General features: G+C 40.4%; 1 long non-coding RNA gene and 1 pseudogene across 1 annotated transcript; both read left to right on the forward strand.

Annotated features, from left to right (window-relative positions):
* Nucleotides 1–38,095: 38,095 nt before the first annotated feature.
* LOC147826953 (uncharacterized) lies at nt 38,096–96,135 on the forward strand. Its single transcript, XR_015453087.1, has 3 exons — nt 38,096–38,552; nt 83,919–84,075; nt 89,827–96,135. It is a non-coding gene; the product is annotated as an uncharacterized LOC147826953 (long non-coding RNA).
* On the forward strand, nt 59,175–59,367 carry LOC147826954 (U1 spliceosomal RNA; annotated as a pseudogene).
* Nucleotides 96,136–144,179: the final 48,044 nt, after the last annotated feature.

Raw genomic sequence — 144,179 nt, forward strand, 5'->3', positions numbered from 1 at the left:
AAAAAATACCACATAATGGATAGGCAGGACTGCCACTTTCCTTGACGGCTTTATGGCCGAGGGCTTAGCCAGGCTGCTTCCCTGAATTTTTGCAAGCAGCATAGAAAAGAACTTGACTTTTGCTTCTAGAGGTCTAAGACCCACACAGCCCCACAGACACAAACTGCATCTCAGGCATGTTGAATACACACAGCCCTGGATCCAAATGCGAGGCACACATCTCTCACAGTGCGAGAGAGGGAACTACCAAGAGGAAAGTTTTGTACATCCCATCACTACCAACACCAACAACAATAATTACAAAGCAACTCACCACTAAGAAAAAAAAAGATGAGGAATAAAAGAGAGGAACAAAAGTCTCTCCATTTGTCCCTGTTTGCCTGGCAAAGAAGAGGCTGATTTCAAGGAAAGGGGGACTCAGTGGAGTAATGTGAACTTTAATACTGAAGCAGTGTGTGTTTATTGCTGGTGACCACGAGACATAAATCTTGTAAGCACAATATACAATGCGATGCAGTCTCTGTTTTTTTCTACTCTCCAGTCTCAATTTGTGTGTAAGTGTGTGTTAAGTGCCGTTGAAAAATAGTGACCTTTAATAAAGGATTGTATCCTGCGACTATTTTCCCAGACACACTGTGACCTTTCAAACCAGACTGAGGTGAGGGGGTGTGGAGTTTGGACTTTGAACTGGCCAGACCCTGCTGTGCTCCTCTGTGAGCCTGGCCACTTTTTATTGTGTCACCAGGGAGCATTCTGTATGCAAAGCAGGCTGGGCTGGCAGCCTGAACCTTTGCAAATCAATTTGTCTGTGAAGGCGAGTCCACTGGAGTGAAAGATGGTCTAACAGGGCATGCTGCCCCCTCTCTTTGTGACATCATTGCCTGTGGTACTCTTGTCAGTCATGTCTGCCCGAAGGACTGACTGTTGGGGGTGGGCAGAGGGTTGGAGTGGGGGACGAGGGGGTGGGAGGGGTTAATCCTCATGACCAACTGTGGCCTGAGAGACAAGAGGACAAAGCTGGAGGTGGACAATCTGCCTGCCTGGGAGGATGGGGGAAGGGTGCCATTTATGCTCCATAAATAGTGATCTTGGCTGTGGTAACCAACTGCACTGTTTTATCTTCCTTTGGGTCTAGGGAGTGATATGAGAGAAGAACACCATCTCTTGGGCCAGAAGAGAGTTGGGGTTTTGAGGAAATATCAAAGGTCACAGAAGCAAGAGAGTTTGCCCCTGCCAACAGGGTTGGCGTCCGTGAACTCTAACCTTTGACTATTTTCCATAAAAATTCCTGGGCTACAATCCTATTTTATAGCACAGCTTTTCATAAGAGTTAACATTACTATTGATTTCCTTAAGTCTTTCCAACTCCCAGACTCTACATTAATCCTTGGCTAAAAGTGCCAGGGAAGACAGAAAAATTCAATTACTTTGTTCGCTATTCAAATTTCTTCAAGAAGTTCTTCTAAAGATATGAAAATCCTGCATTTTTCATAAAATGGTGGTTAGATCAATTTCTGTGTAAGTGATTAATCATCTTTATTCTCCACAAAAATGGAGAGCCACGTTTGTCCTCCTGCATCAGGGCCAACAGATTCATCTCCTGGTAAGATATTGGGGGGGTGGGGTGGGGAGACTCCACCTTCCTGACCCTAGTACACATGGGTTTGATATGTGAACCCTCAGAGAGCCTTCTGAACCCCTGTAGGGGTCACTACAGTGGCTCCTGGCTCTGTACTACCTATCCAGTTAGGGGAACTTTGACAAGTTACCAAAGTAATTTAGGCCTTGGTTTCCTCATCTTCAAAATGAGAATGACAAAAAAGAAAAAAAAATCCACCACATAGAGATTTAGGGAGAATTAAAGTTAAGGTTTATAGACTTCTGGGCAGAGTGCTGACACACAGTTAGTCCTCAGTAAATGTAAGCCCTTGCACTTATGTCAGATATGCACTAATGTCCTCAATTGAGGGAGAGCATTAAACAGGATGTAGCTGTCTATTGGTAGATAAAGAAGAATAATTTGAGTTTTGAAGAGCTCTATCATCTATAGGACACATGTTTTATTTTAAAGTCCATTTGGATGTTTGGGCAGAATTTTTGCTTTATTTCACAAATTGTCATAATTAGATATAAGATTATTCATGTATGCATCACATCTGTAGCATTAAATATATACACATGTAAATATATAATATTATATTTGTGCCATGCACACATTTTTTTTCCTGACTAGCAATCTATTTTCAGTTATGACCCCCAAGCAAAGGACACTAAAATTTATTTGAGTATCATGTCCTTTCTCCATGGGATCACAGGATGATTTGCAGAGAGTCAGTGTTAAGCTGACAGGGAGAAAATGTTTTTGGGAGCAGAATTTGAAAGGGGAAGTCACTGTCAGGCAAGACTAGACATACATTTGTAAAGAGCACAGATGTGACTGTCATGGCTCAAGTCTGAAAGAAGAATTCTAGAAACTGTTCAGTTTTTAAATTGAGTTTTACCATGAAAATGGTGAAGGAGAATTGGTTGAACATATCTTATTTGAGCACAACACTTTTATTTTTCGGTACTGGGGATTGAACCCAGGGCCTTCACACTGACCCACATCCCTCCTCCTTTTTTAAATTTTTTTTTAACTTTGAGACAGGGTCTTGCTAAGTTGCCAAGTTGCCTAGGCTGGGCTTGTACTTGCAGTTTTCCTACCTCAGCCTCCCAGGGTGCTGGGATCACCATGTCTGGCTCCTTCTCTCCTTTCATTTTCCTTCCTCTTTCCTAAAGAGAAACAATTTTATTGAGCCCTTTATTCAGGAACTCACAACCAAGGGAATAGTATTGAGAGATTTGAGACATGATGTGAACACAGGTAGCAAGTTTGGAGACTGTTTTGGTTTGTGTCTAGATGTCCCCCTAAAGCCTCATGTGATCATGGGTGGCTTTTTCAGAGGTGGCTGAATCTAGAGTATGTGATTCTGGGAATAAGGGGGAGTGATTACTAAATCAGTACATGGATTGGTTTGCCACCACCCTAATCCCGGTAGTTTAGATAAGATAAAAGGGACAGAAAGATGCTGTTAAGGTTCCCTTGTTGCTTTATCTTCCGCCTGCCATGAACTGTTACCCTTCTGCCATGTGCCACCTTGCCTTGGAGACAGCCAGTTATGGACTGAAGCCACCACAGGGTGTGAGCTAAATAAACCTTTCCCCTTTTAACTTTGGGTGTTGAGTATTTTGTCTCAGCAATGAGAAAAGAAACTAAGACAGAATTTGGTACTAGAAAAGTGGGGTCGTTGGTGTGACATTACCTGGCCACATGGCTCATGAGGCTTTGGAACTGGCATGTGGGAAGGGGAAGGGTTAGAAAAGTTTCAGAGATGCTGGCTGAAAAAGCAAAGCTGGAATGCCTTAGGCTGTACTGTGTGGGAGATTCTGGTCAGAGCTCAGAAGACCAGAAACCTGGTAAAGACCAGGCTTGGGAGGTTTATTCTGGGAAGAAGGACTGTGCTGGCTGCTGGACTCCAGATGATGTGTGTTATGCCTTGGCAGAAAGTTTGCTTGCGTTTTGTTCATGTCCAGAGACTGCCTGAGACTGAGATTAAGGGTGGGGGACTAATTAATCTGCCAGAGGAAATTTTAAGGGAGTCTAATGTTGAGGTGGTGGCATGGCTACTGTTGGGGGCTTTTAGCCAGATCTATATTGAGAATCAAGAGCAGAGAGCCTAGCAGAATGATTTAGAATGGTTTGAGTTTGTCCAGAAAGGAAGTTCCTGTCAAGCCTTGGACTGCAAAGCTAGAGCAGAGGAGATCTTGATTGCTGAGAAGAGAGAAAGAGAATAGAAAAGATGGAGTGAGGGCATAACAAAAAAGCAGCAAGACTCTACCCTTTGCAGCCTCAAAATTTTAAAAGTGAAAGATTTTGCTTTGAAAACCCCAGCGCATCATGTTCCAGAATGGCAGCGGCCTAGAGGAGTTGTTCCTTAGTATTTGGTTCACTGGCACTGGACCCCTAACGCCAAGAGAGAAGGAAGCCTGGCTACGGCTCCAGCTGTTAGCAGACCTTGCCATCATCCCTGTTGTATTGGGTTTAGGTGCCTGCAGAATGCATGAGTTGTAGGGTTAGGAAGGCTTCCACCCAGATTTCTGGAGAAGGCTGGGGAGGCTAGACAGCGTGCCCCTGAGAGGGCAATGTATGAAGGTGCAGGAATGTGGATCATCCAGGGAAAGCTGCAAGGAGTGAGCAAAACTAGCCCAAGAGAGAATCCATGCGAGCTACAACCACTCCCAATGCCATAGGCTTGGAGTCACATAAGCCCTTTGACATTCACAACTTGCTATAGATTGCCAAGGATGCTGGAAGTGGAACTGTGGGATTTAATGTTTGTTCTGCTGGATTTGGGTCTTGCTTTGTTTCCATTCCTTGCTATCCCCCTGTTTGTAACTTTTGGAATGGAAAGAAAAAAGAAAGTGTTTAACTTTCTTTTCATTTATACAAGGGCTTGCAGCTAAGAATTTGCCTTAAATCTCAGAGGAGACTTGGACTTGGAATTGGACTTTTCAGCAATGCTGAAATTTTAGGAATTTGGCAACTCTTAGAGATGGACTAAATGCCTTTTTTGTAAAGGAATGTACATGAATCTTTGGGGAGTCAGGGGCAAAATGTTATGGGATGGGTGTAGATGACCTCTCAAAACTTAATGTGGTCATGGGTGGCTTTTTCAGATGTGGCCTAATCTAGAGTGTGTGATGCTGGGATTAAGGATATGTGATTATTAAGCCAGTAAACTGATTGGTTTGGCACTGGCCTAGTCCCTGTAGTATAGATAAGATAAAAGGTACAGAAAGACGCTGTTAAGGTTCCCTTGTTCCTTTGGTATCTTTGGTCCACCATAAACTGTTGCCCCTCTGCCATATGCCACCACATTTTGGATCCTCTACAAACTGTGAGCTAAATAAACCTTTCCCCTTTTAAATTCGGATGTTAGGTATTTTGTCTCAGCAGTGAGAAAAGCAACTAAGACAGAGATAGCTCAGGCAACATAGAACATTATTTTTTTTTAAATTTTACTTTATTGGTACATTTAAGGTGTACAATATAATGACATTCATCATTGGAAATTTGCACCTTTACATAATCTCTTGGTTCTTATTTTTTCCCCCTTTCCCTGCTCTCCCTTCAACCCCTCCATCCCTCCCTATTTACAAAGACTTTGTTTCAATTTTTTCATTTTCTCATATTAATTCCATTACCTTCTTTCCTTTCCCCTACCCCTCCCACTTTCCCTTACACTTTGTCCCTTTTCTTCCTATTTCACATTATCTATTATACCTTTTAGTCCTTATTTAAACTTTCAGTTTCTCACACTAGAGAAACTATTTAGTATTTACACATCTGTGTCCTATTTATTTCACTTAAGAGTATCGCCCCAATGTGCATCTATTTAGCTATAAATGTCTCTAATTTCTCATTTTTTATGGCTGAGTAGTACTCCATTTTATTTTAAAAACCCAAAATTTGCTTTATCCAGTCTCCAGTTGATGGGCAGTTGGGCTGCTTCCAAGTTTGAACTATTACAAATTGTGGTGCTATGAACATGGGTGCACATATATCACTGTGGTGTGATTCTTTTAATTCTTTGGGGAAGATACCCAGCAGGGGAATAGCTGGGTCAAATGGAACTTCCAATTCTAGTTCTTTGAGGTATCTCCATACTGATTTCCACAGTGCTTGCGCCAGTCTATGCTCCCACCAGCAGTGGAGCAGTGTTCCTCTTTGCCCACAGCCCCACCAGCATTTGTTATTGGTTGATTTCATGATAGCAGCCATTCTTTCTGGGGTGAGGTGGAATCTCAGCATTGTTTTCATTTGCATCTCTTGAATGACCAGTGATGTTGAACACTTTTTGATATGTTTATTTGCTATTTCTACTTCTTTCTGTGAGAAATGTCTGTTCATTTCAGATGCCCATTTTTACATTGGGTATTTAAATTTGGGAGGTCTGATTTTTAAAAATTCTTTATAGATTCTAGACAGTAGACCTTTTTCTGAGGAACAGCAGGTGAAAATTTTTTCCCAAATTGTGGGTTGTCTCTTCACACCATTGGTCATTTCTCTTGCTGTGCAGAAGCTTTTTAATAAGAAGAGATCCCACTTGTTGATTGTTTGAGCTACTTCACAGGCAACTGAGGTTTTCTTCATAAAATCTTTTCTTACACAAATGTCTTCAAGAGTTCTACCTAACCTCTGTTCCAGCCGGTTCAGAGTTCCTGTTTTAATATTTAGATCTTTAATCCATTTTGAGTTTACTTTAGTGTATGGTGAGAGATATAGGTCTAGTTTTAATCTTTGGCAAGTTGAAGCCCAATTTTTCCAACACCATTTATTAAAGAAGCTATCTTTCTTCCAGTGAGGGTGTTTGGCTCCTTTGTCAAAGATGAGGTGGCTGAGTGGGTCTGGAGTTGTTTCTGCATCTTCTTATCTGTTCCACTGGTCCTCAGGTCTGTTACTTTGCCAGTACCATGCTGTTTTTATCACAGTAGCTTTGTAGTATAGTTTTAAGGTGGGGGTTGTAATACCCCCTGCTATGTCTCTGTTACCTAGAATTGCTTTTGCTATTCTGGGTCTCTTCTTGTTCCCAGTGAATTTTTGGATTGTTTTCTCAAGGTCTGTGAAGTATGCTGCTGGGAGTTCAATTGGGATTGCATTGAATCTATATAGCAGTTTTGGAAGTATGGCCATTTTCACTATGTTGATCCTTCCTACCCAGGAGCAGGGGATGTCTTTTCATTTTCCAATATCATCTGCAATCTCTCTTTTCAGAATGCTATAGTTTACAAAGAAGAGGTCTTTGATTTCTTTTGTTAGGTTGATTCCTAGGTATTTCAGTTTTTTGGATGCTATTGTGAAAGGAATTGTTTGCCCTACTTCTCTCAGTGAATCTGTTGTTTGTGTAGAGGAAAAGTATTGATTTTGTATGTTGACCTGGTATCAAGCTACTTTACTGAATTTGGTTATTAAGTCTAGAAGACTTTTGGTGGAGTTCTTGGGGTCTTCTATGTACAGTATCATGTCATCTGCAAATAATGACAATTTGACTTCTTCATTTCCTATCTTTATTCCTTTTATTTCTTTGTCTTGTCTAATTGCTGTGGCTAATGTTTCTAAAAGTATATTGAACAGGAGTAGTGATAGTGGACATCCTTGTCTTGTTCCTGATTTTAGTGTGAAGGATTTCAGTTTTTGACCATTTGGTATGATATTGGCTGTTGGTTTTTCATAGATGTCTTCTATCAGATTGAGATGGAGGCCATCTATTACAAATTTTTGTACAGTTTTTATCATAAATGAGTGTTGGATTTTGTCAAATGCTTTTTCTGCATCTATGGAGATAATCATATGGCTTTTGTCCTTGGCTCTATTGATATAGTGTATTACATTGATTGATTTGTGTATATTGAACCATCTCTGCATCCCTGGGATGAATCCCACTTGATTAGGGTGCATGATCTTCTTGATGATCTTCTGCATCCTGTTTGCCAGTATCTTATTAAGGATTTTTGCATCTTTGTTCATTAGTGAGAATGGCCTATAGTTTTCTTTTTCGGTTGGGTCTTTCTCTGCTTTGGGGATCAAGGTGATGCTTGCTTCCAGGGGTGAATTCGGGAGTGTTGCTTCCCTTTCAATTTCATTGAAGAGTTTAAACAGTAGTGGCCATAGTTCCTCTCTAAATGCCTTGTAGAATTCAGCATTGAAGCCATCAGGACCTGGGCTTTTCTTTGTTGGTAAGTTTTTAATTATGTTTTCAATTTCATTGATTGATACTGGATTGTTTAGAATTTTTAGGTCTTCTTCATTCAACGTTGGTAATTCATACATGACTAGGAATCTGTCCATTTCTTCTGTGTTTTCCATCTTATTGGCATATAGGTTCTCAAAGTAGATATTGATGATCCTCTGGATTTCTCCTGGGTCTGTTGTAATTTCATCCTTTATCCTTTACATTCCTAATTGCATGGATTTGGGCCTTTTCTTTCCTTTTTCTGATAAGGTTGGCTAAGGGTTTGTCAATTTTGTTTATTCTTTTGAAGAACCACCTCTTGGCTTCATTGATTTTTTTGTATCGTTCTCTTCATCTCCATTGCATTGATTTCTCCTCTGATCTTTATAATTTCCTCCCTTGTATGAGCTTTGTGGCTGTCCTGCTGTTCTTTTTCTAGAAACTTCAGGTTCAGCATCAGGTTGCTTAATTGGGCTCACTCTGTTTTTCTATATGAGTATTCACTGCTATGAATTTCCCTCGTCTTTCCTTGTGTTCCATAGATTCCAATATGTTGTACTGTCATTGTCATCTAATTGCAGGAACTGTCTGATTTCTTCTTTAATTTCCTCTGTGACCCATTGGTTATTCCGAATTGTATTATTCAATTTCCATGTGTGTATGAAATTCTTGCAGTTTCTTTTGCTATTGATCTCCAATTTCATCACACTATGGTCTGCTAATATACAGGGGATCACTTCAATTCCTTTGCACTTACTTAAACATGTTCTATGAGTGAGTACATGGTCTATTTTGGAGAACGACCCATGTGTAGCTGAAAAGAATGTATATTCTGATTTTGTGAGTTGGAACACTCTGTAAACATCTGTTAAGTTCCTTTGTTCAATAGTTTGATTGAGTTCTAGTATTTCATTGATTAGTTTTTGTCTAGTTGATCTATTTGTGACAGTGGGGTATTGAGGTCCCCCACTACTACTGTATTAGTGCTTATTTGATTTTTCATGTCTGTTAATATTTGTTTTATATAGTTGGGTACACTAGTGTTTGGTGCATAGATATTTATGATTGTCATCACTTCCTCTTGGATTGTTCCCTTTACAAGGATGTGGTGTCCTTCTTTGTCTCTCTTAATCAGTGTTGGTTTGAAATCCACTTGATCTGCAAAGAGGGTAGCTACTCCTGCTTTTTTCCTGGTTCCTGTCACATGGAGTATTGTTTTCCACCCTTTAACTTTCAGTCTATGAGTTTCTTTTTGAAATAAGTGTATTTCTCATATGCAGCATGTTGTTGGATCTTGCTTCTTGACTGATTCTGCCAGTCTATTTCTTTTGATTGGTGAATTGAGACCATTAACATTGATGGTTATAACTGGTATGTATTGACTTATCCTTGTCATGACTTTTTCTTTTTGTTGGCTTCTCCCCCTTTGCATTTAATGTCTTGTTGTGCCTGATGGATTCATTCTGCTGGGCTTCCTGGGGTTGTGATGCTCATTGTCTTTTCCTAGGTTATTGTCTAAAATTATTTGGAGTACTGGTTTGGTATTCACAAAGTTCCTAAGGTGCTCTTTGTCATGAAAGTATCTTATTTCTCCATTAATTTTGACAGGTAGTTTTGCAGGGTACATCAATCTGGGTTGGAGGCTGTTTTCCTTTAGGGCTTGGAATACATCACTCCAAGCTCTTCTTCCCTTGAGGGTTTGAGTTGAGAAGTCTGCTGTGATTCTGATGGGCTTTCCTTTGTATGTGATTTGGTTTTTTTCTCTGTTTGTAGAATTTTGTTCTTCTGTTGTATTTCTGGAATCCTAACTATTATATGCCTATGTGTAGATTTTTTTTTTTGATCAAGACTAATTGGTGTCCTATATGCCTCACTTATCTGTATGTCAAGTTCTTTTCCCTTGCTTGGGAAGTTTTCTGCCATTACTTCTGTGAACAGTTTTTTAAAGTCATCTGTACTCTCTCCTGTTTCTGCATTGACTCTAATCAGTCTTATGTTATTCTTCTTTGCCTTGTCTAGCAGCTGCTGGATTGATTTCTCATGGTCCCTTACAGTTTTAAAGCAATTTTTCTTTTCCTGGTCACTAATTGCAACATTGTGTTCTATATCTAAAATTCTGTCCTCTCATTGGCTTATTGTGCTGGGTAGACTTTCAGTGGAGTTTTTAATCTCCTGGACATCTGTTTGCATTTGTTTTGTGAATTCCATTTGTTTCTTATATTGGGATTCCATCATGTTCCTGAGCTCCTCTCTAGATTTATTAATCATGTCTTGTGGTATGGGCACAATCTCTGATGTTTACTGAGAAATTATTTCTGATTTCATTTTTTCTAGATCCTCTTTTGTTGCCAGTTCAGGGAGTCCAGGTGGTTGAGTATCAGAGTGTTCCATCTTGTTTCCCTTTGGTTTAGCTGAGGTGATCTGGAAGGCTGGTTTTGAGGCTTGTTTATATGTCTTCTCATTTTGCTGGGGTGGGGGTGTGAGGGAGTCCTGCTGCTGCCCCTGTTGCTCACCTCCTCTGTGCTGGGAGTGGTGGTATGCTGATCTGGAAGCCTTCTCCTCTGAGCTGAGAGTGGTGGCATGTCATCATGCCATCCTGGAAGGCTCCTCCTCTTTGCTGGGAGCAGTGGTATGTTGGCCGGGAAGACTTCTCTGTGCTGGGAGCAGTGGCATGTTGATCCAGAATCCTTGTCTTATCACTTGCTCACTCAAACCCCTTAGCCTACTCCTTCTGGCTTCTGTCATCATAGAATATTCTTAGATGAAATATTAGAGACAATAAGTTAAAGTTAGGCCAAATATCAGATATTGGAACTAAAGTTAGGAGTGCAAAATCTTTTAGGATTTGTAACAACCGTAACAACTACAAAATCCAACAAACACAAATCCAAACAGACAATACTGAAAAAAATCCTAACACAATTCTTTAAACCATAAATTAGCAGTATAAAGTGGTGGCTTTAGGGAGTATGCTTTAAAAAAAGGTTATATCGAGCATTACTTATTGAGGACTTTGAGATTGAAAGCAGGTATATTTTTTAGTATGGAGATAATTAGTGATGTATTTCTTAAAATTAAGAAAGAACCATAGAAGAACATGGATCCAGTAGGATTTTGTGTACTCATTTCATGAATTCGTTTATCTAGAGTGTCAAGTCATATTTCCTGGGCCATAATGTGCATGGTTCCAAAGACTGACCTAACACAAGTAGCATCTGATGTGGCCATCCTTCTGGTACCTTGGCTTCCATCGTCTTACAGAGTTCCACTCTACTCTTGTTACAGCTTGTATCTAGATGTCCTCCCAAAGCCTCATGCACACATAGGTAGGGCATTTTAGAGCTGGCTGGATCTAGGATATGTGCTTCTGGGATTAAAAGCACATGATAACTAAATTGGTTTAGCTTAGATTTGGGTGTGGATAATGGAAATGCCTGCCCTAGTTTTGAGTGGCACCACCCAAAAGACTTATGGCCTGGATGGAATAAAAGAGAAAGGGAGGATTTGCTGCTGCTTGCTGCTTCCTGCCTTCTGATTGCCACACATGGATTGTTTCTCCTCTGTGATGCCCCTCTGCCATGCCACCCTGCCTTGGAGCCAACTGACAATGGACTGGAACCTCTAACAACTGTGAGTTGAATAAACCTTTACTCTAACTTTTGGTGTCACGCATTTTGTCTCAGCAATGAGAAAAGTAACTAAGACAACTCCCTAAGTGAGAGGTGAATCTAGGTCATTTTATCAGAGCTCAGAAAGGGTGGCTGTGAAATAGGACAAGGGAGAGAAACTTCTTGGAATTGGATGAGCAGAAGCCATTCTTAGGAAGGCTTGCTGATTGGTACCATTAAAAGTGTTCAAGCACAATGCTTCCAGTGTACCCAGAGGTTAAATTGGAAAAAGCTAAATGGGAAATGAAATATTATGGCCCCTTTGTCCTTGATATATTCATTTCTGTTTTTCTTAGACCTTGGAAAACTCTCCTTGAATCTTCACCTTCCACCGCTTATGAGTATAGAGGATTACATTATCTCAGAAGTCTTCTTCTACAATAAGAGAAAGTTGATTACTATTATCAACTGGAATTATGGAGAAAAATGAGACGAGATTAGGAAACAAAAGCAGAGCTTTAGTTCCTAGGGTGGGGAACGGTTAGCCAGTTTAAAGAGAAAGTCAGAGAAATAAAGTGTCCTGGGAGAAGGGGACTGACTGTGCAGGTAGGAGAACAGCCCTTCATCAGGTTGGGAAACTGGAGCACTGTCTTCCCTGCTCTGTCCACCAAAGAGGAGTAATGGTGGCTTTTGCTGCTGCTGTCTTGCTGGTTCATTGTCCGCTAAGAGGGGTCATGTTCTGGGACCCAGTCCAGTTTGGACTGAGGCATGAGCATCTTTCTCAGTCCTGGGTGATTCTATATGAAGAAAGTGAGAGATGGAAAATGGCAAGGCCTCTTATCCCAAACACACAAATAGATAATTTTAATTATTCATCAGATAAGAGAAGCCAGACCCTTGCTTGGCTCTTCTGACACAGAGTGGGCACTCTCCACTGGTTTCCAGCTGCTTGGACTGTTGTAGATGCCAGGGATTCCTGGAGCTGGTATTTGGAACACTCTCCAAGATCACCCCTGCAAATGTACCGAGCATGGTGCTGATGAGGATGAAGCCCAATAGAAGGGAACTGACTCACTGTGCCCCTACACCTAATTGTATACTAAGTCTACAATTGCAGAGCAAAGCCCTGGGGAAAGGCCCAGCATCTCCACAAGCAAATTCCTCAGAACCTGGTACTAAACTGCCATGCAGTGGACAGGAACTCAGCCAGTGGGATCACTTTATTATCTGGGTGTGTAAGTGGTGGGGGAAGGAGGAGAAGAGGTCCCAGAAAAGATCCCTCTGGACATTTGGAAAGAGATGCCCATGCTGGTGATGAGAAAACATGTGAGTTGTTAATCTGACTTTGTGAACCCCACGAGGACCACGGAAATCTGTTTGAGCCCTGCCCTGCTCCTAAGGCTATGGGCACGAATGTCTAGGAACAGCCTTTTACCAGTTAGACCTGGCGTTAGGACAACTAACTTCACTTTGTGCTGCACCCCACCATTTCTTTATTTTTAAATTAATTTTTAATTGAGTATGATAGACATACAAAGAAACTATACATACAAAATATACATATCTTAAGTTTGAAGCTAAGTCCACACCTCTAAAACCATCACTTCTGCAAGACCTCCTTATTTGTGATAAGAGCAGTCAACGTAAGATCTACCTCTTACATTTTAAGTATGTAATATATTATTTTTCACTGTATACACCATGTTGAACAGTCTCTCTCCAGGACTTATTCATCTTGTGTAACTGAAACCATTTTTAATCAACACCTCCCCAACTCCACCTCCTCCCAGACCCCACCATTTGCTTCTATGAGATCGACTATTTTAGATTTCTAATGTAAGTGAGAGCTCCACCATCATCAAAGTACATTCATGAAATTGATTTCCAGGTGGAGTTATAGATAAAGTACAGGGCACTGGACTAAATCTGAATTGCAGATACACAATTTTAAGAACATATGTGCAATATATTTCAAATATTTCATGGAGCATACTTACACTAAAACAATATTTGTTGTTTCTTTGAAGGTTAAATGTAATTGGGCATCTTGTTATTATCGTTGTTATTATTCCATGGCAATTCTGTTTCTAGGCAGAAGACTGGCATAATGGTCAAAGCCCAAACACTGCTACTATAGAAATGGTTTGTACTCCTAGCTCTACAACTTACTAACTTTGTGTGTTTGGGTATAATTTTGGTTTTATAATTCAACCAAAATATTTTTACATGTCTCTTGGGCACTGTGGGCTAGGGTGAGCAGTAAGGACTTAATGAGATTATATATGCCTAGGCTCTGGACATGGTATCTGCTAAAAGTTGTAGCTACTGTCGTTCTTATTCTATCCTGTGACGATCTGGAAGGAGGCAGCCAGGTAGGACCCTGTCCATGCAACAGAATCAGAAAAGGTTGGGAAGCTTTGGCTCCTGGCCTGGTACTTTTTGAACTAGTTTGGGAATACCTAGTTTGTTTTGCTGCCATTTTGTTATGGAAAAGCAGATTCTTCTATAGAACCACATCATGCTACCTGGCTTTCTAGAGCAGGGAGAGCAGATATGTTCTTTGCAGATCCAGACAGGAAGTGGGGAGGCTCATTGGCCATCAGCACCTGAGGCCAGCAAGGGTAGAAGGGTATTTCTTCCCAGGCAGGTGGTGGTGGTTGTCATGAGCTCTTTGATGCTGTAGGCCATGACCCAGGCCACTGTAGGCTGAGAAGTACTTCCTGTGCCTATCTTCAGGCCAGCAGAGGCCCCAACCATGAGAAATCATGGCTCAATTCTTACCACCCACTTGCTTGTATCTTTAGTATGGCCTGGTCCACACTAGGTCCTGACATAAGCTTGCACACCCTCTTTTGGGAAGTGTGTTCAGAGGACGTTCTATGAGCAGAAGATTGAAACCTGGTTTAAACCAAAGGGGACCCTGAGATTCCCTTAACCTAATCTTGGGCAGAGCAGCAGGAGGGTATCCTTGCTGCCAGGGTCTGATTGTTGTCAATATTCTCTCAGGCTCTGTCTCTTCTTTTTTCATTTTGCTTCAACCATGGATGATTTCTCTCCTCCAAGGGACCAGGTAGCTCTGACCTCAATGCTTACAGCCTCCCAGCCAGTGAGACAGGAGGGTCTCTGATGGTTATAGTAAGAGAGCCTTAGGAAGGACTTCCTTTGGCATCACCCAGGTCATGTTCTTATATCTGGGATCCTTCATGTTGACCAGAGCAATGGGATGCTCATCCTGTGCCTATCCCTGGACCAACAATTGTAGCCAGAGGAATAAGATACTCAGCTCTCATCAGAACCTTTGGTTATATTAGAGGAGGACAATTTCCAAAGACTCAGAATGGGGGAGTTCTGTTATCAGAAGAAGAAAGAGGTGATGCTGTTGCCTCCTTGTCAATGGAGCATTCAGGACAAAGAAAGGCTGTGCTGACCGGGAATGCCTGGTATGACCTTGCATAGTCATCTAGGCCATGGAGTGGGAGTGTAGACCTTTGGTTGGGTCTATGCCTGACCATACATCCTTTTGGTTTGGCCTGAGCATTGAGATGGAAATGGTGGTAACTTTTAAAGGAAAAGCAGGCATATGCTTTGACTTAAGGGGTAACTGAAGCTTTTAGCACTTTGGGGATAATTGAACTCAAAAACATTCTACAAAGCATTTGCTTAATTCCTAGTGAACTGCTGAGCACTTCAGAAATTTCAAAACGACAGCAGACAAGGTCCCGGTTCTGGAGGAGTTTGTAATCTTCCTAGGGTGACAAGATATCCATACTTGAAGCACTTATAAAAGTGCTCCTTTGAGGATATGTCCAGTGCTATCCACAGGACAGGCTTGGAGTTTTGTGACACATCAGGGTGGAGTGAAGGGGCCTTGGGCTGAAAAGCAAGGGAAAGCTGCCTGGAGGAATTTGATCTGGGGCTGGGAGAACAAAGTGTAGAGTGAATGCAGGAGTCTGAACTCATCAATAATAATGGTTTTAAAATTTTTATTGTGCCTTAGGATAGATAAATGAAAATCAGTTTTGTGAAGGATGTAGTGAGGGTGGACGCTGCCTCACGGTGAAGACTCACGTTTCTTCTCCGGAGGAATATGTAATATGTTTTATTCCTGTAGTAAAACTTGGGCTTTGGCAAAGGACAATTGGCTTTCTATGGCATCTCTGCTTTGCTAATATTTCCTAAGATTTGCAGCTATGGATCATGTAAATGGCCCCGAATAGTGAGAATCACATATTCTTCTTATCCCAAGCAAGGTAGCACTTGTTTATGAGCAAATAAATGGGAAATTTTAAGGGAGAGACTTTTTAAGAAGACCACAGGTAGCAAGTCAAGTGGAAGTTTTCACAAAGCTTGTGAAGGTACAGGAGACTACAGGAGGAGGGAATAACAGGATCTTTAAACTGCAGCAGCTCTGGGTGTGACTTCTACCTCTGTTGCTTGCTGAGATGTGTGACCTAGGGCACTGACCTCCAGTTTCTGGGCCTGTAAAAGGGGAATAAGGATAAAACTTACTTCATACAGGCTGAGGATTTAGCTCAGTGGCTCCACGCCTGCCTCACAAGCGTAAGGTCCTGAGTTCTATCCCTGGTACAAAAAACAAACAAACAAAAAACAACAACAAAAAATTTACTTCATGCATTTATGAGGGTATGATAGACTTTCTATGTAAAATATTTAGTACAGTACTTGGCAAGTAGTAAAAACTCCATAAATAGTTGTAATTATTATTGTAAGGAAATATAAACTTGATGTGGGCATTTGGAGCTGGTACCATTGTGGTTCACTGCCTATTGTGTGTCTGACACTGGGCTACATAGGTGCTTGCCATATGTAATTAAGTGGAATCTCTATGAAACACATGAGGAAGATATTGTTTTCTTCATTTTAGAGATGAGGTATCTGAGGCTCAAGGTGTTTAAGAGGCCCCAGTGAAACTAACTTGAACTAGATTGGCCTAATTCCAGAATCCTCTCCCTTCCCCATCACGGCAGATCAAAGGCGGCTGCTGGGGGAATTGCCAGGTGGTTTCCAGGCCAGGGCAATAGTAGATTCTCCATTCAACTGTCTTAGAAGGGACCTAGGAGACGGGGGCCAATGGGCAGCGGTGAGACTCATGAGAAATGGTTGCTAATGACGAGAGACAGTCAGTCTCTTCTAGAGCCAAGCTCCCCAGGGAGCTCTTGTATCTAGCATTGGCTCAGGGGTGACACCCACATGGAAAGTATTCCTGAGAATTGCTAAGCAAGTGTGAACTTTCCCTTCCCTTGGGTCAGTACCTCCCCTCTCAGGGAGGCCTGGAGCACTTGAAAGTCAGTTGCTTGCTCCTATGACCTGCTCCAGCCAGGTGGAGGAGGGATGCTGGCTCAAGCTCCCTGTGTGGGGGTGGCAGCTGGCCTCCTGATGGCTTCTGTCTAAGGAAAACATTGCAAGATGAACGAGACATAAAGCAAAGCGGAACCACCAACCTGTGGGCAGGTGTAGGGGAAAGAAAAAGTTTTGAGCATGGAAAGTTGAACCTCTGAGACACGGGATATCTTAATAGTGTGGGAAAAGGGGCTCATGAGATCCAAAGCTTGATAAGAGGGAGATTATTTCATCATATGTCTGCCAGGGAGAGGGACAGTGGTATACAAAGGGCAGGCAACCCACACACGCCCATTTTTTGATTTCAAAGCAGGAAACGCTCTAGCAGACCTCCCATGGCTGGCTCCCATCCTCAACTCTCCACCCCACTGTATGCTTCTGCACTGGTTTTATTTGTTGGTGGAATTGCAAGATGTTTCGTGCATACCACACTTACTCTCCTGTGATTTTAATTTTATTTCTAGCTCATATTTTAACTTCTTCATAGCTAAGTGTTTTTCTCTGGTGGAGCATCCTGGCTTTTGCTTGTAGTCCAGCCCATTTCTTTATTTGGTTGTAACCACTGGGACTCAATTTGGAGAGTTTTAAAAAATTACTATTATTGCATTTTAAGAAAAAGAAGCCAATTTGCCAGCATTATTTCTAGTGCTTAAAATTTAAAGTGGCTTGTCAGAGATTGTTCTTTGCTCTTGGAAATGGAGCTGATTTCAGTTTAGAGCCCCATTGTCTTCATACCCGACTTGGTGACTAATACTGTAAGATGAATTTCCTTTTTTTTCCCCTTCTTTTTCTTCCTTGAAGTGGGTTTCAAATCCCCAAAGAATTTCTGGGAGGGGTAAAAAATCCTTTAATTGAAAGCAAGAGAAAACAAAACAAAAAAGCACAAGAGAACTGACAAAAATATCACATTTAATGAAACCAAGTTCCATCCCTGCAGATGTCAGTGGAGGTACAAAATGACCTAAAGATAGACAAGTGGGTTTCCTTCACATGCAGGGTAAAGTGTGGCTTTTCTTGCAAATGTTGTGTGTGTCACTGACCAGAAGGTAAGGGGTCTATGCTTCTTGACTGCTCCAGTCCAGGTGTGCAGAATCCAGATGCAGCCAGTATGTATTCTTGGGCAAGAGATGTAAACCCTCTGGGCCTCAGTTTCTTCCTTTGTTAACTGGTGGGAATCTCATCTACCTCCATGGGTTTCGGGGAGATTATTTGAAACAAGGTGAGGAAAGTTCTTTGTAGAATGTCTGGCCCTTAAGAAATGGTGCTGGCTATCCCTGTGGCCAGCTCTCCCTCTCCTGGAACCTTTGTGTGGCACTGCCTTCTGGAGCTTCCTGGATGTGGGACACTATAGGGTCCTTTTCATATTTGTGTGGGCTCAATGACTAACTAAGAATAACAGAATTACTAAGGCAGATTTCTTAAAACAAACGGAGAAAGTACCAGTCTCTCTGAACTTCCCTCTTACGCAAACACATTAAGCAAAACTTAAAAAGGCAAGCTTTAAAAACTAAGATTTTGAAATTAAAATTTCAGCAGGAATTAATGACTTCAAAGTATTCTCATTCTGCTGATTAAGTTTCCCTTTTCTGTCTTCTCCACCTTCTGTCTTTGGAACTGCTCATCCAAAGGTTGAGAGGACTCGGGCCTGTTTTTTTGGTTGAAAATGGACTTGACCCTTTCCCATCAAAGAAGGGTGCTGTAGATTTAAGAATTGCATGTTGGATGTCTGGTCTCTTAAATTCCAAGGTAAGAATGGCAGTTTATTCTGTATTCTTCTTTGCTAGAAAACAAAGGGACCTGCCTATCTCTAATCCACCTTTCCTTACTTCCTTTTCACATACACCAACTCCTGCTAACCAGAGCAATTCTAAGCCTGTGACTGGGGTTTCTGATGTCCCAGTATCTCAGCATACATCTTTCCTGATCTCATCCCCAACCCTTACCCCGTTTTCCAGCCTGGCCGTTCATCTACCTGCACTGTTACCTGCCTGTCTCTGCCCCTTTTAAGATGGTGCATGGGCAACTTAATTCACTGAATTGGGTTTGCTGAATCCAAGAGGGTATTGTCCCCTTTGTCCACTCCTTTTCTTATTTTCTCTTTTTTCTCTTTCTCTCTTAGTTTATTTCTGTTCATCTACCTTGCAGCTACATTTCTGGCTGGAATTCCACATTTTTAAAAACATTTTAAGGGCCGGGGATTTAGCTCAGTGGTTCTGCCTCCTGCCTTGCAAGCACAAGGTCCCGAGTTTGGTCCCAGGTACCACCCCACCCCCCAAAAAAACCCACATAAAAAAATTTAAAACCCTTTTTATTTGGACATCCTTTATAAACAGTTTATATCTTACCTACAAACCAATTGGCTCAAAAGATAAATAGCAGCTGTTTTTTCCTCTTTGAAATTGTAAAAGATTTCACTCCAGGAACAATAGCTGGTACACTGACAAGGAGTCCATTTATTAAAACGATTGATATTTTGCTTTTACGATATATGTCTATTGTGTAATTTGACAAAAACCTTTCCCTTTATGGGTTTTTATCCCACACTTTTTTTGTTCAAACTCTCTGCTACCCCACCCCAACCATAGCTAGTTTGGTTGAAACTTTGCAACAAGCCTCTGTTTCTTCATACATTCATCTGGTAAGTGAAGTCCAGTGTCCTGTGATTAGGACCGTTTTCTTACTTTGTCAGGGCCAGATGGGGCAGGGTGGGTGTGAACAGGGGTAACACTGCTTGCTAATCACTTGGAAAACATACCCCTCTCTTTGGCTTTGCTTTTGTGCAGAGGCTTTAAGCTTGTTAAGTCACACCTGGCCCCCAAATAATTGCATCCTCCACATTAAAGTTTATTGCTCCCTTTAAGAGGGATGAAATGAAAGCCGGAGAATTTGGAGACAGACCACAGGCTTTTACTAAGCAGCAAAATTCACCAGGGTATGGTACTATGGAGACACAAAGCATCAGTGCCCAGGAAAAGACTCACATGGGGCTGGTTAGCACCTACACTTACTTGTGGGGTAAAACTCATGTCCCCTGAAGGGGCAAGAGGGATCCGTGTATGGAAGATGGGTTCACAGTGTTTGTGTGGGAGATATTTGCTGTTCCTCAGTTTTTTATCTTTGCTTTCAAATTGCCTTGAAATGTCTTTTGCTTTTGTCCCTGCCAAGTCCACAGGGCCAGCAAGGGTTAAATCTAGTTAACTGTGCCTGTGCTTAAAGACCTCTCTCTCTCTCTCCCTCTCCCTCTTTCTCTCTCTCTGTCCTACACACACACCACATTCAAACTCAAAGTGGTTTAATTTCCATTATGAAAGGTGAAGTCCTACCAGGCAGTTACCCTGAGGAACAAAGTTAACAGCCTAAAATTGGAATACTGAGCCTTAAAAAAGATGAACTTATTATTTCTAAGGGCAATAAGGAGGCTGAAAGACTCTTTTCACCCCTTTTCCTGGTCACTCTATCTCTCTCCATGTACTGCTTCTAGAATGTCCTGGTGCTCAGGCCTGGCCTCACGAAGGGGAATAACCGTTCGTGTCTAGACACATTTCAGACTTCTGGCAAAACAGGCCGAGCTCACGAAAATTTCCACTTTTCCTGGCACCTGGCGGAGAGTATGAGCAGGACTTGGCTGGAGTTTGCTTTCAGTTAGAAAAACCCTTTGGGGGTCATAATGAGAAGGAAGGTGGGGGGGGTGTGTGGCAGCACAATCCCTGTGAAGGGTCAGGACTGCTGAAATAAATATCAGTTCTGCTAGGGAGAGCAATTCCTGTAATTACATCTGCTTGATGACTTATAATCAGCATTCTTAGAGTAGCCTGTAACTTTCATGTTGTCTCCTCTTGTGTCGATATGGGTGGCACTGATGGTGGGGGCAGGAGGCAGAATAACACCTTGAGTTTTAGAAGTGGCAGTGTTAGTGGTGGGATTGCTGTGAATATACATGGACATCGCTCTTACTCTGGTTGCCTTTGAAATAACGCCAGAGGGGTATCTGCTGGAATTTCTGGTGGTGAGGAAGGGGCTCTGAAGGGGACTCAGGGCCTGTGTATTGTTTCTCACTAGGGGAATCTTGTGTATATAGACATTTAAAATAGCAAACGAAGCTGAGCATGTGAATGACGTTCGGGCTTGCCATTTTGGTCCTGCCCCTGAAGTGAGGGTCCACTTTGGACCCCAGTCTGCTGTGGCCCATTCCTCATCCCCATTCCTCTTTGAAAATTTGAGTGAGACCAGCCGTCTGCCAGTCCACAGGCTGTGTGTCATTTCCTTCCCTCTCCAAGTCTCACTCTTTCCACAGAGGAGACTTTTCAAATTAACATTTTCAGTTCATTAACGACCTTTTCACAAACATTTTGGTCTGGTAGAGGCAGTGTTTCATCTGGAAATGGTCAGGCGCACATTGGCACAGAATGGTGTAAGAAAGAAAAAAATCGAACTCAAATCCCTTCTCCCCAAGTGGGCAGACAGTGTGCGGTAAGCCTCTTTGGAGGATGGAGCGATTCCTTTGGAAGGGAAAAACAAAGTCAATGAATCAAAATTATTTGCTATTGTTTGTTTTACAAAATTAGCAAGGGAATAGTGGAGCTGGGCTTTCATTCTCTTTCTCTAAAAAAATAAAATAAATAAAATAAATAATAAGATTCTCTGGGAATGAGCAACTCACGCTGTACCTCTTTGTCTTGCTTTCGCCAGCATCCATTGTCATCTCTCCTGGGTTCTCTCTGTGCTTGGGGAGCCTTGCATGACAATCCTTCTGCCTGCAGATGAAAATATGGCCCTCCCTGCCTGGCTAGAATGAGATACTTCGAGAATCTCATGCCAATGGCTGGCTTCCCCAGAAAAGACCAGTGGAGTAAAGCAGCCAGTACCTTGACAATACCGAGTGCTTGGACTGGTTGGACAGAATTTCACAAGTACTCAGTTGATGTGGTACTGAAGTTAGCCAGGCAGGGCTTCTATTTCTGCTGCAGCTGTTACCCAGTCCTGGAGAAAAAGGCCAAGAATCATGGAACAGGAAGGAACCTGCTAGTCTGCCCCCCTTTCTTTCTCTCTGCCTCCATCCTTTCCCTCCCTCCCTCCCTCCTTTCCCTCCCTCCCTCCCTTCCTTCTTTCTTCCTTTCTTTCTTCTTTCTTCTCCCTCTTTCTGTCTCCCCTCCCACTATCTCTGCATTCCTCCTCTCCTCCCTCTTCCTTCCTTCCTTCCTTCTTTTCTTTCTCCCTTCCTTCTTTTTCTTTTCCCCCTATGTTTTGTAGTGCTCAGCGGACCTTGGGATCAGCACTACCTGTATCTGTCTCATATGGTGTTTAGTGAAAGATTTCTTCTAGACTACAAGCTCCATAAGGCCTGGTCCATGTTTGTGTTGTTCATTTTATTTACACAATGTCAACTCTGGTATATACTTATTAAATAAATAAAGAATGAAAAGGTAGCTTAAAATCAGCTTGAGAATTATAGATCTAGTCCTCCTTTCTCCCCTCCCATCCATCTTATATCAAGGCCAGAGAAGCTGAAGGAGTTTTCCAGGGTCCCTGAGTTGGTCACTAGGTTTAACCAATGCCCAGGTCTAACCAACAGCCAGGACAGTGTCCCCTCCTGCATTGGAGCCCAAACAAAGGCACAAATGGATGCTTCCCTTCTCAAGGCCAGCTTTCAGGAGGTGAGTGAGACCCATTCCTCAGTAACCATCCAACCTCTACTGGGCATGAACAGCTAGGACATTTGAGACCACGAGCTCCACACAGCAAGGATTATGTCTGCTTTGCTCCTGCTTTGTGCCTAACACAGGCCATGGCATTAAGAGCTGCTCAGCTATTATAATATTTGAACACAAACACAACTCTAGCTCTAGCTGGCCTGTCTTGAATAATCTAGAATAAAAGATAATGCTCTGTACCAAGTTTGTCCTCTAGGGTCATGAAAGTTTGGTGTCTGAACTGAAGTATTAGCACTAATGGAGCTCCACGCCTGTTGAACCGAGCCATAGCAGCAGTAGCAACAGCAGGTAGGCAGGTGTGAAGTGCCTTCTTCTGAGAGACTGAACAAGGAAATAAGCAGGTCTTGTCTGTTTGAACACAATTTGAATATGGCTGCCAGTTGGTCCCACCCCTATAATCTTCTCATTTTCACCTTTTGCAAATAACACACTTCTATAGCCTGGATCGCTGGGTGGGGGGTGCAAAGAGCACTGGGTTCCTGAAGTAGCAGAGTTGGATGTAGGAAATAGCTCAGAACTTCCCAGCTTTGTGACCTTGTGCACATCGCTTCTCCTATTAGAATGGAACTTCAGTTTCCTCATCTGTCAAAAGGGAAAACAGACCATGTGAACTTTGTGTGACTTTGGTCAAGTTTCTTAACCTTTAGGTGGAAGCCAAAGTGTCCTTAATTATAAAATGAACTATGAAGAGAATGTACTTCTCAGTGTCCACGTAAGGACTTCACAGGCTCACGCAGGTATATCTTTGCTATTCTTCTTATCTCACAGAAGAATTGTAAGAACCACATGGAAGGGTTCATCCTATAGAAAGATTCTAAATAGTATAAGGAATGACTACTGCATTTTTAATGAGTTTCTCTATGTATCCAGTTGCACACTAGCACTCACACTTACTTCCGTTTTACAAGGCTCTCCAAGATACATGGTTCCAAATGGAACTTCTCCAGCATCCCCTTCACCTCCCACACACATCTTCCCTGACTCCTCTCCTCTTTTTGTGTTTCCTCTTTCAACATTGGTATCACCACCTCTAGGAAATGTCTTCTCTATCTATCTGAGTCCAACCTAGTTTTAGAACATAGGTGCATTTCTACAGCTCCTAGGAAATCTTTTTCATTGTCTAAGCCAATGGAGGGGAAGAAGTAAAAGTTCACCTCCCCTTTGTAATCAGTTATCAAGTGCTATCAATTCCAGTGTGGGAGACCCTCCCTCTCTAAAGCTGGATCTACTCCCTCCATGTGCAGCTTCCATTTGCTCCCTGGGCTTGGGCAGCTGTGTCTTACTCCCCTGCCCTGCCAGTCTTGCTGTAGTTTACATTCATGCTATGCTGTGTTCCTTCCCTCATTTGCCTCTACACAAATTTCTTCTTTTCCCTCCACCTGCACACTGCTTTCAGGGCTTACTGGGAAAACCTCTTTGATGACTCCCCCTGCAGTCTGCAGGATGAGTTCTTTCTAGGAGTATCATGGCTACATTGCCCTAGGCAGCCTTCGGCCATAGCATTCATCATCAGGCCATACAAAGATATTTAGGGGCTCTAAACTAGGAATTAATGTGTTTTCACTTCTATACAAAATATAAAATAAAAAGAATATTAAACTCTATATGTCATAGTAATAATCGCTAACACTGTTGGGCACTTGTTATATACTAACCTCTGGTGTTTTACGTAGGCTAAAACTTATTAAATTCTCATAATATTGTACAATATGCTGTCCCCATTTTAGAGATGATAAAATAACTTGCCTGAGGTCAAATGGTAAGGTAACTTGCCCAGGGTCACAGAATTAGTAAAGCACAGAGCTGGGCTTCAAATATTGGCAGAATTGCTCCAGAATATGTTTTCTAAACCATATACTTGAAGGAACTTCAACAAAATTCTCATTTTCCCCTACTTTGCATTTTTAAAAGAAATTTTCCAAATACAATTATTTCAAAAATCTTTCTCTTTCTCTTTTGTTGCCACTGTTTTGCCGAGATCCTGTGCCTCTTGCCACTTGGTTAACCTGTGCTGCTGACTGTGCTGTGATAATTGCCTTTCCCATGTCCATCTTCCCCTCTGGATTCTGGCAGGTCCTGGGTCTGTGTCCAGGTGATCCTTGGGAGTGGCAGAGCCAGTGTGAGTTTCCATGGTGTGGCTGGGTTGCCATTGCCTGATCCCCAGCACTTGAGTGTCCTGTTCGCTCCCTGCCTGTCCAGGTTTACCGGAGCTTACCAGTGGCCAGCCCAGAGGGTGGGCTGGGGTAAGGCTGGCTTCACTGCTGCTAGAACCTTCCTGTCCCATCCTTTGTTCCCACAGCTGCTTCCCCAGGAGTCTCTTGCCTTTCTCCACAGTTCTCTGCATACCCTCAAAACCTTGTCTTTGCAGCTGAAGTTGGTGGGAGCTGTGCACTATAAATATATTGTATGACACTAAACACAAATAAAAGAAATGAAGCTTTTCCCATGCTCTCCTTATCCCTAGAACCCCTCATTTAAAAACAAACACAATAGGATTAAAAACACACAAGCCAGCTACCTGCTTAATTGGGTGGAGGTTGAGCAGAGGTCCCAGTGACATCTTTCCTCAAGGCTCCCACTCCCTGCAGCCACTTCTAACCCTCACTAAAAACACATACAATCTCATGAGCTCTTTGGTTCTTCTTGGGAAAACTCCCCTCCTCAGGACTAGCAATTTTTCTCTATATTTCTCTTTTGAGTTGTATTAGTGATTACTTTCTTACTCGTTATGATGAAAAAGCTTACTTTCGTCTCAAGTTTCTGTTTGCTTGTTCCTTTTCTCTTTGCCCCAGATTCCATCTCTGCAAAAGGAGCAATGACACCTTTCCCCAGGTCTTTCTTTTTTTCTAACACTGTAGTTTTATCTAAGTTAAGCTAAACTATTGTAAATATAGTTTCCAATATACAATTTTTCTTTGCACAAATAAGAATGGAGCCTACTATAGGCCTACAAGGTCACCAGGGTTGGAAGGGGATAGTTCATCATGTCTGGGGGTGGTGGTGGCATTAGTCCCACTGCAGAGAAGTGACATAGTCACAGCCTCTAGGACTCACATGGGGTGCAAATGGCCTCTTGGGTACAATAGAAGTAGAATTTCCAGTGAATTCTGAGTTCTGCATGCATGTGTAGACCAAGTTTCCTCTTGAGTAAGTGTTATCCTGTGGGAGTCTGGGACAAAAGTACTTCTAACTTTTCCATCACTCTCAGATTCTTTGACAATTGAACAACTAAATTTAGACATTTCACCTTTGTTGCTGATTGCAAGTAGAAGCAAGATATATTTAGGCCTGGAAGAGAGCATTTGATTTTTGGATTATGAGACTTATAGATCCTGATTCCATTTGGGCAACGAGTTTCATGCAATGCAGTACATTTTTTAAAAATCTTATTTTGGTATAAACACATCCAAAATACAGCCTGGGACGTACTTATACTAAATAATAATTTGTTTTTTTACATGAAATTTAAATTTAACTGGGAATCTTATTTTTTGTTTACTAATTCTGGGAGCACTAGAAGCTAGGATTTGGGTTTTGAAATGATACACATTGTGCATGTCTGGGGTTATTTGTGTTTTGAGTGTATTTAGGGGAAAGAAGGAGGAATTTCTTGGGGAATTGGACAAGTGCATGTTGTAGAAAAGTAGTAGGGAAATTATTGGTGAGGACTTACCATAAAATACTTCTAGTCATCACAGAAGAGGTCAAACCTAGGCTTGGTAATCCCCCAGCATGAGGGTCTCTAGCCAATCTAGGCACCAGGGCCTCAGCCTGTGGCATAAAGAAAGGAATTCTAGAGTCTGTCAGGAAGCTGAGTTTCCTTTATTAAGACCAGTCACTGTGACCTTGGGCAACCCCTGAAGTCTGTTTTGTTTCAATTTCCACATCTGTCAGATGGGGATTAACAATAGTTATTTTATTTACTTTATGAGTTTATTTTGAATCACACATTAACATGATGCTAAAACTCTTCCAAACAGTGTAAACTTACTTGCTCCACCACTGTAAGAAATGGACTCTTTGTCTTACCAAAATATCCTGGAGCTCTTCAGTGGGGTTTTGGGAGTTCAGGCCTTGGGTCCCACCTGGAAATTCATGCTCAGATTCTCTTGATAGACAGTAAACACTTCTCCCACCCAGTTCACTCTCCTCCTTTCAGCAACAAAAGCCCCGCTGGATAAGGCCTCAGATGGTTTTGTCTTTCTCTGAATGCTATTTTGAGGTGGCTACTATTCTCAGCCCCTCAGTGGGATTCTAAAGTGTGACCAAAGAGGATTTGGGATATTTATGTACAAGCTGGCTCAACTTAGTAGAGAAATATCTGGGTAAAAATTGAGAGTAGAAAATGATTGAACATGGATTTCTCCACAATGACTCCAGTAACTCTACTCAGGTGCATAAACAGAATGTGTCACATACATAATAAGACATATAATTCACATTGCACTTGAGAGTTCACAACGTGCCTTTTCACACATATTATCTCATCCATGTATATATTATCTCCCTCTGGGCAAAAACAGGCCTTTTGCTTCTCTGTACACATCTGTGGAGGAGCACAGACTGCAGAACGGGTGACAAAATAGCCAGACCTATCCCCTCCTTCCCTCCTGCACTGAGCTGCCCTTGTCCATTTGGGCAACTCCATCTCCTCACCTTCCATACTGCTCTATTAAAAGTGCTCACTCAGCATTTTATCATGTTGACCTTAGGGCTTTATTATCCTATTTTTCACAGGACTTGTAAGCTCCACTAGATCAAGGATTTTTGTAGCCTTTGTTTTATTGTCAGGGTCAAGAATACAGCATATAATAAGTGCTTAAGAAATAGATACTGAACAATTAGGTGAATTTTTCTTTGCCATTTAGTCAGATCTTCTCAAATAGATTCTAATAGCTGTAAGGGTCATTGCTCTGGTCTCCACCAAGGTACTTTCTATGGTGGTGAAGAACCTGAATATTAGCTGTGCCATTTACGAATAATCAATTCACCTAGGTATTTGGATATGTGTTTTTCATCAGTAGATGTGGCCACTTTAGGGCGGAAGGTACTTTTAGTTTTGGTAACCTCATCTAAAATCATATTAAGCTGTAGAGTATGAGCACATTTCATTACAGGTTGAGTACCTCTAATTTAAAAAAAAAACCCACCAAATCCAAAATCAGAAACATTTTAAGTGTTGATATGATGTTATGAGTGAAAAGTTCCACACCTGACCTCATGTGACAAGTAACAGTCAAACTATTGGTGCACTACAACACTGTATAAATACTGTATACAATGCCATATAAAACTATCTTTGGGTGATGTGTATAAGGTGCATATAAAACACAAATGAGTTTCATGTTAAAACTCGAGTCCTAAGATCCAAGACATTTCATTATGTACATGCAAATACTGTATTCCACAATTCAAAAGCATCTGAGATCTGAAACAGTTCTGGTCCCAACCAATTTGGATAAAGGATTCTCGACCTGTGTGTGTGTGTGCACGTGCATACACATATTTTTTGCTATAAAATAATTTTATAATTTTCTTTGTTAGTTATTACTTCAAACCTCATTTTGCTTTCACAGTTTGTTTTGTAATTTAGAGCCAGAAATTTTTTTTTCATCTGAAACATTTTCTTAGCCCTTGACAAGTCCACGGCCCCTAGGCACTGTGCCTACAGTTCCAGATGCATGAAATGGCTTTGCCTGTGGGTACTTTCAGGGCCAGAGTGACCTACAAGGAACAGGAGGATGCATTAAAATCGAGTTCAGTATCCCAGTGAAGCTGTCCTCCTCCCCTTTCCCGGTGTTCAGGGGCCTTCTCTTCTGCCCTGCCCCATCTGCCAGACTCCAGGCGCGTGCTGAGCGAGGGTGAACACTGAGTTTTATGGGATCTCTAGTTGTCTCCCCAGTGCAAGCGTCTAATTAGGCTTGACACTACCGAGGCGTTTCCCTGACATTTATGTCACTGTCTCTCAATCTTTAGCAGCCTTCAGTCTTGTGGGAAGCACAACAAACAATGTCAGAAACAACATAAAATTCCCCATTAGAAGGGGCCCTCGGAAACTGTGCGGCTGTTTATTAGGCACACTAAAAGAGGAGGCCAAGGATGGGGCTGGGTGTGTGGATTCCGGGCTTGGAGGAAGAAATAAAATGGCTCATTTAAATTCTTAAGAACTGCATAGGAGGCAGAGGACACAATGAGTATCTTAGAGAAGAAAGGCCATCAGTTGAACAAACTAATCACATGGTAATCAAAGGGGAGTGATTTCGCTGCCTACTGAGAAGTACTTTAGAAGAAGTTCCAGCCAGGGAGAGTAAAGACCCTATCGAATGACAGCTTTCATAAATTACCGATTTTTAAAAATTGCACAAAGGAATGTGTGATAAAGTGCGAAATGGATTTAAAGACGAAAAGTGCCCAAAGCATCTGAGGGAAGCCAGGAACAGTCAGATAGGACACCAGAGAGGCTGCGCGTCTTGGTGGGAAGCCCGCTCTGCAAGCAAGCCCCGCCCCAGCAACAAACCCCGCCCACCGAGCCCGGCCTGTGCAAAGCGGACGCCTGATGCTGTCCTTAATCTTCTTGCTGTCTGTATTTAGATGCCTGACTCCACAAAGACCTTAATGAGAAGGCAGCTTCCAGAACTCTCCCCTCTGCACAGCCCACCCCAAGTTTTACGGAAATGGGACGCTTCCATTAGGGTGCAGGAAGCCTGGGAGAGGCTGACTGACTTTGGGCCCAGGCTACTGAGGGGAGTGTTTGATGTGAGGACCTGCGATCCTAGGTTCTTACCCTTCTTGCCTTAGGCCACTTTGGCATGTGGAATTGTGGTCTTCAGGGAAGGGCAGTTGTGGCCAAAGTGGGCTCTAAGATGATTTTGGGGCCTAGAGGACAGGTCAGCTGTCTATCACAGGTCGGGTGGGCTAGGTCTCCTTCTGTGATCTTACCCAGCAGCGCCTGTCTTTGTAAAGTCATTTGAGAAGCTGAGAAAGTCCTGATAAGTCAGATTTATTAGGACTGGGTGCTCTTTCTAGCTTTGTGATCTGGGGACAGTTCCAGAGCCTCTCAGAGAACTGTGAAAGCTCCTCTCCTCATCCTCAGTCTCCCTCTGGCAAGTGAGGGAATAGGCAAAGGCTTTGTCACCTGGAACATTAGAGAGTCCCAAGACGTGGGAGGATTTGACCAGTTGCCACACTGTGAACTGTAGCCCTGCAGACTGAGGGTTCCAGTCCCTGTTTGGAATAGCGTGCATCTACCCCAGCCTCCCACCACTTGCAGCTGCACGGAAAATGTTTTCTTGGGAACCAGTGACACAAGTGAGCCAGTCTTCAGACACCTTGAGAGGAAAACCAGTGGTCACTGAGGGGTCAGCCAGGGGCTGGGGCTGCAAGGACAGCTTCAGTGGGTCTGCCAGTCTCTCCTCCAGAGTTCGTCTACACCCTCAGAAGGGAAGGAACCTCTGAGGATTCCTGTGGGACCCTTGTGGCTTGTCTGCTCTGGTCCCACTTGACTGGCCGGTTCTGAGAGAGAAGGAGTGGTCGTGCCTGCTGCAGTGCTTTGCCCTCGGCTGCCCACTGGGATCACCATGGAACTTCAGAAGGCTGTTCTGAAGTAAACCAGAATCTCCTTTCTTTCCTTTCTCCCTTTTTTCCCTCCTTCCCTCCCTCCCTCCCTTCTCCCTCTCTTCCTTCTCTTTCGCCCTCCCTCTTTCCCTTTTCCCTACCCCATCCTTTCCTTCCCTCATATTCTCTCTTCTCTCGCTCTCTCTCTCTCTCTCTCTCTCTCTCTCTCTCGATGCTCAGTCATGGTGAGAGGCAGACTGAAAGGTAATGCTTGAGCTGGATGTTTGTGTGAAGGATCTTTGCTAGGGTGATTGTAGGAAACCACTCCAATCTCATTAATATCACAAAACTTTGGTCTAGCTTTTGTCACAGTCTGGTGTAGCTTGGTTGGGGGAGGAGGTGTTTCTATCCCATGTGGTCACCTAGGAGCCTAAGTTTCTTCCATGGAGACTTTAGCATCTTCCACCTGTGACTTCAGACAGTCTCTGGGACCATCCAGCTGGGAGTCCAGGAAGACAGAATGGAGAAGGTGAGCCTGCTCTTCGTGACCTCCTTTCTGCTCACACCCATTGGTGAGCAGGTCCTACTTGCCCACTAATACACAAGGGCTGGGAGCGTGGTTAGCTGTGAGTCCCAAACAGAAAAGAGGCTTGATAGGAATCCTGCTGTCCCTGGAATAGACTCCAGAATGGTGCAGCGTGGCTCTGGAGTTGGGCTGAGCTTCACCAGAGGCCCTCGAATCTGTGAAAGAGTCACACATCTTGAAATTAGATGCAAACTATTTTATGAAGGAGTTTTTTCCTTTAGCCTATTCTTGAAGGATTTGTAACTTTCAGAATGTAAAGAATCTTTCTTTTATGTTTCTTTCAGGAAGTTTGGATTGATTTTCATCATGAATCTGCTCCAACTTTATCCAGGTTTCTGGACTCAAGACTAGTTTCTGTGCAGGCCAGTGCTGAACTCACCAAGTGTGAAGAAGTTTAGAGGTCTGACCCCCTCCTCTCCCCCTACTTGGACTAGAGTAGTGTTACTGTGCTGGCTCTCCCCAACTGATATTCCTTGGAAATAAGACCAGGGCCAAGATAGCTACCCTTCCCTTCCCTCTCTGGTGGGGAGAGAAGGATAGACAAGGGGTGAGTCTATTAGCGCCATCCTCCATGGTGGTGTTCTTGGAATGAGCCCGTCACTGTGGGGAAGAGGAGAGTTTGTGCAGCTGTGAAGATCTGGGAAGGGCAGGGAAAGGACCAGCTTTGGCCTTCTGGAATGGTGCCAAGAGCAGGAGTCATCCAGGCCTCACTAGTTTTGGGGGACCCAGAGGGGAACAGAGAAAGAAAGAAGGGGATCACAGGCAAAGGACTTCAGACATGTATTCGAGACAGCCTCTGTCAGCAATGAAAGGTGGCTGGATGGGAAAGCTGACATTTTGCACTGTTGTCTATTGCCGAGTCTGCCCCCCATGGACCCAGAGTGCCATTGTTTCCTTCCTGGTGACAGTCTCCACCTGAAAGCCCTTCCCGACATCCAGGGCATGGCTGAGGGGTTACAAACGGTTCTGTGGCTTAAAAAGAAAAGTTGGAAAACCGCTGGTGTAGCCTAACAATGGGGCTTTGTGCTCCTGTCTGACCCTGCCTACCAGAGAGCCTTTTGTTTGCAACAGTTCCTGGCACTGGACCTCAGGAGGCCACGGGCCCTGCTTTTCTCTTAAAGTCAGAAATACTTGCAGCTGGCATTTTGTTTCATCCCATCTCCCTAATTCTAGGGACCTGACCCTCTCCGGGGCCATAGCAGAACAGGAGTGGCCGGCTCTCTTCCCCTCCTGTTTGTCAGCAAGGTGGAGCACAATGCGCTGTCCAGCCGCAGGGCTGGCTGTCTGGGAGAGTGGGACGCCAGCTGTCAGCCCAGGATGAGGTCAGACAGAGGCCACCCTGGTCCCAGGTGGGCAGGGGTCACCCAGGTGACCAGACTGCACCGGAGGCCCAGAGAGTGTGCAGGAGCATGAACTGCTGGCCTCCCCTGCGGGAGAGGAGCTGCCAGTGCTGATGGGAATCAGCTGCATGCTCTGGCCAGCCCAGCCTGGCCCAGCCCAGGTGCCTTGGCCCCTTCTGGGAGCCTAGCTCTCCATTAAGCTGTGTGCCTGCAACCTGAACATGGGGATGGCCGGGCTGGGGTGGCAGGGCAGCTTGTCACCAATGAGTAATTTTATCATCTGGGAGAATGCTTTGGGGAGGGGTGAGGCATTGGATCAAGTCTTTTTTTCCTCTGGTTTATGGAGACAATGAAGTGTAATGATTGAAGATGAACATTTTGGAACCAGACAGCCTCTGTTCAAATTCTACTTGCTCATGTAGTAGTGGACAAGTAACTCAGTTTATTCATTCATAAAACTGGCCCAATGAGAGGAAGTAGTACTTTGTAAGTTGGACTTTATGTCTGCAGCAAGCAGGGCTGATAAGAGCAAGCAGTACCTGGTAAACAGTAAGCATTCAATATACACCTGTTTTTATTATTAGCAACTAATATATAGCCTGTAAGCAGATCTCCAGGGGAAAGTGAGAAGCCTCCCTTGATCAATCAAACCCACAAGGGGGCCTTTTCTTCCAACTGCCTTGCTATTTGTGGTCTGGTAACTTCTTACCTGAATAATTCTTTAGGTTATGGTCTCCACCTTAGCTTTTCCTGTTCATTCTTCCAGCTACTAACATGGTAAGCTAAATTTTATTACATTTTGTTTTAGGTGATAGATATGACATTCCATTTTGCTTCTTAATAAACTCAAACTCTTTGTAGAAATATCCTTCATGAAAAGAAAAATCTAGTCTGGGATAAGTTCCTAACAGTTTTGTGCTTTTTATAAACTACCATTTTTTAAAAAGCACTCTATCAGATCAAAACTATGTGGTAAAGTTATAGTAAATAAAACACTGTGGTATTTACTGGCCCAGAAAAAAGATGGAAAAATAATTGGAACGAAATATAAAGTTAAGAGAACACAGCCAGATATACATGGGACTTTATGACATTATGAAGGTGGCATTGCAAATCAATGGGTAATTGATACAGTATTCAGTAGTGTTGAGACAATTAGCATATCACTGGAAAAACAAATAATTCTACCCTTAAATATAAAAAGAAAAAGCAACCCAAAAAGTATAGTCATAAAAAGGTGAAATTTTTAATAATAAAGTAGAACAGACATTTCTGAGCATGATATAAAGCTCTATGAGAAGACTCATTAGTTCAGTAATGTAAAACAGGAAATTTCCATTAGGCAAGATTTCATAAAAATAGGAAATACACCATGGTTCTACATAGCAAAAATATCATAAACAAAATGGAAGAAAGACTAATATCTTTGTTATATATTTCCTTAATATTCAAAAAATGGTCAACAAATAAGTCAATGAAAAACCAAATATACCACTAAGAAAATAGGCAAGGCTGATGAATAGATATTTCAGAAACCTCATATAAGTAGGCAACTAATATATAAGAAATTACCTTGTAGCTTTAACAATGGTACATTGATAGTAGTAGATACAAAAGTATCATTTCCTCTTATTTAATTAGCAAAGTTTCAAGAGTCTCATAATGCATAGTGTTACCAGGGTGAGGGTAAAAGTCAGTGTTTATGAACAGGTAAATTGATACTATTTTTAAAAAATCAGCTTGGTGGTATCTATCCAAATTCAAAATGGACTTTTCTATTGACCTAGAAATGTCATGTCTGATCATTTATCTTAATACACTTGTGTACACGTATATCTCAACACACATTTAAATAAAGGCTTATTTCAATATTATTTGTACAGTAATAGCAAAAATTGGAAACAACTTAAGTATCCATTAGGAAGGGAATAATTAAAAAATACTGGTGCATTGATACAATGTTATTCTGTACAGCTGCTAAAAAGAATGAAATGTCTTTCTGTATTTTTATAGAAATGAGTTCAAAATATGTTTTTAAGAGGAAGAATAAGTAGTAAAATATTATCTTTAGTCTCTCTCTTGCATAAAAGTATTCATATGTAATATATTCCTACATGTGTATAGTACAATTTGGGAAGGCAATACAAGAACTAACAGTGTTTATTGTGAGCATGAGACTAGAAGGGCACTGAGGACAGAAGATGAGTGCTTTTGTTTTATGCCCTTGTGAATTCCTTTAGTTTTGTTCATAGCAAGCATGTATTAAAAATAAAAAGTCCTAAAATTCAAAAATATTTATTGATATGTCAACACAACAATGTCAATAGTTATACAATATCAATAGTTATAGATTTCAGAAAATATTTTAACAGCACCATGATGTTCAGATGTACAGATCGTTCATTGTACAAATGCAGAGATTATCACTCACAGAATTTGTGCACACAGCCATGTATGAGCTTTAAAATACTCCTAGAACTACTACTAGATTTTCTTTGCCAGATCCACATCTATAAAGCCCCTGATCTCTGCAAGCTCTTTGTAAGGGAGGCCTTAGCAAAATGGAAGAAGCCTAAAGTCAGTGTGAAGAACCAAAGGACACAAGGGAATGTGACATTGCCCCTGGACCAACCATAGAGAATCCATGATACAAAGAGAAGATTGAGATGCAGTAGGTGCCTATTGCAGTGGGTGGGGATGGAGTGAAGAAAAAATTGAAGAGGAAAAAGGAAAGGATTAGGTGAGGTGGACTTGCATGGACCAATGATGCTGTGAACCATGAAGTTGGGTACAGAGGTAACTCAGCCCTTTGTCACCCATCCTAGACTCCGGCTCCATTAGAGAAAGCATGGGGTTGACACAGGAGGTCCCATTCCAGGTGACAATGTTTTTCTTTTTCTTTTGCATATTTTTCCTAAGGGCTGACAATAGTTGGCCAGAGAGAAATGCAATCAGATCTCCCATTTGTGACCCTCTTGTCCTTCTGTCCTTGTCTCAGGTGGCTTCCCCTGTGCCTGTTCTTGCCCTGTCCCACTGCTTCTGTCACACTATCTGGGTTGAAGTCATGGTGTAGAGCTCCCTTCCTGCCCCCTCTGTTCTCTTCCATGCCATCTTTGGTCTGCTGCTCAGGAGACTGCTGATGTCTACTCCCTTCAGAACTCATCTGGGACCTAGGACACTTCTCTCCTTCTGGAAAGTCTTCTTTGTTAGAATGCCATGCTTGCGAAACTTACATTCACTGGGGCAGGCCGAGTCTCAACTTGATTAATGGAGATGCAAACACATATTTAGAAGCAAAACTGACCAAAATTAACTTTCAGTAGTTTTAGTCATTTAGATCCCAGCAACTCTTATCTCATCCTTGAAAATAGTTGCCTGTGCACAGTGAAACTTGCAGCTGGTTAGTATCTCTACATGACATCCTTGATGCAGGTGGTGACTACTGCAGAATGACTCTTTCCTTTGCGTAGAGAAATCGGGAAGTCTTGCTGACCCTGCCAGGGCAAGAGGAATATTCACAAAGGCCACCAGGGCTCCGGTTGTGGTGTATCTACCTATCATGATTTTCTTTTGTAAATCTTCAAAGATGAAGGAAAGGAGTTAAGAACCTGGAGAAACAAGATCTGGAATTCTGAGCCATATCTATAATGGTGAAATACTGAAATATTTTCACCTGAGCTAATGCCCTACTAGTAGTATCTTTCTTTAATTTTTTAGGAATAAATTTCAACTGGAATAATAATAAATTTTCAAAAATCCCAATTAACCCTCCAAACATACTACCCTCATCAGACATGTGACAAAATCATTTTGGGGTGGTTTTGTGTAACTCTGTTGGGAGGCAGAGACCTGGAACAATTCAATAGTATAACTTCTGTGCCCAAGTAGGATTCCAGGATGGAAAAGGTCTGAAATTTTCTCTCTTGTTTTGTGCACATGGTTTATGTCTCCATCTCACTCTTTCCCTTGCTGAAGTTTTAATTTCTTTTCTTTTCTTTTTTTTTTTTTGGTATCAAGGATCAAACTCGGGAGCTTGCACTTGTGAGGCAGGTGGTGGAACCACTGAGCTAAATCCTGGCCCCATGAAGTTTTAATTTCTATACCACCATGGCAATAGAGGACAGTATTCTGAAGTGTGTCCTTTTGCAGCATAAGTGGTGAAGGGGTGGAAATGTGAAACAGATATGGGATGGGGTGAATGGGAAGACAGAGGCAAGAGCTACCATTTGGCAGGACCTCCTGCAGAAGGCACCAAAATGAAGCCTTTGGTGGCTCTAGAAGCCTCAAAGGTTGCCCTGGACCTGGAGTTCCCTTAATTACTATTGTGAGAAAATCAGGCATCGGGAGCAAGACCAGGAATGCCAGCCTTGACCACAACAGTCTCTTTCTTTGTCTGTCGGTGACCTATCCTATCCATCCTCTTATAATGGAGGTCTTGCAAGTTTATTTGGTTTGAAACATCCTCACTTTGTATAAGTGGTGGCAACAGGGGTGCATAGAACATGCTGTTTTCCAAGGTGATGCTTATGTGAAAAGATACTCACGCAGGAGCCAGTGTGCAATTTGGAGCCATTGTTCTTGGCTGATTATTGGTGTCATGACAGTGGACAAGGTGTTTGGCTTACTCAGTTGAGCTGCAAGCAATAATGTCTTGTAGACTCTGATGACACTGTTAGGAAGAGAAGGTGTGGCAATGCCTTTGTAGGGGAAACTGGGGGATAGAAACAAAAATGAACCTCTATTTGAAATGTGCCTGGATACTGTTCAGGCGGAGGGATTGTTTTAATGGGAGCAATCGGAGTACAAGCTGTCACAGATGGCTTAGTATCATGGCCTTAGTAAAAGTAAGCCTAGAGCTGTTGCTTGTCCACATGCATGTTTTCTCTACTGCAGCTTTGATGGCAGGAAAGTGGGTGAAATCGTTTTATTTTTTCTACAGGGGTAGGAAATATAAGAAAGTAAACAAGCAGGCTCTAAGGTAAGGAGTAATTTCCATGGTGATGCTGGACTGGGAGGTTGGGAGTAGGTCCCAGTACCTCAAGACCAGAAGCACAGCAGATCTAAGGGCAACTGCCACTCCACATGTCCTGCATCTTTGGCCTTAAAGGGCAGAGACTCAGAATTAGTCCAGTCTGATGCTCATCAGGCATAAAGATTTAATTACAATCCTTACTTGACCAGGATTGTGCTGTGAAACTCAGTACTTACTGGGATTCTCTCCTCGCTCCTCACTTTCTTCCCTTCCTGCCCACCTTTCTTTTTCCCCTTTCCCCACGTTTAAAGGATGACCAGTTTTGAATTACGGTAATAGCTGCACTCTTGGTTTAGGACTAACCTCCCTGAAATTTTCAGGACCACTAATTTGTGGTTACTCCAGTGCTAGAATGAACTTGGTGCTCTGGCCTTTAGACTGGCAATGCAGTAAAAGTTTAAAGTGAAGACTGCCTCAGAGCCAAAAGAAGAGAGGAGATTGAAACCTAAAGGTTATCCTGAAATGCACTTTACTGTTATCTATGAGAACAAATGAGTTAAAAAAATTTCAAATACCAGAATACCCTACAGGGAGGAGATATAACTATTAAAGGGCTGTTATAGCTGCAATAAATGTAGGAACAATAAAAATAAATTGATGAAGTAAATGTCAGTGCTGTTCCCCTGAGCTGCCCCCACACCTTTGTCCAAAAGTAGAACATCTCCAATTACAGAGGGTGGAAACAGCCTTCAATGACAATATGACAAGGACAGAACACAGAACGCTGGCACAGGGAACACAATTATGCACAGCCTTGAAAAATTGTATCATAGCACAATGCATGGGAGAAATCAATTAATGATGCAGGGCTTCCTCTGCTGTCTAATAATCCTGGAAAGAAAAGGAGGGGGAAAAGCCTCAGCACGCCCTGTGCATCAAAAAGGTGACCCTTAAGTGAAAGTCTACATAATACCAGGGGTCAGTCCTCAGAGTTTATAGCAACTGAAATATTCTTTTTTTTCACTTCTCAATTTTTTCCCCTTAAAAAAATTTAACAGTCTTAAGGAGGCATTTAAGTAAAAGTCACTTCTTCTCTGATTAAATAGCCTTGCAAAAGAATTCTTTGGTGGAAAGGGCAGGAATGAGCAAAGCATGTGGTTGTTGTCACAAGCCCACCAGCTGAAAGGGAAAAAGGCAAAAGTTAGGCATAAACACGGTGGAAGGTAGAAGGTGATTTATCTTGTGCAATTTACAACAGGTGCTAAACATTACGAAAACCAGAGCTATTAAGCAATCAAATTAAGCTATAATTATAACCGAAGAAAACTGTACAGGAATTCTAATTAATTCAAATCTGAACATGTCCAAGAGGAATGCTCCAGCAACCCCACTTCTGAATAAAACAAAACAAAAATAACCCTTGGATAATGCCTTCAGATTGCACAGGAAATTAAGAAATACTTCTCGGCCTGAATATTCCAGGTACTCCTTATTAAATGGTGAGAGAAATCCCCTGCAAAGCTGGGGCACTTGGCTTTTCAGGTACATTCTATAGAACACGTGTGGTTGGAGGATTCTTAACTTGGCAGGTTTGGAGAAGAGGACTAAGGGGTTCCACCATTTCGGCAGGTACTTCAAAGGCCTAAAGGTTAGTTCATTCTTGCCTTTGACAGTTTTTAGAGGGCACGTGAACCTCTTAAAGAGCTTTCCACGCTCTCCTCTTATTTTTGCTTTTGTTTTTTCTTTAATTTCCTCTGTGACTCATTGGTTATTCAGAAGTGTGTTGTTTAATTTCCACGTGTTTATGAAATTTTTGCAGTTTCTTTTGCTATGGATCTCCAATTTCATCACACTATGGTCTGATAATATACAGGGGATAACTTCAGTTTCTTCGCACTTACGTAAACATGTTCTATGAGCGAGTATGCAGTCTATTTTGGAGAACAACCCGTGTGCAGCTGAAAAGAATGTGTATTCTGATTTTGTGGGGTGGAACATTCTGTAAATATCTGTTAAGTTCATTTGTTCAAGAGTTTGATTGAGTTCTAGTATTTCGTTGCTTGTTTTTTGTCTAGTTGATCTATCTATTTGTGACAGTGGAGTATTGAGGTCCCCCATGACTATTGTATTAGTGCTTATATGATTTTTCATGTCCATTAGTATTTGTTTTATATAGTTGGGTGCACTAGTGTTTGGCGCATAGATATTTATGATGGTCATCACTTCCTCTTGGATTGTTCCCTTTACAAGGATGCAGTGTCCTTCTTTGTCTCTCTCTCTCTCTTTTTTTTTTTTTTTTGTTACTGGGGATCGAACTTGGGTCCTTGCACCTGCGAGGCAGGTGCCGGAAACACCAAGCTAAATCCCCAGCCCTTCTTTGTCCTCTTAATCAGTGTTGGTTTGAAATCCACTTGATTAGCAAAGAGGATAGCTACTCTTGCTTTTTTTTGGGTTCCTGTTGGATGGAGTACTGTTTTCCACTCTTTAACTTTCACTCTATGAGTTTCTTTTTGAATTAAGTGTGTTTCTTGTATGCAGCATATTGTTGGATCTTGCTTCTTGACCCATTCTGCCAGTCTATTTCTTTTGATTGGTGAATTGAGACCATTAACATTGATGTTTATAACTGATATACATTGACTTATGCTTGTCATGACTTTTTCTTTTTGTTGGATTCTCCCCTTTCCTTTTAATTTCTTGTCATGCCTGATGGATTCATTCTGCTGGGCTTCCTGGGGTTGTGATCCTCATTGTCTTTACCTATGATATTGTCTAAAATTTTTTGGAGTGCTGGTTTGGTATTCATGAAGTTCCTAAGGTGCTCTTTGTCATGAAATTATCTTATTTATCCATCCATTTTGAAAGATAGATTTTTGGGTTCTTTTTGGTACTGGGGATTGAACTCGGGTCCTTGCACTTGCGCAGCAGGTGGTGAAACCACTGAGCTAAATCCCTGGCCCTTGAAAGATAGTTTTGCAGGGTACATCAATCTGGTTTGGAGGCTGTTTTCCTTTAGGGCTTGAAATACATCACTCCAAGCTCTTCTTGCCTTGAGGGTTTGCATTGAGAAGACTGCTGTGATTCTGTTGGGCTTTCCTTTGTATGTGATTTGTTTTTTTTCTCTAACTGCCTGTAGAACTTTGTTCTTCTGTTGGATTTCTGGAATCTTAACAATTATATGCCTATGTGTAGGTTTTTTTCTTTTGATCAAGGCTAGTTGGAATCCTATATGCCTCACTTATCTGTATGTCAAGTTCTTTTCCCCTGCTTGGGTAGTTTTCTCCTATTACTTATGTGAACAGTTTTTTTATTTTTATTTTTTTTTATTTTTTGGGTACCAGAGATTGAACTTGGGACCTTGCACTTGTGAGGCAGGTGCCAGAACTGCTGAGCTAAATCCCCGGCCCTGTGAATAGTATTTTTTATGTCATCTGCACTCTCTCCTGTTTCTTCATTGAGTCCAATCATTCTTATGTTATTCTTCTTTGCATTGTCTAGCAGCTGCTGGATTGATTTCTCGTGGTCCCTTACAATTTTAAAACAATTTTTCTTTTCCTGGTCACTAATTGCAATCTTATTTTCTGTATCTGAAATTCTGTCTTCACATTGGCTCATTCTGCTGCATAGACTTTCAATGGAGTTTTTAATCTCCTGGAAATCTGTTTGCATCGGTTTTATGGATTCCATTTGTTTCCTGTGTTGGGATTCCATCATGTTCCTCAGCTTCTCTCTAAATTAATCATGTCTTGCACTAAGGACACAATCTCTGCTGTTATCTGAGAAACTATTTCTGATTTCATTTTTTCCCTGATCCTCTTTTGTTTCCAGTTCAGGGAGTCCAGGTAGTTGAGTGTCAGGGTGTTCCTTCTTGTTTCCCTTTTGGGTTCCCATAGGATCTGAAAGTCTGGTTATGAAGCTGTTTACATGTCTTCTCATTTTGATGGGGCGTGAGGGGTGCTGCTGGCACCTGCGCGGCTCACCTCCTCTGTTCTGGGTGTGGTGGTATGTTGTCCTGGAAGCCCTGTTTTTGTTTTTTAATGAGTCTTCTGGACCAATTTCATTTTCTCATCAGCCACTCCTCTTCCAGTCTTTGGTCTCCTTCTTTCCACTTGCTGTGTGCTTTCTTCTTTTTTCTCCACTCAGAACATTGAAATGTCAGAATGCCAGGGTAGGATGTTCTACTGGGTGTGCCAAACTGTGGATGTTATGTCCAATTAGGCCCTAAAAGCTATGGGAATAATAGGATGTTTAGATATTTGAGTAAAATTTCCAACCCAAAGAATGAACATTTTCATTAGTGTGCTTATTTCTCTGATTCACAGTTCTTTAATTTTAATGATTCTAAAACAGGAGCAACAAAATCAACAGTACTGGGAGCTAACATTTTTCACCTTGTTAGCTACCAGGTATTGTGTTAAATTCTTTACCTGGAGTATCTCAATTCTTTCAACCACTCTATGAAGCAAGCACTCTTAGAATACTCATTTTAGAGGATGAGAGTCAGGACTTGCTGTTGGCTGTTAAATCTATTATAAAATAAAGACCTCATTCTTTTTATTCATATGATGCTCTTACATTTCTAAATAATTAATTCATGTAAATTCTTTTTGCTTTTCACTCTCTTTGGTTAAAGTGGTGGGGACCGTGATGGTCTTAGGTCAAGGCTGCTTTCTGGACTGAGAAGGCAGCATGTGTCCTGTCACAAACATGATTTTGCCTGCCATTTTGAATATTCATTTCTGAACACATCCTTGACTTTGCCTTGGCTTAGTTTTTGTTCACATTATGATATGGTTCTTGGGGACAAAGACACATGAAGAAACACTGAATTTGTGTATACTGTTGTCTGCATAGCACTTGTTCACCCCTAGAGTTTGTGTTCTTACAGGAACTTCCATGTTAACTGTTGATGGCACTGATAAAGGGCATGTGGCTTACTTTCTGCTGTAGTCTGGGTCCTTGGGGCTTTCCTCCAAGAAACATTTCTTATTCCTTTGATTCAAAGAGTAGGGAGGATTGGTACATCCCTATTTTGGCAAGATTAGTCCATAAATGTTTACTGGAAGCAATTCCCATCATCTCACTATAAAGAGATTCTAATTTCTATTGATGGATGAGGAGGCAAAAAATTAGAACTGGATGTTTCACCAGGGTCCCATTGCTGGTGTGGTAGGTCTAAGACCTGAACTAGACAGCAATATGCTGTTCCATGGGCCACCCGACCTGTGCATGCATATGAGCACTGTCTCCAACATGCAGTTTTCTTTTCCTGCCCTCGAAGTACCCTGTGGGAAATCTGAAACCTTTCCCTCTTGCTTTCTAGGGCATCTGCCACACCTAGAACTAAGAGGAGTGTAGAAACTCCCCAAGGCTCCCAGCAAGGGGTTTTATGTCAGTGAAAATGGCTTTTTGTGTAGGGTACCAGGTGGCCAGGACCTCCAATTTGGATTCTCCTAAAGGAAAGCTCAAGGATCCCTGGACTTAGTCTAGGACTTGGCTTATGGTAGCCTCTCCATGGAAAGTTTGTGATATTATTAAAGTTGGGAGATGTAAAGATACCTGGTATCAGGGAAATACATCATAATTAGGCAAAAGGTAAAATATACATGCATTTATGGGTACCAAGGACATTCCATATATATCATTTGATCCTACAACCACCCAAAGAAGCTGATACAATTATTATCCATAACATAAGGTGGAGGAAATTGTGCCTAAGGGAAGTTCAGGGACTTGCCTGAGCTCTCACAGCTTATAAAGGGAACACCTGCCATTCTAACTTAGGCAGATGATCCAGGAGCCCTGCTCCTAAGCAGCGAGCTGGGCCCATCACAAGCCTATATGGCAGGTAGGTTCTCCAAGTCAGAGTGTGAAGAACCAAGTGGTAAAGGAGTTGTGGCCCTAGAAAGGAAGGGCAGATTGGAAGGCCTGTCTGCACAAGGAGGAGGAGGGTCTGTCAAGCTGGCCTCTGTCAGGTAGGTGGCACTGGGAGGCATTGGCCTCACAGATTGTGTGAGCAAAGGTGAAAATATCACACGTGCTTCAGCAAACCCATTTAGGGGCTTGTCATGGGAGAACCCCCAGGGGTGGTGCCGTTGGTCCCCTTGAATCTTCCTCAGCTTTAAGGATTCTGCTTGGATCTAGCTTGCACATAGCCTCAAGCTGGGCATTACCAGCTCTCCCTTTCCCTTCTTCACCCTCCAGTATGACCATAATCTTGTGATCCTTTGCTTTCTACTTCTATGGGGGTGGCAGGTGCCTTTGGGATTCCCAGGGATTTTTGGCTATCACCTCATGGCCTGAGGAATAACTAGTACTTTCTGAACTCTGTAAGATGCCGCAAAGGCCTGTGCTGGCCTGTTGCCCTGGCAAGCCTTGCTTGGCGGTCTGGCTACATGGGCATTTTCCCAGCCTACTCCTTAACCCTCTGAAGTCCTGCCCACCCCCACATGGAGCTCCTGGAGTTCAGGAAGCCTTGGCTTTTGAAATTCTCCTTAGTTTTGCATAAATGAGTTAGAGGCTAATTTTTGCCTCATAGGGTGAGAATAACTTATAACCTGGCCTAGAGGGTGACCCCAGGGCAAAGCCAGAGGTGACTGGGGCCCAGGATGGGCAGGCCAGTATGGCAGCAACTCGAGACCCGTGTTCTGCTTACTCCCTCTGTGAGTCTCAACCAGGAGCTTTTTTCCAGCACCAGAGCATGGTGCTGATGTGCTATGGCTCTCAGCTCTGATGGCCTGGGTATAAACCCCAGGTCTCTCATCTCCAGCAGTGTGGTCTTCAATGATCTGTTCCTCAGGTTCCTCATCTGTAATATATATATATATATATATATATATATATATATATATAGTCATTGTACTTTTCTTTTAGGGCTGTTGTGAGGAATAAATGGAAAAATACATGGGAAATATTTAGAACAACCTCTGGCACACTCAATAAATGCTCAATAAATATCAGCCATTGTTTGGTGCCATTGGAGTTCTAGGAATCTTGTCCTACCAGCTCATTTCACTGAGGAATATTCTGAGGCCCACAGAGCTTAAGATCATCTGCCTTGTATCAGAGCCAAGGCCTCACTTTATTGGCACTGCATGCTCAAGCCAGGGCTCTTTTCACTAGCCAAGTTATTGGAGTCAGGTCTGTTCTCAAAGCATGACACAAACTTGCAAGGATCAAAATGGCAAGGTGAACTTATTAAAAGTACAGATTTCTGGACTCTGACTGAGATCCATTAAAAGAACATTTCTGGGTTATTCCAGAAATTCTGTATTTTAGCCAAGAGCATGTCTTTCCCCTTCCCACCATCTACCTCTGCTTGATTCTTTTGTACTCCAAATCTTGAGAACTGTCTGCTTAGCATTTGGACAGCAGTTTCGGTCCTGGCTCTCCAAGCTCTTCAAGCAGTCTAAGTTTATGTCCTGTGTCCCGTGTTCCTCCAACAGGCTGTTGTCAGGGGGCTTAAAGATCTTTGGTCAGCATCTGTGGGCCTGGTGAGAAATAGGGAAGGCCAGGAGGGGATGAAGGTCTCAAAGGAGGCTGAGATAGCTGGTTACATTGGGGTTTGAGGAGGCTAGGGGCCTGTGAATGAGAGGTCAGGATGGTCTTTGGGACACCAAGGCCCTTGCAAGGTGAGGAACTAGGAGTGGGCAGAGGAGGGAAGAAAAGGCAGCTCAACTGAAGCCACTCCTGGGAAGTGGGGCTTCTGGGAGGAGATGACTGACCAGCCACCGGACACCCTCTCCCTTCTTTCAATATTCTTTTTTGATGAAACAAACTCTTATACACCCTCCCTCAAAGCTACTGTTGATTTATTTCATCTGTGTACTTAACTTTTACTTTTTGGGTGGGTGAGAGAGAACACCTTTCCCTTTGATATTCTTTGTCCCTACAACTCCTCAAGGACAGCTAAGGCCAGCATGGATGTGTGGTAGCCTCAGGAAATATGGGAGCAGCAGCCAGTCTGGCAGGAAAGGAGGGAAACTGTCAGGCATGGGGAGGCGTGGAGAGGTGGTGGCCACATTGGTGCTGGGCTGGGCACTGCCCACACTTCTCCCTCCCACACTTGCTCCCGTATACCCTGACCTTCTCAGCAGGGATGGGTCTAAACTCACCTTGGCAGAAGATGTGGAAAAAGAGGGTGCCCTGGTTCCTGGAAGTAGAGTTTACATAGATGTATCTGTATTGCTGTACATCTCTTCTGAAATCTGGCAGGGTATAAATTGGAAATAAATAAAAATACAATTTTCAGCACTTCCTGATTTTATACAACATTCAGAGATGGAATGGAAGTGTCTCTCTGAGCCCCTGTGGTCAGGGGTCAAGGTGTGCGTGAAGATGAGGCCAATGACTGCTGACATCCTTTGAGTCTCTCCCACTGAGCAGAGGCCCCAGCCAGACAGCTCCATGGAGAGACAGGCAATAACTGCTAACATTCCCAAATGCTGACTTGGTCCTGTCAGCAATATGTCCTTTACTTAAATGAATTCTTCAAGATGGGGACCCAAATCACCATTTTCCAGGTGAGAAAATTGAGGGATGCCTAGCAAGAGTTATGCACCAAGAATCTACTACAGTGAGTAGTGGATTTGGAATTGGAAACTAGGCAGCCTGGCTCCAGAAGTCACACTCAAACGCAGGCTACAGAAGTACCTGTCTTGTTTACTTGGAGAAAGGCAGGGCTCTGAGTGTCTATTATTGGATGTTAGAGAGACAGATGATATGCTTAGTTCTGTTTCATTCATTCAGAGGATGCTGGGGGCAGGATTCTTTGCCCTGGGTAGACGGGCAGCTCCTGGGGGCAGGGCTCAGGGCTCACTGAAGTGCTCTGCCAAGGCCCTGGTGCCTTGGACTTCTGTGCATGGTGTCTTTGGCTGCAGAGAGTCAAGTGCAGCCACTCTTGGCAGAAATCCTCTGCCCAGCACCGATAGCGAACCATTTTTTCATTACTCATGGTGTCAAGCAGAATAGAGAAAGAGAAGTGTTCTTAACTGGTCAGGTGAGGATTTTCTATCACTTTTTCTTTCAGAGAGTAGTAATTTGTTTAAACTTTGGCTGGGTAGCTTGCTAGACCAGTGGCCTACATGAAGGCCTGAGTTCTCTGCATTTCTGCCCTCTTGCTCCAGGAAAACCCAACATGCATGCAGTTGTCTCCAATGATGTTCCCCATCTATCTTATGTGCACAGGCTCAGCCCTGGCCCATCAGAGACGCATCCAAGGCCCATCGAGGTGCACATTGTGAGATGTATGGATGAGAGAGGATAGATGTGATGGTTAATTTTTGCTGTCATCTTGCCTGGATTGAAGGATGCTGAGAAAATTGGTACAACTTACTTCTGGGTATGTGAGGGTGTTTCCAGAGAAGACTGGTGTGTGGCTCAGTGAACTGTGTGTGGAAGACTAACCTTCCAAAGGACTGGGACCAGATGGAATGAAAAAAAGTGGGGGGAAGATTTTACTCACATATGATCCTTGATTAGGTGCATTCTTTTTTCCTGTGGCTTTTGGCAGAGGACATCAGAATCCAGATTCTTTAGCCTTTGAATACCTACTTGCACTAACAACCCTCCAGGGGAACATTTTAGGCCTTCAGCCTTGAACTGGGGCTGCATCATTGGTCCCTCTTGTTCTGCAACTTCTAGCTTCTTGGACTGAGCAGTTACTGGAGTCCCTATCTCTCTAGTCTGCAGATGGCTATTGTGGGACTATCTAGCCCCTGAGTATGTAAGAGAATCTAATAAATCTTCTCTTATAATTATATGTATTCTATTGGTTATATTTCTCTGGAAGACCCTGATCAATCCATGGGATTGCAGCTTCTGCCTCCTTCTCTGCCTTTTGTTGAATGTGTCACCCATGGTCTATTCCTATTCATTTCACAGTCATTTGGTATCCACAAATGCCTCATCTTCTGCAATGCCATCCCTTCTTCCATCTCTATTCTTACCATTGTCTCTCTGGCCCAAATTTCACAGTGCAATAGGTCCCTTGGGTTGTTGCTAGACCTCAGAGAAGACAAACACTCTGCCATCAGGAGGTTTCACTATGCTGGTTATGAAACAGCCAGTAAAAGATGTGAACATTGTACCCAGCTGGAGAAGTGGACATGAGCCTTATTTCATACCAGCTTCTTGAGATAAGTACAGACATGTACTTGAAGACATGTACAGTTTTCATTTTCTTGACTTTGACCAGTGGAACTCTTCAATTTTAGCTGATTTCTACCACCTCTGCTATACAGAAAATGAGAGATGAATGAACCTTCCCTAGCTCTGCTCCAAACATTTGGAATTCAATCTTTAAATTTAGGAAAATTACTTATCTGTGCCTTCACTTACACTGCATTTATTTTTTCTTCTGGGAGGACCATGAGTAGCTCTCAATTACTTTTGCAGCAAGGAAGGGCATAAACTGGGCTTCTCAACCTTGGTACTATTGACATTTTTGTTGAAAACTCTGTTGTAGAAGGCTGTCCTATACACTGCAGGATTTTAAGGAGCACTCTTGGTCTCTACTTACTAGATGCCAATAGAGCTACCTCTATTTCCCCTAGTGGTGTTTAAAGATGTCTGTAGACATTGCCAATCCCCCTTCCCCTGGGAAAAATTTTGCCCCAGCTAGAGCTACTGGAGTGGTTTCATGGTTGTTAATTTTATATGATGTCAGAAAGAGAACAGAGATCTAGAGATTATCTCTATCATTGTTTTACTTGGCTCCCTAAAGGCCTGGCTTCCCGAAGGAAACATGCCATGTAAATCTGGACTTCATTCTTCTCTATTCTCAAATAAGACCAGAGTTAACTATAAGAATATGGCCTTGTGAGAAATTTTCCTTTGGACAAATTAGAAAACATATTGAGTGTCAACAAAACAATATACTGTATGATTCATGAGACTGTCATTGGGTTGGGAGGTATCCCAGGGTGAATAAGATACAGTTCCTGTTCTTAAGGTTCCTTTTTCTAATGGTGGAAAAGACATGTCCATAATTAATACAAAACATGGTCATGGTGGTGACATGGCTGGGAGACACTTAAAAGTAGTATATGTTCAGGTATCACCTTAAGGCCATCTAGTTTTATACACTGTCACATTCAGCATCTCCATGAGTGTCCAGGAATCATGTTAGATGAAGAAACTATGACTTTAGATTTACCAAAAACAGTAAAGCAACACAGGGTTCCTAGTACCCTTCATTAACTTCCTCTAATATTCACATCTTATATAAGATGGTATAATTATAGAAACTAGAAAATTAACATGGACCCAGTAATATTAACCATTTATAAATTTTATCTGAATTTCATCAGTTATTTCACCAATGTCCTTTTTCCTTGTTTCAGATCCATTCAGAGATCCCACATTGCATTTAGTCGTCATGTCTTCTTCGTCTCATGAAATCACTGACAGTCTCCGTTTGTTTTTCATGACTCGGACACTTTCATGTAGAATGCCCCCTGATTTGGGCTTGTCTGATGTTTTCTCATAATTAGATTGTTCTGCATTTTTGGCAAGAGTCCCACAGAAGTGATATGAAGAGGTGCATCATGTCAATGTGTCTTATCACTAATGATGATATCTTTGATCACTTCGTTAAGACAGTGACTGCCAGGTTCATCCACTATAAACTTGGCATTATTCTCTTTGTAATGAATAAATGTCTTGTGGGGAGATACACTCTGATACTGCTGGAGTGTCTTGTGCCCATCACAGTTTTGTTCACCCAGTTTACCATTCATCAGTGGTTCTTGCCTGTCACAATTGCTGTAGTGTATTTACTTAATGATGATTTTCTACTTCTATTATTTCTTTCATTGGAATTCTACTGTAGGAAACATATTTCTGCTGAACATGGGGGCACATATCGTATAATTCTAGCTGGCAAGCAAAATCAAGACCAGCCCGGGCAACAGTTTTGAAACAAAAAGGGTTGGGGATGTAGCTCAGGGGTAGACCACTGGGTTCAGTCCCTTCTATTGAAAAAAAAAGTTGTTTCTTCTCTTCCATTATTTATTTATTTATTTATCTATCTATTTATTTCAGAATGGATTCATGTGCATTTATTGCATTAAGCCCATAGGTCACCTTTAAATCCTGCTGGTATAGTTGTGAATTCAGTCCTACTTCATCTTTTTTCTGGATCACCACAATAGCCTCCCAACTGGTCCCCTTGCCTCCAGCCTTCTTTCTTTTAAGGCTGACAACATGTCCACCTGAGGCAATGTAATGCCAAGCTGACCGTGTCATCACTCCTCATTTGCTATCTTCTGCCTGTAAGATCCTTTGAATGGTAACATAACTAATGACAACTAATATTTTTTGAATATTTACTAAGTGCTTTATCAGCACAATCCACCAAATTCTCACAACACTTGCATGAATTGGGTAATATCGCCCTTAGCAGCAGCAATATTCCTACAATGTAGATCAAACAGCCAAGGCACAAAAGCATTGGTAATGTATTCAGCATTGCTAAGTGTTGAGCTCACACTCTCAGCTACTGGCCTCTACGTTTTGCTAAATAGGCCCTTAATGATCTCATTGTAGTTGCTTCTTCAGCCACATTTTCTACCAGTCCTAGCATTCTTTGCACTTTCCATAAACATAGGATTTCTCACCCAGTGTTCCTGAGGGTCCAGATGACATTTTGGCTGCAGTGGTGGTAGGGACATCAGTAACAGCAGAAGGAGCAATTTTCTAAGTAATATAATTGCCTAAATAGTGGCCAACTCCCTTAGAATTGTGAGTCTACTAGTTCAGTATAGACCACTGAGTTGCATTTGTGACCTTCTACCCACAGTTTCTCCATTTCTCCTTTAATAGTCCGGACAGGTAAATCTCTGTAAAATTCTTCCTGAGCTTCCAGTTTGTGATAATGTTTTTCTCATCAGATTCCCTCTGTGGGACCGTAACATGTTAGTTCTACTTTAGATCCACAGCAGTATTGACTTGTGGTGCAGGGTCAGGTACTTTAACCAGTAATATGCCTTCAATGCTTGGAAAGTTGCCTTTTATATAATATGTGCTCAATTTGAGGATTCACTGACTGATAGCTACATATAAGACATGAAGAATAATGACTCTAATGCAAGTTAATACAGGCCCCAAATTCATTATCTAAAACCCTTTGGGCCATATATGTTTTAACAACAAAATGTTCAGATTTTAGCAAGATATTATGGTGCATAAGCCCTGTAATTCATACTATCCTCAATGGGGTCTGGGAAGTGTTCCATAGTTAAAGTGACTAATGTTTTTATTGTAATATATAAGAATATTCTAAAAGGGTAAGTAAACATTTTAAATAGCCTCAAGATAAGTTTTATCAATACATTCCAAAAATTTTTTTTCCACTTGCCTAGATCTTTTGTTTTGGAATTGCAGATAAAGGACTGAGCACTGATATTAAGGTATCAATAGATGACACAAATAGTTTCTAACATTTTTTCCTTAGAGTACATATTAAAAGGACTTTCAGAGATGAGAATGCTGAGGTCCCTGGCAGTTGTGAACAGGGAAGTTATGTAGCTCCACTCAGTCATGATTTGAGAACTGAAATGACAAGATGAATAGAACAGTCGGAGGTAGCTACAGTTGGCCAGAAGAGAGGTCCCAAGGGCCTGACTTGAGTGTTGGGTAAGCAAGGACTTACTTTGTTGAGTGACATTACAAACAAATAAGCATAGAACCTGAGCGGGAGGTGTGTCAGTCTGACAAATCAGATGTCCTCAGGCTTTGTGCTCTGTGGCTTGGGAGAATGGTGTGCCTTCAGCAGAGCTAGAGCAGTGGGTAGTGGGGTGTGGACAGAAGGGATGGATTTGGGCCTGTGGAATGTGCCTTTAGCCATCCAAGTGGAAATAAGTTTTGAGAATAAAAAATAAAATGAATCTGAAGCTGTTTCTGAAATGATATATGACATGATATATGACATGCAGATTCTTGTCATTAGTCATAGATATTTCTATTATTATTACTCTATTATTTTTCAAGCATCCTTATCACTAGCCTTCCATTCCCTGCTGCCCAAGGCCAGGGCAATTCTCAAACCAATGTTTACCCAGGTGTGCAGACTGATCTGTCTCCAAGTCTCCCATAAAACCATCACTGTGTCTGTCACTTTGCATCGTCAGCCTATAAATGGTCATACGTTTCTTTAAAAAATAGGTTTTGGGGGCTGGGGATTTAGCTCAGTGGTTTCGTCACCTGCTGCGCAAGCACAAGGACCCGAGTTTGATCCCTGGTACAAAAAACAAAAATAGGTTTTGTCTCTAAGTGTATTATTGGAGTCCAAATTTCACTTGGGGATGAACATTCCCTGGGTGACTTATGAACTTTGGGAACTAGAGAACTGAATGGATATACAGTAGTGTCAGGCTTGGGTAAATCATAAAGCTCATGGTTAGGTTTTGTAGAAGTGTGGAGCTGGAAATAGTCACAGAAGAGAAACATACCCTCTCTTCCTTCTGTCAAGATGAAAGCAGCCAGTGACCGCCAGCCCCTGGTCAGAATGGCTGTCCTCATGGCTATAGGGCTGGTTAGCTTTTCTCCTTTCCTCTGCTCATATAGTGGGGAAGGAGCTGAGGAGCGATCTCCACCAGACTGCCCACTCTTCCTGCACAGAGAGGCTGTCTGATGTTCAGGGAGCTCATATTAGACCTTACTCTAAGGGGCTGCCTCAGGCTGGAAGGACAGGTCCAGGGAGCTAGGTAGTAGTTGTTTGGGGGTCCAGAGGACTGGACATGGGTACTCTTGTTTCCTGCTTCTCTGCTTTGTACTTCTCTCACTGTTTGTTGGTGCTACTGGGAGCTCCACAGAGCTTTTCAGGACTCAGATGCAGGGAGAAGAGAAGGGGATTACATAGAGAAGGAAGTTAAAATTGGCAAATTTTAGTCAAATTTGACTTTTGTTCCCAAGGATTGTTTTAGGTAGATAGTTGCCAGGGAATGAGTCTTACTTAGTAATGGGAGAGCTGCATAGAAATACAACAGTGGCATTGAGGTGTGGTCAGGTCTTCCCAGAGGACTCCAGAGTTTCTGGCTCTCACCAAAGTCCCATTCTGTCCTCACCTGGCAACTGCTGTGTGTTCTGGAGAACCTGGGTGTGGCAGTTACCTGCTTTCCCAGTGGATTAAGCCAGAATGCAGAACCTCAGAAGCTGACCTTAGGGCCATGAGGGACTTGCACAAATGCACAGTGATTTTTCACCAGAACTACTGACTATATTCAAAGCTGGATTTACAAATGATAATCCAATTTTAAATATTTATAATCATTTCTTACAGTGGATCCCATTTCTACCAAGTGTCCCCCAAACTTCTTTGGAACAGATGAGTTAATTTCTCAAAGGCCATACAGGGGATTAGAAGACTTCACTTCCTGGGGTTATGTCAGAATTTAACTCTGGACCCTGCTCTATGTCTGGCTTGCATCAGAGTGTTGATACATATCGGACAATGGAAGAAATGTACCAAAAAAATGTTATCCTGAAGGGGGTTTAAGTTCACCTAAGCCACTGATTGTCAATCTAATGGACTGATTTAAGGAGGTGGTGCTTGCAGCTATGTTGAGTGTGTATTTTCTGGAATAAGGGATGGAGTGAGTTCAGTAGGGAATCTATAAGCTTCCTTATTATGGTGCTCTGATCCTGCCCTTTCTACCTGATCTCCAACTATCAACTGCCCCAGAACCTCTTCTGGATCCTGAGCTGGCAAGGGTGGGGCTGGAAGAGGTAGCTTCCCTAAAATCCCATCTCTTTCCTGGAGGGCTCTTGTAGAAATCCTGTGACAGAGAGTTTCTCTGCTGTCCTTGTCAAGGAGAAGGGTTTAATTCACTTGCTTATAAATAGGTGCTGTTTAGTAGTTAAGTCTGCTGATGGGTTGGGGTTAGAAGAAGAATGTTAGAGTTCTTGTAGATAAATATTACATGAAAACGCAGTTCTGCTGGCATAAGCCAACTTCTGGAAAATGGGTCCCTTATTGTCCTTGCAATAAGACCAGCTACATAACAACTAGACTGGGTAATTAAAACACTGGTGAGAAATTAAGTTCATAGATATTTCTCACAGTATGGCACGGTCAGATGTACTTGTTGGGTATTATCTTGAAGACTCCACAGCCCTCTAGTCTTTCCAATTTTAGTATATGTGCTCCCGAAGCGAGTACAACACAGCCCTCTAGTCTTGAATGTATCTTGGGGAGCTGGGGAGGGAAGAAGGGCCTGGCCAGGTTATGCTGTTGCTACGGGGTGATTTTATACAAGGCTCCTTCGGGCAAGCTCTGGGATGGCCTCAGAGGAGAAGTCAGGCCCTTGAGTGCTGGTGATTACATCATACAGAGTCCAGCCAGGGAAACAGAAGCCATCCATACTATTTCACACAGAAGGGACTGAGAGCAGGAATTGGCTTCAAAGGTATAGGAAGGGCTGGAGAGGCAAAAGAAGAAGGTGGGTAACCATGAGATAGTGGAAGGAGAAAGAGGTTATGACCTGAGATTAGGGAGCTGCAAATCCCCCTGTGCTGGAGCCTGCAGCTGAGCCCACAGCCGTGCTACTGGAACTGTCAAGAGGCACTTCAGCTGCCCCTGGAGGGCCAGGACTGGGAATTACTCCATCTCACTGCCAATCCAACAATGCCAGCCAATGCCAGAGCTCTGTGATGTCTGAGCAAAGGCAGGAAGCTTTTCTCTTTCTGTCGTTTCTGATCTCTTGCCAGTGCCTCCCTTCTAACTGGAAGCTGCTTGAGAACCTGTGAAGTGTAGTTTACAGACTCCCGGCCCCAGTGGCAATAAGGACAGTAGAGATGGGCTCCTGTGGAACAAGAGACCAGGGACAAATAAATGATTCAGAGTTCTTATAATAAAGGAGAGGAAGTAGAAATTAAGAGAGAAGTTCCTAATTTGGCTCAATGATGGGGGCACATCCAGGATTTAAAATCTATTGAGCCCTGAAATGTACTTTTGTTTTTCTATAGTTCTTTTAGAAAGAAGAGATTAGAGTTGAAAAAGATCAATATTCCATCCAGGACAGAAATCACCTTTGCAGTGCTTGGGGAAGGTGGCCCTTTAGCTTTTGCATGAATATTTCCAGTGACAAGAAGCTGACTACCTCAGTGGGACAGCCAGTTCTTCTCATTGCAGGGCAGGTGTATTCACTGGCACGCACTTTATTGTGATTATTTCTGTCCTCAAAGAACCTGTGCTCTGTACACTGTAGGTAGTTTTCCTGTGGTGCTTCTTCTGAGCTTTGGGAAGATCTATGCTATGCAGATGAGATGGGCTTTGGCTTCTATATTAGTCACAAGTGGGTTTGTCCATGGATAAAAGACTCTCCTACCTCTATCTCAAAAGAAAAGTGACTCAGATAGATTTTAGGACCTGGGGGATTCAATAGAGAGGAAGTAGGGTGCTCTGCCCCATTTAGTTGTCAGGAGCCCAATCTCCTCTCACATTTCTACTTTGTCATCCTGAAAGTATAACCCTCATCCTTACCATCCAAGGTAGTCTCTTAAGGAAGAGAGAACTGGAAGTTACCATTTGAAACCTCTATTTTCATTTGATTTTCCAAAACTTGGTCATGTGATCACAATCTACTGCAAAGGAGCCTGGGAGATATATTCTTTACCTGAATAGCTAACTACTTAGTCACAATTTCTATATCTATGGAAAAGAAGACAACCGATACTACTGGGGTACAGGAGTGCTCTACAACAGAGTCAAACTTTTGGCTTAACAGGGGCAAAATGATGTAGTAGGCCAGTGTGTATTTTATACTTAATGTGATGTGAATCACCTTTTAAATGCAGCCACTGATTTGATAAATCTCTTTGGAGCCTGAGACTCTGCATTTCTGTCTAGCTCCCAGTTGCTACCCATACTACTGATCCAAGGACCACTCAGTCCATGAGATTCTGGTCTCTGGAAATGCCATCTTGAATGGGATGGACAAAGTCTCATTTGAGTACCACAGATGGGGTCTAATCCCAGCTTTTCTACCGGAAACCTGCCTTTTTGGGAGGCTGTGGCATTAATAGGGCCTTGCTCTTAGGAGGCACTCTATGAATGTATACCCTCTTTCTTCCTTTGGGAGGCTTTCCTTCTGGCCACAAGGAGGGTGCTGACTGGGTAAGAGAAGTGAGCTGCTCAGATCCAGTGCAGCACCTACAGACTGCAGAAAAAGGAGCAGTGGGGTCTCCTGAGAAGCAGGCAGGTCTGCAGTGACTGTGGATGGAGAGAGCCCATGGGGCACTAAGAAGAACAGCAAGGAAGCTTCTGGCTGGGCATGGGCAGTTCCGCAGAGCACTTTCTCCTGTGCCAGGCAGAATGAGGGTCTGAAAGAAGCAAGGCTGCCACCATGGGCTTGCCCAACTCCCCATCTGCTCAGAGAGAGAAAGGACAGGGAACAGAGGCAGGAATTCAGGCAATTAATCCTTTATTTAAAGAATAATAAACAGCCAGATTTTACATGCTGAAAGAGGGAACAAGGTAAAAGGGGTTAAAAACTAAAAAGCAAGGATGGCAGACACCAATTAACACAATGCTAATTGACAATTTCCCCAAGCTTCCATGAAACATGCCAGGCCGATTTCCCCAATTGCTAATTAAATCAAACCGCACACACAATACTAATTTCCCTAACTTAGGGAACTCAGTAGACAAATAAAATGAGAAACTAACTTAAACATTTTGTCAAAGTATGGGAAGAAGGATGAATGAAATCTTAACATGAATAAACTTTGGCTCCAAGTAAATTTGTGAAAGTTCTGGCATGTTTAACGAAGTCTTGAGATATTCCAGCATCTCAGTTCTATCACAGTTGCATAAATGCACTTCCCTAATCACAAAATAATACACAGCAGTCCTCTTACACTTATATTCTCTCCCTCTAGTGAAGGGTACCCAGCACATCATGGAAGTGACATATAAATTGCGCTGTTTAAAAATTATAAAATACCTACTTAATTACAATTAAAAACAAAGAAATAACTTTTCTTTAAAATAGTCCCTGAGGTTCTCTGAGCTGGAGTCTGGCTTTGGGTAGAAAAGAAGCCAGTCACTTAATCACACAGCGGAGTGTAGAGGCAACTCGCCTTGGCTGGTTTTCACACAGCCTCCCCCTCCGTTTCCCTCTCCCCTCCCCCAAAGCTCTGCACACAATTTTGCTGGGCTCTGATCTATCTCATGGGCCCCATCGCTCCCTCTTCCCACCAGCCCCTGCTACAGCCCGCTTTGAAGTGTTCCCTTTCACCTCTATGCTACATTCAGGGCCCACTAGAAGCATCCCCATTAAATTAAACCATCACAGATCGAGAATGGGCCTTTCAGGTCATCTATCTAATTCTCTCATTTTACTATTGAGGAAACTCTCCCCAAGAGATTTCGAAGTGGCTAAGATCTGACAGCTGGCTTGAGGCCTCTGGTTTTTTTTTTTTTTTTTTAATTATATAAGACATATGTGATTATTTTAATAATCATAGCTAATACTCAAATTGTGTTTACTATTTGCCAGTCACAGTTCTATGGGCTCTACAAAATTAACTGAATTGATCCCCACGATGATCTGGAGTAGGTCATATAATTATTTCCCCATTTTACAGGCCAAAAAAGGAAGTAATAGCTCAGATCATGTCCCTAAGTGCCAGACCTAGTCTCAATTACAAGAAAACTGGCTCCAGGTCCATGATCTTAGCCTCTCTATCCCACCACTTCTTTGTCAACTAATTAGAAAATACAGATATAAATAAAAGAAGGAAATAAGAAGTAAATACCACCTTAATAATAAAACTCAGACATAACCATTATTAGAATTTTGAATATATCTAACATAACTTGTTCTCCTTATATATTTTTTTTAAAAAAGAAGCATAAATGTTCATGTGGTTGTCGATGATTCACCTGTGCTTTTTTCTTTTAACACTATATTTTGAACAACTTTCACACACATATATGCTTATACGCACATGTATGACATGATCTTCAATGGTCAAAATGTACTCCACTGAAAGGATGTGATACTATTTAACCTACACACCAAAGGTGACATTTGAGTTGTCTTCTCTTTTCTTCTTTTCTTTCTTTCTTTCTTTCTTTCTTTCTTTCTTTCTCTCTCTCTCTCTTCCTTCCTTCCTTTCTTTTTTTCTTTCTTTCTTTTCTTCTTTCTCCCTTTTTAATAAGATGTTATAATGAATATTTTTATAGAGAAATCTTTATTTTTTGTTGAATTACTTTAGGGTAATTCATTCACTATTAAATATATGGAAACTGGAAGTTCTGAAAGGTGAGTAGGAGGGAGAGGTGTGTGGGGATACTCACGCAATGTGCAGAACAAGAGAGCAGGATTTGCCACCCGAAGTGGAGGAAACTCTGCCCTAAATAACATATTTCACTGTACGTCAATTTTTGTGCAGTTCTACTTTCTTTGGAGTCATTCAGGCAAGAGTCAGGGCCTTGCCAGACAAGGAGAATTACCTTCCTGGTTAACGAAAGTGTTCTCAGAGATTTAGTGATTATCTTTAGAAAAATGCGTGTATGTTTTAGAAATCATTGTTACTCCTATTTTAAGGTAATGGCTATATTTTAGAGTAATGGGGTATATGCCTGGTAGGATACATGTTGGTGTGCTTTGTTTACCTGGTTCTCCACTTCTCACCCTCCAATCAGAGGGGCAAGTAGATATCTCCTCTCCTCCAGGGGTATAGACACAGGGGTCAGCCACACACTGCTGGGGGCTAGACTGTAAAGCATTTTTGACCTTTTTTCCGGACTGGCATCTGTAATGCATTTGTCAAGAAGGAAGCTGCTTATTCGTCCTTGTCCCTTTCTGGGACAAAAGCAGACCTGTCACTGTCAGATCAAGGGAACCCTGGAGCCTTGTGGAAGGACAGCTGAAAGTCCTTCTCCTTCATTGTGATTTATCATAATCACTGACCCCTCCCCTAGGATGAAATAGGAATGAAATAGTACCGTGATAGGTTAATGCCGATAATTAAAGAGAGTTTAAGACCAGTGTGAGACTGAACTGTGTGTGTGCGTGGGTGGTTGGAATGGTTGTTTGATGTGAAAGTCAATGATTGAATTATTCAGAAAGAGTGATTTCCAAATGATAATTGTACACTTTACATAACTGATTCTGATTTATTATAGTGGCACCCAGTTGAGCTGCTTTAGTTCTAAGGGGCTGTTAGCTTTTGCATCCCAAACCCCTGGTTTGAAGCAAACCCTGTCACCCCCACCTACCGCAAAAAAAAAACCAAAAAAAAAAACAAAAAAAGAACTGCTCTTGACTGAAATTTCAGGTTGTTATGTTATCTTCCTCACTTGGTTTGCCTCCTTGTCCCTCATAAGAGTTCATGGCTTGTTTGGTTTTGCAAGTTTTAATCCACCAGGGGTGTATGTGTGTGTGTGTGTGTGTGTGTGTGTATAAGTGACTGCATACTGGCCTGCATATTTGGATAGTGAATGCCCCAGATAACCTGATCCCCTTTCCTCTTATGGTGGCTTTGGGAAAGCTTTGATCTTTTGTTATTTATCCAGAGGTAGGGCCAGGCTGAGGATAGGGCTCCAGAGGCCATTGGAATGAAAATGACATAGCAGTGGCTCACTGCAATGCTACTTCACAACTTAAAGGAGAGAGCAAAAGTGTAGGAGAGCCCCAGTTCAAGATCACTCCAAGAGAAGGAATCTAAGAATGGGCACTTATGCCAGGGAAGTCCATCTGAAGAATCAATGTAGCATAGGCTGCTGCTGCTTCTCATCTAAATCTGTCTGCTGGGAGTGACACAACCCAAGACACAGATCTCCTGCTGCTCTTTTGGGGAACAACCTGGAATACAAGTGCCCAGGACAGACAAGCTGGCTACTTATTCTAACATACCTGCTTGTTAACGGCATGCCCTCAGTCCTTCCCTCTTGGCTTTGAAACACCTGGAACACAGAATTGCTTATTCTTGTGGATGAAAGAGGTGGCCAAGAACCATTCCTTCATTAATAAACCCTAACTGAGCACTGATATGTAATGATACAGAAAATGGCTAACATTTGTTGAGTACTTACTTTGTGAAAGATTCTGTTTCAAAGACTTTATATTAACTTGTTTAATTCCCCAGGGCTCTAGGAAGTAGTGTTGTTTTTAGCTCCTTTTTATTCTTCAGGAAACTGAAGAAAACTCACTTGTCCCTGAGTACCAGTGTAGCATCTACACAGTGCTCTGCCACAGCGCGTGTCTTGGTGGGTGATGCTGCAGTCCACACTTACTGGGCTGTAGTAAAGGAAGCCTTTGGAATACTTACCTGGCAGGGGAGATACCATGATCACGAAGGTGGTTTTCCCAGGGCGAGGCTTATCCATTGCACTCTGTATGTGCTGACCCCTGCGATTTCCCCAAATGTGGGAAACTTGACTGCATAATTTGTGGTAGTGGGGGACTGCGAAAAAAATAAATAAATAAAGGAAGCCTTTGGTTGCCGGACCCCTCTGATGGCCAGTTGCAAGTCTGTGATCTGTGGGTCCAGGGTAGGCAGGAATAAAAATGCCTATTCCTGAAGATGGTAGAAAAGTATAGGGGGAACAAAGAGAGTTTGGGGATCACAAGAAAAATTTAGGGTGAGTGGAAAGAAGGAAAAGGAAACAGGACACATTTATGGAAGGAGCAGGGAGAGGGAAAGGGTTAGGGGGTGACACTGGAAAGAGATCCTGGAAGATTCTACTCCCACTCTGGTCCATTACTTGGGTCAGATTTCTAAGATGACATATCCTGAAAAAACTTTACACTCTTAACCTGTAGGACTTGTCAACTGGACACTGTTCCCCTCTCTGCTTCAGTCTAATTGCAATGATAATATTAACAGCACTTCCCTTTGAGACACCCATAGAGCTTGGAGAGCCTGTAACTGGTGCACCTAAAACTGGGGTTCAGGGACTGCTGGAGGGACCCAGTGCTGTCCCAGCAGCCTGGGGAATGATTCAAAGCAGCAGATAACTTAGTTGCTAGTAATCAAAATATTAGAGTTTAGAAAAACACCAATAAATTTAAGTAGAAAACAAAGTTCTAATGAATTGTTAAAATGAAACACATTTCTAGGAACATTTTTCCTTTCACTGGAATTCTGAGTTAAGACCCCAGATCCTTAGTGATGTGGATCTACTCTTCTATGCCCTTCGAGGCATTTTAGAAGGGAAGAAGAAGAAGACAGGCTACCTCTGACCTCCTTTAGAGCAACGAGGCCTTGCTCCCTCACAGGCTCCTCTCTGACTCCGGAGCCGAGGGTTCCTGTGCTCTGCATTTCCACTTGGACACTGTTGTACTAAACTCGGGAAAAGAATACCTTTCAGAAAGAGTTGGGACCCAGCTTCCCACCAGAAGAAGGTAGGACCCTTTTAAGAAGAAAAAACAGACTGGCAACAGGATCAATAGAGACAAAAACTACATGACAAAAATTGAAAGACAAATGAGCAACTGGGAGAAGATATTTGCATGCCATATAAAGGATTAATATGCTTAATGCATATAAAGGGATTAAAAGTAGAAAATAAATGTACCAAAGATCCACAGAACAATGGGCAAAATGTGAAGAGGTAATTTATAGCATATGTACCAATGTCTGGTAAACATGTTCAAAAGACGCTCAACATCACTGGCTATTAAAGAAAAATAAATTAAATAATAATGTAATTTTTTTCACCCAGTACTTTGAAAAAGTGAAAATCACTAGATGTTGGTAAGTATTCAGGGAAATGAATGGATTAGTACAGTGGTAGTAACAAGAGTATAAACTGGCATAGCTTTTCAGGTGAGTATATTGTTGGATGTATTAAAATTTGAACTATTTTTATCCAAGACCTAATTAAGAATAAAATAATAGCAGAAGTATCTTGTCTGTAAAAGATATATATAAACAGTACATCCTTTAGAGGTGGTTCGTAAAAGAGCTGATTGCATTGTATATGTCTGGTAATAGAGGAAATAGTGAGATGTCTGATTTCATCCATGCAATGGAATATTATACAGTGCTCACCTTATTAGGCGAATCTTTATATACTAACACGAGAAAAAGCAAGTATAGGCTGACAGGGCACAAACAACCATTTTTATTAAAAAGGTGTATATTTACATATAAAGTTACACTGTCTAAAAATAGGTTAAAGTTAGGACAGAAAATGCAAAACTCTAAAGCAGGCTACAGTCAGTGAGATTAGGGATGACTTGTAAGTGTTTTGTAGGGAACAGCTCTTACTTTCTGAACACTCATCTGGCTTTCAGTAGTCCTCAGTTTGTGTTTCTGGTGACCTGTCCAGGTGAATATATTTATCCCCTTACTGTAGTCATAGACTCCAAGTGTTCAGGTTTGGAGGTGACCTTGTGGTTTCAGCCAGAGTCCTATCACGCAATTGTGTGTGTGATGCTCTGAAGGCTCACCTGTCTCCATTTCCTTAGCACAGCCCTGGCTTGTGTGTTGTCCCAGCATCCGACCTGGTTAGTTCTCCCGGGCTCAGATGTGTCTTCTGGACTGCAGGTTACACTGCTGCCCTGCTCAGAGATCAAGCTTCAGCTCCACCTCACAGAGCTGGTGGGAGGCGGAGGCAGCAGTCAAATCTGGAACTCCCATTTCTGCTGGATTTAGAGAAATACAGTTCCTTTCCTCAGTGAGTTTCTGGTAACTTTGGCAAGAAAAGTTATTTCCCACAAAGGAAGGTGGTTCTTTGGAGAAAAAGGCAAAACTTAGAGTCAAGCTAGACTTGGCTTCTCTCTCCCTGCCTGTTAGCCTTTGGCAACACTTTTTTTTTTGGTTCCCGGGATCGAACTTGGGTCCTTGTGACTGCGAGGCAGGTGGCAGTACCACTGAGCTAAATACCTGGCCCTGGAAACACACTTTTAATTTCAACTTCCTTACTTGAAAATGAGGTTAATAGTGTTTCCCTGGGAGGGTTGATGTAAGCATTAAATAAAGAGCTCAGCAAAATGCTCAGCATACAAACTGCATTTATGAAAAGTCCTGTCTGTGCTGGGTGTGGCTGTATATACTTGTAGTCCCTGCTAATGGAAGGCTGAGATAGGAGTCTCACTTGAGTCCAGGAGTTCAAGGCCAGCTTAGGCAACACATTGAGACTTTGTATCAAAACAACAAAACAAAACAAGAAACAAAACATAAATCTACCCAAGGGAAGGCTCCAACTGTATGAAGTTCTCTGGATAAAAAAAGAAATTTTTATTTTGGTTTTTTGAGACAGGGTCTTACTATGTAGTTCAGGCTGGCCTTGAACTCACTATGTAGCCCACTCTGGCCTCAAATTTATGGTAATCCTCCTGCCTCAGCCTCCCAAGTGCTGGGATTACAGGCTTGTGCCACCATGCCTGGAGAAAAAGAAATTTTTTATATACTTCAGAAAAGCTCATTCTCATTTTGTAAATGCTCTTTCTGATTTCCATGGCCTATTTGAAACATTTGTGTCTGGTTTTGACTGACACTGCCCTCTACCTTTACTTTTTTTCTTTCAGAAGAAGAACCCCCCAAATACCTGCTGGTTGTTGTATCTCACAACCTATGTAGTCAACATTTAATTACATTAGCATTTGTTTTCACTAAAAAAGTAATCACATTACTGCCTTTCATGTCACATTAGTGAAAATGGATACCAATATGATACTTATTAATAGAATATGATGGGAAATTGCTAATACAATTAGACTATCACATTTTATTAGTTCTGGAGTGACACTGTTCAGAACAGCTCACTATAGCAGTGAGAAGGAGCAAGGTGGAAAGAGGTGGATGCCTTTCTACCTGCATGGCCATAACACAGTCCTGGAGGCCTTGAAGTCTCCATGGGTCCCATGGTTAGTTATGGGCCCTGCTTCCTGCTTCTTCCTGTAACATGAGCACCTTTTGGACTTGGGCTGGGAGAGTTCTTCCTTCACAGACAGGCTATGAGCTCCATTTGGGCTCGTTGAAGTATCCTGTGACACTATCCTGCCTGGGTGACCTTAGATCAGATAGAATTAATATTTTATTATCCCTTCTGTGGCTACTGCTGGCAGGGAGAGGGAAACAGGCAGGGAAGATGTCCCCAGGGCCCTTCCCAACATTCACTGCTAGCTCTCTGTGAGGCCTCTGCCTTTGGCTGGGTGCCATATTTGGCTGCTCTGTCTCAAGAGGTCTCTCCCTTCCCACCCTCTGCCCTTCCCCCCTTTACCACTCACCTAAGAGATGGTGAGACATCTTTGTTGCACTTCTCTTGTGACTATCTATAGGTGTGTTGTTGAGGATCTTCTGTAACTCATAGTTCATCTTGCTTAATTGTCTTTTGGCATATCATATTTCACACATATGACTTCGTCTCACATTCTCTACTTGAAACATTCAGTACAAATCTAATTTGTCTCTTCAGGCCCATTTCAAATCCTCTTTCCTCTACAAAGTTTCCTATGTCTACCCCAAGTTGATGTTACTCTTGGATTTAACACATACTGCTTACTTACTTATGTGTTTTCATATGACTTCCCTATTAAGTTCAGTGGCCTTGTCTAAAAGAAAAATTGATTCCAAACTATGAAGAATGAATCAAAAAAGGTCTAGTAAACTTGATGTTACACTGAAAGGAATAAAGGCATTGCAAGTAAGCTAGCACACACATCGGAGGCCACATGGACTTGCTAGAGTGTAGGGAGTGCTTCAGTCTGCTCAGGATGACAGGCCAAGGCTCAGAGACGGGCAAAGCTCCTACTTCCTTCCTTTTGAAGCTCATCTCTTGGAATTTGAACTTTGTCTCTCCCAAGCACATGATCCAGGACTTAGAATCTTGGAATGAAAGCTAATGGTGCTCCAATGGGAAAGGAAAGCTATGTATGTGGCAGTTAAGGAAGACATGTATTGCCTTGACAAGGACTGAGTTGGTGGGGGGAAGGGGAAGAGGGGAAAAGAGAAAAGAGTGCAATGAGGACAGGCTGGTTTTTATTTTTTTCCCCCATTAAGTTTATTGGAACATTTTAGATATAAAATACATTTACATACATCATTGGGATCTTGTACCATTACATGAGTATCTTGGTTCTTATTTTTTTTCCTCTTCCCCTGCCCTGCCTTCACCCTCTCCACCCTTCCCTATTTGCAAAGACTTTGTTTCCATTTTTTTCTCTTCTCGTATTTTCTCTTTTCCCTTCTTTCCTTTCCCTTACCCCTCCCACTTCCCCTGTTCCTTTAGACCTTTACTTCCTATTACACAATATCAATTATACATTTTTAAAATTAAAATATCAAGACCTAGGAGACATTACCACAGATTTTACAGAATTTAAAAGGATATAGAAAGCATATTTCAAAAATCTGTTTTGAAATAAATTTGACAACTTCTAAGAAGTACCTTGGAAGACAAATTAATGAAACTAACTCTGGAGGAAATATAAAATTTGAATAGCACCTATGAAAGAAAGTCAATTCCTAGCTTAAAAACCTACCTATATGACAACAACAGGCTCATATACATTTTAACTGATAAATTATATTAAACATTTAAAGCAGAAAAAAAAAGGAACACTTTTCCTCTCATTTTAGGAACTCAACATTATGCTAATCCTAAAACTGGATAAAGATAATAGAATAAAAAAGTATGAACATAGATAGAAATTTGTTTAACAAAACAATTAGAAGTCAGATCTTGCAGTATGTAGAAAAAGAGGTTTTGTTATAGGGATGGCAGTGTTGGTTCAGCATTGGAAGATCCACCCCCAAAAGTCATCATTTTAACAGAGGAAAGGAAAAAGCCATATGATCCTGTCACTAGTTGGAGAAAAAGTATTGGACTAAATTCCATAGCTGTTCATGGTAAAAGCTATCAGGAGACTAGAAGTAGAACAGAACCTTCTCAACAGATTAAAGACATGTACTTCATACTTCCAGCGAGAACACCTTATATGAATGGATAAGATACAATGCTTTCTCCTTAAGGTGGGCAACAAGGGCAGATATGCTTACTCTTCATCTGTCCATTAAACTTTGAAACCTAGGCCCAAACCAAAATAGTCTGGCAATAAAATGACACAATTAGGATAGGATTGGCAAGGTAGAAGCAAAATCTTTATATGTAGATGAAATGATCATCTACAGAGAAAATACTAAGAAATCTCTAGGAGCCCCTAGAACTTGCATTTGAATTTAGCAGGATTAGAAAACACAAGGTATATATAAAAATTTGCTACAAATGAAGAATTGGATATTGAAATTTAAAAGTTATGTAGGAGTACAAAGGACCTTGAAGAGTAAAAAGGAAAAGAAAAACAGTGTTGCAAGATGTTTAGTACCTAATTATGAGACTTCTTATAAAGCTACAGTAATCAAGGCAGTGTTGGTATAAGGAAAGACATATAGATCATTGGAATAAAACAGAGAATCTAGAAATAAAACCACACATACACGGTCCACTAAGTTTTGAAAGATTATTTAACATTAACATTTTATAGAATATAAACTCAATTCAAGAGCCAAGAAAAAGACAGTGTTTTCAGCAAATGGCACTAGAACACCTGGTATCTGTATCTAAAAAATTAACCTCGACCCTTTATATCCATACATAAAAATAACTTGAAGGGATCTATGAACCCAAATACGAAAGCCTAAAAGTATGAAACTTTAAAAAGAAATTAAAAGGGAAAATGTTTATGAATTTAGGGTAGACAAGAACTACCTAGGATACAAAAAACATGATGTATAAAAGAAAAAATTGATAAATGAGATTCCATCAAAATTTAGAACTTTAAATGACATCATTAAAATGAAAAGTAGTCCTTAAACAGACCATATTTACAATGCATATAACCTATGACCAGAAAATATAAAGAACTCTTACAGCTCATTAATACACAACCCAATTAAAAAGTAGACATAAGAAGATGATAAATAGCCAGTACAGCACAAGGAAAGGTGTGCAACTCTACAATCAGAAAAATACTAATCAGTACAATAAAAAGATTGAATTATACACTCACTAGGGAGATGAAGTTAAAATTTTTAAAAGCCTTGTCATGACTTCTTCTTTTTGTTGGATTCTCCCCCTTTGCATTTAATTTGTCATGCCCAGTGGATTCATTCTGCTGGGCTTCCTGGGGTTGTGATCCTCATTGTTTTTTCCTAGGGTATTGTCTAAAATTTTTGGAGTGCTGGTTTGGTATTCATGAAGTTTCTGAGGTGCTCTTTATCATGAAGGTATCTTATTTCCCCATCCATTTTGAAAGATAGTTTTGCAGGGTACATCAATCTGGGTTGGAGGCTGTTTTCTTTAGGGCTTGAAATACATCACTCCAAGCTCTTCTTGCCTTGAGGGTTTGCATTGAGAAGTCTGCTGTGATTCTGATGGGCTTTCCTTTGTATGTGATTTGTTTCTTTTCTCTAACTGCTTGTAGAATTTTGTTCTTCTGTTGGGTTTCTGGAATCCTAACTATTATATGCCTATGTGTAGATTTTTTTTTTGCACTTTCTTAAATTCTTTTATTGGTACATTGTAGGTATACAACACAATTACATTTCTCATTGGGAATTGTACCTTTACATAATGCATCTTGGTTCTTATTTTTTCCCCATTCCTAGCCCTCCCTTCATGCCCTCCACCCTTCCCTATTTACAAAGACTTTAGTTCCATTTTTTCCATTTCTCATCATTTTTCCTTTCCCTTCTTTCCTTTCCCCTGCCCTTCCCATTACCCCTACCCCTTTGCACCTTTTCTTCCTATTTTGCATTATCAATTATTCATTCTAATCATTGGTACATTTTAGGTATACAATATAATGACATTCATCATTGGAAATTTGCACCTTTACATAGTCTCTCTTGGTTCTTATTTTTCACCCTTGCCCAGGCCTCCCTTCAACCCCTCCATTCCTCCCTATTTGCAAAGATTTTGTTCCTATTTTTCCATTTTCTCATATTAATCCCATTCCCTTCTATCCGTTCCTCTAGCCCTCCCACTTCCTTCCCCTTTGCCCCTTTTCTTCCTATTTCACATTACTTATTGTACATTTGGCCCTTATTTACACTTTCAGTTTCTCACACCAGAGAAATTACTGATATTTATACATGTGTGTGCTATTTATTTCACTTAAGAGTATCGCCTCAATGTGCATCCACTTAGCTATAAATGTCTCTAATTTCTCATTTTTTATGGCTGAGTAGTACTCCATTTTATAAAAAACCCCACATTTTCTTTATCCAGTCTCCAGTTGATGGGCATTTGGGCTGTTTCCGAGTTTTAGCTATCACAAACTGTGTTGCTATGAACATGGGCACACAAATATCACTGTGGTATGATTCTTTTAATTCTTTGGGGAAGATCCCCAGCAGTGGAATAGTGGGGTCAAATGGAACTTCCAGTCCTAGTTCTTTGAGGTATCTCCATATTGATTTCCACAGTGCTTGCAACAGTCTACATGGCCACCAGCACTGGAGCAGGGTTCCTCTTTCCCCACAGCCCTGCCAGCATTTGTTATTGGTTGATTTCATGATAGCAGCCATTCTTTCTAGAGTGAAGTGGAATCTCAGCGTTGTTTTCATTTGCATCTCTCAAATGACCAGTGATGTTGAACATTTTTTCATGTATTTATTTGCTATTTCTACTTCCTTGTCAGAGAAATGTCTGTTCATTTCAGATGCCCATTTTTGGATTGGGTCTTTAAATTTGGGAGGTCTGATCTTTTTAAGTTCTTTATAGATTCGAGATAGTAGACCTTTGTCTGAGGAAGAGCAGGTGAAGATTTTTTCCCATATTGTGGATTGTCTCTTCACACTGCTGGTGGTTTCTCTTGCTGTGCAGAAGCCTTTTAATAAGAAGAGATCTCACTTGTTGATTGTTTGCGCTAGTTCATGGGCAACGGAGGTTTTGTTCATAAAATCTTTTCCTACACTGATGTCTTCAAGGGTTCTACCTAACCTCTGTTTCTACTGGTTCAGAGTTTCTATTTTAATATTTAGATATTTAATCCATTTTGATTTTAGTTTAGTGCATGGTGAGAGATATAGGTCTAGTTTTAATCTTTAGCAAGTTGAAACCCAATTTTTCCAGCACCATTTATTAAAGAGGCTATCTTTACTCCAGTGAGGGTGTTTGGCTCCTTTATCGAAGATGAGATGGCTGAGTGTGTCTGGCGGTGTTTCTGCCTCTTCCAATCTGTTCCACTGGTCCTCAGGTCTGTTTGTTTGCCAGTACCATGCTGTTTTTATCACAGTAGCTTTGTAGTATAGTTTCAGGTTGGGGATTGTGATATCCCCTGCCATGTCTCTGTTACCTAGAATTGCTTTTGCTATTCTGGGTCTCTTCTTGCTCCAAATGAATTTTTGGATTGTTTTCTCAAGGTCCATGAAGTATGCTGCTGGGATCTCAATTGGAATTGCATTAAATCTATATAGCAGTTTTGGAAGTATGGCCATTTTCACTATATTAATCCTTCCTACCCAGGAGCAGGGGATGTCTGTCCATTTTCTGATATCATCTTCAATCTCTCTTTTCAGAGTGCCATAGTTTTCAGAGAAGAGGTCTTTGATTTCTTTCATTAGGTTGATTCCTAGGTATTTCAGTTTTTTGGATGGTATTGTGAAAGGAATTATTTGCCCTATTTCTCTCTCAGTGAGTCTGTCATTGGTGTAGAGGAAAGCTATTGATTTTTGTGTGTTGACCTTGTAACCAGCTACTTGACTGAATTTGGTTATTAAGTCTAGAAGACTTTTGTTGGAGTTCTTGGGGTCTTCTATATACAGTATCATGTCATCTGCAAATAATGACAGTTTGATTTCTTCATTACCTATCTTTATTCCTTTTATTTCTTTCTCTTGTCTAATTGCTGTGGCTAATGTTTCCAGAACTATATTGAACAAGAGTGGTGATAGTGGACATCCTTGTCTTGTTCCTGATTTTAGTTTGAAGGATTTCAGTTTTTGACCATTTAGTATGATATTGGCTGTTGGTTTTTCATAGATGGCTTCTATCAGTTTGAGGTAGAGACCATCTATTCCAATTGTTTGTATAACATAAATACATGTTGGATTTTGTCAAATGCTTTTTCTGTGTCTATGGAGATAATCATATGGTTTTGTCCTTGGCTCTATTGACATAGTGTATTACATTGATTGATTTGCGTATATTGAACCATCAATATACGTATATCAATATACATCAACCTGCATCCCTGGGATGAATCCCACTTGATCAGGGTGTATGATCTTCTTGATGATCTCCTGAATTCTGTTTGCCAGTCTCTTATTAAGGATTTTGCATCTATGTTCATTAGTGAGATTGGGCTATAGTTCTCTTTTTCAGTTGGGTCTTTCTCTGCTTTGGGGATCAAGGTGATGCTTGCTTCCAGGAAAGAATTTGGGAGTATTGCTTCCCTTTCAATTTCATTGAAGAGTTTAAACAGTAGTGGCAGCAGTTCCTCTCTAAATGTCTTGTAGAATTCAGCAGTGAAGCCATCAGGGCCCGGGCTTTTCTTAGTTGCTAAGTTTTTAACTACATTTTCAATTTCATTGGTTGATATTGGGTTGTTCAGAATTTTTAGGTCTTCTTCGTTCAACTTTGGTAATGCATATGTATCTAGGAATCTGTCCATTTCTTGTGTGTTGTCCTTCTTATTGGCATATAGGTTCTGGAAGTAGTTATTGATGATCCTCTGGATTTCTGCTGGGTCTGTTGTAATTTCACCCTTTTCATTCCTAATTGCATGGATTTGGGCCTCTCCCTTCCTTTTTCTGACAAGGTTGTCTAAAGGTTTGTCAATTTTGTTGGTTCTTTCGAAAAACCAACTCTTGGCTTCATTGATTTTTTGTATCGTTCTCTTAGTCTCCATTGCATTGATTTCTCCTCTGATCTTTATAATTTCCTCCCTTGTATGAGCTTTGGGGTTGTCCTGCTTTTCTTTTTCTAGAAGCTTGAGGTTTAGCATCAGGTTGTTTAGTTGGGCTCGTTCTGTTTCCTAATATGTGTATTCACTGCTATGAATTTCCCTCATAAGACTGCTTTCATTGTGTCCCATAGATTCTGACATGTTGTATTGTCATTGTCATTTAATTAAAGGAACTGTCTGATTTCTTCTTTAATGTCCTCTGTGACCCATTGGTTATTCAGAAGTGTGTTGTTCAATTTCCACGTGTTTATGAAATTTTTTGAGTTTCTTTTGCTATGGATCTCCAATATCATCGCACGATAGTCTGATAATATACAGGGGATAACTTCAATTCCTTTGCACTTACTTAAACATGTTCTATGTGTGAGTATGTGGTCTATTTTGGAGAATGACCCATGTGCAGCTGAGAAGAATGTATATTCTGATTTTGTGGGGTGGAACACTCTGTAAACATCTGTTAAGTTCATTTGTTTAAGAGTTCGATTGAGTTCTAGTATTTCATTACTTATTTTTTGTCTAGTTGATCTATCTACTTGTGACAGTGGGGTGTTGAGGTCCCCCACTACAATTGTATTAGTGCATATATGACTTTTCATGTCCATTAGTATTTGTTTTATATAGTTGGGTGCACTAGTGTTTGGTGCATAGATATTTATGATTGTCATCTCTTCCTCTTGGATTGTTCCCTTTAGACGGATGTAGTGTCCTTCTTCATCTCTCTTAATCAGTGTTGGTTTGAAATCTACTTGATCTGCAAAGAGGATAGCTACTCCTGCTTTTTTTTGGGTTCCTGTTGCATGGAGTATTGTTTTCCACCCTTTAACTTTCAGTCTGTGAGTTTCTTTTTGAATTAAGTGTGTTTCTTGTATGCAGCATATTGTTGGATTTTGCTTCTTGACCCATTCTGCCAGTCTATTTCTTTTGATTGGTGAATTGAGACCATTAACATTGATGGTTTTAACTGAAATGTATTGACTTGTCATTGCCATGACTTTTTCTTTTTGTTGTGTTCTCCCCTTTTACATTTAATTTCTTTTCATGCCAGATGGGTTCATTCTGCTTTGCTTCCTGGGGTTGTGATCCTCAATGTCTGTTCCTAGGATATTGTGTCAAATTCTTTGGAGTGCTGGTTTGGTATTCACAAAGTTCCTAAGTTGCTCTTTGTCATGAAAGTATCTTATTTCTCCATCTATTTTGAAAGATAGTTTTGCAGGGTACATCAATCTGGGTTGGAGGTTGTTTTCTTTTAGGGCTTGGAATATGTCACTCCAAGCTCTTCTTGCCTTGATGGTTTGTGTTGAGAAGTCTGCTGTGATTCTGATGGGCTTTCCTTTGTATGTGATTTGTTTCTTTTCTCTGCTTATAGAACTTTGTTCTTCTGTTGAGTTTCTGGAATCTTAATAATTATATGCCTATGTGTAGAGTTTTTTTGATCAAGGCTATTTGGAGTCCTATATGCCTCACTTATCTGTATGTCAAGTTCTTTCCCCCTGCTTGGGAAGTTTTCTGCCATTATTTCTGTGAAGAGATTTTTTATGTCATCTGCACTCTCTCCTGTTTCTTCATTGAGCCCAATCAGCCTTATGTTATTCTTCTTTGCATCATCTAGCAGCTGCTGGATTGATTTCTCATGTTCCCTTATAATTTTGAAGCAATTTTTCTTTTCCTGGTCACTAATTGCAATCTTATCTTCTATATCTGAAATTCTGTCCTCACATTGGCTCATTCTGCTGTGTAGACTTTCAGTGGAGTTTTTCATGTCCTGGAAATCTATTTGCATCTCTTTTATGGATTGCATTTGTTTCCTATGTTGGGATTCCATCATGTTCCTGAGCTCCTCTCTAGATTTATTAATCATGTCTTGCACTAGGAGCACAATTTCTCCTGTTATTTGAGAAATTATTTCTGATTTCATTTTTTCCAGATCCCCTTTTGTTACCAGTTCAGTGGGTCCAGGTGGTTGAGTATCAGAGTGTTCCATCTCATTTCCCTTTGTGGTTGCTGTAGGTGATCTGGAAGTCTGGTTTTGAGATTTATTTATGTGTTTTCTCATTTCAACTGGGGCAGGGGGCTGTTAGTGCCTGCACGGATTACCTCCTCTGAGCTGGGAGAGGTGGGACAGGGGCTGGGAATGGTGGTAGGGATGATGGTCCAAAAGCCCTTTCGTGTGGGGTGGGAGCAGTGGGAAGGATCATGGCCGAGAAGCCCCTTGCTCTGGTCCAGTTCCAGTGGGATGGTGGCTCAGAAGCCCCTACCTCTGGGCCAGGAACAGTAGGAGGGATGCTGGCCCAGAAGCCCCTTCCTCTGGGCCAGGAGCGACAGGGCAGAAGGTGGCCCAAAAGCCCTTTCCTCTGGGCTGGGAGCAGCGGGAGGGATGGTTGCCAGGAAGCCCCTTCCTCTGGACCAGGAGCAGTGGGACGATAGCTCAGCAGCCCCTACCTCTGGGCTGGGAGCAGCAGGACTCAGTACCATGGTCTGGTGGTCCAGTGTCCTCTGCGTCTTTGTAGTATGGAACCAGGTGCCTGTACAGAGAAGCGGGGGCCATGGTGTCCAGTGGATTGTTGCCAGGGCTTGGGCTGATTCGGCATGTTCCGCATGACTCGGGACCTCAGTAGGGTGTCCACAGTCCTGCCTGTCTGCAGCAGGCTGATTTGGCTTGTTCTCTGTAGATTGTTTTTGATCAGGACTAATTGGACTCCTATATGCCTCACTTATCTGTATGTCAAGTTCTTTTCCCCTGCTTGGGAAGTTTTCTGCCATCACTTCTGTGAACAGTGTTTTTATGCCATCTGCACTCTCTCCACTTTCTTCATTGACTCCAGTCAGTCTTATGTTATTCTTCTTTGCATTGTCTAGCAGCTGCTGGATTGATTTCTCATGTTCCTGTACAATTTTAAAGCGATTTATCTTTTCCTGGTCACTAATTGCAATCTTATTTTCTATATCTGAAACTCTATCCCCACATTGGTTCATTCTGCTGTGCAGACTTTTGATGGAGTTTGTAATCTCCTGGAAATCTGTTTGCATCTGTTTTATGGATTCCATTTGTTTCCTACATTGGGATTCCTTCATGTTCCTCAGATCCTCTATTTTTTTATCTGTATCCTCTCTAGATTTATTAATCATGTCTTGCACTATGAGCACAATCTTTGCTGTTATCTGAGAAATTATTTTGGAGTTCATTTTTCCCAGATCCTCTTTTGTTGCCAGTTCAGAGAGTTCAGGTGGTTGAGTATCAGATTGTTCCATCTTGTTTCCCTTTGGGGTTGCTGTAGGTGATCTGGAAGTCTGTTTTTGAGGCTTGTTTATGTGTCTTCTCATTTCCATGGGGAGGGGGAGGTGCTTCTGGCACCCATGCGGCTCACCTTCTCTGCCCTAGGAGCATGGAATGGTGGTGGGTGAGCCTCCTTCTGGGTGCTAGGACTGGCTCACCTTCTCTGCCCTAGGAGCATGGAATGGTGGCGAGAGAGTCTCCTTCTGGGTGGTGGGACTGGCTCCTGGTTTTTATATAAGAGGTAATTAACTTTGGAGAAAGCTACATGTACGTCTTGAATAATGAAATGAGAACATATAGCCACAGAGATGTCATCCAACCTTAACCAAAATGGCACAGGAATTTCACCTGCCAGTTCTTTCATGGTCTTCCTCAGGAAGGGCATCAAGGAGAGGGTACAGTTACACTGGAAGTTTGCTCTCCAGAACCTTATGAAGCTGCATGGCCCAGGGAAAGACCGCTAGCCTAGGGGCTGGGAAACCTGTGTCTATGCTTTGAATTTTCCCATTGCAGAATGGGGAAGTATGCTGCGCTAGATGATATGTAAGGCCTCTTCCTATTCTAAAGTTTTGTAACTGCCAAAGATGGTGTACAACCCATGTCAGATGAGAGGCTCTGAGCATCAGTCCCAATGTGGAGTTCTGGGGAGGTGGTTGGGCCATATTGGACCTGAGATGATCTAGAGGGATTGAGCAGGAGGGCCAGCGAGTACTCTTAGAGCATGGGGAAAGGCACAAGCCATGGTGAGTGGCAGAGATTCCAGTTTGAGGGAGACTGTGAATAAGAGGGTCCTTATGGCAGCCTAAAAATTGTGGGGTTGACCTCATAGAAGGAAGGAAGCCAGTGAAGGCAATGTTGCCTCTCACCTGGAACTTGTCTCATTGTGATGGTTCACAAGGGATACCCAGGAAAGAAATCCACTCTGTCCAGTACATTCTCGAGGCCACAGAGTACTGTGAGATAGCCCTGTTGTCAAACTGAGGTCGTTGTTGGAGGTAGATGAGAAGAAGGCTGGCCCAGGGCAGAAGGTGAATGGACAGGTTGCTAAGCATTTTCAAGGTGAAGTGGAGGCTAAGCTAAGGGTGCATCAGAGACTTCTTTTAAAATCCACACTCAGCTGGGGATTTAGCTCAGTGGTTTCGCCGCCTGCTGTGCAAGTGCAAGGATCCGAGTTCGATCCCTGGTACCAAATAAAAAATAATAAAATAAATAAATAAATAAATAAATAAATAAAATCCACACTTAATTGGCCTCTTAGGGCAGATGTGTTGATGGGCTCTCTTTCCCTTGCCTCCTTCTCTAGCCTCTTAAGCGCGCGCGCACGTGCGCGCGCACACACACACACACAAAGAGTTTGAAGGTGACAGTGGAAACTTTGCTGGCTTAGATTAAGTTCTGTAAGGTCCCACACAAGATGAAAGTTAAATTGAGGTGGTAGTCAATTAGTTAATGGACCTAATGTCCCCCAGGGTGAGGGCAGTTCATTCACGGTATATCATCAGTACTGCCATTTCAGAAAGGATGACCCAGCATAAAACCTGCTAGTGACCAGTATGGTCCCCTTTTATTTGTCCTCCTTCCTCCCAGAGTATTCTTTAAATGAACATGTAAAATAGATGTTTGCAAGTTCCATGGATTACACATTGAAATCCTTATTACCACTCAGTCCACTATAACAAACAATACTGATTATAGAGCCGGAATATATTTTATAATTATAATGTTTTTCAAACTTCTCAGATTGACACACAGCATATTTAAATAAGGATGATCAAAAATTATGTTCACAGCGCGGTTCTTGTGTAACCTTCAGCAGCACAAAAGCTCGCCTCAGTATGTAACAGCCACCAGGCTGCCTTTGAGTAGCTGTGTTGAGATGGGATTCAGTTTCTTTGTGAGGGGAAAGACACCCACAAAGACACTCTGGCTTTTAAATCAGAGACAATTCAGTTTAGAGAAAGATGTACCTCGTGGAAATTAATAAAAGGAGGTACAATGTACTGTCAGCTGGCCATGTTAAATCAGTAATGCAGGCAGTCCATCTTGCACACCCATTTTGCTGCTAGGGGCCTTCTACCTGGAATAAAACCATTATCTGGAGAGGCCTAGGGTAAAAGTGAATCTTGCTCTGCTATTCAAGGCCTCTCTGGAGCCTGCCTGGTAGTATGCCTGTTAGGGGTCTGGGGGTGTTAATGTCCTTTACCTCCAGATCACATTAATCTGCATCCATTATTTTGCCAAGCAGGGACACCTGGATAGGAGGCTCTATTTTCTTTCAATAGTCTGTGGTTTATAAAACAAAATCAGCAAAGAGCACATAATCCCTTTGAGTATTCTTCTGGTGTGCTCTCTGGGTTTTTTTTAAGAGTGCTAGGTACTGTGAGATTCTGGGTTAAAAAAAAAGGGCAGCATTTTTAATCATCTTCTTTGTTTATAAAGTGGTGACATTCAGTCTTGAATCAAAGAGAATAGTTTCCAGGTAGAAAAGTCTTATGTTTGTTTTGTCAGCTACCGGCTACCAGCATGTCTCTCCTCCAAACTTTGTGCAAAATCAACTTACCTTGATTTAAGCAACAAAGAAAAGGACTTGGGAGTTGGAAGGGTGGGAAAAGGGGAAGCTTTTAAGAGATTATCCTTTTGGAGTTTTGATAGATTAAGAGGGCGATCAAACTAGGCAGCATTTTAATAATAGGGCATGTGAATTTTGGCTAGGCTGATGGAAGCTCTTTTGTCAACTTCCTGTAACCCACACTTGACAGGGCTCAGGAAATGGCCGGACTGGCCACCTTTGATACCTAGAAGGGGCTTAATGAGATTTAAAGGTGCGGTACCGTGACTGGAGTTTCCCACCATAGGTATAAGTTACACAAAGTCCATCTATGCACCAGTCCCTGGCTGCCTTTGTCACCCCGGGCATGAATTCAGAATGTGTTTTCTCTACAGAAGAAACAGCTGAGAGCTGGGCAGTTGAGCTTCAGAACAGAAATTGTTTTTCTAAAAGATTTTTTTATTCCATTCAGGATGGTGTCTCTGAAATATTATCTATCATAAAAAAGCATGACATGAATTTATTATGGCAGTCAGCTGAAATTTTTAAATACACTCATTAGGTTAATAAGTAACATTTTTCCTTCTTGAGAAGATGGGGATAAAGGCAAGAAGAACATCAGACTGGTTTCTGGGGGGAGGGCGGAGAGGGTGTGAACAAGGCCATGCCAGGATGTAAGAGCCCCAGTAGGGCCCACATATTCCTGATGGAATATTTGAGCTGGAAATATTTAACGTTGAAGATCCTGCCTCGAGGCACACCCTGTCAGCTGGAAAGGGGCTGGGAGTTCTGACACATCCTTGTGGGTCTGTTCGCTAGATTTGAGGAGTTTCCCTGGACAGGGCATGCGGCTTTCAAACAATCTCTCTAAACTCTTAAGATAGTGGTTCTTCAGGAGATATGGAGGGAAGTGAAAACTTTCTGGAGTTTCCTGGTGAGTCTATTGCAGAAGAGTATAGACCCTTGTTAAGGAGAGTAAGAAATGCTCTTAGGATTCTTGTTATTTGAGACTTATCTGACCCTACAGACAGGAAGCTCCTCTGATGGCCAAAAGGCTTTGTCTCTACAGCCCACCACTTACTAAGCATCACTTTCTCCCCAGGAGGGCGCCAGCCAGAACCTGAATGTCCCTCCAGAGCTCATTTTGGCTTCTGGCCCTTTAGTAGGGGTCAGAGATGAACTTGGCTGTGCCTTGCTCTCTGGTCCATGCCAAATAAAAGCAGCAATTGATCTTCTCTAGAACTTCAGTTATCTACATCCTCGTAGGAAGGAATCTTGTACTTCACTGATAGGGTAGCCACGGGACCCTGACCATCATCCCAAGAATCAGACCAAGAATGTTGCTTCCAGCTTCCACTTGAACAGTGAGGAATCATTTCAGATGGCTCCAAATAATCAAATCCTTAGAAGCCATACTGAAAAGCACATAGGTTGATATCTAAAGGGGCAAAGTTCCCTGGAATATTTAATACTAATTTTCACTATACTCTACAGTATCCGTATTTTCATTTAGAATTGTCCACAAATGTACTTAAGGAATCAATGAGAATGAGTGGGATGGATAGGTCTTGTTAAAGTTCAAGTTTTTCTGTTTTACTTCATCTGTCTATAAGAATAGATTCTGTTTCTCTTCTGCTTTTTTTTCTCTCCATCTTGTGCTCATAATTTATACATATCAGATGCCCCTTTGCCACTGTTGGGCTGACATCAGCTACCTCTTCTCTCTAGGTTTTCCTTCATTAGTGCTCAAGGCACCCTTGGGAGAAATCAAATGGAAACTGACCTGTTTTACAGATTGGTGGAAAAATTTGGGTGATTTAAAAAATACTACTGGTTTAAAAATCCCACAAATAGAAGCCACTAAAACGCTCACACGTATCCTGAACATGTGTGAAGGGATAGGGAAGGATGGACAAGCAGTTACCCCACGGGGAGACTGTGGGTCCATGGCTGCCAGCTGTGACAAAGACCAACATAGAAGCTTGAAGTCACACTGACCCAGATGCCAATGCCACCTCTTAGTAGCCATGTGACTTAGACCTTCCAAATGATGCCCTTCCTTGTGGAATGGAGATCATGGGGATATGACCTACCTTGTAAGATTGCTGTGAGACTCTCAACTCTTTGGATCATGAACCACAGTGGGCATTGCAGTTTATATTACAACTCAACACACACACACACACACACACACACACACACATGTTTATAAAACAGAAACAAAGTTTTCACAAAACAATTTTTACCTATGTTCTACAAATGCCCCCTGATATTTTCTCTTCTGTATTTTCATGGAACCTAGTGAATGCCACCCACTAAGTTGATTTCATGGCTGGATAATGAGTTGCAACCTGGAGCCTGGAAAACACTATGGGGACTGAATAAATGTCCATTCCCTCCATATGTTGACAGCTAAGAATCCCTGTTAATTAGAATACGATAAACTATGCTACAGAAGCAAACCCCGACATAGCTGTGGAATAACACTGTGAAAGTTTTATCTCCCACTTTTGTCAAGTCCAGTGTAGGTTGGCAGCTTTTCTAGGCAATTCTTCTGTATGTGGGATGCAGGTAGCTTCTGTCTTATAAGTTCTCATTTTCAGATGTGGCCTCCACAATAGCAACCAAAGGAAAAAAGAAGGGTGGATTACTTCATGGAGGCCATTAAGAATTAGATGGGAAAAGGAACTGCAGGAAGATTAGAGTGAGTGACAAACCACATGAGGGAGTATTAAGGTAGATCTCTGACACACTAATATTCAGCAGTCAAATCATAGAGACATGAGATTGGTCTGATTTGGGTTCTCTCTGTCCAGCCACAAAGGAACAGACTGAATTTTTGACACCAAGGGGTCTTTTGGTGGTTTTCTTTAAGCCTTCCCCATGATTCTTAACTTTTATTGACTTGCTTAATGAGTATAGACACTGTTTTCTATAATTAGTGTGAACTTATGACATGATCTTGGGGCTCAACATGATATCTTTATAGATAATGGAATAGGACTGAAAATTCAGTTTTAAGCTGGTGAACCCAGACTATTTGTATCACTAATAATGAAAGTGAACATTTATTGAGCACTTATCGTATGCCAGGTTTGAGCTAAGAGTTTATAAGCTTTCTCTCAATTCATCTTCACAACATTATTACATAGAACCTTAAACATCTCAGTTCCTTTGAAGACCTTCACTTCACAGGAAAAATAGCTGAAGTTCAGACAGGCTTTTGACTCAGGTGCATAGCACATTTGTGGATACACTAGGATCAAAAGTCAAGATCTTTCTATCTCTATGACAAGGACATGAGGCTAATGGAAAGTGGGGGAGCACTGGACATTTCAATGGCTTTAGCAATGTATTAATTTAGTCTTCAGTTTTAGGATCTTTAGCATTACCCAGGTATACGTAAAAATGCTAATGTGTGCTGGCATAGAATACCCAGTACTCTGCAACTACTATTACACTTCTAGTTATAGCTTGAACTAGTCATTTTGGGCAGAAATAACAAAAGATTTCTTACAGGGGTACTGTCCAGATAACTTACACTATTGGTATCAATTTCAGGTAGACATTTACTACAAGTCTATATTGTAGTAAAGATACTTCTCCACAATTTTTATTTAGTTTTACACAAGCCTGCGTGCTGTTCTCTTCTTACTAAGAAGTCTTTGATTACTACCAGTACTGAAGAGAAAAATTGAAATTTCCCAAAAGTACAAATATGCTTTCAAAAATGACTTTAAGGGGAGGGAACTGATTTTTGCCATGGCTTCAGGGCTGGATGTTCTCAAGGAAGAGCATTCTAGTGATGAAGTGGTCAAGCTCTGTTAGAAATGATTGAGAAAGATCTTCACAAGTTTTTCTCTAGAATTTTAAAAGGTGCTTTTCTCTAGAACTGGCCCAAACCAGAGGCACTGACTCATGACCTGAGTTTTTGTATGAGGTATGTACCTACATGTATGTAATTTGCACACACATGGCTCAAATCCAGGTAGTCTTTATAGTGCATTCCTGAGGAAGGCCAAGGAGCCTTGGTGTTTAGAATGAGGCATTTCCAGCCTGGCATGGTTGGAATTTGCAGTCTTACTGTCTGTGTGTGCATTTGCAACTAATTCTCTTTCTCTGGGAACTCTCTTTCAATCTCATATCCCTTACATTTTCATATTTTTAGGATTGAGAAAGGGCAAAAATTCTGGTCATGTAGTCTGCTTCTTCTTCCTCTACCCAGCAGCAGGCCTCTGCCTACATGGGTGCTCCTCCATGCTTATAATAAACCCTGTGCTCTGAGAGAGGAGTATGCAAGAAGAGCAACACCTCACAGACTCACAAAAAACAATGTTTGAAGAGGTGTGGTGCAATGCAGTACTATTTTGTCTTAAAGAAGGATGAGTTTGAGTCATTTGTAGGAAAATGGGCACACCTGAGATCATAGTGCTACTTGAAATAAAACAGACACAAAAGGTTAAATATTGCATAGTTTCTTTTGTATGAGAAATAAAAAGTATAAACAATCTAAAGAGCAAAACAAAAGACAATAGGAAACAGAGAAGAGGATGTAGATATGGAGGGAGGAGGAAGAAGCAGAGGGGAAGGGGACATAAAAAGGATTAAGATCTGATATATATGTATCAACTCCCCATGATGAATGTATTTATTATGTATTACAAACATGTACTAATGCAAAAGAGAGTGTGCTGGTTGGGAGTGCCCGGGCTTCAGGCCCCTGAAATGTGCATTTGTCTGAGTAGTGGTATTGTGCTAATAATTTTATTAACTGAAAATTAAGTCTTAGCTGCTTCAGCATGGACTCCCGATATTCTTGCATAATGTGCTTGACATTTCTGAGGAGGAGTAGTCAGAGGAGAATGAATCCTAAATAGGAAATTGGGAATGCTAGTTTTGTGTTGATTTGACTGTGGATCTGCTTCTTTTCCCTGGGCAACTTGTCTATGCTTCATTACCTTCCTTTTGCCACCTGCTCTATTAGGACCATTTCCTGTACCTGCTTTACCTTTGAGATGTCAGTCGCACCCAGGCACTTTCCTTGGAGCTATTGTCAGGGAAGGGTTGTTATACATTTATGGTGGTGTTTTTGTCTTTGTTATGATTACAGTTATTTTATTTCTTTTTTTAATGGCTCAGGAGGAACTGCTGTGAACCCAATACAAGAGGACAAACTCGGTATTACAATGATCTACTGTTGAGATGTGATCTTCCAGAGCTATGACATAATTTCCATGTGTCACCTCCTGAAAGCAAACCAGCACTTTGTCCTAACCCATGGGGTCCAGCCAAGGGGTCCCAATTTTGAGTGATGTGTCCATTCTTCTTTCACTTTTTCTTTGCACAAGCTCAGGCTCATTTTGTTTTTTCATTAGAAAGATTTGGAAGCCCTTCTCTCTTTCCCCAACTTCTCCTTTATTTTTTACATCGTGCGTGTGTGTGTGTCTGTGTGTGTGTGTGTGTGTGTGTGTGTGTGTGAGACCTGGATGGAGGAAATCTCCTGAGGCTCATCACCTGCAAATTGTGCCTCTGAAAGATGGTTGCCGAAAGTTCCAAGCACTGAAATGGGTGTGTAATGAACCCTGTTTTGTATCTTTAATTATAGCATTTTCCACCACTCATGCTGTAATCATATGCTTTCTCTAGACCCAAAGCAATGTGCAATTCCAGGTCCATTCATTGACAAATCAATCACAGGGTCTTGTCAAAAACCACTTCAGTGTGGATCCCTCCACAGAGGCCACGGGATCCAATCTGTGGTAGATCCCTTGTCTCCAAGGAGACTCAAAGGCATTCTTAACAAATGTTTTGTTCAAATGTGTAGGTTTTCCTCGGAGATAACTGTCTGGCTGTCTGCTTCCTCCACTCCCCTTCTCCATTCTCTTTTTTTTTTTGGTACCAGGGATCGAACTCGGATCCTTGCACTTTTGAGACAGGCGGGCAGAACCACTGAGCTAAATCCCTGGCCATTCCATTCTCATTTTAATAATAGCTAGTACCTAGAAAACAAAAGTTGCTTCTGGAATTTGGCAAGTGAATGATGCAAAGGGAGAGTGAGGGGCAGCCCTGGGAGGTGAGGACAGAGATTTATGTGATCCCAGGAAAGTGCCCTGAAGCCCTCTTGGCCTAAAAATATCTTGTTTATTCTGGTTTCAGAGTCTGAAATTCCCCCACCAGAGGTAGGCTTTGGGTTAAGCTTTGCCCCTGAGGGAGTAGAAGGGGAATTGTCATTTAAACAGCAAATACTTGCCAGATGCAAAGCAGAGTCCATTCAGTTGTAAACGTGTTTTTGTATCAAACTGCTTTCTCCCTGACCTGAAGGTGCTGAGGCTGGAGAGTGGAGGTCTCAGATGTCAGCTTGGAGACTTGCAGCTTTCAGGCCTGGAAAAAAGGGAGAGCCAGGGGAGGCCTGAACTGCCTGGGGCAGCCTGGCCTCCTCTCTTGTTAGTCTGAAGCCAGTCTTGGTGAGCAGGAGGATTGAGGAGCTGATAAAATCAGACCAACAGTGTCCAGAGTTCAGATGTCCCAATTCTTGAAAGGATTGGCTAATGTCACACTAAGCCCTTTCTTTTTAGGAAAGGTTTTGCATTTTTAATGCAGCACCTGAAGCATCTCCAATACTGTATTAATATGTTATTAATATCATATAAATAACATTATTAATTATTTTTTGTTTTCTTCCCTCATTGGAATGTTAGTTCCCTGAGGACAACTTCTTTGTTTTGTTTGTTGATATATTTAAGTGTCCATAACGGTGCTTGGTACACAGTTAGTGTTTAACAAATATTTGTTGGCTAAATGTACCCATTTACTTTTTTTCTTAGCATAGGAGAATTCACTCTTTTCCATATCAGCCCCTGCACACTACTCACTCCTGCCTCAGAAATGCTTAGATTTTTTCTCTTGGTGCTTTCTTCTCTAGGGCCCTCTCAGAATTTGGACAATTGCAAATGCTCCATTTCCATCCTTTCTTGAAATGAGAAGGCTGTAAACTGCACGGTGGCAGTCTGTACCGGCTTTCCGTACCATGCCAGTGGCAGTTTATTGCAAAAGGCGAGGCCTAGCATTGAACGTAAACAAACACAGCCACGGGTTAAAATAGACCATTGAGCAGCTCACAAAAAAGGCTTCTTGTTTTTAAAAGAGCAGTGGAAGCTCTCAAGAAATAATAAGAAGTAATAAGTCTGGAAGCCGGATAGAAAGCTCGGATGCTTTCCGGCTGCGTGCATTCTTCGAACTTTATTTGCGTTTGGCATGCTCGGGCTGGAGCCGGCTGCCAGCTGTGGCCAGGGTCCACGGGCAGCGGAAAGTTTATCTAGGCTGCTGGAGGGAAATTGAAATCACTTTGAAAAAGCAGCAACATGCATGTTGGGTTGATTTCTAAAAGACTCAGGTGCCCTATGCAAAGGGAGTCCCTTGTTTGTCCCAAGTGAGGCGAGAGAGGCGAGGACTTAAAAAGGTTCTGGAACACATATGACAGGGGAGCCGCTCCTAGCATAGTCAAGCCCAAGTTTTCTCATCTACAAAGTGGAGTATTAATACCGACCTCCTAGGATGCTTCTGGTGCCTGGCAACTGCCTGACATCTGAGAGGTGACAATCACACTGACTCCTTCTGCAAGAAGTTATGGAGGGCAGTAGAGCTCCTTTGCCAGCAGTTTGAAGAAATAAATAACATTCCTTCCCTTTCCCTCCTTGAGAGCCATTATTCTTTCTTTCTTTTTCTTTTTCTATTTTATTTTTATTTTTTGGTACCGGGGATCGAACTTGGGTCCTTGCTCTTGCGCAGCAGGCAGCGAAACCACTGAGCTAAATCCCCGGCCCATCTTTCTTTCTTTTTAAAGAAGTAAACACACCCAGAAAAAATGTTACTATATTCTCATAGTAAAAAATTTAAGGAATTAAGAAATATTGGGGCAGGGGGTTTAGCTCAGTGGTTCCGCTGCCTGCCTTGCAAGTGCAAGGTCCCGGGTTTGATCCCTGGTACCAAAAAAAAAAAAAAAGAAAAAAGAAAAAAGAAATATATCACCACTTCTCTCCAAAGCACATAACCCCTGTGGGAATATACTTTCCAGAACCCCTCAATCTCTCCAATTTCTATAGCTTTGTGTCTATCATCTGTCTGTCTGTCTTTCTATCTACTCATCTATGAGTCTGTCATCTATCTTTACTTGTCTACCTATAATTTTATGTGTCAAACTTGACTAGTACACAGATATTTGGTGAAACGTTATTCTGGATGGATTTTTGAAAATGTTTTTAGATGAGATTAACATATGAATGTTCTGACTTCAAATAAAGCAGATAACCCTTCATAATGTTACAGGGCTTCCTGTCAACTGAAGGTCTTTTGAGGACAAAGGCTGACCATCCTGGAAGAAGTACTGCCTGCAGGGCACCTTTGGACTCCAGCTGCAGCTGCTCACTGGGTCTCCTGTCCACTGGCCTATGCTGCAGGTTTTGGACTTGCCAACTCCATGATTGTATGAGCCCATTCCTTAAACTGAGTCTCACCCCCACCCACCCCGTGCCATTCTTTTTCCTTCTTCTAGTCCAGCTCTATCTCCTACAGGAGAGATTTTTGGTCTTCTAACTCTCATTTTGAAGGTTCCAGCAACTTAATGGGGTTCACTATTACTTGAGAATGAGGGCAGATTAGGATGAGAAAAAGGCAGAGACTTGAGATGGGGAGATAGAAAGATGCCCCCAATATCAGGTCCAGGCTTTTCAGGGTGGGACATTTTTTTTTTTGTATATCCTTTTACTGGAACATTTTAAGTGTACACTGTAATGACATTCATTCATCATTGGAAATATGCACCTTTACATACTTTCTTGGTTCTTATTTTTTCCCCTTTCCCCTGCCCTCCCTTCAACCCCTCCATCCCTCCCTATTTACAAAGAATTTGTTTCCATTTTTCCATTTTCTCATATTAATTCCATTCCCTTCTTTCCATTACCCTACCTCTCCCACTTCCCCTTCCCCTTTGCCCCTTTTCTTCCTATTTCACATTATCTATTATGACTTTTAGTCCTTATTTACACTGTCAGTTTCTCACACTAGAGAAACTACTTGGTATTTACACATGTGTGTCCTATTTATTTCACTTAAGGGTATGGCCTCAATGTGCATCCATTTAGCAATAAATGTCTCTAATTTCTCATTTTTGATGGCTGAGTAGTACTCCGTTTTATAAAAAAACCACATTTTCTTTGTCCAGTCTCCAGTTCATGGGCATTTGGGCTGTGTGCTTACAAATTGTGCTGCTATGAAAATGCATGCACATATATCACTGTGGTATGATTCTTTTAATTCTTTGGGAAAGATATCCAGCAGGGGAAGAGCTGGGTCAAATGGGACTGCCAATCCTAGTTCTTTGAAGTATCTCCATACTGATTTCCACAGTGGTTGTACCAGTCTACATTCCCACCAGCAGTTGAGCAGGGTTCCTCTATCCCCACAGCCCTGCCAGCATTTGTTATTGGTTGATTTCATGATAGCAGCCATTCTTTCTGGAGTGAGGTGGAATCTCAGTGTTGTTTTCATTTGCATCTCTTGAATGACCAGTGATGTTGAACGACCAGTGATGTTGAACATTTTTTCATATGTTTATTTGCTATTTCTACTTCTTTGTGTAAGAAATGTCTGTTCATTTCAGATGCCCATTATTGGACTGGGTCTTTAAATTTGGGAGGTCTGATTTTTTTAAGTTCTTAATATATTCGAGATAGTAGACCTTTGTCTGAGGGATCATTGGTGAAAAAATTTTCCCACATTTTAGGTTGTCTCTTCCCACTGCCGGGGGTTTCCCTTGTCATGCAGAAGCTTTTTAGTAAGAAGAGATCCCACTTCTTGATTGTTTGTGCTAGTTCACAGGCAATTGAGGTTTTATTCATAAAGTTTTTTTCTACATCAGTGTCCTCAAGAGTTCTACCTAACCTCTTAGGGGTGGGGATTTAGCTCAGTGGTTCCGCCACATGCCTCGCAAGCACAATGACCCGAGTTCGATCCCTGGTACCAAAAAAAAAAGAAAAATAACATCATATCTAACCTCTGTTCCAGCCAGTTCAGCATTTCTATTTTAATATTTAGATTTTAATCCATTTTGATTTTAGTTTAGTGCATGGTGAGAGATATAGGTCTAGTTTTAGTCTTAGGCAAGTTGAAACCCAATTTCTCCAGCACTATTTATTAAAGAGGCTATCTTTCCTCCAGTGAGGGGGTTTGGCTCCTTTGTCGAAGGTGAGGTGGCTGAGTGTGTCTGGAGTTGTTTCTGCATCTTCTAATCTATTCCATGGTCCTCACTTCTGTTTCTTTGCCAGTACCATGCTGTTTTTTATCACAGTAGCTTTGTAGTAGAGTTGCAGGTTGGGGATTGTGATACCCCCTGCCATGTCTCTGTTACCTAGAATTGCTTTTGCTATTCTGGGTCTCTTCTTGTTCCAAATGAATTTTTGGATTGTTTTCTCAAGATCCATGAAGTATACTGCTGGGATTTCAATTGGGATTGCTTTGAATCTATATAGCAGTTTTGGAAGTATGGCCATTTTCACTATGTTTATCCTTTCTACCCAGGAGCAAGGGATGTCTTTCCATTTTCTGATATCCTTTTCAATGTCTTTTTTCAAAGTGCTATAGTTTTCAGAGAAGAGGTCTTTGATTTCTTTCGTTAGGTTGATTCCTAAGTATTTCAGATTTTTGGATGCTATTGTGAAAGGAATTGTTTGCCCTATTTCTCTCTCAGTGAGTCTGTTGTTCATGTAGAGGAAAGCTCTTGATTTTTGTGTGTTGACCTTGTATCAAGCTACTCTACTGAATTTGGTTATTAAGTCTAGAAGACTTTTGGTGGAGTTCTTGGGGTCTTCTATATAGAGTATCATGTCATCTGCAAATAATGACAATTTGACTTCTTCATTTCCTGTCTTTATTCCTTTTATTTCTTTCTCTTGTCTAATTGCCATGGGTAATGTTTCCAAAACTATATTGAACAACAGTGGTGATAGTGGACATCCTTGTCTTGTTCCTGATTTTAGTGTGAAGGATTTCAGTTTTTGACCATTTAGTATGATACTGACTGTTGGTTTTTCATAGATGGCTTTTATCAGATTGAGATAGCGACTGTCTATTCCAATTTTTTGGAGGGTTTTTATCATAAATGGGTGTTGGATTTTGTCAAATGCTTTTTCTGCATCTATGGAGATAATCATATGGTTTTTTGTCCTTGTCTCTATTGATATAGTGTATTACATTGATTTGTGTATGTTGAACCATCCCTGAATCCCTGGGATGAATCCCACTTGGACAGGGTGTATGATCTTCTTTTTTTTTATTTTTAATTTTAATTTTAATTTTTTTTGTATGATCTTCTTGATGATCTTCAGCATACTATTTGCCAGTATCTTAGTAAGGATTTTTGCCTCTATGTTCATTAGTGAGAATGGCCTATAGTTCTCTTTTTCAGTTGGGTCTTTTTCTGCTTTGGGGATTAAGGTGATGCTTCGTTCCAGGAATGAATTCGGAAGTGTTGCTTCCCTTTCAATTTTGTTGAAGAGTTTAAACAGTAGTGGCTGTAGTTCCTCTCTAAATGTCTTGTAGAATACAGTGGCGATTCCATCAGGACCGGGGCTTTTCTTCATTGGTAAGTTTTTAATTATGTTTTCAATTTCACTGATTGATATTGGGTTGTTTAGAATTTTTAGGACTTCTTCGTTCAACTTTGGTAGTTCATACATGTCTAGAAATCTGTTCATTTCTTCTGTGTTTTCCATCTTATTGGTGCATAGGTTCTTGAAATAGGTATTGATGATTTTCTCAATTTCTGCTGGGTCCATTATAATTTCACCCTTTTCATTCCTAACTGCATGGATTTGAGCCTTTTCTTTCCTTTTTCTGAAAAGGTTGGCTAGGGGTTTGTCAATTTTGTTTATTCTTTCAAAGAACCGACTCTTGGCTTCATTGATTTTTTTGTATCATTCTCTTAGTCTCCATTGCATTGATTTCTGCCCTGATCTTTATAATTTCCTCCTTTCTATGGTCTTTGGCTTTGTCCTGCTCTTCTTTTTCTAAAAGCTTGAGGTTCAGAATCAGGTTATTTAATTGGGCTCACTCTGTTTTCCTAATATGAGTATTCACTGCTATGAATTTCCCTCGTAAGACTGCTTTCATTGTGTCCCATAGATTGCAATATGTTGTAGTAGCATTGGCATTTAATTGAAGGAACTCTCTGATTTCTTCTTTAATTTTCTCTGTGACCCATTGGTTATTCAGAAGTGTGTTGTTCAGTTTCCATGTGTTTATGCAGTTTTTGTGGTTTCTTTTGCTACTGATCTCCAATTTCATTGCATTATGATTTGATAATATACAGGGAATAACTTCAATTCCTTTGCACTTACCTAAATATGTTCTATGAGTGAGTATGTGGTTTATTTTGGAGAATGACCCACGTGCAGCTGAAAAGAATGTGTATTCTGATTTTGTGGGGTGAAATACTCTGTAAACATCTGTTAAGATCATTTGTTCAATAGTTTGATTGAGTTCTAGTATTTTGTTGCTTGTTTTTTGTCTAGTTGATCTATCTATTTGTGACAATGGGGTATTGAGGTGGCCCACTACTATTGTATTAGTGCTTATTTGATTTTTCATATCCGTTAATATTTGTTTTATACAGTTGCGTGCACTAGTGTTTGGTGCATAGATATTTATGACTGTCATCTCTTCCTCTTGAATTGTTCCCTTTACAAGGATGTAGTGTCCTTCTCTGTCTCTTTTAATCAGTGTTGGTTTGAAATCCATTTGATCTGCAAAGAGGATATCTACTCCTGCTTTTTTTCGGGTTCCTGTCACATGGATTATTGTTTTCCACCCTTTAACTTTCAGTCTATGAGTTTCTTTTTGAATTCAGTGTGTTTCTTGTGTACAGCATATGTTGGTCTTGCTTCTTGACCCATTCTGCTAGTCTATTTCTTTTGATTGGTGAGTTGAGACCATCAACATTGATGGTTATAACTGATACGTATTGATTTTTCACTGTCATGACTTTTTCTTTTTGTTGGGTTCTCCCCCTTTGCATTTAATTTCTTGTCGTGCCCCCTGGATTCATTCTGCTGGGCTTCCTGGGGTTGTGATCCACATTGTCTTTTCCTAGGACAATGTCTAAAATTTTTTGGAGTGCTGGATTGGTATTCATGAAGTTCCTAAGGTGCTCTTTGTCATGAAAGTATCTTATTTCACCATCAATTTTGAAAGATAGTTTTGCAGGCTACATCAATCTGGGTTGGAGGCTGTTTTCCTTTAGGGCTTGAAATACATCACTCCAAGCTCTTCTTGCCTTGAGGGTTTGTATTGAGAAGTCTGCTGTGGTTCTGATAGGCTTTGCTTTGCATGTGATTTGTTTCCTTTCTCTAACTGCCTGTAGAACTTTGTTTTTCTGTTGGGTTTCTGGAATCTTAACAATTATATGCCTATGTGTAGTTTATTTTTATCAAGGTTATTTGCAGTCCTATATGCCTCACTTATCTGTATGTCAAGTTCTTTTCCCCTGCTTGGGGAGTTTTCTGCCATCACTTCTGTGAACAGTTCTTTATGTCATCTGCACTCTTTCATGCTCCTTCGTTTACTCTGATCAGTCTTCTGTTATTCTTCTTTGGATTGTCTAGCAGCTGCTGGATTGATTTCTCATTGTCCTTTACAATTTTAAAGCAATTTTTCTTTTCACAGTCATTAATTGCAATCTTATCTTCTATATCTGAAATTTTGCCTTAACATTGGCTCATTGTGCTGCATAGACTTTCAATGGAGCTTTTAATCTCCTGGAAATCTGTTTATATTTGTTTTATGAATTCCATTTGTTTCCTATGTTGGGATTCCATCATGTTCCTCAGATCCTCTATTTTTTTTTTTTTTTTTGTACCAGGGATTAAACTCAGGACCTTACGCTTGTGAGGCAGGCGTCGGAACCACTGAGCTAAATCCCTGGCCCCTAAATCCTTTATTTTTTAAAAATCTGTGTCCTCTCTAGATTTATTAATCATGTCTTGCACTTGGGCACAATCTCTGCTGTTATGTGAGAAATTATTTCTAGTTTCCTTTTATTCCAGATTCTCTTTCATTGCTAGTTCAGGGAGTCCAGGTGGTTGAGTATCAGAGCATTCCATCTCATTTCCCTTTGGGCTTGCTCTAGGTGATCTTGGAGTCTGGTTGTGAAGCTTGTTTATGTGTCTTCTCATTTCGACAGGGGCAGGGGTTGCTGCTGCCACCCACACAGCTCACCTCCTATGCACTGGGCGCTGTGGCACACCTACCGAGAAGGCTCTTCTGCACTGAGAGCGGTGGCATGCCTACCTGGAAGCCTCTTCTGCTCTGGGAGCTGTGGCATGCTGACCTGGAAGCCTCCTTTGTGCTGGGAGCTGTGGCATGCCGACCCGGGAGCCTTCTCTGTGCAGGGAGCTGGGGCACACTGACCCGAGAGCCTCCTCTGTGCTGGGAGCTGTCTCAGGGTGGGACTTTGTCCTTACCTGTGCCTTTCTCTTAAGCAGAGATAAGGCCTGGAGAAGCAAACTGTCCCTTGTACACAAGGGGGCATTTTAGTCACCTGGCTTTCTACAAAGACTGCTGTGCCCAATCCTGACATAATGTCTGTGTCATTTGTAAATTGTAGTGGGCAAGGGACCACATGGGAAGTTTTGTTTTATATGTCCTTGGTACCTTGGCAGAACACAGGGTTTGCAGGATGTGGAGACCCAAGTCAAAATAATGACTGATCTTATATATGGCCTTCTAGCTACAATTCCATTTATGTAAAAGTGTTTATGTAATGTGTGCACTTTGAGTATTCAAAGTGTTACTGTTTTGAGTGTTAAAGATTGGCACTGCATCTTTGATCCCTCTTATTCTAAAGTTTATAGCTTCTTGGACTGAGCGGCTACTGGATCCTCCTGCTGGCCAGCATGCAGACAGCCATTGTAGATTCTCCCACCTGCTCCTATAAATTAGTAGAATGAATCCTCTTTCATGATTACATATATATTGATTTCATTCCTTGGAGAATTCTAACCAATATGCACGGACATATTTTGTTTGTTCAAAGTGTTACTTTTTTTGAGTGTTAGTGTTTTTAAAAAGGGATTTAAATTTTTCATTTACTATATCTAGGATATCCTCCTGTAACTGCCTCTTCTTTCAAATATGCTGTAAAATATTTCATATTACTACTGTGCCATAATTCATATGAATAATTTCCTGTTGATAAATATTTAGATTGTTTCCATTTTTCCCCTATTATAAACTATACACTAGTGAACATCCTTGAAAATTGGGTAATTATTTTCCATTGCCTGAAAAACGGAAATTCATCTCCTCCCAGAATCCTGCACGGTGTCTGTGTGCTGCAGCATGGGCTCGGTGGGGAATCTGAGCAAACACAAGATGTGGTTCTCTGTGGAGGCTGTGATCCTCTGAAGAAAGTGACCTGAAGAACAAGGGACTCCTCGCTGTAGCCCCAGGACATCATGGGGTGAGACATTAGGCCTGATGATGCAATTTGGGGAGTCACAATGGATCAAGGCTTTGAATGGACAAGAAAAGAACTTTCCCTTGCTGAATCTCACAGCTTCTCTGACATTTTCTTGGAATCTAGGAATGTGTGGCAGAGCTAGAGCTGTTCTCAAGCCATTTATGTCTCCTTATTTCCCTTCAGTTCTATTTAATTTTTTAAAGAATAAAGCCTTGACAGAACCAAAGTGCCAGCCTCCATCCCTCTGAGAAGATTGTCTCTTGCATATTTTATATTTTTACTATATATGTATATTTTCATCAATTATGTAAACTCTCGTTTTGTGTGTTTAAAAGTTTTGCAGATCTTTTCAGCAAGATGTAAACAGGAAAGGCCAGAGCCTTGGTGTTTCTTTGTAAACTTGTCACCCTCATGAAGTAGGAGTGTAGTATTTTCTCTTGACCCGGTTGGAGAAGGTAGAAATCTGGGAGGCACCTGGCTGTCCTCCCCTCACCCCCTTGGGCTCCTCTCCTCCTTTCTTCTGGATCCCTTTTCTTCAGATACCCCAGCCAAGGGCCTGATTTTGATTTCTAAAGGCTTCCAAAAGACTCTGAGCCCAGACCTGAGCTCATATGAACTGAAAACTTCATTCTCCAAGGAGCCATCGTGTTGTGGGGAATACCAGAGATGGCTTTAGTTGGGGCATTGATGAGTGAACACATTTCTAGTGAGACACTTCTGAGAGGGGCCAGGGACCCCGGCTTCTCCTTGAGGCCATGTGATGAGTTGTAGCTTTGCTTACCTTTTTGGCTAAGGTCACTGATCAGATAGGGTGAGGAAGACACTGTCCCAAATTAGGAAAAAGCCTCACTGATAAGAGGATCTAGAAAATCCTATACTCAGTCTTCTCATGATGCAATGAGGTAAAAACCACTGTCTACCTTTTTGGGGACCCTTGTCTCCAGCAAGGGTGGAAAACTGGGAAAAAGATAAAATACCCCAGCTCCTGAGTCTGAAAGGTTACAGAACTGTCAGCTCTTTGGGCCCAGATGAAGGTACTGATGTCACCAGGGCATACAGAGGATGAAGTAGCAGAGCCTCTTTCTTTCCTTCCTTTTACCTTCATTCCTTCTTTCCAAATGTCTGTGAAATGTGGAACTGCTAGTTCTAGATACTTGCACCTTAGGATTCTATCTGATTCTTTTTGAGCCAAAGAATACTGTGTGTTGGCACAAGTCCTTTTGTGGTGGAGAAGTTCTCTGTTGATGTAAGAACAATTCAGCAAAAGATTGTGCACCCTAAACACTCCACTTTGGAGAGAGGATTTTTGCTATCAGCCTTATCACCAGTCTGTTCTTTTCCTCCTTTTCTTCCTTTCCTCCTCTGACACTTTTGCATGTGGCTCTGAATGCAATAAAGTTACCTTTAGTTTTTTTTCTCTTTCCGATTGTTCAGCAACTTTCAAGTGAAGAAAAATTTGGGCCTTTTAATTTTATTTTTGGTTTCTTTTTTCTTTTATTTTCTTTTTTTTGCATGTGTATGTCTCCTTTCTGTTTGCTAAACAGTAATTGCGAATCTTCCTGGCCACCTTTAATACTCCCAGCTAATTATCCTGAAATAAATCTCTTTCAAGCCTGCATGGCAGCAGTTCTGGGATCCGGCGGCTCTTTCAGCTCCTGGCCGCCTGTCACTCAAGTGGGCCTCAGCTGCAACATCGAATGATGCGTATTAACCTCCCGCTGGGAAGATTCGCCCAATCTCCCCACCTCCAGCAGCAGCTCCCAGGGCTGCACCATGCTCCTACCTGTTAGCCTAAGCTGGGATTTTCTTTTGCTAACGCCGTGATTTTGAAAAGTGGAAAAGGATTCCTGGGAGAAAGACACTCAGTTAACCTTCTCCTAATTGCCATTCAAGATGAAAAAGGGAGAGAAGATGGTAACTGTCCCAGGAGGGCAGCTGGGCCATGGAGTGGCCTGTGGCCTTGCCAGGGAACTCATTGAGCATCTTCCAAGTACCAGGGCTCCATATCCACAGACTCCTACTTGAGGGCACTAGTGGCTGGTGTCTGGGGACAGGCTGTGATGCCACCTTCCTGTCTTCTCTGACATCCTCTCTGCTCCTCACTGTCCCATAGTGATGTCCATCCAGATGCTGCTACTCCCTTCTAGATTTTTCCTTCATCTTGTTCAGCAAGGTTCACAGTTACTGCTTATATCTCCAGGATTTTGTGGCCAGGCCCCTTCTCCTGTCCTAAATGAGGTACTGCTCCAAATCCCTCCATGCACTTCCCTCCTGATGAGGAGAAGACATGGTTTGGTGTCTGCATAGCATGGAGGGTCATCACACAGGTGCAGGGGCAGTGCTACAACACATGGCAAAGAAGAGCCAGTTAGTTAGGTAAGTGAATAAATGCATAAGATATATGTTGTCTCCAAATATTATTCCACCTTCCTAGATGGATTTCTCTGAAACCTTTTCTTGTCATGCTGGGAAGACTGAGTCATCATTTGCTCATTGCCAGCAGCCCTCCTTGTGGGAACAATTCTACTTCCTGGACACTGGCAGCCACAGCCTACTGACCTTGTGCAGTAAGTGCAAATGTTAACTGAAGCCAACATATGTCACTTCTAGGTGGAAACTAATATTCTCTTTTTCCTCTTCTTTTATCCACTGGCAAAGTTCCAGATAGTGGCTGCTCTATTCGCTGGGGTCTTGGAGTGAGAGCCTCTGATTGATCTGCCACAGACATCTGGTATAAACAAGAAGAAAACCATTGTAGTTTTGAACCACCGACGTTTTTGGATGTTTTAAAGTACTGTGGCATTATCTAACCTATCCTGACTGGTATACATATACACAAATATATTCATCTATATACTTGAACTACAGAGGTTAGTTTTACATCATCATTGGATCCCTAGTAAATTAAGTAAATACCAAAGAGCTCCTATGAACTGTGTCTCAAAATGTCAGAGCAGGACTGCCACATCCAGTTATGAGGGTGTGCACTAAGGGAAGGGCATTCTCAAAGTCTCATGCGAGTGGCTGGCTATGTAGATAATTTTTGGGACTTCTCTAAAAAGGGGTTTGTTTGTAAAACCTTTTCAGGTGTCAGGGAGAAACTGCATTCTACCATCAATGCAAAACCAGAGAGTTTATTCTAAGGGCATTGCTGAGATCCTCCAGGAAACTATGGTGGGAGAATCTCTAACTATGGTACATCTTTGGCACAACTTGAGCAGACTGTGTCTGATACTTCCAGGCTTTCTGCCAGTCTCATCTTCCCACTGAACCTTAGCTGCAGTGATGTCCCTTGGACATGCACTACATTTTCTTGGGGGACTTTGTTTTCTAATTTTTTTTTCTGGTCTGTGCTATCTGGGCCTGTCCAACAGGGGGGGGAGCTCAATGGATTTCACCCCACATCTGCCTCTTCTGGACTCTTCTCCCTTGAGTTTCTGCCTTTGGTCTTGATTAGTTGGGGTCTGCTGCAGACATAGTGGTGTTAATTTTAATTCTGATGGTCACTGTTAAAGCAGTGAAATGTGGAGTCACATGTTGCTCTTGAGTTTTCTTTCTCTAACAGTGTTCCAGCTTTAAATACCAGCATGTGGCATAAGATATACTATAAACCATCTGAGAAATCCTTTGCTGCTGAATATTTCCTGCATCTGTAAATCATTCTCTTACTGACTGCCATGACAGTTGTGCAACTGATCTTTGGATTTCTCATTTTTTGAAAAAAAAAGTATGACATTGCAATATACTTCATCCATGGCAACATATGGTACCGCATGGAGATTGCAAAATCACCAGGGATGCCAAAGACTAAGTGAAAAGAAATAAATGAAAAAGAATGTAATGGTTGGAATTGAAGGCATGGTTTTGTGATAGGAAGAGCTCCAAATCCAGGTCTGTCACCGACTGTCTGTGTGGGCCTGAGCAGATCACTTAACCACTCTGGGCCTCCAATTTCCTGTCTGTGAAATGTGAAAGGATCCTTAGGGGTTCTAGCATTTGTCAATTCTGGAATGTAGTGCTGATGCATATCAAATCATATTAACTTCAAAAACGTCTTTCAAGGTATATTTGTTTCTTAGGTTCTTTATTTGATAATCATTTTGTTTGGGAAGATTTTTATCCCTTACAAAGTTCATTTCAACAATGTAAAATTAGCAAGTGTAGTTTTTCTCTATTTGATGATTGAGGCCTATTGAGATTGTATACTTTGTCCAAAATTATACTGGCCCTTTAGTGGTAGAAGTAGGATAAAACTCCAGAAATCTGGGCTCCTATACCCTATGTTAGGCAAAAGGGAGATGCCTCCCTTACACTCAGTAAATTGTTGAGACACATTCTACCATAATAACTCAGTTTAATTAATACCAAGTGAACAACACATTTTATATATTTAATGGTGAGTAAATTGTGTTCTTTATTCTCAAAGAAGGTCTGATCTTGTGAAAGTCAGTTCCATGAGCAGATGTAGGAAGTTCTATGATAAAGATATTGTTTGACAAATAACAAATGCTGGCGGGGTTGTGGGGAGAAAGGAACCCTTCTCCATTGCTGGTGGGAGTGCAAACTGGTGCAACCACTGTGGAAGTCAGTATGGAGATACCTCAAAGAACTAGGACTAGAGGTCCAATTTGACCCAGCTATTTCCCTGCTGGGTATCTTCCCAAAAGAATTAAAAGAATCATACCACAGTGGTATATGTGCACCCATGTTCATAGCGGCACAGTTTGTAATAGCTAAAGCTTGGAAGCAGCAAAGTGCCCATCAACTGGAAACTGGATAAAGAAAATGTGTTTTTTTTTATAAAATAGGGTACTACTCAGCCATAAAAAATGAAAAACTAGAGTCATTTATAGCTAAATGGATGCATATCAAGACCATACTCTTAAGTGAAATAAATAGGACACACATGTGTAAATACTGAATAGTTTTATTAGTGTGAGAGACTGATAGTGTAAACAAGAGTTAAAATGATTAAAATGAATATTTGGTAATTTGAAATAGGAAAAAGGGTCCAAAGATGAAGGAGTGAAAGGAGGGGAAGGGGAAAGGAAAAGAGGGAAACGAAAAACTATGAGAAAAGAAAAAAAAATGGAAATGAAATCTATGCAAATAGGCAAGGGTGGAGGGGATGAAGGGCACACAGGTAATGGGAAAAAAAAATAATAACCAAGATATATCATGTACAGGTACAAGCACCCAATGATAAATGTAAATGAATTGTATACCTAAAGTGTACCAATAAGATGTACCAATAAAATTAATTAAAAAAAAATATTGTTTGGACTTTTCCTTCAACTGGGATTGAGTAACAAGGACAAGGCCTACCTTCCAAGCCTGAACAACAGCAAAAATGAAAAAAATATGAAATAATGGTTTTCAAGTAATCAGACGTAAAAGTAACGAGGGACAGTGATCCTTAAATATGAGAAATAAGTGAGGTGAATCCTATGATCATCCCCGGCCATGGTATAGGGAGGAGAAACCTAGTGGGTTCCAACAGTTACCTTGAGGGTAGAAGACATACAAGGACGTCTGGTTAGCTTTCATTGTGTCAAATAGCAGGTGGAGAGACTCACAGAGAGAAAGGCCTTCAGAGATCTGTTGAGGCTCCTCTCAACTCTTCAGTGGAGTGGTGCTAAGCAGGACATGCCTGTGAAGAAACTACTCAAAGCTAGAGAATCATCTAAACAAATTAGAAGAAAAATATCTTTGAAGATCAAACAGGGCCAGGAATAGTTACCGACACCTTCTTCTAGAGTAGACACATCTTATAATTCATAAGATATTGAGTAAAATACTTAGAAGAATTATACCGTAGTCACGGAGAAAATTAGCCTTAGATTAAAGGTTGATCCAATCTAACAAAGCTTAAGAAAAACATCCTGAAAAGGTCAAATTTTTTTCCAAACAATCTGTTTGTATCACAAAAGTATTTTTAGGATTATACAAATATCCAGGACCCAATGAGGTAAAACTCCTAATGTCTACTAACCTACTAGAAAAAATTACACAATGGACAAAGAAGCAGGAAAATATGGATCATGAAAAATGAATCTATCAATAAAAACCAGCTAAGAAATGTCACAGAAGGTAGAATTTATAGAAAAAGACACTAAAACAATCATAACTATTTTAAACATATAAGTTCAAAAAATAGCTGAAAAATTGAGCACGTTAAGCAGAGGCATGAAAGATATAAATACTATAATGTCTGAAATGGAAAATACAATGAATGAAATTAAAAGCAAATTAAAAATTGTAGAAGAAAGCATCATAGCAATAGAAACCATCCAAAATAAAACAAAAACAGGAAAACATACAGAAAAAATTATGAAAGCAGCAATGAACCATGAAATAACTAAGTGATTTAATATATGTGTAACTGGAATACTTAAAGGGTAAGATAGAGAGCAGAATTTAAAAACATGTTTGCAAATAATGAATAAAATTTTCCATTAGAATTGAGAAACCTAGTGGGAAATGGATATATACAGTTTTAAGGTAATTATGATCCATATTAGTCAGAATTTTCCAGAGAAATAGAGAAATAAAGACATATAAGAATACATTTATTGTGAGAATTGGCTCACATAATAATGGAGGCCAAAGAGTTCCATGATATGCCATCTATAAACCAGAGAACCAGGAAGGTTCTCTGATGGTGTAACTGAGTCCTGGTTCCAAGACTTGAGAACCAGAGGAGCTGATATGAGGGTGTGGGCTGCTGATGTAAGTCTTGTTGGAGTCTGAAGGCTTGAGAACCAGTACCTCCAGTATCTGCAGACAAGAGAGAATGGGTGTCCCAGCTCAAGAAGAGAGAATTTTCTCTTCCTCTGTCTTATTTTTTTTCTGTCTAAGACCTGAAGGAACAGGTCTACTCATGTCGGTGAGGGTACATCCTTTTTACTCAGTCTATTGATTCAAATGATAATCTTTTCCAGAAATACTCTCAAAGACATACCCAGAAACAAAGTTTTCCTAGCAGTGTGAGTATCCTATAGGCCAGTAAAGTTACACATAAAATTAACCATCCCACAGTGTTTGTAAAGTGGCGTACTATCATTTGGAAGTAGACTATGATAAGTCAAAGATGAATAGGATAAATCCCAAAGAAACTACCAATATAACAAGACAAATAGTTATATATACTAGGGCAGCAAGCAAAAAAAATGGAACAATAAAAAATTTAATTAATCCTAAAGAAAGTAGGAAAGAAGTAAAAAGAAACAGGCTAGATGGGGCAAACAGAAAAACAACAGATAAAAAGCTGACCGTATTACTAATTATAGTAAATATAATGTTTCAAAAATTCTAATCAAAAGGCAAAAATTGTTAGATTTCCTAAAAAATCTAGACCAAAATAATCCACTTGAGATTAGAGATAGAAAGAAGTCAAAGGTGAAAGGATAGGAAAAAGTATATCATGCTAACAATAATCAAAGAAACAAAGAGTGGCTATTTTAATATCAGAAAAAGCAGATTTCTGAACAATGAATATCATCAAAAATAAAGAATATTTCACAGTGATAAAAGCATTGATCCTCAATAGGATATTACAATTCTAAAGATATAAGAAGCAAAGGCTGAGAGAGCTGCAAGTAGATAAATACACAATTATAGTCAGAAATGTCAATACCTTTCTTCCACCACTTGATAGAACAAGTGGACAGAAAATCAGTAAGGATATAAGAGTCTTGGACAATGGCATAAACCAACTTGTTCTAATTGACATTTATAGATCACATTATCCAACAACAGTTGGATTTTTTCCAAGTTTCCATGAATTATCTTTTTATTACAATAGATCATATTTTAGACTAGAAAATACACCTCAATAAATTTAATAAGATCCAAATTAAAGTGTATTCTCTGACCATGAAGCAAATAAATTAGAACTTAATAAAAAAGTATTTTAAAGACTTCAAACATTTGAAAGTTAAATAGCACATTTAAAAATATCCATGGGTCAAAGAGATAATCAAAAGATAAATTAGAAAGTGTTTTCAATTAAGCACAAATAAAAATATAATCTATCAGAACTTGTGGGAAGCAGCTAAAGTAGTATTTAAGGAAAATTTATAGTACTAACTACTTTAGAAGTGGAAAAATTTGCAAATCAACGATAATTCTACCTTCAGAAATTAAAGAGGACAAAAAAAATAAGTAACTAGAAAAAATTAAACCTCACAATGGGAATTACTTTAAAAGTTGAGAAAAACAATAGAGAAAAATTAATAAAATAAAAAACTACTTCTTTGAGAAGATCAATAAAATTGATAAAAACCTATCCAGACTGATCAAGAGAAAAAGAGAAGATCCAAGTTACCAGTATCAGGAATGAGAGAATCATTATCATTATGGATTTTGTAGATATTTGAAAGATAGTAAAGGAAGACTTTAACCAATAAATTCTACAATTTAGATTAAATGAACAAATTTCTTAAAAGATACAAACTTTTAAAGCTCATTCAAAAGAGATAGGTAACTTAATAGCCCTATATAAAAGAAATTGAGCTTATATTTAAAAATCTTCCCATAAAGAAAATTCCAGCCCTAGAAGATTTCATGGGAGAAATTTTACCATTTACACAAGAAAAATAATTTCAATTGTATGCAGACTTTTCTTGGAAATTGAAGAGAAGAAAATGTTTTTCAACTGAATGTATGAGACAGTGTTACACATAGAGCAAGACTTGACAAAGACATTACAAGAAAACAGAACTCCAAATCAATATTCCTCATATCATATGCAAATATCCTTAACAAAAATTTTAGCAAATTAAATCCAGTAATATATGAAAAGGATAATAGTTTATGACCAAGTGGTGTTTATCTCAGGAATGCAATATTAATCTAATATGTGGCAACCAAACAATTTGGCCATCATTAATTTAAATTTTGCAATTTAAAATAAAGTGATCATCTCAGTAGACACAAAACTAAACCAAGCAAACTCAAATCATCTTGACACAATTCAACTTCATTCCTGTTTTAAGTGCTTGGTGTGGTTTGGAATGTCCCCAAAGGCCCATGTGTTAAAGCCTTCATGGCCAGCCTGTGGTGCTATTGTGAAGGGATACAGTCTTTAGGAGCTGGCAGCTAGAAGAAGGAAGCTAGGTCTTTGTGCCCTTGAGGCTGTGCCCTTTCTTCTCTCCTCTCTGCTTCTTGGTCAAGGTGAACAGGCCTTCTGCAATAGCCACTCCCACCATGATATACTATGCAGCCTCAGGCCCAAGGTGACACAGCTAAGTAAATCTGGGTTGAAATCTTTGAACCATGAGCTAAAATACATCTTTTTTCCTTTTAGATTGATTATCTCAGGTATTTTATTACAATAATAGAAAACTAATACAACACCTTACAAAACAAGAAGAAAAGTAAACATACAGCGGTGAGCATCCAAGAAAAACTCACAGCTAGAAAAATATTAAATTATAAGAGATTTTGCTTTTCCTCTAAGTTCAAGAACATTACCAAGCTGCCTGTTCTTCTATTTAACATTTTGCTGGGTGCTCTAGGTAGTATAATATGGCAAGAAAGAGAAAAATATGAATTTAGGAAAGGAAGAAAAAACCCATCTGTAGTAGGGTGTAAGAGGGGAGAGGCAGGAGAATGGGGCATGGGGAACCTTTGGTGCTGGTGTCTGTGTTTACTCTCTTCGTAGTGGTAATGGTTTCACGGGTGCATTTCTACGTCAAACATATCCTGCATTTACTCAAATACATAGTTAACTTTACATCAATTATAGCCCAGTAAAGCTGTTAAAACAAAACCACATTAAACTAACTTGTGTTTTAACAAAATAGATTAAATTGTATGTCTGGATTTAAAGATTCACAGTTTGGTAAATTTTTTTTTTTTGCTTAAATTCTTTTATTGGTACATTTTAGGTATACAATACATTTACATTTATCATTGGGTGCTTGTACCTGTACATGATGTATCTTGGTTCTTATTTTTCCCATTACCTGTGCGCCCTTCACCCCCTCCACCCTTCCCTATTTGCATACTTCATTTCCACTTTTTTTTCCTTTTCTCATAATTTTTCCTTTCCTTTCTTTCCTTTCCCCATCTCCTCCCACCACTCCTATCCCTTTGGACCTTTTCCTATTTCAAAGTATCAATTATTAGTTATTAATCCTTTTAATCCTTATTTACACTCTCAGTTTCTCACACTAGAGAAAGTATTCGGTAAATTTATATAGAGGCTCAGTAAAATAAGAGATATGCTCAGGGTCCCAAGGGGGCCTAGAACAGGGACAACACATAACCAGGAGTGGTTTTTGTCCTTGCACTGCACTATGCCAACAAGCTTGGTACGCTGGAGGCTGGGCTTGGGCGCTCTGCTGGGGAGATTTTCAGTTCTTATCTCCTGGCTCTGGGACTGACAACTCTTAGCCAGGGAGCTCTTCAGATTTTACAGTCTTTTGGCTCTGCTTTCTTTCTTTCTTTTTTTTTTTTTTTGGTACCGGGGATCGAACTCGGGACCTTGTGCTTGCGAAGCAGGTGGTGGAACCACTGAGCTAAATCCCCATTGTAGTTGCTTAGCAGATCAGGCTACTCCTCTACCTTTTGAAAAAACATTAGAAATATTTATTGAAGATTAAAAGGAGAATGAATGAAAAAATTAAAAACCATATTTCTAAAACTAGTCTATATCTATAGATCAGTGATGGTGAATCTTTTAGAGATGAGAGTCTAAACTGCAACTCAAAACCCACTTATTTATCACAAAGTGCCAACACTGCAATTAAACCTGAATACTAGGGCTTTAGTTTAGAAAAGACAACTCATACATGAACATCTTTTGTCTTAAAAGAAAGACAAATAACGCAGATGCCATAGTTTGCCACCACTGCAATAGATGGATTTGGTTCATTGAAGGCAATAAAGTAATCATTTAATTCATGCACCTCCTTGGTTTGTAATTAATTATTCATATTAGTCTCTCCCACTTCCTATTCTATGGCGTCATCTGTTAGCCTCCCTATTCCATCAACTTAAAAAAAAATTAGTGTATGTTTATGATACAAAGTAATTACATTCATTTTAGGAATTGGTACTGTATACATATATCACATCTTGATCCTTTTTACTCCTCTTTACCCTGCTTCCACCTCCCACCTTCTCCAGATCCCTTTCCCAGCTCCACAAGGTCTACCTCCCTGTTTCCTATCATGTCTCTTTTATTTTGTTCTTTAAATTATTTATATTTTGTGTTTCTCATATAAAAGAAACCATGTGATATTTATTCTTCTATTTCTGGTTTATTTTACTTAGCATTATGATCTCAAGATCCATCTATTTTCCTACAAATGACTCATATTACCCTTCTTTGTGGCTGAGTAGTACTCCTTTATGTATATAAATATTTTTATCCATTTACTTGTTGATGGGCATACAGGTCCCATTTCATAATTTAGTTATTGTGAATTTTTATATTATAAACACAGGTATGCATGTATCACTGTGAGACGATGACTTCATAGAAATAGCAAATAAACATATGAAAAAGTTTTCAACATCACTGGTCATTTGAGAGATGCAAATGAAAACAACTCTGAGCTTCTACCTCACCCCAGAAAGAACGGCTGCTATCATGAAATCAACCAATAACAAATGCTAGCAGGGCTGTAGGGAAAGAGGAACACTGCTCCAGTGCTGGTGGGAGTGCAGACTGGTGCAACCACTGTGGAAATCAGTATGGAGATACCTCAAAGAACTAGGACTGGAAGTCCCATTTGACCCAGCTATTCCCCTGCTGGGGATCTTCCCCAAAGAATTAAAAGAATCATACCACAATGATATATGTACACCCATGTTCATAGCAGCACAGTTTGTGATAGCTAAAACTTGGAAGCAGCCCAATAGCCCATCACCTGGAGACTGGATAAAGAAAATGTGGTTTTTTTCTAAAATAGAATACTACTCAGCCATAAAAAATGAGAATATAGAGACATTTATAGCTAAATGGATGCACATTGAGGTGATACTCTTAAGTGAAATAAATAGGACACACAAGTGTAAATACTGAATAGTTTCTCTAGTGTGAGAAATTGAAAGTGTAAATAAGGACTAAAAGGTATAATAGATAATGTGAAATAGGAAGAAAAGGGGCAAAGGGGAAGGGGAAGTGGGAGGGGTAGGGTAAATGAAAGAAGGGAATGGAATTAATATGAGAAAATGAAAAAATGGAAACAAAATCTTTGTAAATAGGGAAGGATGGAGGGATTGAAGGGAGGGCAGGGGAATGGAGAAAAAAATAAGAACCAAGAGAGATTATGTAAAGGTGCAAATTTCCAATGATGAATGTCATTATATCATACACCTAAAATGTACCAATAAAATTAATTTAAAAAACCCATGATGACTTCAACTCTTTTGGGAGGAGACCCAAAAGAGGTATGGCTGAATCAAATGAAATTTCTATTTTTAGGTTTTTGAGGAGTCTCCATACTAATTTCTATATTGGTTTTTTTTTCTAAAATTCTTTTATTGGTACATTTTAGGTATACAATACATTTACATTTATCATTGGGTGCTTGTACCTGTACATGATGTATCTTAGTTCTTATTTTTTTTCCCCATTACCTGTGTGCCCTTCACCCCCTCCACTCTTCCCTATTTACATAGATTTCGTTACCATTTTTTTTTCTTTCTCATAATTTTTCCTTTCCCTTGTTTCCTTTCCCCTTCCCCTCCCACTACCCCTACAGCTTTGGACCTTTTCCTATTTCAAATTATCAATTATTCATTTTAATCATTTTAATCCTTATTTACCCTTTCAGTTTCTCACACTACAGAAACTATTCGGTATTTACACATGTGTATCCTATTTATTTCACTTTAGAGTATATCCTCAATATGCATCCATTTAGCTATAAATGTCTCTAGTTTCTCATTCTTTATGGCTGAGTAGTACTCCATTTTATTAAAAAAACCACATCTTCTTTATCCAGTTTCCAGTTGATGGGCACTTGGGCTGTTTCCAACCTTTAGCTATTACAAACTGTGCTGCTATAAACATGGGTGCACATATATCACTGTGGTATGATTCTTTTAATTCTTTTGGGAAGATCCCCACCAGGGGAATAGCTGGATCAAATGGGACCTCTAGTCCTAGTTCTTTGAAGTATCTCCATATTGATTTCCACAGTGGTTGCACCAGTCTGCACTCCCACCAACAATGGAGAAGGGTTCCTTTCTCTCCACACCCTCGCCAGCTATATTGGTTTACTAGTCTACATTCTCACCACCAATGCAGAACACAACCTCACCAGCATTTGTTGTTTTTTGAGTCCTTAATGATAACCATTCTTATTGGAGTAAGATAGAATCTCAGTGGTGTTTTGATTTACATTTCTGTAATGGCCAAAGATGCTGAATAGTTTTGCATGTACTTAGCTGTGATTTGTACTTCTTTTTTTGAGAAGTATATATTCATTTCAATTTCCTATTTTTTTAATTGATATTGGGAAAGGTGGTTATCCATGTGTAGAAGAATGAATCTAGACCCATATCTTTCACTCTCTACTAAAATAAAATAAAATAAAATTAAATATATCAAAGAACTAGATATGAAAACAGAAACACTGAATCTGCTGGAAGAGAAAACAGGTAAAACTTTTGAAGACCTAGGCATAGGCAAGGACTTTCTCAATGGAACTCCAGTTGCAGAAGAAATAACACCAACAATTAGGACCTTAGGTTATTTACATGAAGAGATTAGGCGCCATCTCCAAGAGAAGAGGAAGATTTTGAAGAGACTGAAAGAGAATCAGGGTATTTCTTAATGGGTGGCTTATGAAATAAAGTAGATTTGTGACTGATTATGAACAAAGAAGTTGGAAAAATATAGATCCTAAAGACAATTTTCCAAATGTTATGTTTATAGCTGAGCTGGACAGCACAGCAAAGAATTAATGGCATAGTGTACTTTTTTCTACAAATGGGATTATGACAAATTAAAAAAAGCTTCTGTACAGCAAAGGAAAAAAGAGAGTAAAGAGACAACCCACAGAATGGGAAAAATTTTTGCCATCTGCTTCTGGAACAGAGGACTAATATCTGGAAGATATAAAGAACTTTAAAAAAAAACTGGACTGCCCAAGTTAAAAGACCCTGAAACCTTTGGAAATTTTCCATGGCTGGTGGATAAAGCCCAGACCCTTAACAGGGATTGAAGGCTCTAATGATGTCTCCCTGACCGCCCTCCCCCCTGCCCCTCCATCACATACCAGCCCACCTTGGACTTGGCTCTCGTGCTCAAACACACTAAGCAATCCCTCCTGGGAATTCACACTTGTTCTTTCCCTCTTGCTAAGAACTGTCTTTGGCTCATCTGCAGCTGGCTTCTCTCATTCTTGTTCTTCTTTTTTTTTTTTTTTTTTGAGACAGGGTCTTGCTATGCATTTCAGGCTGGCCTTGAACTCACCATGTAGCCTAGGTTGGCCTTGAACTCATGGCAATCCTCCTGCTTCAGCTTCCCGAGTGCTGGGATTACAAGTATGCACCACCATGCCCAGCTTTGCTTCTCTCATTCTTTACAATTCATCAACATACCACCTCCTCAGAGATATCTCATCTCACTACCCTTCTCTCCAGTTATTTTTTGTCCTAATGCTATATACCGCATGCTATAATTATTTTGCCCAACTTTTTATGTCCTATCTATTCAAATGTAAGCTCTGTTACGGTAGATCATGTCTGCTTTATTCACCATAACTGGTTGAATAAATCAATCACTTCTTCATGGTCCCCTAAATTTTACAAATACTGCATCAGTGGTCTAAATAGAATTTCTAGAGTTGTAGGCCCAGGACACCAGCATTGTCAAAATTGTTGCTAAAAACTCTCTGTTTTACGAGTAATGACTCCTCTATCTCCCCTCCAATAAATAAATAGATAAGTAGCCACAAAAGGACCACAAAGCAGAGCAAAATATTCAGTACAAGTAAAGCACAGGGGATAAACATTTGCTAGCAAACAATTTTCTATTCCTGTTGATCAGGAGTCAACTCAGATCTAGGAAACATGGCTGAGGTGTTGAGTTTATGGGTTAGTTCAGTGTTGTCCTGTCCTGGCTTTAGGCCTCTCTGGTGTTATTATTATTATTATCTTTTGGTACCAGGGATCAAACTCAGGACCTTGCGCTTGCAAGGCAGGCGGCAGAACCACTGAGCGAAATCCTCGGCCCCTCTCTGGTCTTATTTTTGACAGGACTCCAGCAGGGCCCTGGGCAGTGGTTTAGGGGTATGGCTGGGTGAACTGCATCTGGACTTTGCTAAGCAGAAAGGAAATACATGATTTTTCTTGCTCTGTGATAGGAAGAGTGCCATACTTGTATGTAAGTTTTGAGGCTGGACAGGTGGTTCATGGTCAGGATTGCTCTTTGTCTTATTTCTGTGTTTGATATTTGAAACTAACAAAGGTAGCTGTCTAATGGCAATTGTTCACTCCATGTGCCACAGGAAAGTCTGACCCTGGAGGGTAAAGAGGTGAGCTTGGTTGGGGAAATGACTTAGTGGTGACTTCATTCTTTTTCTCTCAGCATTTACTTTCAGCTGTTTGCTCTCTGTCATATTTTCCTCTTCTTTTGTTCTTCTTCCATTTCATTAAAATTTTTTTCTTCACACTTGGCTCCCTTTTAAATTTCTCTCTCTCCAAGTCCACTTATTTCTGTGACCTGCTTCGGCTGTCATTTTCACCCCTTCTTCCTTTCCTTGTCTTCATATAAGATGATCCTCTGAAACCAAGGTTGTCCTTCTTATCACTTCAGACCCTAGCAAATGGTGGCCTATGTGTAAATTAATACCTACGTGCAAATTTAGAATGTCATACTTTTTTCCCTATCAATTGAATGATTTTATTTAATCATTGTGAAGCATTCTTTATCTTCATGAATAATTTTTCCTTAAATTCTACTTATTTGGTATGAACTTAGGACTGCCAACTGTATTTTGGTTGCCAACTGTATTTGGTATTTACACAATATCTTTTATATTTTTTCAGTATTTTTGTACTATTATGTTCAGTGAATGTCACTGACAGGCTATGTATGTTTTTTGGATTTGGCCAACTGCCATCCAGTCTGATAATTTTTCCCTTTTAACTGGGCCATTTTGTTCATTTGCCTTTTAATGTACTTATGAGTATATTTGGGTTTAAATCTTCACTCTTACTGTTTATTTTTTGTCTCAACCATGATTTTCTAGTTCTATTCTCTTACTTTCATTTAGATGTATTATTTCATTATTATTTTATCTTCTACCTCTTTTAGCTTGTCTGTTATATTTTTGATAATTATTATAGTGTTTTCTCAAAAAATTTACACACACATCCTGGATATTACAAGTGAAATAAAACAAATTAGCACTGTCATCACTTTTTGGATAAAGTAGGCATCCCAGGACACTTTTTATTTATTCACCTTCAATTATATGCTATTATAATAAAAATTTTATTTTATGGATATTTTAAGTATTACAAGACACTTTATTATTTTAGAAATTTTTTTTTCAGTACTGAGGATTGAACTCAGGACCTTGCACTTGTGAGGCAGATGCAGTGCCACTGAGCTAAATCTCTGGCCCAACACTTTATTATTTTAGATAGTAACTATTCACTTAGCTTGCCCATCTATTAACACTTTCTGTTGCTCTTTAGGTCTTATTATATCTTCTATCCGGGATTATTTTCTTTTTATCTATAGAATTTTTTTGGGTTTTTTTTGATTCATATGTGCTGACAAATCCTCTCAGTTTTAAATTTTGACTTCACTGTTTTTTTTTTTTTTTTTTTTTTGTACCGGGGATTGAACTTTGGTCCTTGTGCCTGCACAACAGGCGATGAAACCACGGAGCTAAATCCCTGGCCTTCACTGGTATTTTTTAAAGGATAGTTTAGTTGGGTATAGGTTTTTTAGAATGGCAGTTGTCCTCTCAGCACTTTTAAGAAATGGTTATATTATTGTCAGACTTGGCTCTGATAGTAAGTCAAATGTGAGTCCTATTGTTTCTGCAGTTATTTTTCTTAAATTTAAAGAGGCCCTCTTTTTTTGGTTAATCATTACCTTTTTCTGATGTATGTGTAAGATTGATTTTTTAAAAAAATTTATTCTACCTGAGATTCATAGTTAATGCTATGCCTTTTTGTCTTTCAGCATTTTTGGAAAAAGGCCTTATATATATTCCTCTTCCTTGTTCTTTCTCCTTTATTCTTCTGTGATAGCAGTTATACTTCTTCGACCCTTCTTTTCCCCATGCAATTACTCTTGAACTATCTTGAATGCTCCCTTCTCTATATTTTATCCTTTTATCTTTTATTGCTTTGCTCTGGACGTTTTCTTGTGACCTATTTTCCAGATTATCAATTGACATTTTAGCTGTGTTTAATTTGTTCTCAAAATCATCCATCAATTAAAAAAATTTACTTATTATTCTTTAGTTTTAGAATTTTATTTCATTCTTTAAAAAACATTTTCAAATAGAATTTTTCATCTAGGTTTTAAAAATTCCTTGATGGTATTAGGAATAATTATTTCAAAGTCTATGTCTAATCGCTCTGTTGTCTGGGTTCTCTATATGGCTAGTTATTTTGGATTGAGAACCAGGTATTATATATGAACAAAAGTTAGAAATAGTTTGAACTACATAAATTTATCTTAATTTAGAGAGTATTTAATTTACATCTTAGGGAAGCCAGAAGAACTTAGAAAGATAAGATCACATCAATCTAGTGAGGATGGGTAGTTCAAACCTGACTTTAGTTCCTGTGAGAACTGGTTCCCAATTTTTGACTCAATCTTTCTTTCAGGATAAGGTTATGCCCCTTCATGTCCAAAGCTCAGGATCATAACCACTGCACCACCTTGGTGGATCCTGAACACTATGTTTTTTTTTCCTCGTCCACAAGAGAGTCTGTCAAAAGGTCTATTAATTTTACACCTCTAAGACACTGCTACTGGAGTTGGCTGAGTCCTTAGAGCCTGAAAGAAAAGTAGCCTAAAATGTCAGACTGACTTCTCTGGGTTTCTTTTATAGTATTCCCTCAGTTGTGATCCTATAAGTCTTCCCTGTCTTGCAACCTTTTCAGTGGCTGGTAAATGAATTGTCCAGGTTTTCCGTTTGTACTCTGCATGGAGTGTCATGTAAGTTACCAGTGTGTCACAGCTTCTATGTTGCTGTGTGCTTCTGGAAAAATAATTTTTTGTCTCTGGTCCTCAGTTTCACATCTGTAAAATAAAGGGCTTAGACTTGAGATCTCCCCAAACCCATCTTTTATTCAGTGTTGGCCTGTTCTTGCTCTGTAGGCTGGTACGTCAGACATGTGGGCTGGACTATCAGTTCTCATAGAGAAGGTTTAGTTCTCCCTGTGCAGCGCTGGCAGCCTGTTTCACCTGGCTCAGGTAACTCAGAAGTCTTTGGATTGATGGGCATGTGCAAGCTTGTTTCTTTTGGGGTTTGGAATTCTGGACTGTGGCTGAAGTACAGCCACCTTGTAATACATACCCTATTCACCATGTTGGTGTGAAATGTAGGCAGGAATGTTTCATTTTTCTCTCAACCCAGCAATAGGAAGCAAGGATTCCCTAGGGCTGTTTATCACAGTCAGAAGGAGATAAATAAAGAACAGGAATGTTGTTAATTTACTCAGGCTCCAAACTCAAAGTCCCTTTGATGGAGCAGGGGCACCGAGAGAGCCCTGACATGAGGTTTCTGGTGAGCCATCTGGAGGGTCTGCCCCTCATCTTTCTGTCCATGAGCTAGCGTGCACGCTCACACACACACACACGCAGAGGCACATGCATGCACCCTGAACATGTGCGGTTAATGATGACCATATTAAGGATGGACACATCTGGTGGAAAGAGTTTCCAATAGGATTTTCAAAGCACTATCACTTTCTTTCAAAAGGGCTAATTTATTTACATTTTGCCTCTGGTTCTTTGTTTTGGAGAGTGCTTAGAACTTCACTGTTTTTAAATACACTTTGGTGGAGTTCCAGGTCTGGACAAAAGTCCTGCGGTGCTATGCTAGCTGCCTTTGTGTTAAAAGCACAAACGGTGGGGCTAAACTACCTGGGTTCCAATCTCTATTCCTCCATATTTTAGCAGCCAAACCATGGTCAAAATAGTAAATTTCCTTGTGCTTTTGTTGCATCATTTATAAAATGAGGATAGTAAGTAGTACTTGCCTCATCGGGGGGCTGAGAGTATTTAAGGAGTGACCTGTAAGTAGTGTGTGGAAGAGTGAGCTGTTGATTGGCATGACTACTCTGTCACCCTCTTCCATAGCTGTACTTCTTATATGGAAGAAGCTGCAGAGATACAGACTGCAGAAGTGAACAGAAGTGGGGAGAGTGGCAGATTCAAGATCAAGAGGTTAGCTATCATGTTTGACTGACTATTCTATTATCTTTCCAAATGTCTGGACCTCAGCTCAGTCTTCTTTGCTATAATATGGCGCAGTTGCACTCCCATATGCCTCACAGGGTGGGTCTCAAAGTGATGGAAGTGAATATCTGTAAAAGCAGAAAGCACTCTGCAAACGTGAGGGACTGTCACCGAAGGGAAAGAAAGACCCATGATTCTTATTAGGATGGTAAAATGGAGGCTACAGGGGAAGGGGAGCATGTGGCTCTGACTTTCTATTTCAGTTTGAGGCTGTTGTGTTCCTGCATGACTTTACTCCAGAGTAAGACCCTGCTGCATTGCCTAGGGAAGGGACCAGCCTATGGGCTTGGTGGTCCCTTATGTTCAGCCTCATATTTATTCTCTTTACTTAGGGTCTTGTCCTGGAAACTCTGAACTTGGCCTCTGAAAATGTGTACCCCTTGTCTAGCAAAGAAACCCAAGTTTTTGCTGCCAGAAGTCAGCAAAAGGATTAAAATCCCCTCTGAAGGGAGGAATGACAATAATCTTTGTCTGAGGGGGATCAGGAGTTATGGTCAGTTATGGTCAAGGAGTGGTCAGAGCCTTGAGGTGGGCACAAGGTAGAAGTCAGAACTATATTGTTTTAGTTTCCTATGGCTGCTGTACCACAATTCCAACAAATTTTATTCCCTTATCGTTTTGGAGGCCAGAAGTCTGAAGTCAGTATCTCTGGGCCCAAATCAAGGTTCATCAGGACCTTTCTCTCCTCATAGACCTAGGGAAGAAAACTTTCCGTGCCTTTCCCAGCTTCTGTGGCTTGGGCATTCCTTGGCTAGTGGCCACATCAGTCCAGTCTTGGCCTGGATGTCACACTGCCTCCTCTTTCTTTTTATTGCTATGGAATTTGAGTTTCACCCAGATAATTCAGGGTAATAGCTTCAACTCAAGACTCTTAATCAATGCAAAGAACACCTATAGATTCCAGGAATGGGGTGTGGATATCTTGGAGGGGGGCACTTTGTAGTTTACCACAGGTGATAAAGCAGGAGACAAGCAGAGCCCACATGGGAACACTGGGAATGGAGGCAATAGGAACTTGGGGATGTGTCCTAGTAGAACACATCCCTTTGACTCTGTGGCTCATCTCTGAGAATCATGGTTCCCCCTCAACACCTTGGCACTAGATTAAAGAAAAGCCTGCCCTCCTTCCTTCTTAGTCTCTTCTCTTACCCTGAGAAAATTAGGCATGAGATTGCAGCAGGAAGCTTTAGTAACAGAATAATGCTCTCTGGAAGATACCCAGATCACAATCCCTGGAACTGTGAATGTCATCTCTTATGGTAAAGTCTTTGTGATTAAATTGAAGATCTTGAAGGATTATCTGGGTGGACCCTAAAGGTCATCACAAGAGTCCTGAGAGGGCAGGGTGAAATTTACCCACATAGATGAAAAGGCCATGTGATCATGGAGGCAGACACTAGAGTGATGGAGCCAGAAATCTAGGAATGCTAACAACCACCAGAGCCTGGAGGAGGCGAGGAACAGATTCTCTCCCAGACCTTGACAGATCACACTTTGTGTTCAGTCCAGATTTACTGGTTTTGGGCTTCTGGCCTCCAGAATCATGAAAGAATACACTTCTGTTGTTTTAAACCATCTAGTTTGTAGCAATTTGTTACAGCAGTCAAGGTTCTCCTTGGACACACTCTCTCCGGGTGTCAGAGTCAGAGCAAACTGATGGGCTAAACGTGTTTTCTCTGCTTGCCTGAACCCTGATGCTAGGGAGCCCTAGAGGAGAGCATGCATGTGCAGGCCCAGGGCAGCAGGCAGAGTTTAACACATTGTCACATCCCTGTCCTTCCCCCGACCTGAGCTGTAGCATGGTCCAGACACGAGTCCTATTTTAGACCCTTGGCTGCTGGAGGGAGATGGCATGTCCAGCATGGGGTGGGCAGAGCCAGGGGCCGACAGCAGCAGAAGTCACCCCTCCCTGCCTCTGTGTTGACACTGAGGATTCCTAATCAAGCTTACCCCCATCTTCCCAGCCCCATTGCTCAAGGGCAACAGCTTTCTGGAACAATTTTACTCCACGCACTGGGAACAAAGGAGAAACTAAATGCCTTGCTTGGGAGCAACCCATATGGAGGAGGCCAGGCAAGGCCCAGTGACAGGATAATTGCTTAAATATCTGCTGTAAGTATAAAGGGAGACTCTACCTCCAGCTGGAGTTCAGGTTCCCACAGGTCATGAAAACAAAGAGAGGAATGGGAGAATTAAGCAGGAATAGAAATGGAAATGATTAGGAAAGATTGTCACTACTTGGGGAGGGGGAAGGGGGAAGTTATGAATTAACCCTTTTGAGATTGCACAAGTGGGGTGCAGGTTTACAGTCTTCCTTCTTGGACGGAAAATCTGGAGGCCCTGGCTACCAGTGAGATGCTCCACTCTGGACAGCTCTGCAAGTCCTGGAGAAGTCATTCATGGGACACATCCAGTGGGCTGGGGCTTGGGGAGCTGGTACTGGTGTTGAGGGCTAGATGTGAGTCTGTGGACAGCACACACAGGTTCCTTGTTTTTAACAGAGTTCCTCTCTTCTTGTTTGTCATTTGGGCCTTGTCTTCTGGCTGGTAAGACCTCCTTCTGCTTCTTATTTCTGCCTGCCCAATACCCTTACACTCCCGGTTTCCTGTTGGCTCCTCTGCACTCCCTTAACATTCTGTTCCTTCTTTGTAATCCCCAGCATGCTGGCCAGTGTTGTCACAGCTTATTTCCTCAATTCCAAGAAGGGCAATTTTTTTTTCACATTATGACAGTCCTGGTATTCAGGTCTCTCTTGCAATCAATGGGCATATTTAATGGGTGTGCTGGACAAGGTTCTCCAGAGAAATAGAACCAATAGGAAGCATGCATTTGGAGGGCGGGGGGTGGGGTGGGGAGAGATATCAGGAGATTTTAAGGAATAGGCTTACACAATTATAGGGATTAATATGTCCAAATTTTAATAGGTGCAGGTTGGAAACTCAAATAAGATATCAGTGTTCCAGTCTTAAGGCCCAATTCCTTCTTCCCAGGAGATCTCAGTCTGTACTTTTAAGAACTTCAACTGATTTGATGAGACCCACTCATATTATGGAGAACCATCTGCTTTGCTCAGAGTGTACTAATTTAAATGTTAATCTCATCTAAAAATACCTTCACAGCAACATCTAGACCAGTGTTTGACCAAACAATTGGGTACTGCAGTTTAGCCAAGTTGACTTTTAGAATTAATCCTTTAGTAGTGTAGTTGTTTATTTATTTTTCTTGATTGACTGATTCATCTCTTCCTGCCAAAAAATATGCTATAAATGTATACACCATCTTGGTGGGTGCCTTTAGCATAGGGCTCCCTAGCATTTGTTTTGAGTCTGTCTTCCAGTGGGCTGTGAGCTGGATGAGAGCAGCAGTCACAACTATTTGGTCATGGAGGCACCTACGTTATGGAACACTTGCATGTAGTAGACCCTTAGTATTTGCTGACTCCCTGCTCAGTGATTTGACTAAGCAATAAATTATTTATGTTTGAGTGTTTTTTTTTTTACTTTTAATTTCCTCCCTTTTTGGGTGTCACAAGGCCTTTCTCCACTTCCTTTCACCCTTCTGTGGACTGCATACTCCCTTTCTTCTCTTTCTTCCTGTCTTTCTGGCTCCTTGGTCCCCATCCCTTTTATTTGGCTAATGCTCTGTGCCTAATCACATTAGCCAGCACTGGCAGTATAGAGATGTTTGCAATCCAACCCAGGTCTGATTATGAGCTTCAGCAGCCTGAGGCGACTTTAAAAATGTGTTGATTGGCGGGGGGTGGGGGTGTGGGGGGGTGGGGAGCCCCCAGAGGAGGCCAGCCTTATTGGCTGGTGGAGCCTCCCACATGTGTGTCTGGGCACGGCCAGGCCAGTTGGTTTCTGGTTCTCTCCTTGATCAGGCTCCTGGTGGGGTATTTATCCTGGCTGGACGTCTAAGCCCTTCCTGATTGTATTAAGCCTCATGAAAGCGAGGCTCAAAACAATCCGGCTAGTTTGGCTAGTGCTGTAACCACAGCAAAGTGTGCCCTGTATTTCTTGTCATTCTCTGTTCGAGCTCATTTCAACTTTCTCCCAACTCTGGGAATATAAAGAAACGGCCACGTGTTTCTCTGGTTTGCAAGCATTACCTCATTTCCCTTGTCTAGGACATTAATTCAGAAATATTTATTAAGTGATTTCAGGATTTGGGGTGATTTTGAAAGCATTCAGTTCAAATTCCATGAAGGATGCCATGGGTTTAAAGGAAATTAGCTACTCCCTTCCCCCATTTTCTCAAAAGCACTATATTTTTCTTTAGAGTACATTCCTTTCATGTCATTGTTCCTTTAATTATTTACAATCCTTCACTTAATGTCTGTCTTCTCTATAGATTGTAATAATCTCCATCCAGGCAGGATTCCTGAATGTCATCTTTACTGCTATATCCCCAGGGGCAGACACAGTAAGTTCTTGACTATCTTATTATGCCTTGATAGGCAAAGACATGGCACCATATTTGGAAGGTGTAATTATGTTCCTGGAAGTTTGTATATAGGACTATTCATATAGTTACCCATGTAAAAGCAGGATCCTTGGGTTCAAACCAAGAGTCTGTGCTGCATGTCCCAAAGAGCCTTAAGGTGTTCCCTTCTTATGTTCCTTGAGAAGATTTACAAGTCTATCCAAGTTGCCATTCCTATGGGAGCCAGTGAAATAAAATTCTTTTGGATTATATAATTGTGGAGATGGATCTCCATTTGTGGACATTCAAATAAGATTTCAGTGTTCCGGTCTTAAGGCACAATTCCTTCTTCCCTGGAAACCTCAGTCTGTGCTTTTAATCTCTGTGCTTTTCGTATTGTATTTCTCAGAAATCTGTGACTCTCTAAGTTGGATTTATTGGGATCAGAGCCTGGTTTTACTATGTGGATGTTGTGTGGCTTTCAGCATAATATGTGCCATGTTTATGCCTTGGTCTAGTCATCTATACCAAAGGATTATACTAGACTTTACCTTGTAGACTTGTTTGGGACTAAGTGACACAATTTATGTAAAGTTCTGAAACCAATGCTTAGCTCAAAATTAACTTAATGAATATCAATTATCATTATTTCCATCAATATATAATTGTCAAATTGCTTTTCCATGATTGGCTAATGGGGGGAAGGAGGGAGGGAGAAGGAGAGATAAAATGTTTTTAAGAGGAGGGAAAACTCTAATTACTGAAAGCCATATGGGCTGTGTGGAAATGATGTGAGTGAAATGGTAGCCCAGAACACGGCACTTTAGGGAGGCAGAGGAGGAAGGGTCGCAGTGGAGAAGAGAGGCAGTTAGACCTTCTACCGTATGTGTTAGCAGATATTGAGATGTAAGAATTTAAAAAAAGAAAGATGCAGTCAGCCTCTGACTTGGAGTGTTAGTGGAGTTGACTCCTTTGGCATCTGGCTGCTTCCAACCATGTTCGCCTGGCATCTGCAGAACTGGTCATTTCAATCCAAAAGTTCAATCCAGCCAACATTAAGGAGGGCTGGTGGGTTGCTTGTGTGAGGCCCAAACTCCAGTTTATTGTCTGGCTTGCCCAGCTACTGGGACTGGGCAGTTCTGACAGCAGCATATGCTAATGCCCCATGACAGTTATTAGGGTCAGAAATTGCATTGCCCTGAAATTACTAGCAGTGCCCAAACATATCTGATTTCAGAGTAGGCTTGTAGTAAGGCAGGATTGATCAGAAGGTATATTATCTTGCCATGCAGAGCAAACACAAATGACTTGCCATGTAGCCAAAGTGATGCAGATTTCTCATCATAGCCTCCTCCACCCCTATTTATTCCATTGTGCAGGATTAAAAAGTGTCATTAAAAGTAAAAAGCAGGGCAGAATAATTCCTTCCAAATCTTCCCTCATCTTTGGCCTATGATGGAGCTTCTGGCCAACCCAGGATTGGTTTTCTTTTCCTTTTTAATTCCTTTAAAATGAAGAGCTCGGGTTTTTTTTTTTTTTAGGGCTCGGTTTTAATTGACTGAGGGATAATATTATTATATTGAAAAGAAATATATTACAGATATTACTGTGAAGTGTTTTTCCATCTCAAAGAACTTTTCATGTCAATTGGGTTATTTGATCTTTTCAACAACCTGTGAGGTAAGTTGGGTGGATAAGGATATTATTAATTTCATTTTGCACATAGAGACTCGAGGAGGGGAAATGATACTTATCCAAAGACACACAATGGCAAACTGGCAACAATAATAGTGAATACCTAGCAGTTACCAAGTACCAGGTACTATTACAAGCATTCATTTTCTCTTCACAGTGACCCAAAGCAGAAAGCACTATTATCCCCATTACATAGGAGAAAAGCTCAGATGTAGAAAGATGAAATAATTTGCCCCAGATTACAGCTGGTAAGTAGTGCAGCTGAGATAAGAACCTAGGTAGCTTAGTTTCAGAGTCTAGGGAGCAACTGCTCTGTGATGTTCATCCACACAATGCATGGGCATGTCTTGTGTCACTTATCACCTCCCTTCACAGTTCCCTTTTTTATTTAAGGATCTTCCAATCTTAGGTGGACAAAAGATTTTCCAAAACTTGACAAGAACAGAACTCATCTGTTTGTTTGTTTAAAATGGAGTCTCACAATGTAGTATGGGCTTGCTTCAAACTTGCAATTCTCCTGCCTCAGTCTCCTGAGTGCTGGGATTACAGGTGTGTGCTACCATGCCTAGCTAGGACCAGAGATTTTAAAAAAGAAATCTATTATTTGTATTTTTTAAAGTTAGAACACTAACTGGAAGAGAATGGGAACTATCTTCAAAATGAGAGTGAGATGCAACACTGAAGTTCACCAGGAGGGAAATTCTGCTGAAACACTTTCTTCATTCATCCAGTTGCTGCCAATGGCTTCTGTTGGTTTCCTGCTCTGTGCAGATTTTTTATGGAGGTAGGAGGAAGGATGTCAATACTGAAGTCTCCCTGGGGCCCTTGAGTCTGTGTCAGCTACATTTTCTTTCTTTGTGAACCTCAAAGGAGTGTTGGCAGCAACAGATTCGAGATCCAGTAGTTAAGGGTTTTCAGCTGATTGGATGATCCTGCTTTTCTGGTGAGCTCCCTGATTTGAGACATGTAGAAGTCATGGAAATCTCTTCATACTCACAGAAAGACAATTAAAACCTTGACTTCTTACAATGAAGCCTCCAAAAGGCACTTCTTCTGTAGCTGATTTTTGGTTCTGCAATCCATATTTTTTGTTGAGTAAAATAATTCAGTGTATATTGATTTGGAGAAAATGCCTTTTCCTCAACCCCATGAATTCCCCCCTTAAAAGAGACTGCATTTGGTTGGGGAAGAGTGTCATAAAGAAATGAGTAGGAATTTTCAAGGCTCCAGGATGCCTAGTGGTGGATTTTGCCTGACTTCACATGCAGGCAGGATAGCTAACTCAGATAACTCCACGGGGACCTCACCAGTGTTTCCTGTATAGTGTCTAATTTGATTCCTTCCTAAGTTATTATGTAATCACATTATGTTGTCAAAGTTTGGACAGTGGGAGAGAATAAGGAAATAGAGAGGGACCCAAATTCCCTGGGTACTCCTATTTAACATTATTTTTATGCCCTTTGGCACTATGTACTAACTCAAGAATGCCAGCTTGGTCCTGACAACACACATGTGTACATGCGTGGGTGGTGTAAGATGGAGTGACATTAGACATTTATTATAATGTGCACGATGGCAAGGCAGACAATTGAATAAAGAAGTGTTTGACAAACTAGTTTATTTCACATCTTTAGACAAATAAATTATGTTGCTGAAGAGAATTTTGCTGTTGAAAAATCAGAGCTGATAATCATATGGATTTGGTAATAATTATTTTGTGTGCCTATAAATATAAGGAAAGGATTTGTATTTATCTGTTGACACTTTCTGTGGGTAATGACATAGACTGTTATATTTATTTAATTTTGTATTGTTTTATAAAATTATACAAATAAGATAGTATAACATTAATTAAATTTGGAGAAAAAGAAGAGAAATCTCCAGCAATCCTACCATTTTGATATCATAATTTTTTTTTTCTGTCTGAGTTCTCCTTTTATGCCACTGGCTGATATATTTTCACTGGGTCAGAATCCTAGCTACATGGACTTTCAATTTACCCACTAACATTTACAGACTGGAAGCAGCTTCTGGAGTAGATCCCTGGATGGATGAGCAGGAAGAAACATTCGTGTGCCTCTACCATGATCTCCTTGTTTTATAAGTGAGATGACAGAAGCTCAGAGAATAGAGGGATTCATGTGGAGGATAGAGATTAGGGTGGCTGAGCTGGGGGTTTTCCCAACTAAGTGCAGTTCTGACCACTTCAGTGTTTCTCAGACTTACTCCTAAAGTTACTACCAACACCACACACACTTCAACTGGGCTTTTAATATGTATGTGTACAAACCTGTATGTGTATGTGCACGCCTGTGTGTGTCTATATGAATATATATTTTATATTTACAAACACGTACTTTTATCAGATATATGGAGAATCTGAACTGTAGCAAACTCCAATTCCATAAACTATCATAAAAAAATGAAAAGAATTGAAAAAGTAGCTAAGGGATTATAGAGTTTGACATTTTTCACATAACATTTTTCTTTTCAAACTTCCTAATAAAGCTATTTCTAAGGCTTTGTACCTTGTACTGTTAGGTTATTTATGGTGGAAAGTCACTACCAGCAATGAGAGAATGTTAGTATACTGGGAGGTGGAGGGCAGAGAAGGTGAAAAGAATAAAGCCATTCTTAGGAGGAACCCATTACAATGGACAATTGTTTTTCTCACAAATAAGCCTGAAGTTTATGCAAACTCTATTAAATGAGGAAATTACGAACTTGTTTATTTATTTGCCTCAAAGTGGCAATAAAGACTCTTTCCCCATAGGGAGGGCATTTTTTAATCTTGATTACATTAACCTTTAGTAGAAGTATATGAAAATGCTCACGACCTTGATATATTTTAATACATCTAGATTAAAACCTTCTTTGTTTTAAGTGTAGCCATACTTTTATAAGTGAATAACTGTGGAGAACTAAAGAGAATGAGAACCTCTAAGCAGATTTACTTGAGAAATAGATTTATAGCCAGTTTGGAGAGGGAAATGTTTCCCCTCCCAGACTAGGAACAGATTTTGGTAGTGAAAAATATCTGTCAAAGGCAAATATTTTAATAATTTCAATCAACTCCTTGAAAGAACAGTACTTATTATTATAGTATAAAAATAGTTCTTTTGGATTTCTGAGTTCAGAAAGAATAACGTGTCTCTAGCACAGTTGCACACCTTGTAAAAGTAGGTGCCTAATAAATATTTTTTATATCAGTGGATCTCCTGCATTTCATTCCTTTACATTCTGACCAGCTTCTCCTGGTTGATCCTCTCCAGAAACAGGGTTTCTGTGTGATTTGTATCTGTCAGCAATGTGAGGTTATGTTGCTGTAACAAATGACACCAAACATCTCTGACTTCCTGTTCATGCTGCTTATTCATTGTGGCCCAGCAGGGAGGCTCTGCTCATCATTGTCACTGGAGGATTTAGGTGATGGAGAATCAGTTTCAACCTGTCCTCTTGTAACTTTGTTATCAGGAGAAAAGATGCAACAGATTCTGCTGGCTCTTAAATCTTTTACCTGGAAGATATACTTATAGCTAAGTTCAGTCCTACCATGGTGTCTAGAAGGAAAATCAAAATAAACAGGAACAATCGTGATTACTACAATATGGCCATATGACAATAATGGTGTTTTAGTTGGATTTGTTTTTTGAGGACATAGAAGTGATTTTAGTGTCTATCACAATGGTACATTTAAGAGGTACAGGTAGGTTGTTGGTTCTACTATTCTTAGAGGAAATAAAAGGACATAAGGAATTAATGATCTATGGAAGTCATGGATATATTAGCAGAACTCGTGACACTTGGGCCCCCAGATTCCTGATGTGTAGCCTTTAGAACTGCCTTTGAAATTCTTCTTTGTTTTTTCAGATATGACTCTCATTTCTTTAAACATCTTGAATCTGGGTCTCCACGGAATGATTGGTTGGGGTTTGCAGTTTAAGCAGACTTTGGAATGATCTTTCTTTTAGAGTAACTTCGGGAGGCTAAATTGGGCAGGATAAATGTAAGAAAATTTAAAAATGAATTAAAGTTAGGACAATCATATTTGAATTCTTGTTTTGTCTCTCCCCTTGTGTGACTTCTGGGAAGTTACTTAACTTTTTTGAGATTCTGTTGCTTCCTGTGAAAAATGAGGGTAATATTTCGTGCCTTGCAGGCTATGGTGATGGGCGAAAGAGGAAAAGTGGTGAAAAGTGTTGCACAGCCATTAGGGACCCAGGAGTAGTTTCGATCAATATCACCCAATTCTTCAACCCCCAGGCCCCACCACACACACATTTTCAGCTCCAGAATAGGCGAACCTGATATTTTTTCAAGATAAACAACATTTGTTTTTGTTTGTGGCAATCTACTTGATTTATTTTGCTAAAATATCCATAAGCTCCATTATGTTCTCTTAAGTTCCACAATACATTTCAGCCTCTCTCTCTCCTTCTCTCTCTCTCTCTCTCCCTCTCTCTCTTTTTCCTCTCTCGTGTTCCTGTTTCTGAGGCTGAATTCAGATCAACCCAGTGGTCATCATATGGGTAAGAAGGCTCCAGGAAATTGCTCAGGTCAAACAGCAGCTTCCAGAATTACTTCACCCTATTTTTGGAGGACCTTTGGATACTGCCTGGTGAGAGCATCTTTATGTTACTTGTGGGGACACTCTTGCCACTCAGTATTGGCCCTGAGCTTGCTGCCTGGTTCAAAAGCATAACTCTATTCTCGGCAGAAGATGGTTTGGTCTGATCTTGTTACTAGAACCCTTCGCCAGCGTTATCTTTAGTGGAGCCCATGCTCCAAAGATATTGCTGGGTGGTGGTAGGGACACCTTTACTATCTGTTCTCTTTGCTCCATTTTCAGGGTGAATTGCAAATTGAGGACCCTAGGACCTAAGCCAGGAAGGCTTGGGGTAAAGCAAGCAAAGTATCATTTTGATGCAACAGTTGTTTAATAAGTAGCTGCTGAGCAGGAATCCATCTCTTGTTTTGATGAGTATAAGCCAAACAGAAAATTCAAATGGGTTTATGAGCAGAGATACCATCTCAGTTTTTTTAGGCCCACAAATAAAATCTGATCTTTGAGAGTGTGAACCTATTTGTAAAGAGACATAAATGTTGTGTTAGGTCAAAATTTGAAATGTGCCTGATTTTGCATCTTACTTCCAGCCTAGTTAAAACACAATTTCTTGGCATCATTTTAAATAAATACCTCTCTTGCTGCTGCTCTAACTGGCCCTACCCTTCTCTTCTTCTTCTACAATGCTAAAATGGGCTCATGTGTTAGCAAAGTCCTATCAAAGTTGGGAAGGTTAAAGATGCTTTCTTTTGAGCAGCTTAAGTATAATAAACCATAATCTCTGCTCAGTACCCCTTCCCCACCCCTTTATTCCACATTGAAAAAAAATTGTAGTAATATATGGGGGAGAAAAAACCCCTCCCAAACACAGACCTTTATGGCCGGAGACAATCTGGCTGCTGGGATAAACAGTCTGCTCCCTTGCTTACCATTCCATCACGCTCTCCAGGCCTGAGCAGCCCGTGGCTGCCCGCAATAGTTCTCGGTTGGCAGCAGGGAAGTCTGCCAAAGTCCCATCAGGCTTGTTTCTTAAGCAAAGTTGTATAAGTTAACAGGTTTTATTGTTGGGGGTAATCTGGGGCTGCTCTTCAGGAGGAAGGGATGAGGCCCCCAGAGCGTTTGCCAGCAGCAGCCCTTGGCTTCACTCATTCCCTCTCCTCATTAATTTGTGTGAGCTCAGCTCAGATAACAAACGGTGGGGCAGGGGGATCCTATTCAGCCAGGCCTGGCCCCCATACGGCCTGTGAGCTAATTGCTCTAATTGAGTGGGAGGGACTGCTTTCTTCTGGATTCCTGTCCCTTCCCGGGCCTTGTTTGGAGAGGAATGAATGGAGGGCACTTCAGCTCCTGCTGGCAACCTAACCGGCCAGCCTGCCCTGGGATCCACTCTGGGGATCCAGGACGGGACAACTCTTTCAGCTGTTCCTCTGGTCCGTCTTTGTGTGACCAGTGAGCGAGTGAGGTGTTCCAACAGTGCCCACTCAGTGCTTTGCTTATTTGCTTTCTCTTTCCTTTTGGGTTGAGAAATGCTCTGGTGTAATTTATATCTGGGAGACGGCATTGGAAATGTGGTAGTGTGCCTCTCCAGATGGACAGATCATTTACAACTAGCACAATATATTATCAATGCACTGCTCTTTAGGACCTGCTATATAATAGACATGTAATGAAGCATATGAAACATGGGTTTCATTTCCAAGCCCCAAACAGGGAACATGATTTCAGGGAAGAAAAAGGCATCCTAGGTGGGGGGAAAAGAGTGGGGGATTGGGGGGACAGCGAGAAGGTCTGTCTCTTTAAGACTGACTCGTAGGAAAAGCAAAAGTCATCAAGTCTGAAAGTAACAAATGAGAGCCCAGAGCTGTGGCGCTAATGTGCAAACTTGTTTCTGTCCTCTATGGCGCCATCATTTATTCAGGAGGTAGAAGCAGAAGACGGGGACTTGCATTTGCTTGATACTCAATTATACATTAGTGTACATCACTTGGCAATCTGTTCATATCAATTTAATTGGATTTTAATATTGCCTCTGATCTTGTTGTCCAATTAACAGTACTGGCTGGCAATAAAGCAGAACCACACACTATGTAACACCTTTGATCCCTGCCATATGGAGCTCTTCCATTGATTACCACATTTTCAAAAAATTTCACTCTCTCAATATGGGCTGTGATAAATGGGAGAAAAAGCACATCCCTGATGTGATAAAAATTTCACTTCAACTCGCAACTTCATTTATTTTGTTGACATTCGGCTCTGATTAAGAACAATAAAAAAATCATGCCCTGAATATCATATGCAAATACAACCCTGGGCATGAATCTAATCATGCCATGGGAGCATTACCATGACTAGCCTGGCATCAACTCAATTTTTTTTAAAGTGACAGCACACACTTCTGGGCTGGCTGTTCAGAGTAGTTGCCACAGCTATGTCATCTAATAAGCATCTGATGTTTCCGTTCCCACCGAGGCATGGAGAAAGCTTTTGAGTTCCTGCCTATTATTAGGAGGCCCCAGTGTTCAGGTGCTGTCTGGCTTTGGCACTCCCCTTATTCCTCTCCCTCTCCCCCAGGGTCTGGAAGAGTCTGGCAGCTGGGAGCTGAGTAGAAGTGAGGCTCCTGTGTGAACCTTGGGCTTCCGATTCCTCTTGGGGCTGCCCTGCAGAATGGGTGGGACGATGGAATTTGGGAAGGGGCTGCAAAGGCACAGAGGGACGTGCCTCCTCTAGGAAGTTTATGAATGTGTGTGAGCTCCAGCTTCCTGTTTGCCTCTTGGAGTTATGCAAGCAATTATGGCTCCATGCCCTAGAGACACTCCCAAATGACAGGATTAACCCCCAAGGGAAACAGGCTTCTGTTGTGAAGGATTACATCAATGTTCTAAAAAGCTCTTCCACAACTCAGAGGAGTTGCTGATCCTTTTCATGCCTGGACAAGGAGGTTGGCTGTGGCCAGAGCTGGGAAATGCCAGAGAGGCCCCTTCTGGATCCCACAGGCCCTACTCTCACACCCTTTCCTGCTCCCTGGGACAGACTCCTCAGTCAGCTCTGTAGCTTTTCTGGGTTTACCCAACTGGGGCTTAGAAGTTGGACTCTGAGCTTCAAAGCAGGGCCAGCTGCCCCACACGGTGACCTGGAAGAGAGAAAGAGGTTGAGAGGGTAGCCTTGCCCTATGGCAGATGGGTGCCCTGGGAAGCTGAGACTCACCTGGAATCCAGGCAACTTTGGAATGTGGGAGGAAGCTAAGGCTGTCAATTACACATGGTATAAATTATTTCTTGACCATTAGCAGTGTTTCTGCCTCATAACTGTTCTTCAGGCGTATTAAATCAGTGAGAAGGAAGAGCATGCTAGGACATCTGGGGCTGCCAGATAATTCCGTTAATTTCTATTCCCTTGAACCTGGAGGTGTTAATTTGGAAGCACAACAGAAGAGTCTGAAGAATGCTAATACGTCATTTGAATGATTAATGCAATCAGAGGGATTGGGGGGACCTCTGTTTACTTTTTAATTTTGACATGGCACAGCAAGGAGGAGAGTGGCTAATTTTCCAAAGTTAAGGGCGAATTGTTTTAATTTTAGTCATGCGGCCTTGACAGGGCTTTGGGGAGCTGGGGTGGCTCAGAAGAGCTGTATTGGGGGGGGGGGGACGACTATTGCTCCTATAAGGGCCACAGCCAAGAAAATGAGTGAAATTGTTTTGTGATCAGATGAGCCCTGTCCTCTTGGGTGAGGAAGCTCCCAGAAGCTGGGAACTGCAAGCAGGAGGAAAAAACATGTAAGAAAGAAAGGAAAAGAGAGAATATGGAAAAACATAGCTGAAAATAGGTGATGGCCTTATAATGTACATGTATTTTTATCTGACATTTCCAAATTGAGTGGCTTTCTTTAAAAGAAGGAAAATATTTCCAAACTGATTTAAATGGAACCTTATTAGGGAAAGCTCAGGATGGAACAACTATTTAAAAACATATTTTGAGGAGAGACAAAAAGGAAGACATTTAATACTTAGCAGTCTGTGGGCATTTTAGAGAAGTCTCAAATCTTTTTATTGCACTGCCTCTGATTAGAGCCGGCTTATGACTGTGATAACAGGAAATTTCAAAGGGCACTTTCCCCCCACCAGCCAGCCACCATAGTATCGCCTTTTTAAAACAAAGGAAGTATTGTGAGAGTGAAAGGGATTTGGCCCCAAGCACTAAACAAATTCTGGAGAGCAGAAAAAACCCTGTAATTATGTTAATAGTAAATTAATGTTTTTGTGATTTACCCCTATCACCTCAGAATAGGTGTTGTTCAAAGGTACCTACTGGAAATATTCGGCAGACACGCTGAAGAAGGGATGAAGTCAAAATGTTTGGTTCCTCATAAAGCTTTGTGTTTAACTTACACAGGGAGCATTCCAGTGCCAGAAAGACATGTTTTCCTGAGGTGCCACCCAGACAAGGCTTAGGGAGGCTGAGACAGATGATGGCCCCTGCTTCCTTCCCCAGGTGCGTGTGTTTTGAGGTTTCCTTGTCTGTAAAATGACAGGGCCATGCTGCCTGGATGCCCCAGCCCTTCCCATCTCTGCTGCCTTTCACTTCCTGGGGCCCAGCCTTTTTGGGTCTATGACATGTTGGTTTTCCTCTGGGGTGACCCATGGGGTGTCAGTTCAGATAGTGTCTTCAGTTGAACAGACCTCAAGTTTGATTTCCACAGAACAGTTTCTCAGGACATATGAAGTTCTTTGCTCAAACTCAGCCAATCTCAACATACAGATTAAATAAACAGCAACTGAGGAATTGTATACAGTCACTTCCATATCCACAGGTTTGCATCCACAAATTACACCAACTGTGGATGGAAAGTATTTGGAGGAAAATTATGTTTGTAGTGAAAAGGGAGAGATTTTTTTCCTGTCATTATTTCCTAAAGTATAACAACCATTTGTAGAGCATTTACATTGTATTAGTGTTGTAAGTAATTTAGAGATGATTTAAAGTAAAGGGAGCAGTGTGTAAATCATATGCAGATACTATGCTATTTTATACAAGATACTTGAGCATGTGCAGATTTTGATATCCAAGGTGGTGGTGGGCGTCTTGGATCTGAGGAAAGTGAGAGATAATTTTATGCCAGGGAGTGTGCTAGGCCCTTTGTACAACACAAGATTTTTCCAAGTTAATTCTCAAAACCATCCTGAGGTGGAGGATGAAGAAATCGATGTTAAAGAAGTAACTTGCCTACATCTAGCTGGGAGAGGTCACATTTTCTGACCATATTTCTGTTCCTTTTTAACCATGTAAGAGTTGTTCTGAGCACAATTGTGAAGTGGACAGGTTGGCATTATAGGCTCCCTCTGTTTAACTTTCCTCCTTAGTTTCCTCTTCTCCTTGATTACTCAATAATTTTTCTTTTTATCTTGCTGTACACTTTCACCAAAACTTTTTTTCAAGAGAAGATCTAGTATCAGTCATATATTCTTTAGTATGAATTTAAAGCCAAGCCTGAAACTGTGTTAGGTCCTTTTTTTTAAACATAAAACTTTTCTTGATTTATTCACAAGGGATTTTGGTATTTAAAATTTTATAGCTAATAATGGAATAAAATATTTGACCTCGCTTTTCAAGTGGCAGAGGCAATAACAAGTAGAAGCAATTAGGACAGATTTGCCTTAATCTTTCAAGAAAAGTAAATGTTGGCTTTTGCTACTGTATAGCAGCTAGAAGCACTGCTTAAAACAGCATTCTGATAAGCCTTATTAAGTGTAATGGAAACTGTTATGAGTAAAGCAACCAAATAGGAATGAGGAAGCTTGTGTTTTAATCCTATGTCACTAACATTGTGTTTTAAGGCATACAAGACTGGAAAATGAAGGGATTGGATCATAGCAGTACTCTTTCTACCTCCTCATCTACAAAAATCATCACTCACTATTCTTGAGGCTTTATCAGATCAAGTTGTTTTGGGATTTGTCTCTGCTGAGCCTTCAAGCAGCCATTATTATCATAATTGCAGTGGGCAGCTGTTACGGCTTGTGGTTAGATGTCCCCCAAAGCCTCATGCAGTCATAGGTGGGGCTTTTTTCAGAGGTGGCTGTATCTAGAGTGTGTGATGCTGGAGTTGATTCATGGTGCACTGCTAAGCTCAAGGGCACTAGGATTAAGGGTGTGAGTGCTACCCGGCCTAAGTAGCCTGGGTAAGTTAGGTAAAAGAGGCAGAAAGATGCTGTTAAAAGATTCCTTGTTGCTTTGGTTCCTTCTGCCATGCCAACCTGCTTTGGAGCCAGCCGATTATGGACCAAAACCAAAACTGTGAGCTAAATAAAACTTTGCTCCTTTAACTTTGGGTATCGAGCATTTTGTCTCAGCAACGAGAAGTAACTAACACAGCAGTTAATATGGAATTTATTGCCACTCAAAGAGTAGATGGTGTCCAACATGTTTTTGCATTAAAATTTCTATGAGACCTTAAATCTAGGAATGTTACAGATCCCAGTGTCACAAACTTGTCTGTGCATGAGCACTGGGGCTTCATAAATATGCATATTCAGTGAAATTCTTGAGGAGTGAAGCTTGGGAATCTATCTTTATAAAGCTCCTCCAGTGATTGTGATGTAGCAAATCTGTGAACTAGCATTTGGGCACTGCCACTTCAGAGTATGTGATTCTGAGTTTTGTTGTTTTAATAATGGGAATTTACAGGCTGAAATCGACATTTCTGGAGAAGCTTTGTGAGTTGGCGAAAAATTTTTGGTGACTTTCTACTTTTAGTTTTTGCTGTTTCATCCTCACACTCTTGAAGAGTACTATGGAGTATTGCCTACTACTGGGCTTAGAGAGCACTATTTGGATTGGGTTCAAATATTGGCATGGGAGCTTATCAGTGAGGTGGCCTTGAATAAATAATTTAATATAGACAATTAACTTAATCTTATCTTCTGTAAAACCAAGCCCAGAATACATACCATGATAGAGCTGTTGAGACTCCAAGAATCTATTATTTCTACTTGTTTTTATGATGACAGTTACTAAGCACCTACCATGGACCAAGTGGTATAAAACCCAGTGGAGAGGCAAGATGAAAAAAATAGGATTATGTTTTCTGAACATGGTCTTACAATGCCCATGTTAGATTTAGAAACCTGTGATACACAGACAACTGAAAGAAAAGTTTCACAAAACATTATTTATTCTTACTGCATGTAATACAGTTTGAGATTGCTACCCCATCCCACCCCAGTCCAGCCCATTGCATTCCATTCCACAATACTGAATGTGACCTCCATGTTAATTTCATGGGCCACTAATTAGTCATTAACTGCAATCAATCACTCACTTCTCCAGTTTCCCTACTTACCCCCTTCAACATGACCATCTAATACCTGCTCATATATTTCCAGCAATGAAGAATTTTTCAAGCCAGGACAGATCTCTCTCAACTCAATCTCATAAATATTAATTGAGAATTGACTGTTAACAAGGCAATCAACCACATCTATATTGTATATTTTATCCAAAGGCCTGTAAAATGATTATTTGGAATGCTGATTGAGTTTCCCCACTATCCTTTTGCTGGTTGTTGGCTACCCAAGGCAATTTGACACTGCTAGCTGTTCTAGACCATGAAGTCTTCATTTCTATCAAAATTCAATTATCTCATGACTCAGTGTTGATAAGATAATTGCTGTTGACAATGACAGAGTTTTCCTTGTATTTTTGGAATTTTTAATTTTCATATTATTACATTGTGCAGTACATAATGTTTACATTCCTTGTGGGAAATTTGTACATGTGCCTAACTCATCTTAATTCTTCTTTTTTCATCTTTTTTCTCTACCCTCCATCCCCAGCCCTTCATCTCTAGACCCCCTTCCCATTTGAGAAAGATCTATCTTCCTACTTCTATTATGTGACTTTGATTTTGTCCTTTATTTATATTTTGGATTTCTCATATAAGAGAACCCATGCAGTATTTAAATTTGTGTGTCTGATTTATTTTATTTAGCATATGATTTCAAAGTGTATCTATTTCCTACAAATGACTCAGGTTTAGTCTTCTTTATGGCAGAGTAGTACTCCACTATGTGTAATTATCACAATTTATCCATTCATCTGTTGATGGTCATATGGGCTGCTTCCAAGATTTAGTTTGTAAACTGTGCTGCTATAAACATGAATATGTATGTAGCACTGTAATATGATCTTTAACACTTTTAGGAAGAACCTGGAAGGGGAATAGCTGGGTGAAATGGAATTTTTAGTTTTAGTATTTTGAAGAATCTCCATAATGATTTCCACAGTGGTTGTACTAGTTTATTTTCTCACCAAGAGTGTAGAAGGATTCCTTTTTCCCCACAGCCTCACCAGCATTTGTTATTATTTGATTTTTGGATGATGGCCATTCTTTTTTGGGGTAAGATGGAATCTTATTGTTGTTTTAATTTGCATTTCTTTAATTGTCAGTAGAGTTGAATATTTCTTTATCTATTTATTGGCCATTTGTATTTCTTTTTCTGAAAAATGTCTATTTCACTTGATAATTTTTATGGGGTTTTAAATGTTGCGGTGTCTAATTTTTTGAATTCTTTATATATTCTTAATATTAGTCCTCTGTCTGGAAGAATAGCTAGCAAAAATATTTTTCCTGTTCTGTAGGTTGGCTCTTCACTCTGTTGGTTGTCTCTTTTGCTGTGCAGAAGCTTTTGAATTTGATATTTGTGCCTATGTTAGTAATTGTTACCTCTTTCTGTTGGATTGCTCTCCTAAATTCTCATCCTACTTGGTGTATTCGTTCTATTAGACCTTTTGTCATTGTTAACATCATTGTATCTTTCCAGACTATCCTTGAGAATTTTCTGAAGTACTGGTTTGGTGGTCATGACTTTCTTTAGGTGTTCTTTATCATGAAAATATTTTACTTCTCCATCAACTTTGAAAGCTATTTTTGCAGGATCTATCAGCGTGGGTTGGACATTTTTTTCTTTTAAGGCTTGAAACACTTTACTCCAAGCTCTTCTGGCTTTTAAGGTTTGTGTTGAGAAGTCTGTTGTAATTGTAATGCATTTGCCTTTATAAGTGGCTCATTGCTTTTCTCTAACAGTTTTAAAAATTCTATTCTTGTGTTGGGCTTCTGGGAGTTTGACTGTGATGTGTTGTGGGGAGTTTCATTTTTGATTCATGGGTATTTAGGGTTCTATATGCCTCATTTACCTGTATGTTAAGTTCTTTTCCCTTATTTGGAAATTTTGCTGCTATTATTTCAGTAAACAAGTTTTTTTATGCCATTTGTACCATCTTCTGATTTTTCACTAATTCCAATAAACTTAGGTTTGTCTTCTTTGCACCATCTAACAGCTGTTGGATCCATTTTTAATGTTCTCTTGTTATTTTCTAGGGTATCTCTCATTAATTGATTACTGACCATACCCCTCTCTTGTAGTTCTGACACTCTGTCCTCACATTGGTCACTTCTGCTGCCTATACTCTTAATGGAATTTTTTGTTTTGTTTTTGCTTTTGGTACCAGGGATGGAACTTGGGACCTTGCACTTTCGAGGCAGGCACCAGAACCACTGAGCTAAATCCCCGGCCCTTGATAGAATTTTTTAATCTCCTGAATTTCTATTTGGTAGCTTTTTATGAACTCTAATTCTTTTCTATGCTGCTCATTCATGTTTTGTTTTATTTTATTTAGCTCAGCTGGCTTTTTCTTAGCCTTGTCTGTAGGCTCACTGATCATTTTGTTTATTATGCCCATTATCTGTTCAGTTATATCTTCTGAGAGCTTGCCAAGTGTCTTATTGATCTTTTTTATTATCTCCCCTGTTATCCTTTCAAATTATTTGACACTTGGCTTTTGTTTTCCTCCCCTTTGATGCCCCATGGTTAGGGTTAGGGTTAGGAGGTATTCTGTTGTCTTGTCTTATTTTTCTATTTTTGTTTGTTTATTCTTTTTTTGTGCCAAGGCTTAGGAGTTGATTATAGTAGAAAGCTTTGTTGCTACTATAGAAATCTCTTTAGTTAATGTCTACTTTTCAGTGATGCCCTCTGGGCATGGCTAAATATTGGGCTTTACCTCTTACCCAGGATCCAGTCACTACAGTTTATTTGGGAGGGGTTGTTGGAGCCCAGTTCTCTGGGAATGGGCTGTATTATTGTTAAAGAAACCAAGGTAATCCAGATATAGTGATACTCAGTTGTTGAACTCGATTTGTTCCAAATTCATGTTCGAAGACTGAAAAGTTCAAGAACTAAACATGTTTTTCCCATAAGAAATAATGGAAAACCAAATAATTGGTTCTGAGGCTCCCAAATTACAGTTGTTAATTCATTTTTTCCAGGACTTTAACAAATTTCTTTCTTTCTTTCTTTCTTTCTTTCTTTCTTTCTTTCTTTCTTTCTTTCTTTCTTTCTTTCTTTCTTTCTTTCTTTCTTCTTTCCTCTATCATGGTTCTCACAGTTTTCCTCTTATTTTTACTGCTGGTATCACTCGTTTTCCTTGGAGCCATGGTTATGGTATTTTATTCAAATAAAGTGCAAACAAAAAGGACAATGATGAATGTTTTTAATGCATTAAATCAACCACTACATGTTGCCTGGGCCAGAATGGTGCTTAGACTGAAGTGTCACCCCTTTATGTCCATGGTGAGATGCGATGCTTGACTCACAGTGTTTTTTAAATCAGATATTTGGTTCGACTATGGAGCAAAGTTATGGACACAGAGCAGATATTTTTTGAACTTTGCTGTTTGAACAGTGGAAAGTTCAAACTTAGAGCTGTTCAATAACCACGGTATCACTGTATTGGCATCCCAAGAAAACCAGTTATTGGTCAATTATGTCTACTTTACTATAGTAATAAAATCAGCAATAGTAATGGCATCAAAGACCAATTAGATATTGATAAACCCTAAGAAGCAAAACTGTACCATCCTTAACCATAGAAAAGAAATCTATAATTACCGTACAATCACTAAGACTAACCAACTGTTGACCTACAGTAAATATCTACTAAGTGGAACAGCTTTACCTCCACTAACAATAGAACAGTATGCAATAGTAACAGCATAAAGTTAACTAGCTATCTAAAGATTCATAAGCTTAGTAATTATGCTAATAAATTCAGAGGGTTGAGAAACTAGAGAATGAAAAAAGTAAAATTTGAAATATTAATCAATGGAAGATGAGAAGGAGGAGAGAAAAGTGAGGTAGGGGATTCTACTAAGGAGTAAAAAGAAATTAAGAGTATTAGAAAACAGAAAAAAATGAACAAGAAAAAATACAGGCAATAAAAGAAAGATGAAAAAGAAAATAGAAGAGTGAAAAGGGGGAAAGAAAAGAGTGAAAAGAAAGAAAATAAAAAAAGGAGAAAGAGCCCCAAACCCCCAAAGGCTGATGAAAGAAAGGAAGAAATAACAAAAAACTAAAAAAAAAAAATTAAAATTGAGTAAAAAATTTCCTCTGTAGTTGAGTAGTTTTTTTCTCTCCAGTATATGAGGTCTTGGAATCCAGCCAGTCATGATTTTCTCCCCCTAGTGTTTTGGGCCTGTGGGTTTGTGAGGTGCCTTTCCTGCACCAGAGGCCCTCCTGTCTGTTTACCCCAGACTACCGTAATTGTCCGAGCCAAGGTGTGTCCTTGCTCATGTTGGTAGATGGGAAAAGCAATCAGTCCTCTGGTCTCTGCTGGATGTAGGCCACAGAGTGGGGGGTTCAAGCAGACTTTTGGATTTAATATCAACACTTGCCAGGCCCGGTTTCTCCCTATTGAGGCAGGGCTCATGTCCATCCCAGTCTGAGTTTAGACTTCCCAGGGGTTCTACGTCTAGCCTGTACCCTCTCTGTGGTAGTCTCCGAGGCTGTCTCCCACAGTCACTTTGGGAGGGTAACACTGGAATCCCTGCAGCTGCTGGGATTTCTTCCTGGATCTGCTATCATGCTGGGCTTACTTTGTCCTCGTCCAGGATCAGGTCAATCAGATAGCTTATGCCTTTCTACCCTGTAACAAGGGGAGGCAAAAACAAGAGCTGGTCTGGAGCTGGTGGATGGTTGCACCATGGAATGGTGGCCTGGTGCTGTATCACTCTCGATGTGGGACAGTTAATTGCCTTGTACTTTAAGAGTAACCTTCAAAGGCTAAAACAAGGCATTTTTATTAGACAAACTTAGTAAAGGAAGAATTTTGATCATGATAGAATTTTGGAACTATTTCACTGTTTTTACTCTTGAAGACTGAAACTAAGTACTTGGAATGAATATGTAGCTGTATGTTGAAGTCCAGTTGGATTAGAGGAGGATTTTTTCATATTTCCACTGCATATATCAAAGTGTAAGTGATACTTTAATCACTTCAATTTTTAGCTGGAGGGTAGGACAGTTCATATATACATTTTAGAGCATGAGGCACGATCAAGAATTAAGTTCTTGGATAAGGAATGTAGTAAGACTAGCCGCATAATCCATGTTTGAGGCAATGATAACACATTTATGTCACTTATGTAGGGAATGCACCATGCCTGAAAATCAGATTTTGCCAAGTGAACATGAGGGTTGGGTTTCTTCATGAGTATTAAATTGATCATTAAATTAATTATGTTGCCAATTGTCTTAGTTACTTCATGGTTGCTGGGACAAAATACCCAACACCCACAAGTTAAAGGAGAAAAGATTTATTTTAGCTTATACTTTGTAGAAGTTTCAGTCCATAATCAGCTGGCCCCAAGGCTGGGTGGCCTGGTATAGAGATATCATAGAGGAGAAACAGTGCATGGCTGTCAGGCAGAAAGTAGAAAGCAGCAGCAGCAAGCCTGCCTTTATATTCTATCCAGGCTACAAGCCTATTGGTTGGTGCCACCCATACCCAGGGTGGGTCTTTTGTCTTTAGTAAATCCATTCAGGATACCCACAACCATGCTAAGCCAATCAGTGTGCTGATCCAATGATCACATACCCATGATCCAGCCATTTCCCAAAAGTCCCACCTATGAATGCAAAAGGCTTTAGGGAGACATCTAAATATAAGCCATAACACCAACTAAACTCTGATCTAAAAGAATGTCTGATTTAAAAAAATCAAACATCATTTTGTTGATTTAATTTGGGGGCTCTATTAGATTACAAAGATGTTTGTGCTACTTTCTGATACCCTGTTCCTCAGGATAGTGCGTAATGGCTCACAAGATTAACTCTGTATCTGCAATGATGTCATACCAATTGAAGATAAATGGAGAGGGAAAAGAAAAACAGATAAAAGCAAATACATTCACAGAAATTGCAAAAATGAAATTGCAGGAAGAGTAAGAGGAAAAACAGGAGCAATGCCTTGAGAGACACGAGTCTTAGGGGTTAACTAGGGAGCACACCAACATACTTGCACATACTGTTAAACCCTACATAATGTATTTAAGTAGGAATATGATAATAATAAAAGGAGTTCTGGCTTAAGGATCAATCAGTTGTGTGACCTTAGGCAAGTTAATTGACCTCTTTCAGCCAGTTTTCTCACTTAGAAAATAAAAGGGCATGGCTAGAAGATTTCTCCCTAAGGCCTTTCTGCAGCTCAAAAATGCTATTATTCTAGGAATTTATACAAGTTACAGATCACTGGAACATCACAATGGTTTCTAAGCAGTGCCTTCTAAATTCATATATTTATTCATTCAACAAATACTGAATGCAGGGTTACCAACCTTTTAGCTCCTCAATAAAGTGACAAAAGCTCCTCAGCTGTCTTCACTGCCACTTGGCTTCCACACTTTTCTGAGCCTTTTGAAACTCAGGCCACAGCAGTTGGAGGGAGGATAGATTCTGTCATAAGAAGGAGGCAGAATTTAATGTTGCAGACTACCTCTTCCCTATGCCTCAGAGAAGCAGTACCAGGAAGGACATTCTTTTTGGACTAGGTGGGCAGTTCAGATGGGTGGAGGGAGGGGAGAGTGAGAGGAAGAGCCAAAGAGGGAGAGGCAGGCCAGCTTCTTGTGGCCAGCCAGCCATCTGCATCAAAAGATCATGACATTATTTATCCTCCTTTTATCAGTATAGGAAGTGAGGTTCTAATGTATCCAACTCATACTTGGGAGTCAGTGGGTCAGAGATAAAGGGAAGAGAACTTGGGGGGGGACCAATACAAGGCATAAAATAATATAGATATGCACTAGAGGAATTGCTGAAAAAATAAGAAACTGGGTATGAAATATTTACCAAAAAAAAAAAAGAAAGAATAAAAAATTATGGAAGGTCAGCTGAGCTTGAGGTGTTTCTCATTGAATGTACCTCCATATTTTAGGATACCGCACTGTAAAAGTCTATACATTTTGGTAAGTGCAGTGTGTTCTCTATCATTATGGTATTATACATAATAAATTGTATAGATTCATGGTCATAAATGTTTTTCTGTGCTTTATTTAATAGCCTTCTCCTCTTCCCCAGAAACTGGCAACCACTGATCTTTTAACTCTCTCTAAAGAGGGAGTTATTCTTCCCTTTTTCAAAATGCCTTATAATTTAAATTATATAGTATGTACTTTTTTAGACTGGCTTGTTACACTTAGCAATATATACCCATTGCTCATCAATGTGTTTCTGTAGTTCAAAAGCTCCTTTCTGGTATATTTCATTGTATAGGTGTATCACAGTTTATCTGTTTACCACCTCAGGACATTTTGATTGCTTCCATTTCCTTTTTTTGGTCATTACAAATAAAGCTGAGATAACATTTGGGTGCAAGTTTTGGTGTGGGCTACAGTTTTCAGATCAGTTCTGGAAAAAAAACTAGAAGCACGACTGCTTATCCGGCAAGGCTATGCTTAGCTTTGTTAGAAATTGTCAAATTGTCCTCCAAACTGACGGCACCATTTTGTATTCCCACCAGCAATGAATGAATGTTCTTGTCATTCTATACTGCTGGCAATGGTACTGTTAATTAAAATTTTTTATTTTGGCTATATTAATATGTGAGTAGTGATATTATATTGTCGTTTTAATATGTAATTCCCTAATGATATGTGATGTTAAAAATCTTTTCATATGCTTTTGTGTGTGTGTGTGTGTGTGTGTATATATATAAAATTTGTAGCAGGGATCGAACTTGGGACCTTGTAATTGTGAGGCAAGTCGCAGAACCACTAAGCAAAATCCCTGAACCTGTCACTTTATATTTTGTGAGATAACCGTTCAGAACTTTTGTCAACTTTTAAATTGGGTGGTTTTTTTTTTATTGCTAAGTTTTAAGGGTTTTGTACATTTTGGATACAAGTCTTTATCAGATATATATTTTGAAAATATTTCCTCCCAGTGTGTGGTTGTGTATTGATTCTCTTATAGTGTCTTTTACTGAGCAAAATTTAAAAAAATTTAATGAAGGCCCACTTATTAAATATTTTTATGGAAAATAGTTTTTATGTCCTATGTAAAAACTCATTGCCAAATCTGAGTCTTCCAAAAGTTTTCTTCCAGAAATTTCATAGTTTTGAGTTTGATATTTAGAACTATGATTCACTTTGAATTAATTTTTATGAAAAGTGCAAAATTTGTGTACAGATTCTTTTTTATTTTTTGCATATGGATGTCTAATTGTTCCAAAGCCATTTATTAAAATCACCCTTTTCCCTTTAATTTCCTTTGCTCTTTCCTGAAATATCAGTCAAGTATATTTCTTTGGGTCAATTTCTGCAGTTTATATTGTGTCCCATTGCTCTGTGAGTATGTACTGGTTCTTTTGCCAATACCACAGTCTTGATTATTGTACCTTTATAATTAATCCTCCAATTTCGTGTTTGTTCTTTAGTATTGTTTTGTCTCCTTCAGATAGTAACCTTCCTATGTAAACTCTGGGTTCAGTTTGACAATATCTACAAAATATTTTTCTGCGATTTTTGAATGGCATGATTTTACAGATCAAATTAGGAAGAACTGACGTCTTTATCCACAAGCACAGAATCTCATTTATAGTTTTTGTGATTTATTTTCATTAGAGTTTTGTAACTTTTTGCGTATAAAACTCATACACATTTTGTTAATTTATAACTAAGTACTTAATATTTATGGTGCTATGTAAATGATATTTTAAAAAATTTCAAATCCCCTATGGTCTTTGATGATATAGAGGAAGGCAATTGAGTTTTGTATATTTGTCTTGCTTTGCTTGTATAGACATTTTACTGTCATCATTTATTAGTTTCAGAAGTGTTTTTGTTGTTTATTCTTGATATTTTCTATATTGGTAATCATATCACCTGAGAACAAAAACAGCTTAATTTTTCTTTTCTCAACTTATATCCTTTCCACATTTTATTATGCTACTTAGGATTTCCAGGACAATAATACATAGAATAGTGAGTGGGGCAATTCTTGCGTTGTTTCTTATCTTAGCAGAAACATATCTAGTTTCTAACCACTGAGTATGATGTTAGTTGTAGGATTTGTGTATGTGTGTGTGTGTGTGTGTTATCAAGTTCAAAAACTTCCCCTCAGTTCCTACTGTGCTAAGAGTTTTAAATTATGAAAGGGTGTTAGATTTTGTCAAATGCTTTTATTTGTATCCAGTGATATAATCATTTAAGTTTTCTTCTTTATTGGTTTATGTGGAGAAGTATACTAATTTATTTCCAAATGTTGAACCAATCTTACACATATGGAATAAATTCTATTTTATTGTTGTATTGTTTTATACATTGTTGGATTTTGTTTGCTAATACATTGGTGAAATTTTTTTTTTGTATGTAAGTTCATGAGAGATACAGATCTATTATCTTCTTGTAATGACTTTATTTGGTTTTGGTATTAGAGTGATACTGGCCTTGTACAATGAGCTAGGAAGTCTTTCTTCTGCTTAAATTTTTAAAAGAGACTGTAGAGAGAATTAGTATAATTTATTCTTTAAATGTTTTGTAGAATTCACCAGTGAAACCATTTAAGTCTATTACTTTCACTTTGGAAGCATCTTAACAATTTCTTTAGTAGAGACAGGCCATTCAGATTATCTATTTCTCTTTGTGTGGGTTTTGTTAACTTGTATCTTTTAAGAAATTGATCTATTTTATCTAAGTTATAAAATTTGTTGGCACAGAATTGTGTACAGTATTCCCTTATTGTTCTCTTAATACACATGCAATTAGCACTGATAATTTTTCTTTTATGATATTGATAATTTATATATTCTCTCCTTTTTTCTTAGTTAATCCAGCTAGAGCTTTATTAATTTTATCAATCTTTTCAACACGCCAACTTTTGGTTTTATTGATTTTCAATATTGTCTCCTTGTTTTTAATTCCATTCATTTTTTGCTCAAAGTGGCTTTTGTTTGCCTTAGTCTAAAATTGCTTTTAGTTTTGTAGTTTTCTAATATGGAAGTTGTACTAGTTAGCATTCCTGTTGCTGGGACACAATACCTGACACCCATACCTCAAAGGAAGTGAGGTTTAATTTGGCTCATGGTGCAGGGGATTCAGTCCATGTTTGGCTGGCTCCAAGGCAGAAACATCAGGGTAGAAAAGCATGGCAGAGGAAACCTTCTCAAACCATGGCAGTCTGCAAAGAGAGAGAAAGGAGGAGCTGGGGATAATAATACATTCTTCCAGATGATGCTCCCCAGTAATCCATCTCCAGCAGGTCCCACCTACTAACAGCACATTCAATCAGAAACTCATCAATAGGCTAGTCCATCAGTGAGTATAGCACCTCTATAATCCATGATCCAATCACCTTCCCAAAGCCCTACCTCAGCGTACTTTTGGGGGACATTTTATATCTAAGCCATAATAGAAACTTAGATTATTGGTTTTAAATTTTTCTTCTTTTCAAACATATTTATTCAGTGCCATAAGTTTATCTGTAAGTATTGTTTTTGTTGCATCCCCCAAATTTTGATGAGTTGTATTTGCACATTCTTTCAGTTCAAAATAAATTTTATTCTGAGTCTTTCTCTCAGACCTATGTGTTACTTAGCAGTGAGTTATTTAGGGTTGGGGGTATAGCTCAGTAGTAGAAAGCTTGCTTAGCATGCTCATGGCCCTGGGTTCTATCTTTAGCACTGAAAAAAAATGAGTTATTTAAATTCTTAGTATTTGTGTATTTTCTAGCTATCTTTCTGTTTTTAAGTCATGAAGGCTCTCAACCTCATGAATGGACTTAGTGTCCCTATAAGAGAGACCCCAGTTCATTCTTTTGGCCTTTCTATCATGTGAAAACACAGAAAAAAAAAGGTCATCTATGAACCAGGAAGTAGGCCCTCACCAGACAATGGATCTGATAGCACCTTGATCTTGGACTTCTCAGCCTGCAAACTGTGACGATAATCTTTGTTACTTATAAGTCATCCAATTTATGGTATTGTGCTATAGCAGTTTGAACATGATAAGATATAATGTTTTGGTTTCAAGTACTCCATAAATGTCAACTGGATCAAATTGACTATAGTGTTGTTCAGGTCAGCTACAACCTTATCTACTTCCTGGTTGCTTGATCTATCAATTATTGAAAGAGGGGTATTAACTTCTCTAACTATGAAAGTAGATTTGTTTAATTCTCCTTGCAGTTCTATCAGTTTATCCTTCATGTATTTTGATGCCCTGTTGTTAGGTACATAGATGTTATAAAAATTATTTTGTTTGTCTAGAGAAAAATTTTTATCACTATGAAATAACCCCTATTTCCCTGATAATTTTCCATATTCTGAGATATTCTTTTCTGAAATTAATATAAATGCTCCAGCTTCCTTTTTACTTATGTTATCATGGTATATATTTTTTATCTCTTTAATTTTAACCTGAGCTTTTATGTTTAAAGTGGTTTTCTTATAAACAGCATACATATTTAAACCAAAAAAAAACTATTCTGACAACCTCTATCTTTCAGCTAGGGCATTTAGAGCAATACTCATATTAAATTGATCACTGATTGGGTAAATCTATGAGATAACTTCTATTTGTTACATTTGTTTATTTTGCTTTTCTTTGGCAGGGTTTGATTGAAGATTTTATATGATAAATTTTATCTCCTCTCTTAATATATTGATTCTTTTTCTTGAAAAAGTTTTTTACCCATGTGGTATATATGCTCAGTAGAGTATGTCATTGCAGGAAAATGGATGGAACTAGAGATCATTATGTTATGTGAAATAAGCCAGACTCAGAAACACAAGTATCATATATTTTTCTTAATATGTGGAATTTTGAAAAAGAATGAAAGTAGAAGGGAGTTATTATTAAATAAAAGAAAGTTTATTAGTTAGGGTTCTCTAGCAGAACAGAATTAAAAGAAAATATATAGTCATTCACTGGAGTGGACTTATAGGATCAGAGGTGGGAAGGTTTACAGTGGTTGTCTGTGTGCTGTCAATGACAATAACTATCTGTGCCTGAAGATCCAGTATCTGCACTGTACAAGAAGAGGAAAGCCACAAAATAAGAGGGATCAAGGATGCACCACCAGTGCAAGGTTGGAGGCCTGGAATCTCACTAGAGTTACCAGTGCAAGTCTGGTGGCTTTGCACATTTGGGAGGCTGAAGAAACTGGAGACACAGTATTCAAAGGTGATGGCAGCAGGGGAGCCACCTGCCCAGGCAGACTGGAGCTCTTCAGAATGGGCACACTTCCTTTTCTTTTCCTTCTAAAAATTGCATCCAGGCTACACATCTATTGGTTGGTACCACCCACAACTTGAGTGGGTCTTCTTCTTCAGTTTGTTGACCTACATATTAATCATCCACAGACACACCCAGAACTGTACTTCACTAATCTGCTAAGTTTTCTTACTCCAGTCAAACTGATATATCACAATAGTCACAGGAAGGGAATAAAGGCAAGGAGAAAAGGAATGGTAGGGAGGATAATAGCAGGGATGGATATGATCAAAATATGCATGTATGAAAATACAACACTGAAACTTACTATTTTGTAAAATCAGTGGGCACTAAGAAAAATATATTTAAAAAGTTTTTTCCTAGATCTTATATGCACATTTACAACTAATCTAGGTCTATCCCAAATAACATGGTATTTGGTTTTCTTACAGTAACAAATACCTGAGATAATCAGCTTGTAAGCAAGTTTTACTTTCATTCCATGATCAGTTGGCCCTGTGGTGAGTCAGCACATCAAAGCAAGGAATGCTTGGTGGAGCAAACTGCTCACTCACACTATGTAGGTTTATATCTAGAGGTCCCCCTAAAGGTGGGGCTTTTGGGTGGTGACTGGATCATGAGTACATGATACTTATCAGCTAAATGTGATTTGAGACAGGAAGCCTAGGTGGTGACCCTAGCTGGGTAACTTGGGCGTGGCCTGGAAAGGTCTGTCTCCTCGATCCCTCCCTCTGCTTCTCATCACATGTCATAAACTATTTCTCCTCTGCCATGCTTCCTTTCCTTGGAGTGAGCTGACTGTGGACTGAAACTTCTACAAACTTTGAGCCAAAACAAACCTTTCCTTCTTTAAAATGAAGGTGTCTGGTATTGTATCATAGTGATGCGAAAGTAACTGAGACAATAGGAAACATAAAGAGGAGGGGATGTGGTCCCAGTATATCTTTCAAGGGCACGCTCCTAATGACTTTTCTTCCACTAAGCTCCCACCCTCAAAGGTTCCACCACTTCCCAGTAACACTGCAGATTGGGAACCAACCTTCAACACATGCTCTGTTGGGGCAATTCAGGGTCCAAACTATAGCAAACATTATATGACTTCATGTGATGTGCAAGTACTACACCTTATCATAAAATATTTCTAGTCAATTCTTTCTTCCCATCTCTTATGATATATCTGTGATTAATTTCCCATATCTATATTCAATAATCACCTAATAAATTCTTACTGTTATGAAATGATTATCTTTTAGATCAATTAATTATAAGGAAAATGAAAAGGTTTTTATTTTATTATTTATGCTTTTCCTGTATTCTTCCTTTATGTAAATCCAAATTTCTGTCCTTTATCATATTCCCTCTTCCTAAAGATGACTTTATTTAGCAACTCTTATAGGGCAATTCAGGCAATGGATTCTCTTTGTTTATCTGAGAATCTTCAATTCTCTTTTACTTTTGAAGGAAAAATGTTTTGAAATATAATTCTATGCCAGTGATTTTCTTTCTTTCAACATTTTAAATATTTCACTCCACTTTTCTGGGTCAGATGGCTTCTCATGAGATGTCCATTGTGTTTCTTATCCTTGTTCCTCTGTAGGTAAGATGTTTTTGTTTGTTTTTGTTCTTCTTCTTAAGATTTTCCTTTTTGGCCTGGCTTTCTTTATTTGGAATTATATATGCCTAGGGTATATATTTTGGAATGGATCTGTAGTTAGTCATTATTTTTTGTTTAATTCCTGGCCATTGCTACTTCACATATTTAATTGTATTTCTCTCCTTTGAGATATTATAGCTTATAATTTGTACAGGTTTTTAAAATATTTTGTTCTATTTTTATCATTCTTTTTTTATCTTTGTATTTTAATATGGAAATTTGACATATCTTTAAACTTACTTATTCTTTCCTTACTCATGTTCATTCTACTGATGAGTCCTACAAAGGCATTCTCCATTTCTGATATAGTGCTTTTTATTTTTAGCACAACTTTTGATTCTTAGAGTTTCCATTTCTTTGCTTGCCTTACCCATCTGCTCTTGCATATTGTTTACTTTTTTTTTTTTTGGTACCGCGGATCGAACTTGGGACCTTGCGCTTGTGAGGCAGGTGGCAAAACCACTGAGCTACATCCCTGACCCTATTGTTTACTTTTTTCCACTGGAACTGTTGCAATAGTAATCATAATTATTTTAATTTTCTGTTAAATACTTTCACAATCTACTTCATATCTTTCTTCTTAACTTTCATTTATGTTTTTACTCTGAATTTATCCCCTTGCCATAAGTTTTTGTTTCTTTACTTTCTTATGGGGTACCTTTCTCTTCTGTGCAGCCTCCTTTTCTGGTTTAGAAGCAACATGCTCCTTTTGAGTAAAGATTATCTCAGTATGACAGGTGGAGGTGATTTATAGGTTAAATTGACCATGAGCTCTGTAAATATGGCAGTGCATCATGAGTGTTTTGTTCACCTGGCTATGTCTAATGGCAGAGAATCTACATCAAAGCCCTTAAGTTCAGCTCTCTGAACTCTCTGCATTTTAAAGCATGTGCAGCAAAAATTCAGCACTCTTTTTGGACCACTCACCCTGTGTCCAGCCCTGCTGTTTGGCCTGGGCATACCTACCACCTCTACCATTGAAACAAAAGAATGGCAAACACTGCTCCTTTAAAATGACATCTTTCAGATACTTGGTCGCTTTTTAGATATGCATATCCTAGACCTGGGAAGTTTCACAGGTATTCTGAGTTTGGTTCCGATTCTTGATTTTCTCTTCAGACTATGTATGTATTTCTTGCTCTTTAAGATGTCCTGGAATTTGTTTTTTTGTTGAAAGCAATATGTTTACTGGGTAATAAGAACTGAGATAAGAGACCTTTAGTATGAGATTTTAAGTTAATTTAGCTTGGATTAACTAGAATTTGGTTTCTCTAACGTATTCTGTAGTTTTAAGTGCCAGGAGTTGCCAGTTCTCTAGTTTCCTTATGCTTGTTTTTCCTCTTTTCTTTGGATTTCTCTAAGAAGTCTTTCTTAAGTAAAGTATTTGCCCTGCAGTTCTCTCTTCAGTAAATCACTGTTATTATACTGAGTCCTATGGAGGTAGTGGTAGATGTGGAAGGGAAAAAATGTTCTGTAGTCTTGTGACAAAAAGAAGCTTAGTTTCTTAGTAGACCTGGCCTGTGAATCATTGTGTGTATTAGTTTCTTCCTTTCTTAGGTGAGACAGACTAAAGGGTGTTGGAGTTGGGTAAATAGATCTTGCAAAGTGTTTTCCCCTTGAGAATGATATTTTATTACAGAGAGTGTTCATAATGTATTTCGAAATAATTACTTTCTCCTACCCCCCTCATAGCCATGTGGAAATCTTGGTTGGCTCTTCACTGAGA

This window comes from Heterocephalus glaber, unplaced genomic scaffold, assembly GCF_053883595.1.
Source record: "Heterocephalus glaber isolate CG9 unplaced genomic scaffold, H.glaber_assembly_v1.0 deba00001457, whole genome shotgun sequence".
Taxonomy (NCBI): domain Eukaryota; kingdom Metazoa; phylum Chordata; class Mammalia; order Rodentia; family Bathyergidae; genus Heterocephalus; species Heterocephalus glaber.